The sequence below is a fragment of the Aythya ferina genome (genome assembly GCF_964211825.1).
Source record: "Aythya ferina genome assembly, chromosome: 2".
NCBI classification, from domain to species: domain Eukaryota; kingdom Metazoa; phylum Chordata; class Aves; order Anseriformes; family Anatidae; genus Aythya; species Aythya ferina.
The window spans coordinates 131,142,997-131,273,187 of NC_140297.1; the positions used below are offsets into that span (position 1 = coordinate 131,142,997).

At 43.6% G+C, this 130,191-nt stretch overlaps 1 protein-coding gene and 2 long non-coding RNA genes across 6 annotated transcripts; 1 reads left to right on the forward strand and 2 right to left on the reverse strand.

Annotated features, from left to right (window-relative positions):
- Positions 1-17,682: 17,682 nt before the first annotated feature.
- Positions 17,683-114,669, reverse strand: ZNF704 (zinc finger protein 704). 4 transcript variants are annotated; one of them, XR_014690286.1, is made up of 9 exons: positions 114,128-114,493; positions 98,128-98,375; positions 54,413-54,516; positions 50,145-50,377; positions 46,840-46,940; positions 44,444-44,705; positions 39,357-39,461; positions 31,387-32,753; positions 17,683-18,239 (listed from the first exon to the last, which is right to left on the reverse strand). XR_014690286.1 is itself a non-coding variant. In XM_084511224.1 (9 exons), exons 2-9 carry the CDS (start codon positions 98,352-98,354, stop codon positions 32,642-32,644), a joined length of 1,239 nt encoding a protein of 412 aa, XP_084367350.1. In that variant the 5' UTR covers positions 98,355-98,375; positions 114,600-114,669; the 3' UTR covers positions 31,200-32,641. The 4 variants fall into 4 exon arrangements, 3 of the variants coding, with proteins under 3 accessions (XP_084367350.1, XP_084367348.1, XP_084367349.1); XM_084511224.1 differs by lacking the exons at positions 17,683-18,239; positions 114,128-114,493 and adding exons at positions 34,475-34,569; positions 114,600-114,669 and having other exon boundaries at positions 31,200-32,753; XM_084511222.1 differs by lacking the exon at positions 17,683-18,239 and adding an exon at positions 34,475-34,569 and having other exon boundaries at positions 31,200-32,753; positions 114,128-114,491.
- LOC311432748 lies at positions 66,199-69,720 on the forward strand. The gene is made up of 2 exons (XR_014690288.1): positions 66,199-67,177; positions 69,002-69,720. It is a non-coding gene; the product is annotated as an uncharacterized lncRNA (long non-coding RNA).
- Positions 114,670-114,820: 151 nt separating the features above from the next.
- On the reverse strand, positions 114,821-120,551 carry LOC311432266. Its single transcript, XR_014689927.1, has 2 exons — positions 119,335-120,551; positions 114,821-115,707 (listed from the first exon to the last, which is right to left on the reverse strand). It is a non-coding gene; the product is annotated as an uncharacterized lncRNA (long non-coding RNA).
- Between the last annotated feature and the right edge of the window lie 9,640 nt (positions 120,552-130,191).

A 130,191-nucleotide genomic window follows, 5' to 3' on the forward strand; every position in this document is an offset into this window, starting at 1 on the left:
GGTAAAGGCAGCATAATCAGTGACCGGTGGAAAAGGAAGGCTGGGAGGAGTGAAAAAGTTGTTTTGGTTGTAGAGAAATAATGTCCTCACTATAAAGATTCCTCTTCTTGGAGACGGGGGAAGGTGGGGAGGAGTAAATGAGAAGGTTCACACATCTCCCGCTTCACCTCTCTATGACACAGCGGAGGGAGCTGCATTCCCCCTCCAGCCTTAGCAGGCAGTGCTGGACAAACCCCACTCCAGGCACTACTGCTCGGTTACACTCCACCACTCTCTCTCTCAGCTGTGCTCATCCCCGGGAAGGCTCTCACCAGGCATATTCTTGCCTCCTCCTTCTCCCACCCACCAGAGTTTCCCTGGCAGCCACGTCTTAGCCTTGCTCCAGCCCTTAGGATGTCTCCACCTACCACTTCCTGCCATGAAAACCCTTTAGATTTATACCACATCTGCAAACTTGGATAACATGGCACAGAATGCCGAGCTGAATCACCTCTCTAAGGCACAAATGGGGGAAGGGATGCAGAAGTGACTTAATGCACCTTGGCAGCTCTTTTTCTGCTTGGATTCTACGGGGATCACCACACACCAAGAACTGAATCTGGTTTTAGCAGCCCTTGAGTTCCTTTAATTCATTCCAGCAGACCCTATAGCAAACAACAGTCACCGCAAGGAGCAGCTCCTGTGTGGGATATTTATGGCTGTGCTACGCAGCTTTCAGGATATGACAGTTCTCCTGCCACAATGGTGATCCTTCGGGATTCCTCAGCTGCATTAACCTGGCCCTGAGTGATCCTTCACAATTGTTTGGGCCCTTTATGCCTTTCACTTGAGCACAATGCAAGTACAAATTGGCTGGGTAGGTGTGGAAGGGTGGAAAAGCTTTTAAGACAGACAGAAGTCAAGAGAAGGGGTGGGGAGGTGAGGGCCTCGGTCCTTAGGGAGGATGTGCTCCACAGGAAGCTCAGCAAGAAGGAGCAGTGTGTTTCAGGCTCCCTCTTAACAGCTTCTTTTATTCTAGAAAAAGCAGGGAATTAGTTCAATGCATCATTATTTAGGAGGTGGCTTGTTTTGCTAGCTCCGAGTTATTAAAAATGGAAATACCAAAAATGAAATCAATCTTCCAGAACTTCACTCCATCACCAACTAAAAAGAAATAAACACTTCTACATTTCATTTCAAGCTGGTATTTCATGTACTCTTGCAAAACTGAAATGCTCAGGCTGTAAATGCTTCAGGGAACTTGAAAGAAAATTATTTCTAGTGGATCTTAAATCACAGACATATTTCTACTACTAGGAATTTCTCACTCTGTACAAAAATGAACTTTGGTGCTTTTAAATTTAGCTCTTCTTTACGTATTTTATAACATTATAGCAGGAATGGGTTCATAAATATTGAATATTATAACCTAAATAATGTCAAAGCAATGAACTTCAGGATTCCTAAAGAGCAAAGCTGTAGATTTATGTAGTTTAGGCAGTGGGGACAGAAGAAAGAGACAGAGACAAAGACATAAAAGTCATTTATTAAAAGTTGAACATTCTACAGAAACAAATATATGAACACATTTCTAATAATGTAACACTCAGAAAATTTATGCTGTGAGTACTTTTGAACCTCCTAAGATTCATGTGTGGAATGCAGCATGTGCTGGAGGCCCAAAACAAAAAATGCATGCAAATATGTCAAAGAATTAATATAAAACACTGTGGGATTCCTGCATGTGCTGTAAATTATTCTGACCATAATTTCAAGACTCTTTATGCATGAGATGATATAGAAAAAAGAAATATAGATACCAAATGTAGAAAAATTAAGCAGTGACATGAATGATGTCCATCAAAATAAAAGACATGAGAATTTTGAGATTTTATTCTACTGCATGATAAATTAAGCCTTTCTCTTCTTCCTTTTACTGTTTTTTTTGTTTTTTTTTTTTTTTTTTTTTTTTTTTTTTTGTTTTCAGGAGATCAACAGTTATAATGTCTCCTACCCAAACTACATTCCTGCCCCTTTTTTCCTGGAGGCTATTAGAGTCCACATCACACCAGCCTAATTATCGCGATATAAAATTATGCCCCATTTAGTTTCTGAAAGACAAAACAAGCTCCGAATCCAAGAGAGGATTCATGGCTGTGAATCAGTTAAGGAGACTTCCTCCAGTCTCAAAGATTTAGATGCGTAACTTGTATTTAAAGGTACCTAATTACCTTTAAGAATTTGAGCCTAAGTCCCTTGGGGTTAACTTGTGGCTCTCTCCTTAGCACTTCCTATAGCAATTTCAGAGAGATGTCTGTGTAGTTTGCTGCCTCCAGGCATTGCAGGAGGGAACGAGTCTCTATTTCAAACCTGTGAATGCCATTAGGTCTCAGAGCAGCTAAAAGCTAAACTGCTTCAAACCTACCACTGTCATCTTCCAAAGCTCCATTATGAATTTAGCTTCTCAGTACCACTGACTTGACCTCGCACACATCTGAAACCCACCTATTGTCATTTCTTCTTATGCCTTTCACCTTCCATGTGCTTAAATAAAACCACTTCTGTGAGCCCAATAGAACATGCTGCTGTCCTCTAAGAAGCAGTAGACTTTTTTCTTTCCTCTGCTGCTTTGCAACATCCTAGCTTTGGAATGCATCCAGTAAGCTCCTTAAGCACATGGAGTCACAAGTACTCAGCACAGAAGGGTATTATATAAATAATAATAATAATATAATTAATAGCCCATAAATGGGACCTTAAGGGGCTTCTAATCTTCACGTGTTTGGAAAGCAACTTTGAGAAACTATTTAATTTGGGTGAGAGTTCCTAGCAGCAATATAATAAGCAAAATATCAAACAAGTTTGTACAATTACACAGCCAAGTGGGCTCCCGCACAAGGCATTATGTGTATACAGTTCAGCTGTGGCAGAGCATTGCCCATCCCTGGATTCCTAAAGCTGATTTTTAAACAAAGTTTACAGGGAATGTGTAGGATGTGTTACTCTTCTGCACTACTGACTTGAAGCTAGGTGCCAGCTTCGAGGAGTGAATCATTTTGGAAGCGGCGGATTTTCTTTTCCTGAAATAAGAAATGACATAATGTATGCAGTTACACACACACTAGCAATATACTATTGATGCCTATATTTGATGGTCTTGATTTTTTTTAAGTTAAATGATGTCATATATAATTTCAGCACCCCTGGTGTTTCAGTGTAAGTACATTTTGTTCTCTGTTTACATGGAGGGTTTCAGTGCTACAACTGCAAACAAAATGAGCAGAGTTTTGTTAACAGTGCCGTTGCAGTCTATGGTCTTGTGGCTTTGAAATGCTGCTCATGCCTAAAAATATATAGACACAGCTAAATAATGATTTTTGCTTCAGAACTGTTTGACTACGTCATCCCCTGTTTTACAGATGCTCAGCAGCAGTACCTTCTAAGAGGTATTAATCACCAAGTTTTCTATGAAAAACACACATTTTAGTGAACAGTTTAGAATGGAGTATCAAAACAATGGGCTGTCCTGAAAACCAAAATTTTGAAACATGGAGTAAGACATGGGCCACTTCTGTCCGCAGCATCACGACACAGAGAGTATGGAAGTCTGGGCAGAGATGAAACCCTCACCCTGACACAGCACGCATCTCCTTCGTGCCCTGCTGCCGTTAGAGACCTGCCCTGCGCACAAACCATCCCCTTGGTCTGACAGTGGAGCTTTTGGGTTGAAAAACACAGAATTGTCCATAGCAGCCCTCATTTTCCCTCACATTTCCCCTCAGGGCTCCTCACGGAGGCCTCCACGGGGTGACAGGACAGAGCCACCGTTCCCGCCCTCCCCGCCGCCGCCATTCCGGCCCCGCAGCGGGAAGGGGGGAGCTGCGCCGACATAAGGGCAGCAGCCGCCATGGGAATGGGATTCCCCTCAGCAAGATGGGTGGCAGGGGGGCGAAGGGGGTCTGGGGGGGCCGAGGGCGGCGATCCCGCCACCCTCGGCTCCCCCAGACCCCCTTCACCCCCCTGCCACCCAGTGCGACCCGCTGAAGGGCTGAGAGAAACCCAGGAGAAGTCATCCAGAGCGCTGCGTCACGATGTTTCCTTCAAGCCACTCAGTGTTGTTTTGGGGGAAAAATAAAAAATCATAAGCAATTAAAAAAAAATCATCCGAATTTAGCACCGACTGCATGTGTATATTTATTTTTAATAACATAGGAGAGCTTTCCTATGTTATGAGCAGTTTTTCTGGCTGAAAGGGGGGGGGGAATTGGACGTGGAAGGGGGGAGATGATGCGCTGAGGAGAGCAGAGGCTGGAAGGGGCAGCTTTTGGCGGCCAGGAGAGAAATACTATGGGATCTGAGGTGGGCAGCTGGTGCTGAAAGCCTTCCCCTTCAGCAGCAGGAATGAACGGAGTACAGGGTATGTGGTCTGTGAGGAGGGAGGTAGGGAGGCAGGTGGTAAAGCAAGAGCATAAAATTGGGGTTGTGAGCAAGGCAAAGAGAAACAAACACAACAGGTCAGAAGGGAGGAATTTCAGAGGAATGTCAGAGCCGGCACAAGGACAAGGGGAGAAACACACAGCTATCAAGTGGGGAGAAAGGAATGTCCCCTACTGACAGATCAGCTGGGCTGAAAACCATGAGGTACACCCATAGCTTGCTATTCCTCTGCCGTCAGCAAATAATAGTGAGACACCATCAAGTGCCTGCACTGCTCATCTCTGTAAAAAATGACAATTTTCCACTGATAGAGGTTAATCCCCCAGCACAAATGGCAGAAGGGCATGCTGTGTAGTCAAAGTGCTCAGCAACCCTGCTAACGATCCTGAGGTAACATACACAGAATTTCAGATGGCGGCATGCGTGACCTCTCTCTGCTTTCAGTGCGACCTGCACAATTATGCTGCAGGACACGGCCTTAATTTATTTTCCCTCTGTATGTTCATCACGTTGCAGGTTTCAATGGTGTGATTGCAGTTGTTTTCCACAGGACGCCTCTCTTCCTCAGTGCAGGAGGTGGACGGTGCTCGGGGGATCTGGGCAAGGACGGGGGGTGTTTCACTGCTTCACTTTTGTAGAAACTGGAACACAAATGGTGAATGACATGGGGGAGGTCTCAGGAGCAAGGAAGCCTTAATATTTAGTTAGATGAACATTTCCTGTGATATCAAAGGTAGATTTGGTTTCCCCATGTCATGTCTGCCCATACACTGTTCTTTGCCTCATTGTGGCAGTTACCAGCTCCCTAAGTGTGGCAATGCAACTGCATGTGGTACTGCAGAGCAGATGATTTACAGGCCAATCTCATAAATAATTGCATCAGTGCTATTACAGAAGCAGTGAACTGTGCTGTGAGAGTGGGACTGGGCAGCTGGAGGTGTGGGCTGAGAGGGGGGGAACTACTTTTACTGCTTTTGCCGTGGGAGGAAGATTTCTGTTAGCTATACCCTGAGTCCCTCTTCGCAGGAGCAGTAATGATGGTATAAGAACTGGCCCCTTGCCTCTGAAAGGCATGCAACAACCTCTTCATTAATGCTGGTGAGTTACTCCACTGTCTGAGCCCCCAAGCAACACTGGTGAATAATTTTTCAGTGTGGAGCAGGGTAAGGGCAACGTTCAGCATATAAGGACAGAGGAGCACAGGCAGAAGGCTGGAGAAATCAGGTTGTTGACCAGGAGTTACACAAGCGGTTGCTGGCTCTTCTGCTCACCAAATGATGCAAGAATCCCACAGGAAAAAGAAAAACAACAACAAAAACAAAACAAACAAACAAAAATCTAGAACATCACATGTAATTAAAGACTGAATCCTTGCACAGTTGTGCACAGAGCTAAGTGAAGGACAAGGTTCTGAACCCAGCGTTTGACTAAAATACTAATTTCCTTTTAGATATTCTGTTCATCCCAAAATACCTCTCTTCCAGCCTCACCGTGTTTGGATCTGGTTAGGAAGGCTGCTCCTCCATTTCTCCCTGCCTGTAGCACCCAGGAGGGTGCTGCTGCCTGCATGCCCATGCCCACAGAGCCGGGGTGAAGTGGCAGGGGCCTCTCTCATCCTGCCTGCTGCCAGGACAGCCCAGCCCAGTGTAGACCTTCTCCTTCCTCAGCTGGACAGAAGCTGCTGCATTCATTTCCCCTCCCCGAAAGCAGCGTGTGAGCTGAGAGCTGTGCAGCCTCAGCCGGCTGCGTGGGTGGGGAGAGGCAGCCGGCGTTCCCCAGGGAACCCAAGGCAGGCTTGGGTGTACACTATTGATTTGCCGGGGGGCAAAGAAAGAACAGAGCATCTGGGTCCTGCGAGAGGGTGGCTTGCCCCACCAGAGATCAATCTGCCAGGAATTAGAAGGGCAGAAGTTTCCTTTGTTCCTTTTGTCTTACGGAAAAAAAGGGAGATGAGGAAATAGGTTTAAGGATTCTGGCCCTGGGTATAGGGAAGGGAATAACCTCTTTGTTTGGTGAGTAGCACAGCCCAATCCAGCAGTGCCAGGTTTTTTAAAGGATTTTAGTGGTGTCTATAGCTGAGGAAATGGTGACTGCTGAGGGTGGGGGATCTAGAGAGCTTAGTGCATGTTAGTTGGGCTACTTTTGGTTTGAAATAAGGGCAGCTTCAGGGACGAGTGGCCAAGTTCCCAAGCCAGTATTTTGTGGTTTTACAATCACACTTTCAAAAATGTTTTCTCCTTCCTGTTGCTGTGTGGAAGATCCACCAAAATAGGCATGAAGATTGCCAGTACGCCAGGCAAAAGAAAAAAATATACATTGCTAATAGCATCTGTTTTGCAGTCTGTGTGACATATAACACCAGGAGGCAACTAGGTTTGAAATGCACGTGTGTTTTTGATTGGTTTTAATTTGACAGTGACTCTTTAAAAACATAACATTGCCTCCAGAGTTTATTTTACATTTCCCAGTAAATAAGAGTTAGGCTGCCAGGCGTGGTTACTTCAGGGTTTTTTTAGTTGTTCCTAAAATCATGGTCTAAAAACTCCTAAAATGCAGATTGCAGTGTTCCATATTTTTGGAAGGACTTGTTCACTGTGTCCCCACAGCGCTCCAGGCTCTGCTTTACCGTTGCACCTTTGCCTGTTAAGTCTGTACTCGAAGAAATCGTGTTTCACAACGCGGTTTTTGTTTAATAAGAAAACATGAAAAGCACGTCCCTTTTTGGGGGGAATAACTATGATAAAATAATGAGCTAAACAGGGCACAAGTGGTCATGGGTATGTTCGTGCTGTTAGCGTGCTTTCTGGGATGGCTTTGGTCCATGCAGGCAGTACTCCCTGGGCCATGCCCAGAGACCATTCCCAGGAGGCAGTGTGGGGACTTGTTTTAGGAAAGGAGGAGAGTGCTGCCACAGGGACACATGCTGGCAGCAGGGTCAGAAGGCAGGCACTGGACCTTTTCATGTTATTAGTATGAATGTTGTGGAAATGAGCTACAAAGGAGGCAATTCCTCATTTTCAAGTGGAAGGCAGAGGAGCAAGCAATGAGGTGAAGCAGCCAGGACCAGCAACAGTCTTGGGATACAACACAGTCTCGGGATACAACACAGACCTTCTGTTCATTAAGTTTCAGGGCCAGAAGTTCACAATGTTGATGTTTCAGGGAGACCTATTTGGACAATCGGATAATTACTGTGCACTAAGCCCTACCACAACACTCCACTTCATGAAGGACATAGCTCTCCTGCACCTTTCCTGTGCAATGGCCTTGGCCCTACGCAAAACCCACCAGGAGGATCTCCAGCCAGTGGAATAACTAGAATGAATAGTAATTTAAGTAACACAGTGCAGACTTGAATCATATTTCAACTGCACCAGATATATCTGAGCAGTCTTTTGGTCCGAAAAAATGTGCGTTTCCTCTGGGATATGAAATATGAACTACGAGGTAAAGGGAGAAAGGGAGAAAGAAGGGAGATTCAATTTGTATTTCCTTCTCCTGCCAGAAGTCTGTAACCTCTGGGAGTGAGCATCCTGTCAACTGTGTGTGTTAACACCTTGGATGTTACTGTTAACCCTGCCAGGATTTGTCTGTGAGAGACCAAAATTAATTCGAAGGAACAGGGAGATGCTGGGAACCTGTCTTCTTCAGCACGCAGCTTCAGCTATACAACCACTAAATTTGGGATTACAGCAGCTATAAAATAATATAAAATGCATTCCAGCTTCTCTCTCCTTCCGTCCCCAAACCCCAGACACCCTGGTTTCTTCCTAAATAATGTCTGTGGTCACCTATTTAGGTTATTTGCAAAGTTTCCACTTACCACAGTCATTTTGTAGGAACGAGTGTGTTCTTCAGTGCCAGAGCCTATGGCGTTGTGATAACAGGAGCAGAAATAGGGATGGGAAAAAGACCAGAAGCAAACAGAGGCCTCACCTAGTGCTGCCCTTTTATTAAGCAGGCTGAGAAGAGAGTCAGGGAAAAGCCAGGCAGTGCTTCATCCCGAGCTATCGCATCAGTTAAGACTGAAAGCAATTACTGACAGATTCACGGGGTTAAGGTTGTGGTTGGGGCTGGATGATGTTTGTTCAGGCAGGAAAGCTGCCTATGCAGTTAATTCCAAGCACTTTTAATTTGTCTGATTCACGGGTTGCCACACCTGAAAACAGCGAGGTCCAATTGAGCTTGGAAACAGAACAAGGGGACCCACGCGCGCCTTAAAACTTCCTTCCTTAAAAACAAGACGGTGAATACAAGTCCTCACTTCTAAAGCAGCTCTGCTTTAAATTCCTTCAGGTTTCCTCCTCTCCACTCCTGTTAAGCTGTGTGAATACCAGGGAAGTGTTAAGTCACAAAGACTTTTGGAGCTATGTGACTTTGGGAAGACGTATTTTCACCCAAAGCTCTCCCAGTGTGCTCCCAGCACCACGTCCTTCGCCGAGCACTGTGAACAACTCCGGCCTTCATGCTTTGTAAATCGGCCTTCAAATGCTCTAGGTTTTCCTTATCAGCATGGTGGAGGACAAGCTGCTTTTGAAATGTTTGTTGATCCTACCCTTTATCTTATAGGAAGTGCATCCTGGCTTGACCCACAGAAATCCACAGTGCTTCTGAAACGAGCCGTCACTGCTTTCGTGTATCTCTTAAGCGCAAGGTTTGTTGCTTAGTACTGGAAATGTCAAAACCCTTTGACCCTCACAAGTCTGTGGCCACAAAAATGCGTATTCCCTTTCTGTTTCAGTCTTTCCTCAGAATACGGAAAAATGGTAAAATTTCCCCAAACGGTTCCAGTTATCAAACGAGAAAATTGCAGCAAATCTGAAGGTGAACTTCAATGAAATCTTACAGAAAATTCTAGTGGATTTTTACATAGCATATGAAAAAAAAAAAAACAAGTAAGTAGCCAAAAATTTACTTCGTCTTTGGAATTTCACATGAAAACCACTTCTAAAAAAACATCATTGTTTCTCCTTTTTCTCAGTTCCTGGAGCACTTGCCACAGCTTGTATTTTATGTGGTGAATTTGGTGCATTAGTCACTGAACTGAGAGAAACAGAGGGATAGAACTTGTCCTTCATTTATCTTTTTTTATTTGCTGTCTCCTTGCCCTTCAAGCCTGGTTTGATATCTTCTGCCCTAGCCAAAGCACTCCTTTATTTTCCATCTTCAAGCCGCCAGCCCCTTGGAGCAGCGCACATTTTAGAGACTCGTAACCTGCAGTTACTTCAGCAAGCACGATGGGTGCCTTGGATGTACAGTCCAAGCCCTGCTAATTCTGGATGATCACTCATCCCCTTGCTTTCCGCATAGATTTATTTCATCACATTGATTTATGTTTTAAAAGGGGCAGATCAAAGATGTTGCCACCAGATGTCTTTGTCAGATGCCAGTCTTCAAATCAGAAGCAAGTTGGCACAAAACGTCTGGTGGTCTGCACCCATAAACAGGTGAAAGCCATTTGCTCAGCTCACAAGGAGAGTTTTTTTTTTTATATATATAATCTGATAGGGAAATATTATCATGTTTTCAGACGTGGTTTACGTGCATCCTGACGCTGACCGTGCTCAACCAAGCTGGTTTAAGAAGGCCAAGTTTCCCACCTGGTGCAGGATGAGGCCTCTCCACCTGGTGGTGTCTCACAGCAGAGGAGTTCCCCGCCAGTGGGGAGGATTTAATCTGCACTTGTCACAGCCTGCGCAGTGCCAGTTTGTCATGGCCCTGTGGTGACAACCCCAACCTGCCAGCGCTTTGGGCTGGCTGCAGCACCCCGTTCTGACATTAAGGAAACAAACAAACAACGACAACAACAACAAAATCTTGACAAAAAGCACCATCCCAGGGAGAAGAAGAACCAAGTAGCTGAGATGACATCTCCCAGAGAGGTATTGCAGGGCTTAGGCACACACGGGTTCCTACCAGGCTGATCCCAGTTGTTCCCAATGTGCTCCAGCAAACTGTGTTTGAACTGAGATGCATGATTCACTAATTAAACACTTCATCTTTGTCTTTGTTTCCCTAGAAAAAATGAATCATAGAATCATAGAATCATAGAATATCCTGAGTTGGAAGGGACCCTTAAGGATCATCAAGTCCAACTCTTGACACCGCACAGGTCTACCCAAAAGTTCAGACCATGTGACTAAGTGCACAGTCCAATCCCTTCTTAAATTCAGACAGGCTCGGTGCAGTGACCACTTCCCTGGGGAGCCTGTTCCAGTGTGCAACCACCCTCTCTGTGAAGAACCCCCTCCTGACGTCAAGCCTAAATTTCCCCTGCCTCAGCTTAACGCTGTTCCCGCGGGTCCTGTCACTGGTGTTAATGGAGAAAAGGTCTCCTGCCTCTCGACACCCCCTTACAAGGAAGTTGTAGACTGTGATGAGGTCTCCCCTCAGCCTCCTCTTCTCCAGGCTGAATAGGCCCAGTGACCTCAGCTGTTCTTCGTACGTCTTCCCCTCCAGGCCTTTCACCACCTTCGTAGCCCTCCTCTGGACACTTTCCAACAGTTTCATGTCCTTTTTATACTGTGGTGCCCAGAACTGCACACAGTACTCGAGGTGAGGCCGCACCAGCGCAGAGTAGAGCGGGACAATCACCTCCCTTGACCTACTAGCGATGCCGTGCTTGATGCACCCCAGGACACGGTTGGCCCTCCTGGCTGCCAGGGCACACTGCTGGCTCATATTCAACTTGCTGTCTACCACGACCCCCAGATCCCTCTCTTCTAGGCTGCTCTCCAGCGTCTCGTCGCCCAGTCTGTACGTGCAGCCAGGGTTTCCCCGTCCCAGGTGCAGGACCCGGCACTTGCTCTTATTGAACTTCATGCGGTTGGTGATCGCCCAGCTCTCCAACCTATCCAGATCCCTCTGCAAGGCCTTTACACCCTCATTCGAGTCCACAACTCCTCCAAGTTTGGTGTCATCAGCAAACTTGCTCAAAATACCTTCTAATACCTTCTAATGAACTTCTATAAAAAGTGTTTTGGTGTAGGTTTTAAAGCAGCTGTAGAGCTTAATATACTTGACAATCAAGCTATTATTTGAGGATCTTAATATAGATTAAGGATACTCTTCAAAACCAACTCTTCAAAGATTTGGTCAGAGAAGAAAGTGTTTGAATGTTCACTGGAGAGGACTACAATAAACTGGATCAATCTCTACTGTATTTTTCCTAGACAGAAACGTCACTTCACACATGATTCCCCTCAGGCGGTGGCCTTCCCCTGCAGTGACCGAGTTCCTGGTATCTGCAGCAGGAGCAGAGCAGTTCTGTTGTGAAAGGAGGAAATCGGCAGGGCCGCAAGTTCTGCACTGACTCAGAATAAAACCGAGGTCTCAGAAGAGGAGCTGAGGTTGAAGGATGCCCCTCAAGAAGTTCCAAGAAGGCAATCTGCTTGGAAATAGCCCCGCTGGCAGGGAAGTGCCACTGTGAAATTGAAGCAGAAGTCCTCAGCGCTGCAGCTTTCGCAATGTTGAAGCTCTGTGTCTTCACCTTCTGCCACAAATCGTGAGGAGCACCAGCTCCTGCTCGGGCAGCCCAGCTGCTGGCCCTACCTTGGTACCTCTTTTCTCATTTCGCTGGCTTTGCTGTGCCTTCAGACAGCTGCACTGAATTTCCCAGCGATGGATCCAGGAATTCTCCAGCTTGCACTTGGGGTAACAACACCCTGCTTGCTTATATCCCCTCTGCAGGTTTAACTAGACACAGCGTGCGATTTACCTCCCACTGGAGCTTGCCACGTGGAAAAACAATACCTTTGTGTTCCTGAAACGTTCTCTAATCCTTCTAGATTAAATATAGGTGGTGAGCACCTGAAAGGAAACAGAGAAAGCGTCTGAACAGACTGAGCACAGCCTTGAGTCTCCAGGCGATGAAAAGGGAGAAGCCCTCGCATATGTTACTGAAACTTGACTCCTGATGAAACACGCAGCGCACCGGCTCGAGATCACACCTTGAGATCAGAAGAGAAGACATCAAAAGGCGAGGCAGACCTCAGCCCGTCTATCTCATTCCCTCCCTTTATGGCCGAGTACGCCACAGCTGGGGGATTGGAGCCCGGTGTACCCTAAGAGATTGGGCCCCTGAGGGATCTCTGGGCTCCTGGCAGCAGGAGGCTGCCTGCGGGGTTGTGACAGCCCAGGGAGGCTGAGCTGCTGCAGGAGCCCCTCTGCTTTGTGCCACTCACACGGGGAGGAGCAGCATCAAAATTTACTCCTTGCATATTTCCCCTCGGTGTCGGACAAAATCTGACTAACCTGAAAATGAAAAAAAGAGCACTGCTGCCCAGCAAAAATCAGCCCACAGAGCTTTCACCACTTTCTTTCTTCCCTCAAGTAGGTCACAGCAGCCTCGAATCACCTTGTCCCCTCCCTCCCTTTGACATCCGTGTGCCAGGCATCCAGCCCCATGGGTCAGCTCCCAGGGGAGCAGGCTGCCCTTTGGAGCTCCTGGAGGGCCCCCACGGTCTGTGTGATGCCTTCAGGTAATGTTCCCCAGCACCTGCAGCCATTCATTGGCTTGCTGATGCTAATGCTGCGAGAACCCTTATCAGATGTATTTATTACCGGGGTTGTTAATGTTTTGGGAGGGCACGGGCTGGCTTGGGTTCAAAGGAGGACCACGAGAATGGAAAAGAAGCCCTGAAGGAGCTTATTCCAGGAGCTCCTCACTAATGCACCTCGCTAAGGAGGAGGTTGGTATGGGGTGTGGGTACTGACAGCTGCAAAGGGGGTTTTAGCACAGGGCTCCTCGGGTCTGCACAGCGAGCTCCAGTTTCTTGCTGCTGATGTGAGGACCTCCTACAGCACAGCAAGTGAAGCGCATTGCTGATCTCTGGGCAGAGCCTGGGGGCACCGATAAACTCGCCAGGAGTTCAGCTTATGTTAAAAAGGTTAAAGAAGAAAATTTCCGTCTTTATTTTATTTATTTATTTATTTTCAGTTCAAAAGGCTTAATTAACAGTATTCCTGCTACAGACTGCTTAAACATGAGGTGGGCTTTGACATTTGTTGGGACTCCTTACAGTGTTCAGGACTATGGCTGACCTCTTGGGGCCATCTCTGTGCTGTTCACAGAATCGTCTAGGTTGGAAGAGACCTCCAAGATCACCAAGTCCAACCTCTGACCTAACACTAACAGTCCCCACTAAACCATATCCTTAAGCTCTACATCTAAACGTCTTTTAAAGACTTCCAGGGATGGTGAGTCCACCACTTCCCTGGGCAGCCTGTTCCAATGCCTAACAACCCTTTCAGTAAAGAAGTTCTTCCTAACAACCAACCTAAAACTCCCCTGGCACAACTTTAGTCTATTATTCCTCATTCTGTCACCAGGCACGAGGGAGAACAGACCAACCCCCACCTCGCTACAATCTCCTTTAAGGTACCTATCCCTCCTGTTCCTCCAGTGTTTGCTTTGAAGAATGAAGATGAGATTCCTTGGGTCAGCATTTTTCATACACTTACAGCGCAGGAACACACCTCAGAAAAACCCCGTGGCCTAAAACCAGGGGCATAATTAGGTCTTCCTCTCTGTAGTTCGTGTTCTTGACTTGTGTGAAATTCCGACTATAACTTCTGAGTAAAAGCAAGACGTCGGAGAGAGCTTTCCTTTTACAACACTTTTACTGGGACCTGAGCCCGCCTGCCCCGTGGTAGGCAGGAAGGATTTGGTGAAGGACGCGCGACTTTGCCTAGGCTTCAGGGACTTACACTGGAGGCGTGAGGTGGAAAACTGGAAAATGAGGTGGCAAAAAGTGCGTGTTTTTACCTAAATACGCAGCAGTTGGACAGTCAGTCACACGGCAAGGAGGCGTGTGCTGCACCGGATCAAAGGGGAAGAGCCCAGTGGGGGATTACAGGGGGTTGACTGCAGGCAAGCAGCACAAGTTTTATAAGGGAGCTGCTGGCAATATGCAGCAGAGGTAGGAAACTACAAGGAACAGAAATGAGGATAAAATGCAAATAGAAGAGATCCTTCGATGCGTCTGGCTTTCTCCCGGTATAACAGGATTATTTTGTCACCCCCGTACTTCGTTTCCCTTCTGCTTTCATCTCGCTTTCCTCTGGTAACTTCCCAGTTCCTCTGCCCCGACACCACACCAGGGGCTGGCTCGAAATGTGAAACACCTCCCGTGAGGGACTGCACTTCTCATTTTACCGCTGATTTTGGGAAGCAGCAGAAGAGGTGGTGGAGGGAGGAGCTCTGAAAGTCCCCCCGCATAGCGAGCCACATGGCTTGGTCAACCCCAAACGCCCAAACTCCTGGCCACCATTCTGGGTGAAATCATAAACATTTAGAGAAAAGAAAACCCAAGGAAGGAGTAGCCTGGGAACTGAGCCTGGGAGCGGGGTTTTCAGAATGTTTTTTGGGAAATTTCTGATTTTTACCAAAGCCAAGGAAGTAAGAACCATTTCCCTTTCTCCCTCCATCCCTTACTCCGTATCCTCTTTGCTTTCGCGGGTCAAGAGGTCCGTGACCAGAAGGAAGGAACCCGGCCCTTTCTAAACAGGACATCAGCCGAGTCCCCTCACAGAGACCTCGGCTCTTCAGCACTTCAAAAAGCCCGGTTGGTCCCAGCTCAAAGCTCGGGCTAAATGTGGCGACGTGAGTCACCGCTTTGCTGATTTCGTACCTCAAGCATGAGGGGAAAAAAAAAAACAGCAGTGCTCTTCCTGGCGACACCAAAACGAATTTGGCACCGCCTCTGGGGGAGAGGCAGAGCACCCTTTTTACTGAGTGCTTGCAGTGCTTGCATGGCCAGCTCACCCCAATTTCCCCAGCCTCGCCGTGCTGTTGACTCTCCCCAGGTCTTTTTGGCGGCTGCAGCTTCGCTGCGGGCCACGCGAGGTCAGCACTCGATCAGTTTGCAGCTCCGGAGAGCGGTCCCCAGCTCCTCCCGGCCGTCCCTGCACGGCTTTAACCTCTTCTCTGCTAAAAACCGGCTGCCCTCCAGTTATTTTTCCCCCTTTTTTCCCCCTGCTGGTTCTCATTTTCAAAATGAGTTTGGGGAAATCGGTCTCTAAACCAATTTTATGCATAAAATATAAATATACATTATTATATATTAACATGCTGCTCATGGCATTATGACAGCAAGCTAAGCAGTCTGCAAAGCTCCCAGCTCAGAAGTCTGGGAGGGAAAGGTCAGTCTGCTTTAGCCAAAAACGGACTAATCACACACGGCTCAAAAATACTGAAGGTGGAGTTTGGTGGATCACTGATCTGCAGTCGGATTTAGGCACCTGGAGCTACGCCATAAGGCTGGTTAAAAACAAGCCTGATAGTTTAAGCCAGACCTTGGTAGTGTTTCCTGCGTTTCTCCCTGTCCATAAGGGGTTTGTTTTGTTTTGTTTTGTTTTCTTTTGTTCTACAGCTTGGCAAAAAGAACCAAGGGTTTGCTTCAGAGTAGGACACGATACTACAGAGGCAAAGCTAAACCAAAGGGTGATGAGAAATTTGCTCGTCATTTGTCTTGCCTCAAAACAAACGTGTTTGAAAGTTCTTCTTCTCCTTCCTCAACAATTATAAGTGAAAAAAAATAAATAAAAAAAAAAATGATTTGTTCATGTTGGTATCATCTGGGGATAAAGCAGGAAAGTGTAACTGAGGAAGGGGCAAGTTCCCTCTCTCTCCGTCTCCCCCTCTGTTCCAAAGCTAAATTTAGAACATAAATCTTAGCATAATGTTTACTTTTTATTTTGCTAGCCAAAAGGAAAAATGTAGCTTGGTCTTCAAACCAATCAGGCTGTTTTTATAACCTAAATATTTGTCTTGGCACCGTAAAAAAGAGTGGGTGGGAGGGGGAGAAAAAAGTTGGCAGCTTGAGCAAGTGAAATAGAAAATAATGCGTCCAATTAAGGGGCATCACAAAAATATTGCCATTCCTTAGGTAGCACTTTCGATGCTAAAAGGTTGTTTCCAGTGTTACAGGTTCCCAGCAGGACATCACAAAAGAAGTGAGGTTATAACGCAATGATTCTCTAAAACCACATTTGGAGAGCAGGTCTCAAAGGTGCTGGTATTAAAAAAAAAAAAAAAAAAAAAAAAAAAAAGATGATGGCAACATTGTAAGTATAAAATGCACGGGATGTTTCAGGAAAAAAAATGCTTTCTTGCAGTGAAGAGTATTTGAAACCCAAATTCAAACTTAGTGAACTATTTTATCTAAAGAAACGATGTTAGAGGAAGTTACTGCTGCCTGCAGAGAAGGTTTCATTCTGGCTCAGAGTTTCTAAAGGAAGGACACGAGGGCATGAACTATTTCTAACCCAAATGCACATAAGGCAGTCACTTCTGAAAGCTGTTTGGAATTAATTCAAAACGGGACAGAGCCTGTGCAAAGGGGAGAGGAGGGAGTGTAGGTATTCAGCTCTGCATTAAACTGAAACCCCTTTCCTTTAATGCTTCTGCTTTGTACAGTCCTTAAACCACGCTCTTTGAACAAAGCTAACTGCAGTGGTCGGCAACACCACTCACAGCAGAGATTGTTGCCTTTTAGAGTGGCATTTAATTAGTGGGATTTAGTCTGAAATACCACTGAAACACTTCCTTGCTGATTATGGCTTCAAAATCTCTTCTTTTTGCTATCTAGATGAGTCAGCTGTAGGATCACCTGGTCGCAGGTCCCTAATGACAGAGCTTTGGGTACCGCCCGGCAGGAGGGGGTCTCTGAAGGCGAGACTCCTCCAACAGCAGCACCAAGGAGCTCCTCTCACTGCAGCAGTGCCTGCTACCTCTGCCGGGCTTGGAGATCTTCCTGAGGAGAGATGGACGGCTGTTGGTGCATGTGTGTGGTGAGGAGGTGTTGCTGGAAGGGAGAAAAATAAGAACAGAAGAGTGATTAAACCGCTCATTAAATTTAATAGCCCTGCTATTTATATTGGAGTTGGCTTTGCGGCAGAGGGTAGGAATGCATTAGCCAAAGGAAAATCTAAATATGACCTAACAAAGCGAAGGGAGTTGAGAATTTGGACAGAAACAGTATTAATTTTTACTTCCCCCCTCCCCCCCCCCAACTACTCTCTGTTTCGGGAATTTCTCTCCAACTTGTGAGTTCAAAGCAGTAGCTTCATTAGCTCTCCCATGAGGAAGGTTTATTCTGTTCAGACTAATCCCTGTCTATCGGGAGCACTCCTTCACGTGCACAGGGAAGGAAGTCGGTCCCGTTTGTAATGAAGTCTGTGCAAAGGCTGCCGTGGACTTGAGCAGGTTCTCGGTTATGTGCTGGCACTCGTGGCTGTAAAAGAACTGAGCGTCACACAAACAAGTTGCAAAGTAGTACATACGGGTTTTATTACATGAATAATTGGACATACTCCTTGGTAATTGGTTACAAGTGCATTTCATTAATGTTCTGTGGACATCATAACAGTCGGAATATCTCAGCTGAACAGTCAGTATTTGGCTGAATTCAAGCCAGTGCAATTCATGACATAACCATAAACAGGAAATTACAGGTCTACGATGAGGTTAGACTAGATAGAGAGCAACAGCATATTTATTGTCACATCAAAGCATTACAAAGTATGAAAGCCCAATATCTCAACTATCTCTAAAATGGTATTTGTACAAACCTGTTGTATTTACCTAAATGTAAGGATTCGTCACATGGGCAATGCATCATGTCTTTCTCTATTCTGGGGAGTCATTTCAATATTGAAAACCATTTGGGGCCACGAGAAGAAATGTAAACATCTGATGGTCCTTTGAAAGTCCATTCTGAGAAAATACATCGTGTGCCACAGGAAAAGTGCATCCTAACTGGGGTGTCTGCTATGGCCAGTTCGACTCTCAGATTCACATAGCACCAGGTATTTATCCATTTCTGCAGTAAAAAGTTAGAAAATCTTTGTATTAACTCAGAAAAAAACAAAGTCAAAAGTTTTTTTTCTTCTTCTTCTTCTTTCTTTAGAGGAACAGCAATTAAATAAAAAACCCCACCCAACATTTAAACAGTTGCCTCTTATGTACAAAGGAACCAAAAGCTAGCAAAGCGCATAGCCAGAGAACAGTCTTTATTTATTTATTTACTCTCCTCAGGTTCACGCACCTGAATATCTGAGTTTATGTACAGGTGGACAGCTGTCCACACGAGTAATAATCAGAATACTTCTATTTGGCTAAAAGTCGTATAAAAAAAGACAAAACACTTTTTTTTTTTTCTTTCTTCAAATACTTTCCAAATATATATATATATATACTAAAAGTATTCAGTATTTATTTCCATTAGTGCCAGAGTTGGAAGCTCGTTCTCGTTTTAAAAAGTTATCTTGGTGACGGTCAGCGCCGGCGAGGGCCTGGCCGCCGCGCTCAGAGCTTGGCTTCGAGGGACGGCTGCGGGAGCTGCGCCAGACCCAGGGGATTGCAGGTTGCAGGGAAATGCAGTCGTGTCTTTCTGTTGCTCCTCCAGGCCACATCCTGGACACGGCGTCTCCCAGCTCTGAGGAGCCCCCCGTACCGCACCGAGCACCCCCACAGCATGACCCCCCAGGGCAGCCGCTCTGCTGATGGCCATGGGCACACCTACCGCAGGTATTTCGGCAGATAGCCCATGAAGACCTGGCCTCAAGCATTTATTTTCCACATCACTGTGTTCTGTGGATCCCATTGTAGGGGCCCTGGTAAGGAACATGCTTTTCTGTTAGGCAACATACAAAGAGCACTGCATTTTTTTAAGGATGGCGTTTGAACAACAGAACAAAATGAAAACCCAAATCCTCCAAAGTACTGCAAGTATGCTTTATGCAAACAGCATGGTCAGGTAGCTCGATAAATGGGGAAACATAATTTCCACTCTAATTCTTGTAAAGAATATAAAATTATGGGCCGTAGCCCACCAAATACAAACACATACTGTAAAAATATTTTTCAGCTAAGCATAACGTAGATGAGTGCACATATCTGGGTAGGAAGAAATACCACTGCCTTCACACCAGCAGCAAATATTTGAATAGGTTGCATATAAACAAAACCTTTCTTTGTTGATCAGTCCAGGCTTGCTTTACTCTAAAGCAAGGGTGTTCCTTCTGTATCTTTGTTTTTGGGTCTTTCTTCCTTGAAGATAAACCATAAGAACACACTTCATTCATTGATCCTATCGGGCTGATGCACATCACAGCAACAACCCCAAATACAAGTATTAATGCACGCGGTACCTTTCCCTTCATTTAATTACCTCAGCTACAAGAACAAGACAACCCTGTTCATCTGTCCACGGCCTACCAACAGCGGGTACATTCAGACCGAGCCCTGATCCTTCCCTCTTGCACACCCCAAGCCCTGCGGCCCCGACGGTGCTCAGGGTGAAGGCCCAAGTGCTGCTCCCACCTCTCGCCTTGCCAAAGCTCGGAAGCGCAACAGGCAGGACCAAGTGCTAATGGAGTTGGGGGCGCTGCCAGCTCCTGCAGCTTGGGAGCCGCTCACCTAGAGGAAAAGGTTGGAAAGGAGCTGACGGGAGATAGGGGATGCAGCCCTGTGAGGTGCATAGATGGTGTGTAGACATTCATTCGCACAGGTCTAAGGGAGCGTCCTCGCTAGGTGGGTCCATCACCGTCTGCTCTCAGCAGAAATGCGACCTGACAAAGCTACAGGAGAGCAATGAAGCACACGTCTTGTGATTAATGGCAATGCCATGGCATTTCCCACAGAAAGAAGCAGCTCCTTCTCGCTTTTCTGAGATAACTTGAAGTACGTTTCCCTTCAAAGCCTCCCGTTTCTTCAAAATATGTGTAACGTTACCACGGATTTTGAGAGATTCCAGCTCAGTGGTGGCCATCTGAGCACCAGTGTTGATAAACCTGCCCTGAGGCTTATCAGCAATTACAAGCCCTAACAGACAAGCGAGCAGGCCAACAGAAACCTGGATTTAAAGACGGCAATGAGCTAGATTAAAAAGTGATTCTTTTAAAACGCTGACATTCTCGTTCAGTAACTAGTAGTGCTTTTATGCTTTTTTTTTTTTTTTTTTTTTTTTTTTTTTTTTTTTTTTTGGCAATAGCTGAGCTAATATTTTGAAAACTCTACAAGTTTGCTCGCGGCTTTTCTTTCAGTCACCACTTTGGAACCTGGCTGCTTCCTGGGAGGAGCATCTGTTGTCCTGAGCGTCCCTGAACACAACAGTCATGTACCAGGCAGGATGGGCTTAAAATGGGCTTCAAAACAAGCAGAAAACCTGGGTTTAAATGATCGCTTTTAATCTTGTTTTCCATTTGTGCTTTTTTTTTTTTTTTTTTTTTCCCTGAAGAAAATTTGCTTTCTCATTTACTAAAGCACAGTGATGTGCAACAGAATATAACTCCAACATAGATTAGTGATATTTACTCATCAGGATTTCTGAATTAAAATTATTAATTCAGAAATGCAGTGACTTTGTTCGTGATTCTTCATGCTCTTGTTTTCTCACATTCTTAATTTTTACTTTAGGAAAAACTGGTCCGTGCACTTATGAGATGGCTTAGATTCTTCTCTGCAATTTTTAGTCAACCATACCTAAGCAAATTGCACAGAAAGCTTCTTTAAAACTAGAAAAAATGTAGCTATCAGGATTTTCAAGGAGAAGAGTAAAATTATTAAAAACACGTTTGGCAATCAAAGTGAAGAAACGCTGCCTGTAGCTAGTGGACTGATAATTCACAGGGAAATGAAAAACCAAAAAAAAAAAAAAAAAAAAGATTTTTTTCCATACAAATAATGAATATTAAAAGCACAAGAGGATGAGGGCTCTTTCTGGCCTCCTTCTAAAACCCAGTGACTGGAAACAAAGAATTCACTTCCTGAATTACTCCAACGATCTGAGAAGAAACTATTCCTTCTCTGTATTTCAAAACAGTGACTCTGTCAAAAAGCTGGTTTAGTGCATTAACAAACTCAGGAGCTGGTGCTTAGCAAATTAAATAGTTCAGTAGTCTTGCTTTACAGTTTCAAGTACAAAGCACGTGGTTTTTAGTATTTAAACTCAATTTTCATAGGCTTTTAGACATTAATACGCACACTGCTAATTTCACAAATGTTCTTAAGAAAAATATCTGAAATGTTTGGGGTGTCACCGCTTGCACTAATGAATCCCTGCGTAGCTCAAGTCGATTTGAAGTGCTCTGATTCAGCACGCAGGAGCAACTCAGATGCAGACACAAAGATTTTAAACACTTTTTTTTTTTTTTTTCATAGAAAGTAACAGCAAAATTCCTAGGGGAATTTTGGAAAGCCTGAGTCTATACATTCGGATCAAACACTAGGACATTTCCAGTGGCAATGGACTGCAGAGGCTTTTTGACGAGCTGTGGCTGTGGTCCTGTGCCCTCCACCACTCTGCCCAGCTGCTGGCGCTACGGGCAGACACTGAGGGAGTCAGCAGAAGTCTGCACGGTGGCATTTATTTTTATTTTTATTTTTATTTTCTGTCTTTTTCTTTTTCTAAGAAGCAGTTGTTAGCCATGTCCAAGTGGCTGGCAGTGGATTTACCTCACCTAAATCTGCAGCGCTGCTCACAGGCTGCCCCCAGAGGGCAATCAGATATCAGACTGCCAGTAAGCATCAGCTACATGCAAAAGTCTCTCTCTTTCAAGCCTTCCTTCAAACACACATAAAAGCACAGAAAGCAGTCGGGCAGCAGAGCTGCTGCTGTCCTGCTGAAGGCCAGCTACCCACCAGCATCCCCTGCTCCTGATTGTCTTCTGTGGGGGAAGCTTGATGGAAAAAGGGCAAGGCGATGTTATATTTGCAACTCAAACGGGGACTGCACCCGTGCTGCTGGGCTCAGCAGTCAGCCTCTGCTTGCACCTGGGGATGCAGACACGGGACATTGGGGTGCCCGAGGTCACACACTCGCTGATCAGCCAGGGAGTGGAGAGCCCAGAAGGATTTGCCCAAGGAAGGAGGGAGCAACACGGCCCCTTGTCCCCTTTACTGCTCTGTGCTCCACACACAGTCACCGCAGATTTCCCCACTTCTATTTGGAACAAACACCGTTTGGACAAAGTAAAAGAAAACGGGCCTTTAGTTTTTAAGGGATTCTGCGCTGGGGCAGAGGAATTGTTCATTTAAAGCACTGAAACTGGCAGCTAAAAATCCTGAAGCTAACCCACATGCAATGGTATTAGGGCCCTGCGTGTGCCACCAAGATCAGAAGGAAGACGATTTCTTCGTTAGCACATCTAGGAACAAGAAGATTGTCTATAGGACATTGGTTCCCCAAACTGGGGGGAATAAAGCCAGAAAAAAAAAAAAACACAAATGGGAATAACATTATCAGGCTGGAAGCAGGTCTGTTAGCGTAAGAGCTTGGTGAGCTCCAGCTGAAAGCAGGAAAACACGTGCTCACGTATGGCTTCTGGTGCTCACACACAGCTTCTGGGGAGGTGTCCCTGCCCATGGCAGGGGGTGGAAGTAGATGATCTCTTAGGGCCCTTCCAACCCAAACCATGGCCGTGATGCTGTGATACAGTGATCCTCTAACTCTGTGGTATATCCTCCTTCTGTGAGTTCAGAGACTGCCCAGCACCCAGGGTTGTGTTAGAACAGGGAAAACCTCTCTTTGGTAACTAAGTGAAGCTGATTTCAACTTTTCTGGGAACTCTTCTCATTTCAACTTGGCTTATTAAATGACTTTACACTTCTTTACACTATTTCTAAAGGCCCATATCAATAAAACTAATGCAGGTTTTGTATCCAACCAAATCCAATGGCTAGCGCGTTGTCTCCTGCTTATCCATATTCCATTTTAAATCATGCAACCCGCTAATATATTGAATTTATTACATAATAAACCAGTTCACACCTACAACATTCCTCAGCACTATCATTAAAAGATTTCCGATCTAAATAGTTTATTTGCTACATTTTATGGAACTTGTATTTTCATCAACACATCTGAGTGTCACGGTTAATTTCTGGGTAAAACTAGAGTAACAAGGAGTTTCTTGTCTTGGACATCAAACAGACATGGCCCAACAGGTGAAAAAGTTCATAAAGTGCAGTGCAGAGCACATTAAAGCTCCATGAAATAGATTTACACCAAGGGAAGGAGGAAATGCGCTGGTTCTAAAAATATTAATGCAGAAAAATATTTTTAAGAAGGAACTTAAATTTACTCTATATTCTCCAAGCTTGGGCCAACCCAAGCTGCTGTGAAGCCGGGTGTTAGGTGAGGTGTAGAGCTCTAAATCTAAAAGAATATTCCCCAAAACCCGTGACTGACAAAGACAACAACACTTGGTTGTTGTTCCTTGTACCTTGCAAACGCGCTGGCAGCTGGTGCTGTGTTCGAAATCCCACTGGATCCCCTCCCTTAACCTGAGGCTCAAACCCAACACGGGCCTGGTTTTAGGGCTTCTTGCTGGATTCCACAAACGTGCCTGGCATTGGTGGGAGGGCTTACACACCGAACAGCACATGCTTAAAACAACCTGCCCCTAAGGCACATCCAGTGGTACCACTGGAAACCCACCCAAGACCTTCCAGCAGCAGTGCAAACATCCCGGTAAGTGTCCATCCCTCTCACAAAGCCTACAGCACGCTTCTCTCTGCAAGCACTCAGACAGGGAGAGTCACAATCCCGCAGGCAGTGACACTGGGAATAGTCACAGAGAGGAAAATCCCAAACCTTCCCCCCGCAGCTGCCGCCCACGGGAGCCATCCCAGCCGATGAAGCTACTGGCAGGGATGAGGGCAGCTCTCCGGAGGAAAAACACGATGCTTTGAGGGCTCAGCTCGTTACAGCACATTTTACTCTTAATTGTGTAACAAGACTTTTTATCAAGCTTGTAATTTAAATAAAATGAGCTCCTTTTCCTCTCCTCCTCAGATTAATCAGAAGGAATTCCTGCTAACTGTCTGCATGGCTTGGGAGGGGAAAATGCTTTTTTGACCTTCAACCTGTGTGAAAGACGATCAGTGCAAAAGGTTGCATCGATGCTGTTTGATTCATCGAATTTGGTGTTTTCTGGTCAATTCATTACACAATCTAGTTTTTAGTAACATTAGCATCTGAACATATTTGGCTTAGGATGCTTCTGAGAAAAGATGATTCATTTGGGCTTTCTTGCCTTGCTCTGTCAGCAGGTCAGGTACGCTGTTACAGAAAATAAACAAAGCCAGGGCTGGCTACTGATGGGTGGCAGAATCCTTCCCTTCTGCATGGAAAATAGTTCGGTGCTTTGGCAGGTGGAATGAATTCGTACCAAAACCAACAGGGATGAGGCCACAGAAGTGGCAGCACACTGCAAGGTAGCATCTGAATGACGATGGTACCGTGAGGTTTGCTGTGTGTAATGCCTTATTCTCAAGCCTCTGGCCTCATCACAAGTGAAAATGTGCCAAGAGAGAAGTTTCATTCGACTTACTTTGCTTTCCTGAGCTATTTTGTTCCAGTCTGTGCCTCATGGCTCAAGCCTGTTTCAGTAACGTCTCTGAATTTCACTTTGTCTTTTGGCCCTTTACTAGAAGAGTCAGAGGGAAACAACCAAACACCCTCCTCCTGCTCAACAGCCCGGATCATTTCAGCCTGACATTTAAATACAGATACAGATTGTATTTAAATACAGCAATCTTTTTGTACATACCCACTTCCTTGACGAGCTCTCTGCTTAAGAAGGAGCAGATCGTTCAGACCATGCAGTGCAACAAAGGAAGAAATCTCTTCCTTTAAAAATTATTTCCGAAAGAATCTGATTTCAGGCCATCTATTGCTGATTTAGGAAACGTCTTCACAACTAGAATACAAACAGGTAAAGCCCAATAATAAAATGCAAGAGACAGAGCAGAATTTACTCAGAAGTAGGCATTTTTCTGACATCACTGGTGGTTCCAGACTAAACAATTTCTGTAACCAAAGGCAATATTTTTTTTGTCACTAATCCAACATGTGTATAGCTTTGTAAAGGTGCTTTGGGTTACTTCTGCCCTGTAAGGCAACACACCACTACTCTATGCAATTTACAGGTTTCCCTCTCTTCCTTTTGGTTCTTATGAAATCCCAAATTCTGTTTCATAGCTTACCATGAATGGATATAAAATCATACCAACGTTATCACTTCAGAGAGGTAATAAGATCCCAGTGCTATAAAAGCTCATTAAAAAAAAAGAGAGTGCACATTTTGCAGTGCTGTACAAACACACACCGCTTTTTTCCGAAATTTAGCCCTTTGTAAGTATTGCACCTTGCTAATAAGACTACCTTCTATTGTCACTAATAGCATTGATGCTCTTTTAACACTAAAAAAATCACACAAAGACAGCATCATCTGTGGCCTAACAGCACAATACCCTCAAGTTTTTAGGTACGGTTACTTATTTCCTTGCATACTCGGAACTCTGTGCCTCCAGCTCCACGGAGGAGCACGGAGCACACAAGGGATACAGGCGGGACAACGCACAGTTATGCTTTTCATGCCTTTTTTTCTGATGTGCTCAAGTAAGTCCCGTTGAGCTTGCTGGCAAATAGATGCCTCTACGTATCTAAGAAATGCTTTCACATGTTAAAATGCACAATTAAATGTTTCTTCTTTCTCGCGTTCCCTTTACAACACAAAAAAAATAAAATCCAAGAGTCCTCTAAATTCGTCTCGTCTCCTACATACACAACACAAATCGCGTAAAATCAGAAAAAGATAGATTGTCTTACAAAGTGCATATTTTGCTCAAAGCTGTACGAACATCAGCTCCTTCCACAGCCCGATTTCAGAAAAGCACAAGGCGTGTGCCTGGCTTTAGGAAGGCTAAAGGCTTCCTTGAGCACCTCGGTGGTGCTGAGCCTGTGTTTGGGACCAAGCTGCCCCCGTCATGCGCAGCTATCCCCTCCCTGTCCTGGGGATCACAGGCAGCCCTGCCACAAGACATTGCTCGGTGTCAGTGCCACAGCTCCTACAGGTAAGTAGCGACACCCAAAGTCCTGACACCGCGTGCGATTCACACGTCTAGGTCCCAATACTGAAGATGTTGGTGTGCATTTTTATTCACTTCAGTATACGTGTTTAAGAATCTGCAGAAAGAAGGTCCTGGACAACAGCAAAAGATCGGAAAAATTATTATGGGCAAAAAAAATAATTCTGTATAAATAAGGAAAAAGTTGAGAACTTGCATATGTATTCTTTCAAAATACTGGTTAATATGGATCGGTAGGACCTTGGGGTGACTGAAGCCTTTGCAGATATGGAAGGAGTTTGGTGGTGGCATGGTCTCTTTTAATTTCATGTAGAAATCAGCACCATGAAGAGTGGAGTACTCAGTACCCCTGGGTTATCATCCTAGTCTCTGATTTTTTGCTTGCTGAAGTCATTTGGTAATTCCAATATAGACAAAGTATGCTTTGACCAAGCAGCTATATGAACAAGAACCCTTTACATCTACAGCAGATTTGGAAAGACTTATACAAATGTATAGGTTTATACTACATTTAGGTTATGGTTCAAGCTCACTTTCTGTATTTTGTATCAGCTAAAATGTCTGGCTTGTGTTTGGACCTTCATAAGCTTTAGTGCCGAGTGAGCTCACATTCCCCAATTAATGCTTCTTTCCAAGCATTAATAATGCATTAATAATTCAAATAGTGACATATTGCTCTTCAGATTTTGCCTAGAATAGAAAAAAAAAACAAAATTCTTACCCATCTTCCATTCAAATAAAACTACACCTTGCCTTTACAACCCTCCTCTGCTCCCTGAGGAAATCTGCATTACCCTAATCTTTGTTGTTGTTGTTGTTGTTGTTGTTGTTGTTAGTTTTCCCAAGGCATTTTGTATAAACATTTTAGTGATGTCTGTTTATCTGAACATTACACATTACACGCTAATGGCTGGAGGGCTTAACATGGTAAGATGAAGACTGGGAGGGTCAATCATGTATTTTTGAAGAGGGTTGGTTTCAAATGCGAGGCAGAAAACCTGGCCTTCCCGTTTGGCAAAGGTGGCAAACACATCCAAACGTGTCAGCGTCCCTCCTTGGCAAGGAGCTACAGCCAGAATTTTGATTTAATGTGGACACCCTGCCCCATTAATGTAATATTTTGTGTAGTCCAAAGTAACAGAAAAGCTAAAATAGTGTCTGCCTTGCTAAATTAATTTCTACCAAGGGTAATTTGGATATCTCACGTTTACATTCAAACACTGAAGGAAAAAAAAAATCTTGGCATTAAGACGTGTTAAAAAAGCAAGACCCTAGCTTGCTATTGAATTTACCCATTCCCTTACATTTTGAATGGATTCTTGCTGTTAGCATAAGCAAGAACAGGAGCAACAAGTAGTTTATTTCACATGGTGCCATCAGCAGCAGACCCTGCTTTCAGGGCCTTTTGGGATTGTTAGGCAAAATGGCCTGTGTGAAGCCAAAAGCAGACAGGCAGTGCTCTTCACATCGAGCTACAAACTCAGGAACTGAAGATGCAAGGCCTTTGTACCTTGTGTTTGGGCAGCAGTGAGGTGGCTGTCCACGCGGAAGCGCTGTAGTCCAAGATGGAGAACGGCCTCCAAGTGGGCGTTATCAGTTCCAGCTGTGCGCTGGCTTTTTTGCAGCCCTGAGGAAGCTTTTCAAGGTCAAGCAGATGCAGCCAAGGGCTGCTTCCACCTAGCAGATACTGAATGCATTCAAACCATCAGCTTGATTAGTGTCTGCTAATGACTGACTCTCTAATTACGTTGCTAAAGGTGTCATAAAAGCCTCCTGCTCACGCTGGAGCAACACCTCCACCACGCTGCTTTGTAACAGCCCCGTTTTCCACCAGCGAAACCCCGACAGCTGCAGGACAGACCCAGCACCCTGCCAGGTCCCAGTTCCAGTGCTACCACCTACAGGAAGGTCGGTAACGTGTCAGCAGAAGACAAAATGAGACTTTACAAACACTTCCCGATCAAAGTAGTTTAAGAAAAGGAGCAGCACATCTCCCTACTGGAGTTTATACCGACAGAAATAAGCCTCTCTGGCAACCTGCTGCAGCTCTGCACATGGCCAGCAAGCTTTGCGTGTCTTGCCTTCCTCCTGAGATGGTTTCTCAACATATGACACAGAGAGAGGATGAAAGAAATGACTTTGTGTGCCACACTTTCGGCTGGGCCTGCCTGTCCTGTGATCTGGGACCACTTTAGCTGGTCGCAGCCCGTATCAGACTGTCTTACTGGGTCAGGATGAATGAAAAAACCCAAACGCAGCGACAAGGAATACGTTTGGGCCATGCTGTGGAGCCAGAACCCATCGTTAAGCACAGGTTCCGCAAGAACTTGTTGCTGAAGCTTTGCCTTCCGTTGTGGTCCTACCTCTGTTACCTCACACAAGGAAGGAGAGAAGGAACAAGGAAAGCAGGTGATGGAGAAGGGCTGCGAGGGATCCAAGCATCGTCAGAGAGCCGGTGTTCATGCCAGGCCAAAGATGTGGGTAAGGAAACCCAGCAGGAAGGTTTTCTGCTCAGTATGGTGACACGAGCAGGCCCTGCAGCTCTGGCTCACATGACGACGGGTACCTGCACGTCTCTTCATGGAAGAGCTTCTGCTCACTTTGTATCCTGTGTGTCCTTTCACACTTGTGCAAGGCACTGGAGAATCAGGCACATTGGGGTGGAAACAAATTTTTAGGAGCAAGATGATCGGAGCTAGTGCTGTCCAACAGGTGCTGTTTCCTATAGGATGGGGACATGGGAAACAGCTTTGTTCTAGGAAGAAAACTCCTGAAGAAAAGTATTTGGGAGCTGCTCTGTTGACAGCCACTCTGCTACTGATGCCGACAGTCTCTGTACCCAGCATCACTGGCTGCAAGCAGCTAAAGCTAGCAGAATAAATCCTCCCACTTGTGTGTCTTACGGGGAGGTTCGGGCTCTTGCCATCAACGTGCACATGTCCAGCCACCTGCAGCACACAGACACGGCGTAATGAGCTTTGGCTGCTCCCCCCATCTTTGGGAGGTCGGGGAGAACAACCTACGAACTGCAAAGAAATAGGAAATCGGGGAAATGGTGTGTCCTGATGGTGCTAAACAAGCAAAGCATTCAAGCTAGCCCCTTCCTGGGAAGCAAAGAGATCTAAACTCTTTCTGGAAGGACTGTGCAGAACTCTGACACCAGCCAGGCATTTGCAGGCCAACAATACCGCGTGGAACAACACCGAAGCGATACGCTAAAAAATGGAAGAAGTTATTTCAGATGTGCTCTGTGATGCCAAGACAGAGAGAGAAAGGCTTTGCTGACATTTCTGGTCTTGCTGGGTGTGTTAAGAAGGCAAAAGGGATCTTTGCAGATGACAAAGGGCAGTCAGCTGGGTGCCTGGGTGCCCTGCGGCAGCTCAAGAGGGCTGTGCCATCTCCCTGGCTCAGGCCGGGAGCGAGACACGTTAATCACAATGCCACAGCCAAAAGGTGCAGAACTGATTTAATATAAACTCTGCTGATTAAAGTTTGTGTAAAAATACTGATAGTTTAATTTTGTCCCGGCAGGATTTATGCTGGGTTAAGTGTTTTCCATCCTCTGCTTGTTAACACAAACCTTCTACCACTTTTGATGATTTGCAGCTCTTGTGCCTCTACGTAATCCATAGCAAATCCATACCAGAGGGCGCCCTGGTCTGGCACGAAAACCAATCTTCTGAGCGGAAATCTATAACAAATAAACTTATTACAATAATTTTAAAGTGCCCTCAGGAAAGGTGCTCGTGATGGCTTGACATTACGGAGCCTACATACAATCTAACACATTATTTTTACAAAATCCTCCGAAGCAACAAGGCAAAATACAAAAGGAGGGGAACAACAAACATATAAGCAAATACTGTTAAATCTTACAATGGTCTCATTCACTATGAAACATTTTATAATTAGTCTTGCAGTGCTGTAAGAATAGGGGGCAAATTGGCAGGAGTATCTTTGAAAAGGCCCAGATTTTGTCAGTACGACCACAGTAAATACCGAAACAGCAAGCTCAGTGTTTGAAGACAAAATTTGAGACTATGAATTACTATGAGGCATTTTACTACAGGCATTGAAAAAATACAATATCCAAAGAAAACCCATGAGCCACATTTTGCTGAGGAAAAAAAAAAAAGATGATAGAACAGTGGCTACGTATATCCAGTGACATTAACCGCCTGGTTTTAGATTTATAAAGAAAACAATCCTTCTCATCTCTCTTGATCCCAGATATGTGTATATGTATGTGCCTACATATACACACACATATATGCACATAGATACACACGCATAAATAATATATTTCAGGGTCTAACTAGGTTTCTATTTCCTTTTCTTTTTTTTTGGAATAACTTAAGAGAACACAACTGGGCTCAAAAAAATCAAGAAATTGTGTGCATGCAAGCACATCCTGCTGCTTGTGCATGTAAATTACACAATTTGTAAACAACTGCAGAAATAGCACGTTCAAATTAGGCAGCTGATTGCCCAATTAACTTGCTTAAAAAAAAATCAGATGATAACCATCAGTAGCTCCTATTATATATTTACTTCTCAGCATCACTTTGCTGAATTCATAGCACATATCCTCAACAGCTGCGTCGTTATTTTGTGCTTTAACACAGGCAAAAGCAGCAATGCATGCTCAATAAAGTACCAAATGAACTTTGGACCAGATTTTAGAAAGCTGTTTAGATACCCAGAGTCCTTATCCCAGGGAGGACAAGGCAGATTAGACAATTTAAAGAAATTAAAAAAAAATCTGGTCTCAATTCAAATGGTATGAAAAGAAATCCAGAAATTTTCAGCCTCTATATCTCTATTAAGAGGCAAAGTTTTGCTTTTTTTTTTTAAGGTGTCTTGTTTTGTTTAACAGGCAAGCATTACTTAACAGTATATGTTCGTATCCTAGTAAATCCTTACTTTATTTTTGTATTAAAATAATTGTCAATCAATTCCATCAAGTTGAGACAACACAGCTTTCCACATTCAGGTGCATACTTCCTAATGGACAGAGAATCTCTATCCAAGTACTGTGAGTACAGAAACTTGTTAATGTGTATATTGAAATGAGTTAAGAAATGGACTTTTACCATAAATATGTTGCTCCTTTGCTGTTGTACGTCTTTTTCGGAGATGACGTTGTGGATAGGGGTAAATTCTTTCCTTTGCCATTTTTTTTTTTTGCGCAAAATAAATTTTAGCAACTTTAATAGGTAAAAAAAATCACGTTGAGCAAACTGTTATCTTAACAACAATCTCTCAAATACGAGAAAAGGAAGCAAGAGCAGAACTGCTGGGCTGGATCATGTCCCTGAATAGGTATTTGATATAATCCTAGTGGCTGCATTTACCAGTTCGCTACAGGCCTTGTGCAGCAGCAGACGTGCTGGTCCAACTGTCAGTCCTCCCCAGGAAGAGGGAGAGTGGTAAGAAAAGCTACTGGACCCCATTATTCTCATGAGTTTCCATCGAGCATCGCTGAATTTCTTCCCTCCACTTGTGTGGTGACAGTATCTGCTGGTGACTTTCCATTGCTGCTTTTCTTCCTCCAGAGATCAAAAATCCAATTTGGTACTTGAATTACTTTGTTCCACTCTGCTGGTCTGTGCCTGGTTTAAAAATCTTCCAGGAGCACTGCTTGCCCTTCTTGAAAATTCAGGCTTTTGTTTTTCTCCTATAAACAAACAAACAAAAATCCCAACTCCTCCCCATAGCCCCTTTCAAAAATATAATATCATCATGATTATTCGTATCAGGAGAATTATTTAGCAGTCTCCAGTCTTAGTACAGCTTTTGCTGAGTAAATGGTAGCTTATAGGACTCTGAAGTGTTTATTAGAAAGCTTTCAAAAAGAGATCTTCATTTCAGGAACAGAAAAATTGTTCAGTTTAGCAAATACAGATGTTCACAGCAAAGAGACTGAAATGGTTAAAAATGATCGGAAGGAGCAAGTAGCTCAAAGAGTTAGCAAAAAATTAACTTTTCCTTTTCTTTTTTTTTTTTTAAACAGAAAAACACTAATAGCTGCTCTGGTTTCGATACTTAGTAAGACAGATTTTTGTTATATGTTCTTGTTTTTGCTTTTTATTTATTTTTTGCTCTATTGCTCCACACAGGTTTTGATTAGTGCTTCTCCTTGGCTACAAGTGCTTCACTTTGAAATACAAAGCTCTCTTTTTTTTTTAAAAAAAAAATCAAAATCAAAACAAAACAAAACAAAACCCCCCCAAAAAACAAACAACCACATCACTGGAGGGAAACCGGGAAGTGATACAGTGCAGCTGTAGCGATCTGGTCCTGCTGTTGTCCTCCCCCATCCCCAAATCCGCCGCATGATTTCACTCGTTAGTCGATGAACCTTTGGCAGGCCTTCTTCCACCGGCAGGCAGTACACCACATATCTCTGTTCTCCATCCCATAGACCTTCCGACACTTTTTCCCCTCCCCTCTAGGCTTCCTGTTGGAGAGAAAGGAAAGCTTGTTAACATGATGTTTTTTTAGCTTTAGCACCCCCAGATCAGGACAAATGACCTAAACGGAGCACAAAAGGGCGAGAAACCCCAGTGTTTCAAAAAGATTTCGGGGTATTTGCGAGGTGACCAGGAACTGGTGAAGCTGGCAGATCCACGGCTGCAGTCTGCAGCAGCTGCTGAGCCTGCTCCTCTATGCCAAGGCTGGTCCCAGTCATCAGGCTAAGCCTGATCTAGAAAACGTGTTACTTCAGCCACACGAAGTGCCGAGGTGTAAGGGATAACCACAGCTATTCTGCAGCACAGCCCAGGTCACATCAGACACGGGCGCTCTTTGGTACAAATACTTTGCATAGCTTCGAGCAGCAGACCTTGACTACAAGCACGCAGCAGCTCCGCAAAGGAGAGGAAAAGCCATCTCTGAAGTTTCTAAGTCCTTGCTGCATGGTTTGCTGAGGCTGATAGATCAAAGAACACCACGGTGATTAAAACCAAGTGTCAACCCTTGCCCTCAGCAGCAAGGCGTTCACGTGTGCTCCTGCTCCTTCCTCCCCAAAGCCAGGCAGGCAGGTGGTACCTGCCTCTAAAGCTCTAATGACTGTCAGGTCTTCCATCCTACAACGTACTTAGAGTTCACACGAGAAGTTCAGAAAATGATCAAAGTAATTGTTAAAATGGAACTTTTCTGTTCAACTTGTAGCAAACCTGAGGAGTGATGCTACAAGGAGAGACCCAGTGCTCATTATGGCAGTGCCATCTGCCCTGGCATCCTTAAATCAAGTCAGTTTATAGATTAAAATTGTTTAATACCTGTATTAAATACTGCATAGCTTACATGGGAATTGCCTGGTGATTACTCTCTTGCATACATATGTATTTTTTGATTACTGAGCATTTACTATTGGTCACAATCCACAAACTGGGAAGATCCCAAGTTTGGTTCAGAGCACATGCAATGATCTGAGAGTCATAAGAAAATGAAAAGCTTAAAATCTTCCTTTTGGTCTTTGGTTTCTTTTTAGCGTAGTCACCTTCTAGGACTGAGAGATTAAGCATTTCTTTACTGTAAGAAATATAGCATCACAGTTGAAGTTTTTAACATAACTTTCTGAATGCCTTTAAAAAAAAAAAAAAAAAAAGGCAGACTCTAGTCAAACATCATCTTTAATAGAAGTGAATGTAGCTCACATCTAGGAAGGCAAGGCATAAAGCTTTGCTTTATCTAATTTATTGTAAGATATATTTTTATATCAGTTTTTAACTGGAGTCAAATACCGCAATGAATGAACGGTGATGAGCACACAATAGAGCCCAGCCTTTCAGGAAAAAAAGCAAAGCCACGTGATGAAGTTCAGGATGCTTCAGCTGGAACAGTGGGCCTGCATAACACTGATTTACAGGAGAATTTAGATCTGCATCTGAACTCCAGATTCATCTGGCACAAGGCCTGCAGTTGTGCTTTGCAGTCTGCACTTCTCATTTCTCATCAACTCATTTTTTCCCCAGAACTTTACTTTTGATGCTAATGAAAAGCATAATAGGTCTGGAAGGGTTATCCTGAAGTATTTTAGTGAGAAGCTGCCTGACAACTGCAATCACAGTCGGTGCTGTAGTTTTTCTGTTGCTTTGGCCCCTGACATCTTATTTACTAAATAACCTGCAAGTTGTGAAGCTGCTGGTCTGTCAGCAGGAGCTAACGGTCCCGTACCTCAAGCCAAATGCTACTCTAGGCGGTGATGAAAGAACTGTGTGGGCCTGTTTCTGCTCTCCACTCCCTGCAGGACGATTATGAGTTGGTGAGACCTGTCAATACAGACAAAAAAGGCTGCTTATGAACCGCATACAGGCACGAATGCAATACAAACACACCTTTAAGTCTTTGGTAATCAAACCGCTGCTGTTTGTCACAGGTAAACAGAACTGTTCCCAGAAAACGTAATTAATGATAGGTGGTGGCAAAGATACCCGGGAAAGGTTAGTGTGTAACACACAAACACAAATAAGCTGGAGGTCTCTGTATAAATACGTCCATTTTTGCATCAGGTACATATTAGCTGCATTTCATTCTTCTGTACTTCTAGCCCTGCAAGCAGAGTAAACTGGAATACAGATCGGCATCACTTCAGGTTTTGGGAGACACAGAAAATGCATGCATGCAATTTTTTTTTTAAGAACTCTGAACGGCTCCTACTAAAACTTTCTCCAATGTAAGCAGAGAAAATACCTGGAAAAACAAACTCCAGGCTGCGCTAAGATGAATACCAGCAACCTCGTATGAAACGAAGGGATTTTGCATGCTGCTCCAGTCTGTGACCTTGCACTGTTTGTGGATTCAGCCTCGGCGAAGGGGGTTTGCTGCAGGGCAGTTACAATGCAGCCCCCCAAGTCAGCCCTTCTGATCCAGGCTGCTAGCAAGCCGTACCAAATTATTTCCTTTGTTCTGCACTGTAAACCTTCCCAGCAGGTTTCCTCTTCTCTGAATGCTCCTGAGTGCATGGCATAGTTTGGTCTCCTGAGACTTGACGAATAAACGTGCTGCAGGAGCCTGGGAGCTGGGGCCATAATTCAAGTAGCCACGTGCCATAAAGCTTGGCCTTACATAATTCCTTGATTATTTACAGCTAAGGGCTTATTTAGCTCCTGGGTGAATGCCCCAACCACTTACTTCTAAAACACAAGAAAAAAATGATACTTTTGAGCAATTCCATTTTGATATGTACAGAATGCAGCAAGCTTCATCAGTCGCTGGCTACTGCATGCAGTAATAGCAGATATCATCACAGCTCCTTGTGCAACCATGGCTGGCTTTTCACTCCTGCCCTTCTCAAGTCTCGTAATATCTGTCTGGAAGAAGTGACCTAATTTGAGGGTAGTTATTGAATGTGCTTTGAGCATTACTCTATTTTACAGCTATTGCACAGCAGCAAAAAGCTATTAGAGCAGCCACTCTTTCAAATTTCACTTTTGGCTGGCACCTACAGAAATTTCCCATTTAAGTGCATGTGCAGCTCACGCCCTGCACAGGTTTAGGCCATTACCAATACAGTATTTCATATCTCAAAAAAATGAGAATTTCCTCTCTCCACCTGCTTACCATAACTCAAGTTTTATACAACCAGAGACCACCCACTTCTGTCCTGTCAGTCCTCGCTCCTGAGTGCAGCCTGTTGGCTATGACATGTTGCCTCCCCTGATGCTAGGGGTTATCCAAATTCCTCTTTTCATAAATACAAACTTATATTTTGCACAACTTGAACGCACCTGGTCTTAAGGGTCCCACTTCACAAATGGAGCATACATGATTACATATGGAGTATTCATGATTATTTTGGCTTTTTGTCAGTCTTTCTCCATCAGCAGTAACTTTATATTTTCACTTCCAGAAATGCCCCAAAGCACCAGCCCCAGCGTGGAGGTGATGCTGGCTCAGTGGATTCCCAGTGGACTACGGCTGCTTGACATCAGACAGCCAGATCTTAATTCACCTAGCATGTGCTGTGTTGGCACTAAATATTTTTGTTTGAGATACCTGCTGCCTTTCAATATCTACATGTTAGACTTCTGCAGTTGCCTTTAACCAGAAAATTGTCATCTCCGTCAAGACCAGTGTGAGGTTTCTTTGGCAAACCGTGCTTTTATGTAAAATCATGCAGATTGTCATTAACTTTCTTTCCATTATTAATCACTTCTCTTGTTTAATCAAGGAGTGATTGGAACATTGAAAATATTTCCTTGTTTTCATATTGGCAAAGCAGTAACTCTGTTCTCTGGCGCTGGTGTTTAAGTATCACTGCTAGCTGGTACTCAGCGTATTTCTTGGCTATCATCAAAGAGAGGAGCATTCTGAAGGTCTCCTGTGATATAAGCACACTGCACAATTGCTTCCAAACACAGAACAGATTCGAGTAGCAATTACAATGTGCAGACAGTGCCTCCCCCAGCTCTCCAAGGAGGGTCTCAACACTGTGGTTACCATGGATGAGTACAGCAAGGAGGCTAAACTGCACCAAAGTTGGGCTTTAGTGTATTTCGACATGCTTTGCAGCAGGCACAAACAATACCTGTTAGCTGTACTCGCTTGTACACTGCACTGAGTGCCAGCTAAGAGCAGGGCCTGAGACCTCAATCCCTGGAGGCTTTTCACATCTGAAGTGCTGTCTGCACAGAGCATTAATGGGAAATGCTATTTGTTAGGAGGGAAGAGTTGGAGCTTCCAGTTACAGCTCCTAGGGGAAGCTGTAGTTACAGAGAATAGCTGTAAACACCAGATTACCAACATCTTCTAGATTAATGTCTAAGGTTAGATGCTGTGAATACCCCCAAGCCAAAAGCAGCTGCATAATGAATCCCAACTGGTCCAGTTGTATGTACAGGTTGTTTGGAGGTGCTTAGGAAATTGCTGATAAGCACACTCACATTCCCAAAGCTTTTTGGTGCTCCTGCTGAAGACCACCCAAAAGCCAGGGCTTAAAGCAGTTTATACTGCACCCATGTTCCTGGGAGAGCACACAGGGAGCGTTCAGTGTCATGTGAACTCGGTGTCCACAGAAATGAATGAGAAGACACCAAAGGTAGGTTTCAAAAAACACCTCCCCAAAAAATATTATGAAATTTCACCTCTCTCTGGGACTGAACTGCTGACATAAGGCCTACGAAGGAGCCTGTGCCAACTGAGGGCTCAACAATGCTCTCAGGGGCCCAGGACGGAATTGCCCCACCCCAATCTCCCTGATAAGGTGAGGACATTTTTAGACCCGTGTGCTTTTGTAAATCTGTATCTATTTTGTTACTACTCAGTAGTTTGTCATAGGCCAAAAGGCATCCCTGAGCCATTTTAGAAAAAGGCTTAAATAACTACTAGGGGTCAGAGAGAAAGCAGTGGCTTGGACTTACTCTCTGAAGTTCCCCTCCTTGCTGCAGACATGCACCTAACCTCAGGGACCAGGTACATACAGAACTGCATGCTTGGTGCTCAGAGCATGAGTTTATGTTATGCTGCCTCTGTCACACAGGCTGATCTCAAATAAGCCTCATGTAAGGCAGAGAAAGTCCACTAAACCCTTACAGCTTTCCTAAAGGGGTTATACTCATTGCAAGGGTGGGATCAGATAGGCCCCTGCTTTTATAAGGCAATATCTAATTTACTTTGAAACAAAAGAAATGCAGTTTTCATTTAATATTCAGCTTTTTAGTATCACTTTGCATTTACACCCTCACTCACCACACGATTTCCCACTGCAGGCAAGCCTTTAATTCTTCAATGACCTCACTGCTGACAGAATATTCAGATGTGTGAACTTCAGTTCTCCCCCCCCCCCCTTTTTTTTTTTTTTTTTTTTTGCTAAACAGCCTTATAAATATTATTAGATACAGATATAAAAACAGTTCATGTGCTTCCCTGAGTGGTTTCTAATACTGCTACCATCACTGCTTCCCCAGGTTTCTGTATTGGGATTGTTCTTGAATTGTACTTAAATCAATGGCATCTTCACACAATTCCCAGAAAGTGATTTGGCATTTCTTGAATTCTTTTGAGCCCTCTCAACTCTCCAGCCACAGATCGACGTCGTTGCTTGAGCCGGTAAACTCGACACATACAAGTCTAATCCTGTCCTCTTCAGTGTCTGATTTACAATGTGGCTAATTGCACTTTTAGATTCCCAACACTACTGGCACCAATTTCTGCTACTCCACAGAAGGAGCCAGATTTGTAATTGCTCGTATCAACCCCATTGTTGGGAAATCAAATACTTGAGGAACTTTATGGATAGCACGCTCTGTCAAGGCGCTCGTGTTCAAATTGCTGCCAGCATGATGTCTTTCACTGTTAGTTGTTCCTTGATGGAATTTAATAAATATTCATTGGCAGAGTGCAATGTAATTGATTCAGCCACTTTCATTTTTTATCGGCCCTGCAGGATACCACAGCCTCTGCAGAAAATCTCCAAGATTTGCCAAAGGTTGACAGTAAGAAGCTTTGGAGATGCGCTTGGTGAAAAAAAGGGAGGGAAATAGTATCTGTTATCACCATGCCTAATATTCGCTGTCAGGAAGAAAAAAAAACTATATGGCTCTTAAATGAGCAATGTGCCTTATGCAATACAATGTAAAAAATCATAAAGTACAGTATTAAATGAAATGCTGTGGTATGAAGCGGGTTTATGATTAGAGAGTAATAATTTACACTGAAAAATGCTTTCCGATAAAAATTAGAATATGTTATATGCATATTTATTTCTATTTGTACTACAGAAGAATTTCCATTACTTAAAGGTAGTGATTTACATCTGTTGTTGTTATTCACCATGCAAGGCCCCAGAAACCTAATCCTGTTGAAGCTTTCATACAGGTTTTTAACTCCCCCTACAGTATTCACACCTATATTGCTTTGTGTTTAGGACTACGGGAAGTTTATGTTTAAGCAAGAACATTTCCATAGTACTGTTCAGAAATTAGGCCTTGCACACTAGTTTTTTTTGAAGAAAGGGTCAGAGACCCTTATGAGGCCAGAGACCCTTATGTTATGAGACGCTGTGAAACACTAAAAAGTTCTAAAAACTTTTTTATTATTATTATTATTATTCACTTACTGGAATGCCGGTGAAGGTAACTGGAGGCGACTGCCAAGAGATGCTAAAGCTACTGCCGTTAGGAGTGAATTTTGTTGACCCTGGAATGTTCACCGGAGGAGTGGCCTGTTTGAAAAGAAAATATTATTCCAGTAAAAGAACCATTCCTCTTCCAAAGCATTTCAAGGGATCTTTCACTCCTCAAAACTGTAAATCTGCAAGTGGGGAAGAAAATTTCATCGTGCTGACAGTGACAAACATTTTACTCTGTTACTGAGAGGGATAATCACAGATAAGCCAGGAGGGAAAGAACATGTTTATATACCACTGTTCTTAAAACCTTATTTAGAGAGAGATGATAGCTCTTGCAAGAATCCACATAAAACCTTTAAAAGCTAGATCTGATAAAAAAAAAAAAAATGAAATCAAGCACCGTATTAAAAAAAACTTACCTAATAATGCCAGCCAGCAGAAAAAAAAAAAAAAAAAAAAGTATTAGAAAAGATTAACCTTCCCACAGTGATAAACAAGGTAGTATTTAAACTGGTAGCAGCTGGTTTAAACAACTGAAGATTGCCTGGAGAGTGTTTTTGGACAACAGGGTTAATGGTAAGGGTTGGCCATTTTCCGTTCATCAGATGAATGTTCCTAAGAATCAACATAATTAAAACAGCCTTTCTTATTAAAAACGAGGAGCTGAACATCATCCTTGGGATTCAGTAACAGCTAAAGCGAATATCTGAAGGACTCTTACAGCCCTGGGAACTCTTTCTTTCTTTCTATCCGGGTTGAAACACCCAGTAATACCCTGGGTTGCAGTCCCCAGTAATTACAGCTTAGACTGTTCAGTATCTTTCATCTTATGCCCTCCCCCAGCTTTTCTCACTGGGCTCTGTGTCCTCTGCAACTCCTTTCCCCCCCTCCTTTTGAATCCCTGTTTGTTTGACAGAGTCAGGAAATTTGTAACTTTGCACTTACCCTGCTTAGCAGGAGTGTGAGCAGCCCCCACCAACATAGACTTCCTTTGACTCTTGAGATTCAAGCTTTCATCACAAAAAAAAAGCCCTTTGGTTTAAATTTATGAAGAACCTGCTCTTAAAAATGAGCTTTCTTTCTGTCTTTCAGTTGCTTGTGCCTTGCAAGAGCACAAAGCATTTATGTAAGCAGTGTTTATGTTTGAGGCTGCTGGAGTTGCCTCACTGCTTCCCTGAGCCACAACGCTGAGGAGGAGCGATGACAAACTACAATCTGATTGTCCCCATTAAAGATAATCTTCAGAGCAAACAAGTGCTGAAGCAATCCCCTGGAGCCTCTCCAAGCAAAAGAAACCAAGACAACTGAATGACTCCATCTACTGCAGCTATGCTCTGCATGCTGCTGAGGCTGCAGACAGCTCCAAGGCAATCAATACAGACACACCACTTTCTCGAGGAAGTACATGTCTGCTGAGCTCAGTAACATAAAAGCCTCACTGAAAGGCATTGGGAAAAACGTGGTGACTCAGGTGGTACCTGCAGTGCTTTATCACAGCCCTATTTAAACAGGAGTGGGTGAAAATAGAATCATAGCATGTCCTGAGTTGGAGGGAACCCACAAGGGTCAGAGCCCAACTCCTGGCTCCACAAAGAACCACTCAAAAACCAAACCACATGTCTGAGAGCATTGTCAAAGCACTTCTTGAACTCCAGCAGGCTTGGTGCTGTGACCACTTCCCTGAGGAGCCTGTCCCAGTGCCCGACCACCCTCTGGGTGCAGAACCTTTCCCTAACCCCCAGCCTGACCCTCCCCTGTCCCAGCTCCATGCAGTCTCCTCGGGTCCTGTCGCTGTCCCCAGAGAGCAGAGCTCAGCGCCTGCCCCTCCGCTCCCCTTGTGAGGGAGCTGCAGGCCGCCATGAGGCCTCCCCTCAGCCTGCTCTGCTCGGGGCTGAGCAAACCAAGGGACCACAGCCACTCCTCATGTGTCTTCTCCTGTAGGCCCCCCACCATCTTTGTAGGCCTCCTTTGGACACCCTGTAATAGTTTTACGTCCTTCTCATACTGTGGCACCCAAAATTGCACACAATGCTCGAGGGGAGGCTGCACCAGTGCAGAGAAGTGCAGGACAATCCCTTCCCTCGACCTGCTGGCAGTGCTGGGCCTGAGGCACCCTAGGGTACAGTTGGCCCTTTCGGCTACAAGGGCACACTGTGGACTCATACTAGGCTTATCATCAACCAAAACCCTCTGCAGGGTTGGACTCTAGCCACTTGTCCCCCAAACTATATGTACATCCAGGATTACTCCATCCGAAGTGCAGAATCTGACACTTGCTCTTGTTAAATTTCATGCAACTGGTGACTGCATAGCACTCTAAGTTATCAAAATCTCTCTGCAAGGCCTCTCTACCCTGAAGGGAATCAATGGCTCCTCCTAATTTAGCACCATCCACACACTCACTTAGTGTGCACTCAACTCCTGTATACAGGTTACTGTAACTGATGTAACCCCAGTTACCACAACTCTTTGAACCCGACCCTTCAGCCAATTGTTCACCCACAATACTGTGTATACATCCAGCTATACACTGGATATTTTATCCAGAAGGACACTGTAAGAGACAATATCAAAATTTTGTTAGAATCAGAAAACAAAACAAACAGAACAACAACAAAAACAGATCCACACTCTTCCCTTTGTCCACTATTGGGTAATCTTGCCACAAACGCATATTAAGTTAGCAAGGCATGACTTTGCCTTCATGAACCCACACTGGCTTTGAATCATGGCAGCACTCTTGCCAGAAGGAGCTGAAGGCAACGGGTTGGAAAGTGAGGCAGTGCCTGTGCTCAGCATCTCCTGGGATGTCAGTGCCAGCATGGTTGCTCCCCGAGGGATGCCAGTAAAACCTGCAAGTGGAATCCTAAATGCTGAAAGAACCCACCTGTAGCTACTCTGTAGCTAAATTTAACAGGTACAGGCAGTTGTTTCATAATGAAACGTGAGGTATGAAAAGTTTCAAATTGCTTTAATTTGCAGTTTCCTAAAATACTATGATGCTCAATTCTTTTTTCACAGTGCCTAAATATTTACCTCAGACATGATGAGATTTAGACAATCAATCACCATGTTCTTTGGTTCCTACAAATGCATCTTTGCACTTCAAGCACAGTCCCTATTTTCAGGCTAACATTTTAGACAATCTTTTCCATCAGGTAAGCAACCATAATATTAAAATGGGTTGAAGAGTTTCTATACCCATGATTTCACTTTGCTTGGAAATTTCCACCTGATTTCCAATCAAAGTATATTTATGGCCAATTTATAATAAGCTACTCTTGTGCTAATGCTCTTCACGGCAGCAATCCCATCCCCTACCAGATCTTGTTTTGTCAAAGTTCTCAGTCCCTGTGCTGGATGGTATCTCTTCATTCTGATCACCTATTTCTACCTGTTCCAGTTGAGATCACCATCCTTGAATGTGGGTGACCAGAACCATACTCAGGTTCTCAGCTAAGTTATATAACGGTCTCGTACAATGGCATAAAAATATCCGTAAGAAATTTATATTTCTCACCTGAGACAACTTATAACTGTTGTGTTTTGTTTTTTTTTTTCCCTTCACATCTCCACTGTTGTTGACTCACAGTCATTCTGTGCTTGATAAACAGAGAGTTCCTCCTTTTGTGATTTTCTAGCTACCTCAGCTTAGAGCAGAAACATCTCATTAGTTCCTAAGGTGCAGAACTTTGCATACTCTGCCACTATATTGCATCCAAAAGCGTATCATTTTTAAGATCATCCAGTCATGTAAGCATGATACACAAATCTCAGTACTGCTGACATCTCCTGAGTTTGTTATTATAGTACTTACCTAGTATCAAAATGATTTAATGAAAATGAGATCAAGTCCAAATACTGCCTTTTCATACAGCTCCACTAATAACATCCTACAGTCCCCTCAAAATAACTCATTGTTGTTCTCCCTTACTTCCCAGCTTCACTCCTACACTAAAATTTATCTCTAGCCAAACAAATACTGCCTATATGATTTAAGATCAATCTCTCCTCAAATCCAGAGGGATTTGTTTTACTGTACTGCTGCTGCTTCTTTCTTGAAAAAAACTACTTTTTTTTTTCTTGTATCTTAGCTGCACTACCTGATGCAACTACCCCCCTGAGATGCCAAACTTCCACCCAAGTTTTCCACAGCGCTTGGGAGTCCAAAACAAGCCTGTGGTCTCTGGGTGGTTCCCTCTGCCCCTTTAATGGGTCTGTTCCAGACAAACAACAAAAGGGCTTCATCTGCACCGTGCTGCATACAAAAGTTATTTCATCTGATAAATTTAACAGAGTTCAGTTCTCCAGTGCATATGCAGGTCACGGACCACACCACTTCAAAGCATTAATTCTTCTTTTCCCATATGGTATCCAGACAAAAAGAAAAATGCCAAATTTTAGCGCACTTTTACAATTAATGCTTTCTGTCTAAACTTAATTGGAAGTTTTTGGAACAGCACTTTGGATCTCATTGGATTTTTGCCATTTGCAAAGAATTACCTTTAAGAGTAGGAGGATCCCATATACGTCTTTCCATATTTGCTGTTCTACTTCCCATATGCAAACTGACATCTCGCATGGTACAAATACAGGAAACGAACTGTTCCTGGCATCTGCTGGGTACTTGCCTCCAGACACAGTTTCAGCTCTGTTTGTATGGGTAACACTTTGGGAGGGATTCAGCTGACTGAATGAGATCATTTACAACACAGGAGGCCACGTTAGAACATGTCACCTTGGCCTTTCCTTACAGTCAGTGAAGAAAGTGAGTACAGTCTGTGGGTAGTCACTGGAACACACCGAGCAGCTCTCCTCTACCTGAAGGATGCACCTACGCGTGGCTGGATAGATAATACCCCAAAGTCCACTGCCTGTGGTGGGAGCATAAACAAACAACTAGCTCAGATGAAGACATTAGATTTAAATGAGACAAATCTTGCTGGCTGCCCCATAAAACTTGAACCCTCTGAAACTAGGCTTGGCTTTTCAGAAGCCAAACATAGTAATCAGACATTTGTTTCTCCATTAATGGAATCAGTATAAGCAGTGGAACTCCCTCTCACTCGCATTACCTGGTAAGCATGGTCCGTGTGTACGAGGTAGAGGTTGGTAGGAGCTGAGCGGCTCAGAGGTGTCATCAATTTAGTCTCAGTTTTGGCACAGGAAGTTTCAGGACGGATTGCATCTTGGGTGGGAAACGAAGGAGGAGATGCTAAGGATGGAGAGACTGGGGAAAGGCTGCTTAAGCCATCAGCTACTGAGTCCGTGTTGAGCCTGATTTCTGTATAGTAAAAATCCTCCTCTCCATCACTGTAGTCAGACTCTCCTACACGTCTGTATCGAGACAAAGAATAATTGATTAAATGAAAGCAAGAATACTAAGGTGAGTTTTAAGTCCTACACGCATGAGCACATATATTCGTACTGTTGACAAATTAATATTCCCAGTTTCACCTCTGCCTACTTGATCAGTATTCTGACTGCAGGGAAGGGGAGAGGAAAAGAAAATCATCTAGTCTGAAGGGAAAAGAAGCAGGAATTAAAACTTGTTTTCCCTCTATGTTATTCTGAACTAATTCTTTGACCTTGGACTTGATGTTTAACTTCTTCGCTTCCACTTAAATATCAGTATTTGCTTCCCACTGCTAACCACTGAAGTTAACAAGAATTGCAAAGCCCTTTAACTTCATAAATGGCAGAGAAACCACAGAAGGACACGTCGAGATAACAGGCATGGGCAAGATATATTTTACTAACATAACAGCAAATAATTTGTTATCTTATCATGCATTATTTAAATCAAATACAGTTATGGCCATGGTTCACTGTAACTTTCCTTGGCGTAACAGAAAAAGCTGCTAGGTAACAGTGCCTCAGACACAGGCAGAGGAAGGACATGTAAGGGCTGGCTTGCCAGTGCTGGACCTTCTGGTCCTACCCTCCAGATGAAGACTTACTGATGGGGGAGATACAAGGAACTTAAATGCCCTTGCATTCCCTAGCACCCTCTGTTGTGTGTTAGAGCACAAGTGCTGGCAGTGAAGCAGCCCAGTCAAAAGCAGCAGTTTCCAACAGGCTACACATTATCTGGAAATCCCAAACCACTATTTTAGCACATTCCCACGTCAAATGCTATACAAATGTAACTCAGAGCTCATACATGTGTATTTTTGCCCCATCTTCCTCATGGGAAGCCTGGGAGCCCTATAGGTCCTCCTGTGCATGACCTATCAGGGCTCAATGCTGGACTTCTCTTTTTCCAGGCATGCACCCCAAGAGCAGCCCCTAGCTTATTTCTCAGCCTGCTTGCCCAACTTCATGGTCCTTTACTATCTTAGTGAACAGAACACACTGAGAGGGCAGGGATTCAACACAGTTGAAAGGGTCCATCAAAAGTACTATCTGCTGGACCACATTAAGTTAACCACCAAAAGCCTCTCTCCCCCAGAAAGCTGCAACCTCCAAATTCTAGGGAAGTTCTGCTGTTTACTTTTGCCTGCCCCAGGCCATGAAAAGCACGTCCCAGCAATATACAGGACAAAGAGAAAAATGTATAACGGCATTTATAAGGAGATTTTTTCTGCTAACCTCACTCTTCAGAACCTCAGCCCAACAGCAATGGCTGCCACTTTTGCAAGCCTGCCAGTCTCTCCAGAGCTCCATACCAGACTACACCCTCATGGTCACTTTAATTTTTAAGCACTGTTTAACAGACTTACACACCAGATATATTTCCATGTATCTCACAGGTGAAGACCATAAGAAGGGGAATGAGAAAAAAGATTCAAAGAACATAGACATGTAAGCCAACACCTGGAGCCCTTTTCCCTTTTTCATTGCCCTGGTTGCTTTCTCAATGACACCACAAGGCAGCATGAGGACCCCCTGTAATTATGTATTCAACAGCTAGGTCACTCAGAGAATTGCACAGGAGGTTTTACTTGAAAACTAAAGTTCTGAAAAAACTTTGTGTCATATAAGAGCTTTTGCTTCTAGTCCACATAAACACGAATTAAGTTTTCAGCTTGGTTTCGTTTTCATTTTTTTTTTTGAGTTGGTTTGAATCTGAATCAGTGCAGGCACCCAATGTGATATGAAACAAAACTGGGAAGTATTCATGCAAGACCTTGAAACCTGTCATCTTTCACGTGGCTTCAGTCTGGGTGTGATGTGCAGAGCACAGGTATAGAGTAAAAACAGTTCTCTATCAAATATCGCCGAGTTGCATGGACATTAGCGATCTACAGCTGCACCTGACCTTCTAGTGAAGTTCACGAAAGTTCAGAAAAGAAAGTGCCTTACTGTTGGAAAAAGTTCCTGTTCACCTTAACACACTGCTCCACAATTTCATCAGAAAGCTGGGAATCTTAGAAAAGACAAGGATAATCTGGCTCATCTGCCTGGCAAAGGGTGACTGCTTGCCTCCTATACCAAATCCTTTTGTCTTCTGAAGACACCGGTCTCTTACCCAAGGTGAACGGTCCGTATGTGTTTCTGGATCCCTGCAGCTGTGCTCAGTACCTTTCCGCAGTTTTTCCACAGGCATTTGAACATCACCTTCATCGAATTCTGAAATTTATGAGTAAAGCAACATATTCTTAGTTGCATGGAAGATAGATAGAAAAAAAAAGCAACCCAAAACAAACACAGAGTTACAAAACACTGTTTTATCTGTATGCTAAATCACTGAAGGTCTATAGTGTCTAACTCTGAATTTGTAATACTGCAGTTGGCTCTGTTGACAGTGCAATCCCACTGGACCCAACAAATTCCGGTGGAAAGCCACTGGAATAGCTTGTGCCAAAAGTTTACCTCTCTGCTCTTTGGCATGACATGACGCTCCTACAACCCTTGCCTGGCCAAGTGAATGAGAATTCCAACTAACTCCATTTAATGTTTTTAATGACTACGTGTATAATCTCATTTTAATGAGATTCTTGTGCATATATAATTTCATTAGACTGAGTTGCCATTGATTTAAAGCACGGCAGACAGACTATAACCACCCCCGTCTTCGCTATTTTGAAGACTGGAGAATACAAATCATCAGTTCAAAGCACAGTACATGGTAACAAACTGCACAGAAGTTACAGAATTTTACAGATATTTTAAAAGCCAACTTAACCCCCAGGTGACACCAACTTTATACCTTTCATATAAAGATTGTTAATACCTAAATAATTTGTGCTTCCTCAAAATCACATCCTCTCTTATAACAGAATGTATTATTAAAGAAAACATGAGGAAGAGTTTCTAAATATTGTATTATTAACCTATAATTTTAACTACATGCAAGATTAAATGAATATGCTCATGTAAAGTTCAATTAAAAAAACACAACAGACCAAGCATATCTTTAGAGTTAATAACATGCTTCCTCTGTATCTTGAAGAGAAAGAGTTTGGAGCCTTTGGAATGGCATGCGAGTACATGTAAGTTTCAGCATTTGCTATAAAGATAACAATTATTATATAATTTTTTAAAAAATCTGAGCTGATGGGCTTTTTGAAACCTGAGCTGATTGTAGTAGTGTGTTCTCACAGCTATCTGGCAGTCTAACAGCTCCTGTTTTAAAGTACGGATGCTAGGTGCTTCAAGACCTGAGGTACTGATTATAGCTTGTACAAAAATCTTCTACATTGGAATACATTGCACATAAATTCCCTGCAATTTTTTTTTTTTTTATCTGACAGTACAACTACCATTCTGTTTCTTCCTAAAATTAAACATAATCTAGCAATTCTAACAGATAAATTTCTTACTTTTACAATAAAAAAAAAAAAAAAAAGACTGAATACTGTCATCAGCTTAAAAACCAACAAAACACCACCAGCCACAGTGACAAGATGACGATCACGTTTTTCATTTACATCTTAGGAATTCTGATGTGGTGTCATGAACACTGTATGTACCTTTATTAACACAGAGTGATTTAACATCAATTTCTGGTTACATGGCAAAAACAATCTCTCTCTAGGGTCTTTTTAGTTTTTTTTTTCGGTCAATGCTAGGAATTTGAAAAAAAAAAAAAAAAAAAAAAAAAAAAGAAGTAATTTTAACATTAACCAAATGAAATCTCACACAATAGAAATATGGAAAGTAAACCACACTTCCATTTCTGACCAAATTGCCTAGTAGGCTTTAAAGTTTTACTCTAGAAAATGACCGAACATTAAATGATTTGGTGGGGAATGACTACCTTAATGGAAACTTTTACGCAACTTTCTTAGTGGAAGTGGTTGCTAACATGCAATGAAGAAATTTCAGTGAGTCAAAGTCAGGTTACCAATCACTATTTCCACGTCTATTCCTTCTGATTTTGAAGCTCTAAAGAAGAATTAACCTGAACATTTTTATCTCAGCTTCTAAATGTGTGAAGATGTGCTCAGGCAGAGTGCCATGCTGGGGCCAGAATCAAAGAACCACAGGAAACTCCGTTCATCCATAACATAGTATAGCAGGTATTGTTGTTATTTACCTAAACTAAACATTGCCCATACAGAGCAAAATTCATGAGAATGGGAACAGATAGTGCAATGTATCTGTGGTGTGTACATAAATAGAAATATTCAAAGACAACTTACATAACAATAACGATGGCAACTGTAAAGCCATCTGTCTAATCACAGCTGAACAATAGGAGTGATGATAATAAGCGTAACTTTAACTGAAAAGTAAAAGGCCAAGCAGCACACTTCTGCATTCCTGCTGCCACACAGCCCAAAATCATCTCTGCCTTTAGTTTAACAACCAGGTCTAACTTCTAATTTATTATAAGAAATGTGTCCTCCAAAATACATATATTTTCCTTTTAAGAAAACAAAACAAAACAAAACACATTTTACACCCTTCTCCCACAAACACAAGCAGAACAGCGTGGGTCAGCAAATAAGCAACTTCTGGAGCAAGAAGATAAATCTGAATACGTTTATACAATCATTAAAACTTCTTCCTGCTGGTGGTGAAGCAATTAACTGCCTCAGACTAAGCCAGAAACAAAGTCACTAAGGGAGAATAAATTGTTTTTCTCTTTCTTACAAAAAGCTCTTTTTCATCTTGCTATGTAAAACCTGTCCTGTTGTGTTGGGAAGGAAGAGGACTTGGACTAGTGCCATCTCTTTGTTTTCTTTTTCTTCGAGAGGAGCCTGCTTGATGGCATAGTGGTGCTTTTTTGCTTTTATTTATGGACTTTTTTTTTCTTTTTTACACTGTGCTTTATTTAGTTTGCTTTTGCACTCCTACCATGGATAAATTCGGCCACTGCTAATACTGGATCAAAAGCCACGGGGTTTCATCTCCCTCTCCTGTTTTCACCCCATATGTTTGTGCAGAGAAAGCTTCGCAGCATTAAGGCAACTGACACGCTGTCAGACAAACAGCACTTCCAGGGGGCATGAAACATCAAGGCCATATCCAGTCTTCGTGATGACACGTAAAGGCTGCCTGTTGCCTCCTGCATGCAAAGAATTTGCCACAGTGGGACAGAAATCCCTTGAATGGCCAGAGGCGACACCTTCTGGAAAGCACGCTGCTGTTTTCCGAGCAGGAGGCTCTGCAGAACCTCACCATCTGCCAGCAAATGTGCGGTGCTGATGGCAGCGTGGGCAGTAAGTGAGGAGACCACTAACATATGGACCAGGCTCAGCACCTATGTTCACTAGATGCCAAGGAGGGATATGCACACAGAATGGGGGTGACCCATTCCTTCCTCATGGAAGTAAGTTTACCAACGCCCAACGTGCCTATGGGTATGGAACTGAAGAGGAAGCTAACCTTTCTTTTCCTAGGAATGGGTTCATCAAAGAGAAGGTTGCTCGTTTCAGCTTCATCAATACCATCATCTGGCTGGGAAGGCGTTCGGAAAGCTTTGAAGCTGTCAGCTGACAGAGGTGGAGATGGGGTGGATGGGTTGGACTGGTCACTGGGAGCATTCCAGCTCCAGTATCCACTGCTGCTGGTACTAGAAGGCACAAATCCTCCTTCTTTCCAAGATCCATTTAGGGACTCTGTCAAGAACAACAGCCATCATCAATATCACGTGTTAAGGGCAAAGGAGCACTTTTATCTAAGGCTTAGGTACCACGCTGGTAATTAACTGGGTGTTAAAGGCCTGGACACAGGGAGGACAACCACATCTATCCCAGAGCACGCACGCTTGTTAATAGCCATGTTCCACACTTGATTTTGTAGTTAAGGAAAAAAAAAAAGAGTTTTCTAAAAAGAAATTCTGGGTCTAGAAAAATAAACTGTTCTGGAATATAAACAGTGAGAAGGACTCAGATACTGCATGAAAAGTTAAAGAAAAGCATTCAAATACTTCCTGATCTTTAAACACCAACACACGACTGCAGCGGGGCATAAGAGCAAGCCTCGAGCCACTGCACCACCAAGAGGAGTCCCCTGGGCAGAGGACACAGGTTCTGCATCCCAGGACATGAGCTGTGTCTGCAAAAACATCATCATCATCCAAGCACTAAAACACCAAAGAAAACCCTAATTACGCTCTAACTGCCTTCTTTATGAGAAAGGCTTCTGCCAGCACACACACCTCTGGCTAATTGACATCCTGGTGTAACTGGATGCATCCTTAGAAGGATATCCCGTTTTCTTCATAAAGGTGTGTTGCTGGGCGGCTGGTTTCAGACGTGGCATCCCTGGACCCCGTCCCACCTGCTTGCTGGAGGAGCCCCTTCCTCACTGCAGCAGCTACCCCGGCGTTAGGTGGCAAGCAGGCACCCAAACCCGTAGATTTGGCCATGCTGTCGTGGGTGGGAGATGTCTGGGGGATGATTTGAGCCCTATTTCACATACTGAGGTCCTCTTCTCTGCCCCGAAAGGGCTTCTGGCAGGAGGGGAAAGTTCAGGTCCCCAGCCCATAGGTATGGGCCAAGCACACCAGCAGTGCAACGCCAAATAAATACCATGGGGGGCTCTGCCCGAAGCTGCAGCTTTGAACCAGGCAGGGACTGTTTGTGAGGTCTCACCAGAAGTCAGGCATCAGAAGTTTTTCTCAATGGCACTGTAGGTGTCCGAGCATTGTGCAAGACCTGACTTTGGAGTTGGCAAGGAAATAAAATAAGTAACGTTTCTTTAACAGATAAGATCTTAAGTGCGAGGCAGGAGCCTTTTCAAGTCAGTGCCTGCATTTAAGAGTTCTGCAGAAGTCACTCCTTCATTCCTTCCCAATTTCTTACAGACAAATTTAACTAATGATGTCATCAAGAACATAATGTCTGCAACCAGAAGCTTAACCCCGAAATCAATTAAATGAATCATTTATTTTTATTATTTATTTATTTTACCCCTAGTTCAGTTGGTTTTGGACAAAGCCCTTAATTATTAACATCAGCTGCTCACAAAACCAAATTCAGTGCTTCATCATGTAAGCACACGTATCAAAATACCTGCCCGCATGGGCAGTAGCCAAGTCCCTGCACTTACAGATCAGGGCCACTGGCTGTAAACCCCATTTCCCTCTGCAAAACAAAATAATCCTGCTTGGAAAAGAACACATATTTCCTGTAGCTACTAAGTTAATGTATGAAAATGTAGTGTTTTGGTTCATGGTTACAGCCTTCTGAATTTTTATGCCACTGTAATTGAGGTGGTTTTTGTTTCTTTTAAGTATTTGCACTTGAGTTTCCTGCCAAAGCCAAGGAGTACATCTGGTATCAACTTGTGAACTTTGCATAGTTTAAAAATTGCATTTGTTCAAATAAACAGAGGAAACAGCACTCTTTCAACTACTGTTTTCTGACACATTACAGTGGTACTTTGTATTCTCCGGTTTTACAGCTCCTCCTCACCTTACTGAGAAAGAGATTTAGATCAAGAACATTTTTAAAGTAATATATGAAAGAAAAGACTGAATGAGGTTGACAACAGGAAGAAAAACAAACACTGGTTCTTGTTAATACTAACAAATCTGTCACTGTAAAGGAGTTTAAACTAAGAATAAATGCAACTTACTCTTACTTTGGGGCTTGTTTCATGTTGCTGGAGTTGCGTGAAAGAGAACCAGACCAAATATTACTCAGCTGCAGGGAAATAGGGGCCAAACTCTGATCCAATTTACATGGGTGATCACCCCCAGGAATTCCAGCAAAGATCAGACTTTCATATCAATGATAATATGATTTTCTACTTCTAGGCTGAATTCCATTTTTTAAAAGAAATGCTCCTTTCTACTATTTACTGCCCCCCCCCCGCCCTTTTTTTTTTTTGGGGGGGGGGGGGGGGGGGAGGAGTCATCAGTACTAAATTTGTGTTGCTAAGATCAGAGCCTAGCCTTGCAATACTAATTGAGTTTTAAATTATCAAATCTTTGCACTCTTCTTGAAGTCTTTAATAAGCCTCCACTCAGGCAAAACTAAGATATTCAGGGAGAACGTGCCCAGCAACAGCTTCAAAATCTCATCTGTGACTGCCGAAAACATGTGAACTGCTTTTTCAAGCTTGTCTTCCCAGATTTAGCAATTCAAAGAGGCTTGTTTGGGAGATCTTCCCAGCCAGCAGATGCTGGCTAAGGAGCACTGCGGGTCCTGACTGTCATCTGCTGAAGCTGGTAGGGGTGACTGAACTGCCTTGCCCTACAAGCAAGCACTCTGCAGTGACAGGGGATGCTAAGAGGGACATGTACATGTCTCAGCCGCTCCGAATTCCTGCCTGGGACATTGGCACACATCTGCCTTCACCTGTGGTCTCACTGAGCTGGAGTGGCTGCAGACCCCACTGGGCCTTCCCTCCTGAGAGTGGGCAGCCTCCAGCCCTGCAGCAGGACAGTCATGGGGACACCAGCACCAGAAACTTCTCAGGGCTTGTCAGAGCTGTGCTAATCTACAGGCATTGCTGGCTTTAAAATATCTGGAAGGTGTGTGCAAAGCACACAGGCAGCAGCCATGGATGTTCATGGCTCGACTTCCAGCTACTCAGCCAAAGGGACAACACTTATATTTTCTGGAAAGAAAATGAAAAAAAAAACAGTGCTACTCATATAAAAATCTTTAAAGCCACAACAATCCTCATAGGATAGATTTGTTTTAGGTATGACATAATTCAGGGTGTCATCCCTGATAGCGGTAAGACTTGCAGAGACTACTTCCCTGTTAATTTGCAACCTGCAAGTATTCCTCTCAGCACTCTGCTTATTTACAGCAGGAGGGCATTTAGTGTCTATTTAACAGCTACAAGTGAGCAAGAAAAGCAAGTGTCACCCAAACAATGGTGGCACGTCCTAACAAGTGTCCTACTTTGAGATTATTCCTTAACACGTAACAGTTTAAAAACTCTTGTAACTCCAGTCAAGCTTGCACACATCAATTATGATTCATTAGTGACTTCGTTATTATCGCTCACATTTATTTTTATCCCTGTGCCTTCTGCTAGACCATGTATAATTTGTAGTTAAGTAGCCTTGTAAGGGGTTGTGGGCTTGATGGCAGACCCCCAGAGCTGTACAGGGCGCAGAGGAGCAGGGCAGGAGCCGAGGGCCTACTCCTGCACCAGCGGCAGACCCGTGTCACCACAGGCCGCCAGCACACGGCCTCTCAGCCGAGGATCAGGATCCACAAATGCTTTGCCTCATCGCAGAGTTGGGTAAAATCTGGTCTGATTTCAGTGGCGTGTAGGCAAGAAGAGCTGCCAGATTATTTACGGTGTGTGTGTGCAAACGCAGACAGGCTGTTTGGAAAGGCAGCGCATCAGCGAGAGCAGAAGGTGGACTGCGGTGCTAATTCCCCCTCTTCTTCCTGCTCAAGGGGCGGCTGCAGGGGAAGGGAATCATTTTTTTCCTCATTTCTGACAGGACTGCACCCCGGACCTGTGCTCAGTGCTGTCCCAGCACACAAGGGCCACAGCCAGATGATAACACCTCACACCTTCTCCTCCACAACTTCAGGAAAGGAGCTCTCAGTGTCGCCGCTGGCAAACAGGACACATTCTTCTCTCTTCCTCCCACACTGCATCCCTCCCCTACAGCCCGTGTACTCAATTCCCAGGTTTGGGGCTTTTCAGCCCCTGCCGGGCATTTCTCTGCAGCTTACCGTTGGGTCGGACAGGAGGGCTGCGAACCAAAGGGCTGGTGGATAAACTGGTTAGTACCATGGCTGCTGTTACTTTATCCATGTCCAGTTCTTCTGAAGATTTTCTGAAAAACAGTGAATAGAAGGCAGGAAACATGTCAGCAAGTATATATAGATATGGTTTTTAGTATAACAGACCAAACCCTAAGAAGGCAAAGCCCAGTGACCACAGCAAACAAAGTTCTCCAGGTTTCTGTCTTCTATCAACCTGAGCACACCAAGCAGCTACTTCAAACACAACAGTGGGATGTGAACAGGAAAAGGAGAGCAAAAAGAGAACACATCTTGACAGAAAGTTACCAGGAGTACTGTGACACTCCATTAGTTCGACTCCGTTCCCTCTTCTCACAACGCCAGCTAGTCATATGCTAAAACCAAAGCGGGTGATTAAGGTGTTTTCTTGGATGAGGACAGAGATGCAAAAGCAGGTAATAGGACCAGTAACATTAACAACACCCATTGCTCTCTGTAGGGTGAGGAAGAACTGGGAACTAGAACAAAGGGATGGCATTATTTCTTTGTTGCTTCACTGTAATGCCCTTAACCCTCCTTTACTCTAATCCACAAGTTTTCCTGATGAGATTATTTACCAATTATTTAAAATCCACATACATACAAGTCATGTTCCCTTCAGCCTTTAGTTCCAAGCATCTATTCAGCCAGGAGGTAAGGGTGAGGCTGCAGAAGAGGTGATGCTGAGAAGGGTGCTCTCCCACCCAACCCACAGCCACTGGCAGCAGCTGAATTCATTCAACTTAGTAAATGGGCAGAAAACTGGTACAGGAGGAAAAAAAAAAAAATGAGTTTTCTGCTGGTGAAATGGGCTGAGTCAGCCCAGTGAAGGCTCAGCACCAAGCACCCAAGCCAGTGGGACAGCACAGCAGCCATACGCCGCTGCTTTGATTCATACAGATAAGATCAACGTGTTCTGTGGGAAAAATATACATAAATAAATAAACAAACAAACAAATAACTCAGGCGAGAGAAAGGCAGAAGAGAGGGATCATGTTCGTGCACTGCCTCAAAGGAAAGGCAGAGAAAGCTCCATACACGCTGGCAGCACCCATCCAGCCACAGCATCCACAGCCCTAGGGCACGCAGGTGTTTCCCCAGGGGATGGGGAAGGGGCAATAAGGGAGAGGGCAGGGAGAAGACAACCTGAAGACAAGGGGTGCCTCGGGACACCAGGCTTCAGTAATCCGTCACTCAAGGAGTAATTTTTTTTTTTTAAACAAACTCCAAAAAAAAAAAAATGCAGAATTTATTTTGGCTGTAAGAACATATATACTATAATTCTTTTTTTCCCCAAAATACCACTCTTCCAGAGGAGTTCAGCAGTACAATGAACAATTTCTGGAGAGTCAACATATCAGAACAAAACCACGAAACCCACCAGGTTTAGCAGACTTTTGCTTTCCATCCTTTTGGGCCCGCGGGACACACAGATGAGTCACCAAGAGCCCTGGAATGCCATGCATCGCTCCCAACACATCCGACTCACAAGCTGACACATTTCAGGTGCCGAATTTATCCACTGACCTGCGTGCAGCTCTCCCAAACCAGGTGAAAGACTCAGTTACTGGAAACTATGCTACAGTCAAAGCCTCTCGATATTTCAGTGAGCCTCAAACTGCTCCAAGGAGCAGAGCATAGCTGCCTTCTGGCTGATTGATGCAAGGACCCACGTGGATGTCTACGAACACTTTCCCATGCTAACAGCTTAGCTCTCCTAAGTGTCTTTTGCAAGACATCAGCACCTGGAACTGGGACACTGATGATCCGTTCTGGTTATAGCCATAGAAATCCTCCTTTCATCCAGCCAAGGCTTTTGCAACAAGCACAGCAGCCATAGGGTCACCATCAAATACTGGAAAAGGTCCTGGATACCCGCTATGATCCGCTAGTACCTGCATCCATCACCCATCAGTTCTTCTCATCTGCAGAGGAGCGTGCCACCTGGGACGGCAAATCCCTCTGGACACAGAAGCCTTCTCCACAGGGACGACAGGGAGCAACTACATTTCCTGGAGACCAGTCCTGCCAGTTGGTTTTCCAATTCCCTAACGCCCCAGTATGGAAATCCTCTCCCTGAGAAGCGTTTTGCTGCTCCGCAGTCCACCCACGCAGCGCTCCACCGACTGCCCCATCTCACTCATCCTGCTGCGGACGAACCAGTAATGTTTGCACTTCGGCACTTTACGGGGAAGGAACAATAACAGATTCCTGATATGCTGGGAAAGCCAAACCCTGGAGTCTGCCATCAGCTTTCCACCAAGGCTGCTCTGCGTGTGTGGCAACAGGATTAACACGATTCTGCCCAGGCCTCTGCAGAGTTACCAAATCCCACAGCTGCAGTAGTTGCAAGTGTTTGCCAAGTTGGTGTCAAGATCTCAGGGCCTAAAGACCCAGAGCTAATCCCGGACACAAAGTTCCTCCAAGTGCTCTATAAATTTAACTTATTCAGGCTCTTCTCTGTTGATGCCTTTTTCTCCTCTGCAAGGACTCAGACTGTTGTGCTGAAAATCCACCCTTTGCTCTGGCCTTGGGTCAGTAATACCCCAAATTGTCAGCACGGGCACCTGTGTCCATGGTTTTTTCCTCACCTGATCAACTTAACAGTTTTTCAGCATGGAGAGCCCAAGGAGATAAAACTTCATTTTCTTTTTCTCTGCCCATTTCAAATCCTTGCTTCTCCTCGGGTGCCCCCTGGGACTCTGTACTCGTACTTCCCAGCCGCAGGAATTTCAGCAGCTCCAAGCGCTGCCCGATGTGAATCTGCTCCCAACACATTTCTGCAGTTCGGCTCCTGAACGTAAACACACGTATTTCATGCATCATTCAGCCAGCACCGCTGCAGGAACAGCAGCCTTCGAGAGAGAGGCAAAGCATAAAACCAAAGACAGGAACCGCTTCAGCCATCTGCATTCAGTCACAAACACACGCGGGTCAAAGCCTTAAGACTGCCCCTGTCTCTTCCAGCTTTTTGTGCTGGGAAGCTGAACATGCACGCAGCTGTCCGACGGTGCTTGTACTCAGAGGGGGGAGGATAACTTGTCCATTACCAACCGATTGTTCACAAGCCATTTATTCCACTATCGCTCATGCCAATTTCTGCAGACCGAAGTCATAAACCCTGGCGCTGCTCACACAGTTATTAGGTGCAATGAAATCTTAATCAGCTGTAAAATCGTCTACTGCACCAGCTACAAATATTTCTTCTGTCCCAGTTCTCAGACACACTCTCCCAGCTTCTGGATGGGGAAGTTCATGTCAGCCCAGCCTGCACTCGAGACCAAACAGTTTGGGATCCTTTATTTCCAAGTCTTCATATTTGTAGCAATGCCCAGAATCCCCAGAGTGTTTTGTAAGTCCAGATACAAGCCAACAGCTGAATTTTAATAAACTGGCTTAGATATAACTCATGGATGTTAGATGACCTTGGTGACAGACCTCTTACCACTGCCCTGTGTCTCTTGGCTTGAGGGTTTCCCAATTCCACAGCCGTTTCAGTTGATCCCTGTAATACTCCATACCTGGCCAGCCTGGTATTTAAATTAGCCATTTTCTTTAATAGCCAAGCTCAAATTAAAAGTAAATATTACCCTCACTCATCCACCCCTTTCATTTCTTTTGTTGTTGAATGTACCACTTTTTTTTTTTTTTTCTGAAAACAATACGATAATGTTAAGGAACTATTACATCTTTCTCAGAGCTCTCTGAAGTTAAGACCCAAAGGATGAGCACAAGAGGGCAGAAAGCTAGCTCAAGGCTAGGCAAGTGGCCCAAACCACTCACTTATGCAGAAAGTCCTCGTTCAAGTCTCTGCAGATTGCCTCTGACTGCTGGCCTTGACCAGCCCCTGATGGGACTTTTCCTCTGGCAGTACCTCCTGCAGCATCACCCCGACCACACACACCATCTGCAGTCCCTTGCAAGCCTTCATTTGGGTTTTAACATTGAGCTGACCCACCCAAACCCCCGAGGGAGGCATGCCCCTTTGCTTTTACATGTTGTGATCCGGGATGCTCTGACTTGTCCTCTCAAAAAGTCCACGATGGCTGCTATCAGCCAGGTAGAAAGCAGATACAACCCCGAGCTCCTGCTGCCTCACTCCCACAGCCCGTGGTTCCTCGTGGGGCTGAATTCCCAGGCTGAGCTCTTGGTGCAGCTCCTCACAACTTGCTGCCCCCTCGAAGGCCTCCTGATCTCCTCAGCCCACCTTCACAGGTGTCTGCTCGGCTCCGGCCACACCTGTACCCCTCGGTTCTGCCCTCAATTCACCATGATATCATCTGCAGCTGGAGCTCCCCCTCCTTATTATCTCTTAATCCTCTCTCAAAAACAAACAAACAAACAAACAAACAAACAAACAAAAACATTAAAAATATGTAGTGAATTTTAGTGTTAAAGCCTCTCCGATCTACCTTTGATTTTCTTCAAGCACCCTTTACTATTTGTCTGGCTTAGATCAAAACCCCTCAACTCTTCCTCTTGGACAGACTGCATGGTAGGCCCGGTACTTTACCCAACCAGATCTTCCCTGCATAGCAGAAAAATTGGTAACGTTAGCAGGTGTTTTTGATAAAACTGACCTTACTTAAAAGGGAAAAAAAAAAAAAAAAAAAAAAAGCTCTCCTATTTCACCACGGAGAAAAGAAAAAATAAAATCAAAACAGACAGAGATTTACTTTCCCTGCCCACAACTCCAAACCCTTGGCTAACTCCCAGACCCGCTACCTCCACCTCATGTGCAGCAATGCTCAAATCAAGATACGGGCTCGCTGTTTGGGCAGGGGAAGAGCAGTTACAGGCAGGAGCAGAGCCCAGCAAGCAGAAGCTCCAGCACAGGGACACCAGCCCCTGCAGAAGGGAAGGGTATTTCCAGCTGCTTTAGGTGAAAGCTGGCTGCAGAAGCTGGTGGTCATCCAGCTCTGCTGAACTTGTCTTTCTTTATTCTACTTTCTAAGCATCACCCATATGGCCAAAACGTTCAGATTTACCAAAAGGCTTACAATTTGCTGTTTTGGCAGAGACTTGCACTTACCTGTTTCTTACCGCTATCCTCACTAGCAGGACACAGTAAAAAAAACACAGAAAAGTCTCACTGTCACCACCTGATTATAAGCACATCACATCAAGGTGAGCACTGCAGCAATACTGATTGATAAACATGTTGTTGCTGGCTTTTTTTTGTACAGCAAAAATGTGATTAATCGCATAATGGAAGCTGTAATCAGTACTAGTCATAGCAAAAGCTCTTCTGAAAGGAGAGAAAATCCTCCATTATGTTCTACAGGTGAAATAAAAGATTTTGGGTTTCTTCAACTCATTATTAATGGCAAAGACAATCCATTAACGAGGAACCAGCAAGAAAAGCCGTGCATGTGGCTGTGACTCAGATACCTCAATAACCACAGCCACTCTTCTATATCGAGCAAAGACCTGCAATGATGTGCTACAAAACATTACGAGTCCATACAACAGCTTATGTTTACAATGCTATTCAGTTACTACTGAACAACTCAAAATGCTGACAGTACAGACAAATAAGTGAACTGATCTTGCTCGTTGCTGTTGTGGTTGGCTGTTGATTACGAAGATTGAAAATTAACCTGCTTTGCAAACAAAGAGAAAAGCAAAACTTGAATAAAAAGATGATGCACGGGAACAGTCAGAGGTCCTGAGCACTCTTTGGGAAAAGCTGTACCTTCTCACAACCAAGCCAAACTCAAAGGGAAATATTTTCAAAGACTATATTAATTCAGTACGGCACTATAATGACAGAGCTGGAAACATAAGGGATCATTACCATTTATACATCTAAAAAGAGAACCAGTGTTTGATATCTGAAGCACAAACACAACAATATAATGCAGTAATTAGAAGCTCAGGATTTCTGCCTTTGCTCATATTGGCCAAACATGCAATTAACCTTTTCCACACTGTCCTTGTGATATTTGTGGACCGTATTCATGCACAGAATAATTGCCCTTTCTGTGTCTCTGCTGTTCTGGTTACGTACAAGCAATTTTTTAGGCTACTGACAGCTACTAGAAATTAATTATGATCAAAGTCTTTATTATACAAATACAGGAACTTTTCTTCTGAAAAATATATACTTGAACTTCTTAAGGAAAAAAGAAAAAGGCATCAAAGGCCACCTCTAAGCTCTCCAGCTCCCTCAGGCCAAGCTGACAGACTTGGAGATTCAATTATTCAAAGCATCTCGGGAAGCCTGGCTGGTCTGCTCGGGGCTGCGGAGTCTTTATAGAGCCATCAGGAGTGCAGATACTGACTTTTTATCTGGACTGTAATGGTTTAAAAACAACGGAGTGCCTCTGCAGATCAGTCATACCAAACGGGAGGCTCACAGAGCGGTTCTCAGCGTCCTGGAGGAGAAAATCTGTTTAACAGAAGAACCAAAGGGAAAGGGATTGGTAATGACGGAGCGTTTCGCCAGTCTTTCATGCCTCCTCATGTCAGGTAATGCAAATACCTTCCCCTGACTCCTCAAAAACAGGACTCTGAAGTCAGATATTTTGCTGGTTACCATTAAAAGCGTGAGGACTTAACAGAAAATAACCTATTTGTTTTAGCGACCGTGTTGCGGGTTCAGACCAGGCAAACACGAGTGTTTGGGTCAAAGGGTGGCTGATGTAGGTGCAGCACATACTCTAGACTTGCTCTTTCGATTGTCGCTACCCCAGATGTCTTCAGGGAGCACCAGCATCGCCTGACCAGACCCACAAAGGCTGCTTTACAGCCAAGTGGTCACCAGAAAGGTCTGCTTAAGGCAAAGTCTGCCAAACACATGGAAAACACCTTTTTAACACAAGTCCTTCTTATCACCGCCTCCTCTGACTTCTCCTTAACGTCAGATTAAGTTTGAAATGTGTTCGTATGGGAGCAGGACTGAACTCTAGGTTTTTTTCTCTGATTTACACCACACGGGCATCAGTGCACTGGGGTTCAAGGTAAGACACTGCTGTCATTACTGGCCCGTGAGATTGGGAATAGTTAAGAAAGACAAATTCAACACTGGGAGAGAAACTGTAGTTGACACGAGCAATTTATTTTATATATTGAAAAAATTTGATCAAATGAGTAATTTCCACTTTGCAAACAGCTCTGATTTATCAGGGAAGCTCATCTTGGCAAAGAGCCCCAAGGGCAGCAACAGAAGTCGATGTAGGAATATGACAGAGAATAGGAATAGTCCACTTCAACCCAGCAATCAAACGAATGGTAATCACTTGATACACGATGAGTGGTAAGCAAAAATTAAATTCAGAAATGAATAATAGCATTCTGCGGAGAACTGTTATCCCTTACAGTCACCCACAATCCTTGAAGACTGCCCGGGAAGATTTTCTGTTCCATCTCCTCTACTTTAAAAGGCCGCTTGCTGATGCAATAAATAAATCAGCCTCTACAAACCGAGTCTCAACAGTGCCCTGAAGCAACAGAGCAATTATTCCAAATATTATCCATTCTATTCATGTCCATCCCTTTTCTGCCTCCGCTTAATGTTGCTGTTCTGGCTTGTTCATAGGCATAGCCACTTTCATCAGTGGGGTTGCCTCTATGGGGTACCGCTTACAGGACAGGAAATTTTGCACTTTTGAGCAGCGATGTGCTCAACGGGCAGAGTGGCTGGACTGCTAGAAAACAACAAAACAAAACAAAAGTGCCAGGTCAGTGTGACGTGCTAAGGAAACCGCTGATGCCAGCCGATAGCCCAGGGAGGGGACAGGACGCCCTGTGTCTGCAGGCAGCCTGCAGTACACTGCAGCCAACAAACACAACTGACACTTATCTTTACATCCAGCCTGATTACTGCTCAGACTTACAGCATTTTCCTTTCTCTGTTTTCTCTTTTTTTTTTTTTTTTTCCCCAGGACAGATCATTACTGAGACAGCAGGTCTTCTGGACACTTCTCAGGTAGGCCAGCAGGGTATATGCTGCAAGTATCAGGCACGCATCCATCCACTCTCACATTTCCACATGGGACCACTTGGTCCAGCACTCTGTGGCCAGCACTGCCTGTTTCAAAGGAGGATGCAAGAGCTGCATGATAAACACACCAACCCAGGAATTAGGGATTTCCTTATGCTCTGTGACCAGACTCCAATACATTTTCTGTCAGCTATGGCTCTACTCTTCTTTTCCATGGTATCTTCTCCTCTGTAAGATGCCCTCCTGCCTGCGTTTCATTCATGTTCCAGGAGCGCTGCAATCTAGTTACATTATTCAGCAGACAAATATTACCCTTTATCACATTTGCTTTGGTTGCTTTTCTGATTGTTATGTTGTTTTCACACCACCAGAGAGGGAGAACAGAAGCTCCAAGCACAACTTTTGCCTAGGACTGTTTTATTTGCTACGACATCCCCACCTGTAAATCTCCTTTTTGAGGCGAACACACACAGTATGTGTACATACTGTTTTGATGTGAACATACACAGCAGCTTCAGTTTTCCCTCACACCAAGCTCTTTCTGTGTTTATCAAGCTAGAGATCAGGACACATTTCAACTGACTTCACTGATTCTGTGCCACGATGATTCAGGAGAGAGAGAGAAACTGATTTTCTCTCTGATTAGTGATGTGTGCAAGAGCTAAAGAAGAACTGGGTCCTTCTGTTTTAGGAAAGTGTGCTAGAAATAGATAGATACACCCTGAATTTAAAATACATTCTGCACTAAGTTAAATCATATTGCCATGTACTCTACACTGCATAATCCCTCCCCACCACACAATCTCATTTCGGGTCACATGTAGTTCACCATTAAGTCTTGGGGATTTTTCAGGCTTTTTTTTTTTAATCTCACAATTACAGATAAGAGGTTTCTGTTGTCTGGTTAAAATTGCAATTCAAACATGACATCATGAACTTATAAAGCATTAACACCAGAAGATCTCCAGACCTAGCCAATACAAAGTGTCTCAACAAGGGCAGCTGGTCTTTGGTCTCTCAAGAAACAAACAGAGCACAAAGATATCTCTCTTCTGAACCCTCTCTTACAAAGACAACATATTTAACCTTAACACCAATCTTTCCTCTTGCCTTTGGAACAACTGTTGGACCCTTTCAAAGCCCTCCCTAACAACTTACTTTCTTCCACGGGAACCAAGAGCAAACTTGCAGATGGCCACCTTCTCACTACAGCTGAGAGATCGGTCTTCTCGTCCCACAGCTTGAACACTCCTCCTTTGCTGCACTGATACTGACTGAAGATATTTTAGAAAATGTGTATACGAAAGCAGACAGTACAGAAGTACAATCTGACAGACATTCAAGGAGATGGGGGACACCCTCCTGAATTCTTGCTCTTCTTGGTTTACAACAGTCTTTCCAGCTCTGTTGGAGCTGGCTGGCTTTTGACTCACTAAAACTTGGCTATGACCCAGGACTGTTCAGCCTGGAGGAGGCTTGGGGGGGATCTCCCCAATGTGTATCAATACCTGAAGGCAGGGTGCGAAGAGGACACAGCCAGGTTCTTTTCCATGGTACCCAGCACCAGGACACGAGGCAATGGGCGCAAGCTGGAACACGGGAGGTTCCTCCTGAACACCAGGAGGCACTTTTGTGCTGTGTGGGTGACAGCACTGGCACAGGTGGACCTGTGGAGTCTCCCTCCTCGGAGGTCTTCAAAAGCTGTCTGGACATGGCCCTTGACAAGTGGCTGGAGGTGTCTCTATGTGAGCAGGAGGGTTGGACCAGGTGACCTCCAGAGGTCCCTCCCAACCTCAACCATTCTGTGATTCTGTGTGATTCTGCTTCTGTTACCCACACTCTGATTACATGGCTAAAAAATTTGTCTTCTTTCATCTGTGTTTCCCCAGATCTGTCCTCCCCCATACCTCTCCCCTCCTCTAGAAATGATATCCTTGTTAGATTGTTTATTAAATGTCCTGCATCCCAAGTAACAGAAGTCAAAAACCACAGAACTAGACATAGGGTTGTACTTTCAAAACATACCATGGACATGTGTCAAAGTGAACATGATGTTTCACACAAACCTGGCAATGCTGCAGTTGGGAACGATCATGCTTGCTAGAATGGTATAAAATTAAAGCAGCAGCCGCAGTAGAGAGAAGTGTTATGCTGCTGGTGGTAAAATAAAGAACACACACACTCAAACACAGATCCACAGTGGTTTAGGAGGACTGCATTCAGTCTTGTTTCTGCTTATAGTTAAGTTGTTGTTTTGCTAATGGCACCATTACTTTACATTGCATTACATTAAAGATTGCCAAGCAAGTTGCCATGGATCACTTATTCTATGCAACATTATTGTATCTACAACAGATCGTCAGATCTACAATAAACTAAATAAATCCCTTACTGTAGACATCTCTACCACCACTGAATGTAGATTTATTCATTTTAAAACAATCATAGCATTTAAACAATAGCAGCACCCTACTGGTGCTTCACGACAACTATACATGTACATATGAATATACAGCCCTGTTTTAACCCACTGGGAATTCATTCAAGTCCTCATGAAATTTCTGAGCTCTGTTTTTTCACCCTTGAACTCTTCTTCAAGCAAATGGAAAGCAACCCCCTTTATGGAGATGTAACCATGAAAAACAATCATAATCTTCACATCATAGAAACTTCTAACTTGGAAAAGACCTTCAAGCTCAAGTCTAACCATCAACCTGACCTACTGAGTCTCATCACTAACCGTGTGTTGATTATGTTTTTAAAATACACACAACAGTCTTGGTAGAACAAATTGGACCTGAAGTCGGAATCTAACCCTGTAATTAAGACTGCTGCAACACAGTTATATCAAATTATCAGAAAACACAGGTTGCACAGTGAAGTGAGTGGGTAGAAAACACAGTCTGAGAGCAGGGCAAGATTTTATCTTTAATAATCTGCAACTAGCAATATACAAAACACCTACCAACCAGTAGAAGACCCAGAAAAAGCTGCCAGTAGCAATCACCATCCACAGTCTTACTGGGATAGTAGAAGGTTTGGGCAAACCCAATCTGCAAATTATTGCTTAGACTGCTGTTTGCAAGTAGTTTACCTATGATCCATAAAATCATTATAAAAAGATTATCACCATCAATATTTGTACTTTGAATTAAGAGAAAAAGTAATGCATAGAGATATTACGAAAACAAAAATGGATTAGAAAGTACAATTATTTTTTTCCTAAACCAGTGTGAAAACACAAAATAGTTCATTTAGATGGATTAAAACTGAAGAGAGGTATTAGCAATACTTATAAGCACTCTTGATAAAAATGATTTTCCAAGGTGCTTTTCACATTAAACACTGATTGTGCTATATTGTGTTTGCTTTATGAGTCTGTGGGTGTTTGTTGTTTTTTTTTTTTTTTTTTCTTGTTTTGCAAGTTACTTGAATGCTTTGCATTTAAAACAATGAAATGACTGATATAATATGCAGTACCAGAAGAACACATCTGGTTTAACCCTACTTTCATCTTTAGCATTCTTGTCCTAAATTCATCCCTCTTTTTCATTATGAGAAACTGAGTTATGGCCTGCAGGTGTCAAAAGGAAATTGAGAATACAATATCCAGCCCCAGTCTAGTACTAGGTCCATCTTGTTCTCCGTTTTTTTCTGTTACTAGGAAACATTTTCCTTGTTAATATATATGTTTTCAACTATATACGAAATCATAACGCTGTTCTACAAAGTCAGCAAAGTGAAATTTGCTCTTGTCGTTCTTTAAATTACAAAGTAGAGCATGCTTATCTTTTTTTTTTTTTTTTGTGTCTAGGAAAATGTTGCTGTAACAAATACCAAAGGTAATAATAACCATGCCATAAAATTGCCAGTCATTTACCGTGGGTATGGTGTTATGCTTACATTACCCATCCTCACACTCCCATTAAGGTTCTGCCGACACTGAGAGGCACGTGAACAGCAGTAACAGTCACCTAAAGAAACCACAACAAAATGTAACTGTACTGAAGATGCCATCTTCATCTGTCCCTCTGCACTGTTCCTACAGTAGCTGGATTCTACAGAAAACTACAGATGCACACTGTCAACATTTACCAAGGCCATGCTTAAGATGGAGTTACGAAATGCCCCAGTTATGGTTCATACTGTTAATCCGTATTTCTACTTCCAAAAAATGACAGACTTTGATGACAAATGGCATCTTTTTCCATTACACAATTATTTTGTCTTCCTACTTCCAGAGATGTGCATTCTTTGTCACTGTTAAACAAGTATATTTTTCATCTTTTTTTCTACTTTCATACTATAAGCATGAGCCTAATAGTCTAGTTTCTTCATCTTCACATAACAAACCTACTGATCATGCAGTGCCCCCATGATAAAGGATGGGAGTATTTAGAGCCACCCAGGCACTGACATACAAACTTTTCAGTTTATATGATGGCAGGTTTCGGTAAGACACAGACCAGAGGCAGATTATGTTACCGTCTCTGGATCCGCTATCTGCATCGTGTGCCACCTGGAACACTGCATTATCTCTGCAGAGCATTAGTGTGTTTCGACAGTTTTTATTTAAGGAATAAACTGTCTTTAGAATTTACACAATGTCTGATTATTTTTGCAGAAAAGTTACAGCAGCTGGACTTATTCTTTCTCCTCTGCATGTCTTAATACGGACTTAAAACTCTGACAAAGCTACAAGTGCCCAGCACAGCCTGACTCAACAGCCTGCTCTCAACCCTCAGCTTTTGGCTCTTCAGAGCCAAAATGTTAGATGTTTCTATAAATACATCAACACAAAAAGGAGGACTAAGGAGAATCTCCATCCTTTACTGGATGCGGGGGGAAACTTAGTTACAAGAGATGAGGAAAAGGCGGAGGTGCTCAATGCCTTCTTTGCCTCAGTCTTTAGCGGCAATACCGGATGTTCTCTGGATACCCAGTACCCTGAGCTGGTGGAAGGGGATGGGGAACAGGATGTGGCCCTCATTATCCATGAAGATCTGGTTGGTGACCTGCTACGGCACTTAGATGTGCACAAGTCGATGGGGCCGGATGGGATCCACCCAAGGGTACTGAGGGAACTGGCAGAGGAGCTGGCCAAGCCACTGTCCATCATTTATCAACAGTCCTGGCTATCGGGGGAGGTCCCAATCGACTGGCGGCTAGCAAACGTGACGCCCATCTACAAGAAGGGCCGGAGGGCAGACCCGGGAAACTACAGGCCTGTCAGTTTGACCTCAGTGCCAGGAAAGCTCATGGAGCAGATCCTCCTGAGAGTCATCACGCAGCACTTGCAGGGCAAGCAGGCGATCAGGCCCAGTCAGCATGGCTTTATGAAAGGCAGGTCATGCCTGACGAACCTGATCTCCTTCTATGACAGAGTGACGCGCTGGGTGGATGAGGGAAAGGCTGTGGATGTGGTCTACCTTGACTTCAGCAAGGCTTTTGACACCGTCTCCCACAGCATTCTCCTCAAGAAACTGGCTGCTCTTGGCTTGGACTGGCGCACGCTTCGTTGGGTTAGAAACTGGCTGGATAGCCGGGCCCAAAGAGTCGTGGTGAATGGAGCCAAGTCCAGTTGGAGGCCGGTCACTAGTGGCGTCCCCCAGGGCTCGGTGCTGGGGCCGGTCCTCTTTAATATCTTCATCGATGATCTGGATGAGGGCATCGAGTGCACCCTCAGTAAGTTCGCAGATGACACCAAGTTAGGTGCGTGTGTCGATCTGCTTGAGGGTAGGAAGGCTCTGCAGGAGGATCTGGATAGGCTGCACCGATGGGCTGAGGTCAACTGCATGAGGTTCAACAAGGCCAAGTGCTGGGTCCTGCACCTGGGGCGCAATAACCCCAAGCAGAGCTACAGGCTGGGAGAGGAATGGTTGGAAAGCTGCCAGGCAGAGAAGGACCTGGGAGTGATGGTGGACAGTCGGCTGAATATGAGCCAGCAGTGTGCTCAGGTGGCCAAGAAGGCCAACGGCATCCTGGCTTGTATTAGGAACAGCGTGACCAGCAGGGCTAGGGAGGTGATCGTCCCCCTGTACTCAGCTCTGGTGAGGCCGCACCTCGAGTACTGTGTTCAGTTTTGGGCCCCTCGCTACAAGAAGGACATGGAGGTGCTTGAGCGGGTGCAGAGAAGGGCGACGAAGCTGGTGAGGGGCCTGGAGAACAAGTCCTACGAGGAGCGGCTGAGGGAGCTGGGCTTGTTCAGCCTGGAGAAGAGGAGGCTCAGGGGCGACCTTATCGCTCTCTATAGGTACCTCAAGGGAGGCTGTAGCGAGGTGGGGGTTGGCCTGTTCTCCCACGTGCCTGGTGACAGGACGAGGGGGAATGGGTTTAAGTTGAGCCAGGGGAGTTTTAGGTTAGATGTTAGGAAGAACTTCTTCACTGAAAGGGTTGTGAGGCACTGGAACAGGCTGCCCAGGGAAGTGGTGGAGTCACCATCCCTGGAAGTCTTCAAAAGACGTTTACATGTAGAGCTTAGGGATATGGTTTAGTGGAGGGCTGTTAGCGTTAGGTTGGAGGTTGGACTCGATGACCTTGAGGTCTCTTCCAACCTAGGAAATTCTGTGATTCTGTGATTCTGTGAAAACCAGCAAGCCCCAGTTTCCTCTCTTATCTCCCTCCTGCAGTCTCTCCTTACACACACATTGTACAGCTGTGCTTCTCTTCCCCTCCTAAGCACACAGCTCAGCAGATCACCAATTCCCCAGCCTCAGCCTCGGCCTACCTCCCCTCCGGCGCAGAGTCCTGTTGTAACTTTACATTAAGTTTACATTAAGAATTACATGCCCCAAATGTGTGTCCCACCCCAGCTCCTCTGACCTCCAGAGCCCCCTTCTCACCCCCGCTGCCCAACCCAGCAGCATGGGACAGAGGCACGGGGCTCGCTCCCCATCCTGCCCCTGACAGGATTTTGCTGCCTGCGCAGCAGCGCCTGGCAGATGAGCAAATCTGGGACAGCATCTTTCTTTACAGCATGCTGCGAGTAAGGAGGCGCGGGTTGATCTCAACAGGCTGTGGCATCCTCAGCCTGTGAAATTAATTCCTCCAGCTCGTGCCAAGGCGGCTGGCTCAGAAACTCCAGAGTCGAGTTCTCGTCCTGAGGGGAACAAGCTCTGGGAGTTACCCACGGGAGCTGAGGCTGAAGCAGCAGCGTTGTAATGACGGCCTGCAGATGAAAAGCATGACCCCACAACACAGTACTCCACCGTCCGACTTATCGATCACAGAGAAACAAAACTGAAAAGAAAAATCAGGGTGCTTCAGGCACTGCTCAGTAGGGAAGAATGGAAAGGAGGGCCTCAAACAGCCTGACTTCAAGAACTTCAGGACTCATTGTAGCCAACTGGAAGAGATTAAAACAACATTTATGGCAAACAGTTTGGAAAGTGGCCCTCTTGTGCCTCAGGGAAAGCTGCTAGTGGCTGGGAAATACACAGCAGAGCCTGGTGCAGTACCTGCAACGTGTGGAGGTCTTACCAACGCTTCAACAATGCACAGAGCTACATTTTGGTAAACTAAGGGGGTGGGAGGAGAAAGAATGTGTGCATAGGAATTAGAAAAGTATTATTCTACCATTCCCAATTCTTTCTGTTTGTTATACATCCCATCTGCCAGCCTCCTGTGTAGAACCTTACAGGTGAATTTTTGATTCATTAATTTCATCTGAAATGAGACAAATAGCCATGCATAAGATGTGTATTTGTCCTCCTTTTAAAGGAATATCTAAAAAAGAGAATCATCAATCTACAATGTCAAAAGAATTCAGTCACACACATGATCCACAAATGGGATTTGCTAACAAAAGTTATTCAGTTACAGCTATAAACAGCAGCATGCAGAGCACGATAAATCACATTGAAGCAAACATATATGTCACAACCTCCAAAAAACATTTCACAAGCAAGAAGATTAAAACAATAACACAAGCTTTAGGACTGATTTTTTTTTTCTTGCTCTGTAACAAGGGTCGCGTTTTGAAGAACTGAAAATAAACTCAAGGGCAGATTCAAATAGTGATTATTTTCGTATGTCTGCTCTCCCCACTGCATGCTACACTGAAGGGATACCCTGTCACAAGCAATACATCAGCGCGGGGATCAGCACGGCTGTTATGCAATGGGACCCATCTGTGGTTCGTCTGCTGGCTCTGACTGCTTGCCTTGGGAAAGTGAAGCATCTCCACTGCAAACACTGATCTCAGCCTATGGCCCAGCTTTGCATCTGAAGGGCTTTCCTTGCTCTTTAAATAACTCTACGTATCCCGTCTGTGTGACGCTTACCTACCTGTCTGATGAGAAGCACGTGGAGCCCTTGTGCTGCAACACCAATTGCTCCACCTCTGCAACTGCCATGCTGGGAACCAGCATAATTCCTACCTTTCCAAAGCAAAACCTAACAAAAATCCTGAATGGGAGGGGGAAAAAACAAAAGTTTCACCCTCAACGATATCTCCTCATCCATGTTGAACGTCTGATGACCAAGTGTTTTTATAGTTCAGCCACACCACAGAGATCCCAGCTAAGAAGGAGAAGGAGAAAGCTTCTCTATCCTGCTCCTGCAGGTCCTGCAGGTCCCAACCACCCCATCAATGGGATGCACAAGGCTCTGCTGGTTTCAAGTGGAGTGGCTGCTGCGCTTCTGCCTCAGTAAAGGCATTGTTGGAATCTGAAACAGACTTGTCAAAGCCATCATCTCTACAAACTATTTCATGCAAATCTAAAGCAAAATAAAACTATGCTGTTGCACATGTGCTCAGAGTCATGTTCTTCAGAAACAACCAGTAACTTGGGGCATACAACCTAGCAACTCGGAAGGACTTTTTTTTTTTTTTTTTTTTTTTTTAGAAAACGCAGCAACTATCAAAACCAAACTAAACAAACCAAACAAAAAAAGCAGTTGTTGCAATCACACAGTATGATCTGCAGTCTCACACATCACTCTTGGATCAGAGATGTACAGAAGTAAAACTGATTTCACATTATAGCCTCAAGGGCATATGAGTTGCACAAGGAAGCCAAGATGTCTACACAACCTTCCTGAAGTATTATTGCCATGATGAACAGTCAAGATATTATATAGAGCAAACGCAGTAACCAAAAAAGTAAGCGAAAAAACATTTTTGATTCATTGTCTCATTTTTATTCCTCAAGAATAAGCAGCTGCTTTCTCTGTATCTTTTTTTTTAAAAAAAAAAAACAAAAAACTACCATTGTTAAAAAAAAACACAGAAGATTGATTAGAGTTAGGGAAGCATGTAATGTTTTAAAAGCCCACTTCACAACAATTTTGACAAGTAGCTTAAGCTGAGAGTATCACCCAGCATGTGAGGGCTGTGCTTGTTATTGGGACGCTACCAAAGACAGTACAGTATTTCTACAGTATATGTAATATGTTCTCTAACACTGCAAAGAAGTCTGCAAAAAGTAATAGCCAATATTCCTCTGCAAGCATGGGTTGGTTTGGGGGTTATTAAAATGCAAATTTTTAAAAGGAGCATTTGCTTCAAAAACCACAGGAAGAGAGACAAGAGAGACAAAACCTCTAAGTATTTATCTTTGAATCAAAGGACTCACGCTTATCTTGAGCTTCAATTTCAGCATCAACTTCTACGGAGAGAGTTTGTACAAAATGAACTTTCCGAGCGTTTTTACACCACAAACTTTACTTGTCCTCTTAAATAAGGCCTTAAAGTGAAGTTTATCGTCCACTTCATTTGTGAAGTTGCATAAATTAATCAAAGGACATACAATATTCTTATTACGCTTAAGTAACTGGCAAGGCCAGCCCTATGAAGGTTGTTATTTATATTGCTTCTTTATCAGCTTGTTATTTTTATTGCTTCCTTATCTTTACTGCATCTTCAAGCTGCATCTTATTACAAAGCAAAGTGGTACGTACAGACTGGAGGATTTCATCACATTACACATTGCATTTTCCCATGTTATATTGTTGGGAGAATTCATGAGCTGAAATTTTATTTCAGTAGCCCATAATCTTTTGTGTTACTAAATAAAAAGTAGACATGACAAAAGGGGAACTATTTTTTCCCCTTTATTGAAACTTCAGAAATATTTCACCAAGTTGCAGTGTGTCTTCTCTCTTTGTTAAGATGTAATTTGACGAGATAACTTTAAGAAGTTGAACTACAGCTTGTTAATGTGCCATAGCAATCGATTATGTAACACCTTTTAAAATTCACTTATAGCAGTGACAAGAATATAGCTATTGGTGGAAAGAAAAAATAAATAACTGCTATACTCAGAAATCAGCTGACAGCCTTGGTGAGTTGCTACTTGATTTAATTTCCATGCCTTTTCTGCTGGAGAAATTCCCAGCAGAGAACACAAAGGATGCTACAAGAAGTTTCTGCAAATACTTTACTCCTTTTAAGCCAAAAGTGCAAAAATCCATAGTTCGGTGCATGACTGGCTAAGCCCAGCCCTTGTGGAAACAACCAAAAGCAGAGGAACCATCATTACACTATGTGAAATACTTTGAGGAGCACTCAGATTGGAAAAATCACATCGTAGACTAATGAAAACTATGTATTCCTTTTTCAGATATTTTACTTTTTATTACACTTGCCACAAATATTAACAGTTTAATCCTGTAAAATTCAATTCCTGCCAACAATCTTAACCAAAATTCTTTATTTTTTCTCTGGAACAGAACCTCAAGCCACACAGAAAAAGCCTGTTTGGCATTTATTAGAGGATTAAAATGCATGTGTATTGTAGCTTTGACCCTACAAAAGGGAGTGTGATGATTTGCTTTATTTATTTTTTTACAGAAAATGGAGCATAGGATTAAGCAATAGCTAAATGGACAAATTGCCCTACATTTCCAAACCAGGAAAAATATTCCCATTTATTTAAAACTAAATAAAACTGGAAAGTGTGTACTGGAAATGGCCCTATAAAAACGTACGTGAGGGGTCACTTCTAAACAATAGGTTTCAAAATAAAAGCTGGTGAAATACTCAGCAACTAACAGGAGCACAAGTGAAAATGTGTCCGTCCAGCACGACACAATAGAGGTACACAGCATTAACCAAGCCAGCTCCAAAACAACCAGCATGGATCCCAAGAGGCAGGATATTTGTGCAGAGTATCAAACACCAAAGCAAGCAATAGAAAACAACGATATTCAGAAGGCTTTGGTAACAAATCTAGGACACCCATGCCTGTATTTCTTAGTTTTAAATGTAATAACACTTTGCCTCCAGCTAGATGAATTCAGTTTCCCAGGAACAAAGAGGATGCAGCTGAGAGCACTGAACATCCTCACTTTCCCGCAAGCTGCTTGCGATCACAGTTGATTTGCAGTTTCCATATGCTTCCTTAACCACCTTAATTGAGGGCTGCTTTTCAGTTGCAGCTCTGAAACCGATTTTGTATCCTTATCGGAACTAGACTGAAAGCAGCACTAAATCTCCGAGTCTCCATGCTCAAAAACTTTAACTTCATTGTCCAGATGCGTGTGCTTGGTGCTACAGAAGTGCAGGCAAAGAAGGGATTCGGGTCCAGTTTAGGACACGTGCATTACGTGTATGTGCGGGCTGTGTCTGTGCTCCCACCACTGCCAGCAGAAATCTGGTCACGTCACCAGCAGAGCACTGGGAGCAACTGACCTGCCTTTATGGACAGGGATCAAGACCTATCTTGTGTAAATTCAGGTGTGCAGCATCTCTAAGATGCCCCAGCACATCCCAGCTGGCTCTGAGCTGGGCAGCTGACCTTGAGCAGCTGACGCTCCATTTCAGCCTGAAATGAAGACCCCGTTCCTGGCGGGTTTTTCAGAATAAGAGATCTCCTGCACTTCACCAATAACTTTTACAAAGGTACTTGCTGTTGACTGACACGCTTAGTCATAACTGCATTCCTAAAAAGAGCTTAATCATAACCACATTCCTGAAATTTACATATAACCTACTGTGCTGTAGCATGCAGCTCCTTCCAGCAGACCCCTCAAAGTGCAGTAAAAGTACAGCAGTCCTGGTTTCACATAGGGAAAGACAGCAGAAAAAGAGCAAAAAGCATTTTCAAGGCAACTTTTCCAGAACAATTCATTTTTACCTTGCCAAAATCAAGGTACGGGTTCAACCCAACGTTTCTAAGTTTGGGGAGCAGGCTTTTATGTGTGGTTGAGTTTTTGTCTGAATAAAAACAGGCTGAAAGCTGTTTGCTGTCTGGAAGATTAAGTTCATCCTTAAGCACAGCTGTACATAAAGTGCTGTGAAATACTGGAAATTAGGTGGTGTTGATGCAGCATTACAGGTTTTGTTCAAAGGGGCATGCTGGGCTGGTAGTGCTGAAGGTATTTTGAGTTCACCTCTGAATGAGCACATTTTGGCACTGCTCCCACTTGCAGCACATTCAGCCAGGCTCTGCTCACAACCAAAATTTGAAGGGGGCAGTGTTATCAGAGTAACCAGGCATTGCAACTCAAACTCTACCTCTATTTATTTTTGTATTTCCCTTTGTTTGTGTAGCTTGCTGGTACACCCATCGAAAGGAAGCAGCCGAAGTACCTCACATCAGGAACAAGCAAAGCTATAAAGCTGCTGCAGACAACAGCAATAACTCGTGAGTGTTGCCCTGAAGAAGAACACAAGAGCTATCTATGAGAAACCAGAGTAATGTCTAACACTTACACTGCATTCTGCTTCGTAGCAAGGTCCCAGAGCATTACATGTGGCCAGGCACAGTTTTGTCTTGCTGTCTCCATGGCAGATCTCACCCTAGTATTTTAACCTTTGGGAAGAGTCAGCCAAGTGTTTCTGAGGATAATTTCACTGACAGTGAACGTACAGCCATGCCTACACCTCTGTACTCTGCAGCTAAGCAGGAGGCAGCACCAGCTCTCTGTCACTTACCTGACTGTCAAGTGGTGGCTCTGACCCATCTGCAGAACAGCGTACTACAAGGAAGACTCCTCTGGATCTTCCTTCACAACGGAGGCAGCATTTTTTAATCCCTTCTAAAATCTGTATATGGAAAATCCTAACTACCTCAGATTTAACACAGTTAAATTCCGAAAACAATGAAGGCCCAAAGCTAATCAGTTCTCACACCTTTTCTCATGGATTATTAAAAAAACAAACAACAGTAGCCTAAACACGGCTTCTAGAAATAGAAGAACATGCTTGCTCTTCCTAGCAGTCCATGTTTTATATTTCAATTCCTGTTACAAATGAAAGCCCAGTTATAGAGTGCAATAATGCAGCCTTACCCATGTCACGCTGCACCTAAACAAGAATTATCTGTCTCTATATAAAGTTACATCACCCACCATCCACAAAAACACACCTCAGATTGTTGTTGAAAACGAGTAGCTCAAAAATGTTAAGGGACAGGTTTGGAGGAATTAAAAAAAAGATGGAATGGGGATGCTACGACCTGCTTATCCTCTTGGGAACGGCAGTCGTGCCGTTTTCTAACATAGTGAAAGCAAAATACAGAGTTGACTCTTTTGTTTTTCACTGACGCTCAATTTTATTTGGTAGAAGCTCTCACAGGCCTTTAAATAATTCATAACGCAGCGCCTGTTGTTCAGTTCGAGGAGGGAGCTCGGAGAACGTTAATCCAAACAGAGATGAATTGGCACAGCTGTAAATCTGCAGGACGCCTCCCCGATGAGCTCATCCCCTAGCAGTGCAAATGAGTGACATCATGCTTGCCAAGCCGCGCACACGCGCTCACACTCGCTCACTCCCCTTTCTCCTCCCCATGCAGGGTTTCTGCTGCTTTTTCCACAGGTGATCAACATACACAGCTCATCCTAGGCAGAGGAAGGAAGCAGGAGGACCTGCCACCGAATCCAGGGTTTGTCCCGCTAGGTTGTCACGGCTCCGGCACAGACAAAACAGAACACATCTTTCTGTCTGGAACAGAATGAAGCTGCACCTTGGTCGGTCTAGCTCAAAAAATCCTGAGAGAAAATTATAAAGAGACATGCCTTTGAATAAAATTCACAAACACTTCTCAAAGGACTGCTCAGCGCTTCTACTCGATACTCATCCAGCGTGTCTCCGTGACCTTTTGCTCACAGGAACACTCTCCAAGCCAGGTCTCACAAACATTTAGCACAGACAAGTTTGGATATGTTCATACAGCCACACTGTTGAAATGTCTCATTTCCCTGAGTTTCAGTTTGCCATCACACACTTAAGGTGTGGACATGAAAATATGTGACATTGGGAAACTGTCCGAAGGTAATAAAACGGGATAACATACCAGAGAAACTAAACAGCTAACAAAAAGCCCACAGACAGAATTAATACATGTGAATAAAATGCCCAGGTAACAGCTTTGATACGAAATCTGCAGGAATTCGAGGTGCTTTGCTATTCATCCATGAGCAGGAAGGGCAGCTGCACTTGTTTGTGCTCATGAATACGCCAGGCAAGGTCTGCAACAAGCTTTGCAGCTTCAGCTACATAGCAAGCATCAATATTAACAAGCTCATTTAGGTCTATTTCATGCTCCTCAATGACTTACAGTTGTTATTTTGCTGCAGACATTTATACCATTTCTCGTGGCAGCAGGAAGCACAGCGCAGTGTCAGCAACACCCCACAGAACTGGAGCCAGCCCTCCGGCTCCTGACCCTTACTGGTCCTGGAAACAGTTCCCACTGAGTAAGGACCACTTTATATCCACCTATATGCACTATATATTTATATATAGTTAACTATATATATATATATAGTTAAATACTATAAAAAAAATACTATAAAACTATATATATATATATAGTTAAATATATAGTTATATATTTATATATACACTTATTCTGCCCTTTCCAAGTTTGAGACACTCTTTTTCTTCTGTCCCCTCATCAAGGCTACATGCTGCTATTATGAAGCCAACTGTACATGACACGGAGGCTCTTTGTAAAAGCTTTTACCAAAACAACCTGCCACAGCACACCCCAACCTACGTAACACAGCTTGAATGTGCAGCATCACCTCCTGCCTGGTGGTCGGGCCAAAATCAAGGGACCTGGTTTGTGTCCAGCGTGAGAGTGACAGCACGCGGCCCCAGGAGGTTTGTGGGTTTGCCATGGCTCAGAATTGTTGGGTTTTCCAGGATTCATGCTGCTTGTTGAGCCGTGCTATCTAAAACCCACAGCTCGGAAGAAAAAGGCATGCGGTGGGTTCTTGCTAACACAGGAGAAGCCCTGCAGACTGGAGAATTAAAACAGGATGCTGAAATGGGGATTATACAGCTCTTGAGATGAACAGGAAAAAATGCAAAACAAGGAAGCAAACAACACACAGAAGTAGTAAACTTGGCAGATGGCACAAAGAGGTGGCAGGAGCTCCGGCCTCTAGAAAAAGCTCGAGGAAAAAGGCAGATTCTGGGCTTTTGGATGCTACCCAGCATTTTTACAGAGCCTAGTACAGCGGTGCCATTCCTGGGCTAGGATGTCTTTCAGATACTGAAATAAAACAGCAGAGATTCATTGCTCACTGAACTGCTGGGCAATTCTTCCACGAAGGACCATCCTTCTCCTCCTCCTTATTTAACGCTGATACAAGTACACAAGTTCCAAACACAATTTAAGACTGAGAAACCCAGGATACAGCTGCCCAGAGAAGACGAAGCACCCAAGACCAGCACGCTTTGGCAGCAGCACTGCAAGGGACAAGGCAAAGCAGAGCCTGGCTCTCCTCAGCCCCCAGAGAGAGGGAATCCCAGGCAAACAGCAGGTACGAGGTGAGGAAACATTCATTTTGTCTGGAGCACAGCAGACTCATCAGGCTCATAATTCGGAGCAAGTGCATCATCCTTTCCTTCTTCCCTCTCTGCCCATTGAAAAAAGGCCTCTGGAAGTAACAAGCTCTGCAGTGACAGGCACACAGCTCCTTTTGCTCAGCCCTTGCACTACCTGAATGCCTTGAAAACCGGCTGAGAGCTCAGGGCAGAAGCAATGATATCAGAGAATATGAAAAGCAGTGAAGCAATGGGTGCACAGGCGCATCAGCTCCCCCCAAAATCTCCTTTTCCCTCGAGGAATCCTGCTGGCGACTACGCAAACCTTTGCACGGTGGTGTGCTTGAGATTTCAGAAAACAAGCAGCAGAGGAAAACAAACCAGAGCACCTCCTCTGATCCCAGTGCACATTCTGGGTCTTGTAAATAGACTTTGTTTTGTAAGGAACTGATTTGAAATCTCCATTTTAACATCAAACTCTGTGGCAATCAGCCCCCCGGATCCCAGCTCTGTGGCTTCAGTAGGGCACAGCTGGAGGGCACGTACTTACCTGTCACTGCTAACTCTGCTCGTAACGTCAGCGAGCCAGAACCTCTCCCCCTCCCCCCTAGAACAGGAGGCTTTAAATTAATCTGGAAAGGGGCTACATGGAAAGAAAAACTTTAGAGAAACTTCATTTCATTGCTTTGCTCTTACTTTGCATTTGCGTTTCATCTCCCACACCGTTACCTTGGCCCAGAAGAGGCGAACAAAACGCATCGGTAAAGCTTCTGCTTCAAGAAGTCATTTTAGATTTGCAACTTAGAAAAAAAACTTTTTAGCTAAGCTTTATCCCATCCTTCTTTCCATCTACATACAGCCCCAGCAAAAGATTTAATGCAGTTTAGTGGCTAATAGCATACAATTGCAGCCTTCAGTGCTCGATCGGAAGCACTGATCTCTGAGCAGAAAATATGTAAATTAAGAGCTACAACATGAAAAAACTCCGCTGACGTAGAGGATTTATATTTCTGCTTCTTTAAACGATGCACAAACTGAATCCCACATGGATAGGCAAAGGGATAGGCTCACTTTGGTTATTTATTATTCACAATGTTCTTTTTTAAATAGTTAATTCTGCATAGAACATAAGGAAGATGCTTTTTGTAAATCATTTTAATTATATTACTGCAATATATTTAAATAGCAAGCTTAAAGTCTTTACAACTTATTCAAGGATGGTTGAAAAAATACTCCTGGAAACACTGTAATTGCGTTTTCATAATGGTATGTATTAATTTATATTTCTTTGATCTGCACAACACAAGATCAGAGCCAAGGAACTCTCAGGCAGGGACCTACACCATACTATGGGTGGGTGCCCCATTTCTGCACCAGCTGCAGAAGAAGGTACACATCCAAAAAGCAGACAAAGAAAGCCAACCTATGGTGTAACACCAGGCAGAAGTGGCACTTCAAGAAAGATCTGAAGACCTACTGAAGAAACCAGGCTGTGCCAGACACGCAAGAGCTTGGCACAAGGGAAACATCTGGAGAATGCATGATAAATTGACTTTTGGATGAGATAACGAGAAAGACTTTGAGACCTAAAGTGGTCAGAAGTTACCAAAGACCTGCTAAAACACTTTAGACAGCGATAAAAATTGGAAAATGAGAGGTGCTGCTCTAAAGCAGGAGTACAGGGTTTCAAGGAGGAGCAAGGCTACCCCATGGAAAGGAAAACCCAGAGGTGAGAAGGGGAGAGAACAGACTCCCAGGGAGCAAAACTGGCAATCAGCAGGGCAGGGAGAGGACAGACATGGGAACACCAGCATGGCTCCTGAAGTTCTGGTGGGTGGAAAAGAAGGGCTGCCAGGCTAGCACAGGATTTCAGAACACAAAAAAATGCTTCCTCACCATTTATAGTTTTCAAAGAAACTACTTAGTTTCTTTGCTCGTACAATTTGTCTTCTATTTGCCAGTAGAGCATTATAACACATTGCTAATAGAAAAGGCGAAAGAAAATCAGTACAGGTCTTATACTAGGAAAATTACCAATTCACCAAAGCATAGCTCTTGAGATTATTTTTTTAAAAAAACAGGTTTTAATGTAGAGCCAAGTTACTCTCTGCTCTAAAAATGCTCATTCTACAATTATCAATAGCACCAGCATAAAGAAAAGAACACTACCTCTGCTCTTCTACTCTCCTCCTGTCCCTCACACCTGCTGTAAAAAGAGGGTTTGACTTCAGTTAAAAACAGCTTTCCCTGCTTCAATAAAATAAGGCACTCCTGTATTTTGAGGAGCTCCCTTAGTCAGCACTTCATTTAATTCCAGCTGTTAGATAAACAATAATGAAGAACTGCAGGTCACAAATGTGGTGTTTCAGATCACTGCCTCGGTTATTAAATACAAGATCTCCCTTTGCTGAAGCATGCAGGTGCATAATCTGTTATTTAATGGGGACATGGCAGTTCCACTTCCTTCTATTAACAAGACCTTCACATTTCCAATATGGTTTTGTTTTTCTTAGGATGCAAAGGATTCTGCTGCCTGGAACAAGAAATAAGAGTTTATCAGACTGCGACTGCAGCCCTTTAAACATTTTCATGCAACCTGATCCTTGTGATAGGATGCTTACATTGCAGAGCCACGCCAAAAGAGCCACTGCTTGTGACTGGCAGCAATGTGCAAGAACCAGGGACACTCTATGGGACCACTCTGATAGCGGCTGTATGCATTTTCTGTAGTATTGCTTCATTAATACTGTGTGTTGTTTTTTGTTTTTTTTTTTTAATATAAAATACAAACATTTCAAGTTTTTCAAGAAGCTGTTTTTAAGCAAATTAACCTAAAAACCACTCTCTACAAACCACTCTCTTAGATGCTTCTTTGTCAGGCATTTCAGGCATGACCACTTGGAGATGTCTCACAGGTGGAGATGCGGCAAGCAGTGGAAGGTCTAAATAAGCTGGAAGTAACACAGGAAAATTAGAACAAGTTTTGAAATTATTATACAGCTGAGAAGCAGCTAATGCACAAATCCTTATATTGCATGTAGCACTTTGAGAAGAAATTTCCCTTTGTGGTCTCTCTGACACCTCCAGCCCTAGGACATGGGGTTAAAGACAGCCTGCTTGGTATCACAGACACTAAGCTCTTCTCTGGTAAGCTACAAAGAAGAATGACTTTTTTTTTTTTAACATCTTTATTGCTTGAATTTTTGCCTGAAATTATTTTTGCTTGAAATTTGAAATATTATTGCTTGAAATTTATTGTTTGAATATCAACCTGGCCAAGGAATCTCTTTTAAACAGGATGGAAATATATGGAAAAAATATAAATACAAATCTTAGTTCTTCATCTGCAGACAATTAAAATTTGATGTTTTCAACACCTCATTTTTTTTTGCAGAAGGACTGATCAGAAAACAGCAACAACCTAAAAATACTATTTGTACCAGGACTAGTAGTTGCAATCCCCTTCCAATGCTAATAACTTAGTTGTGACCATCTAGACAACCGTTTAGCTCAGCATTTCCAGAAAGTGGGCAATTCCCAGTTTGGCAGGCTCATCCATCCATTGGTCTTAATTTGCAATGTCCTAGACAGGTGCAAGTTTGGGTGCTCCGTGCTTTTTTGTTTTTGTTTTAAGATGTGTCAGTAGCTATACAGCATTGAATCATAATATACTGTACTACATGTTATTATTATTTTCATTAAAAGCAGAGCTGCTGTCCTGGACATGTTGAAGTGGACGTGATCAGTCTGGAAGGTATCGACATCTGTGTAGTTTTTTTTTCCCCCAAATATAAGTTGGCCCTTCTCTGTGCGTGCATGAAGAAGTTCACTAATAAAACAAGAAGTGTATTCTATTTTAAATTATACAGGGCACTAATCAGAAGCAGTGAGGTATATAAGTATATAGCAGAACACGCATACAGATGAGGGAAAGCACTCAGGAAATGATTCTTATCATAGATAGTGAAATGGCCATTCTTTAAGTGTGTAGTTTTAGGATGCCAGAAGTTTTGACTGGACAACACACATGGAGAAGGAGATGGTGTTTCTCTGTCACAGAGATTCAACAGGGTGATCTGTTTAACCATTCCCAGCTGTAACCTGAACATAATTCCCAAAGAAAACAGTTAAAGCATCTCTGGGAGAAAGGAGGGCAGAAACGACCTGAGGTTTGTCTAAACCACAGTCATTTCTCTGCAGACATACATACATATAGATATTGTACACTTATAAACAATTTGCGCTTCATCGCCACTACTTTGCTACCTGGAGTCTGTCAAAATCTAACCAGTGCATTGAGCATTGCAGCGAACAGCCATCAGGTGTCAAAGCCCCATGTTTGGAGGGCTGCCAACAGCCCCACGCTTCCTTTCAAGTACAAAACCGTGCATCTACTTTATACCTTCTGCAATCAAAGTGTTCAAAGCACTTGGAGTGTGCCTGCCTGCTGGGTGTTTTTTGGGGAGCACGCATGGAAGGAGGCCTTTACAAGTGAACAAGGGGTATGCCTTCTCTATCCAAGCTAGCTTTGGGGCCATCCTTCACGAGCAGGACTGGCATTTCTGGGCTCCCAGCCACACATGAACTACAACAGATTGGGCTAGGTCCAACCCTGAGCCCATACAATGCGCTAATGTGGAAAATATTACGCTCCCTTTCCCAGAAAACAAATGCTGGATTCAGTTTCCAGAACCTGTTACTTCTGTTCCCACTCGACGGTGCCAGCAGGCTCACCTAGTTATCCCGCTCACCCATCTCACGGAGCTACTCAACGTGACTGGCCATGGAGCTCGTGCACCCTTCTTCACTGGAAGGAGGACAGATTTACCTTCTACGTTGAAACTGGAAGAACTGAGGCCAGGAAAATAAAGAAATAAGTAAATAAAGCCACCAAAAAATGTTGATGCTTAAAGGGCACGGTCCTCAGATTCCTCTCACGCAGTATCAAAGCCACAGGCATCCCGACTCTCTGCCTGCACTGTTCCCACGGGTTGTGCCACCGCTATCTGGGGCTTGCCCCTTCCCAGCCCCAACCCCACCACCCAGCTCCTGGGGGAACATCAGGCCCTTGCCCCAGCCTAAAAGTCTGGAGGTGCATCGCTGTGAAATGAGAGGTTCATCTGAGAAGGAGGAATCCTGTGTCTGGCATTTGTTTTCACACCTTTGTTCACACAATTTGTATTAAACTGTTGGATAAAGGGTGTCCCCTCCAGTCACCACAAGACTGTTCTTCACCATGGAAAAGGATGGAGAGCAAAAGAAAGCAAACTGGGGAGGGAAGTCTGAATTATTCTCCATGCCCGCAGGAATACAGGTAGGGAGCAATGGATGTAAAAAGCAATGAGGGAGGTTTCAGCTCGAATTGGAAAATATTCTGGCATGAAAACATTTAAACCCTGGAACTGACTGCCCTTCATAATTATGACCTGTCAATAATTAACAACTTTTAAGAACAGATTAGACAAGCAGTTATCAAAAGGGATACATAGAGTTGATCTCAATAGGGGGCCAGATTAGACCTACATGACCTGCAGAGGGCCTTCTAGCCCTGATTTTGTTGTTCCAACGCTATAAACCAGAATATGCCAATATCTATCATATTAGCATCTTCTAAACATATCTCTGAGTCAAAAATATTTAAGCTTCTACTGTAATAAGTGAGCAATTATTTGGCATAGATGAAGAGACAGGAAATCTGGCAACGCACCAGAAGCGAAACACGCAGCCATGCATCTCCTGAAAGCCAGAGTTTGGAAAAGTACTCAACATATTTTTTAAACAGAACGTGGTACTTGTTTAAGGTTGTTAAAATCTGTTCAAATATTTTTCATTAAAGCTGCAGCAGTTCCGTCAATAAGAAAAGGCTCTAAGATAAAGGCAGTTTTCCCATCAAGACAAACTCCTCAGCATCTGCAGGCACTCTCCCACCGATTCTTCTATCTCCCCACTAAAATATAATTTCTGTATCAGCTATGCACTTACATTTGTGCAGAACCAGCATAATGAGGTCCCTGTACTCCAGCGCATGGGCTCCTACAAAGGTCTGGAGATAACAGTGCACATTTGAGGCTCAAGTATAGTGAAAACAGAAAACAAAGTCATTAAACCTTGCAATACGTATTGACAAAAGCAGTTTAAGACCAGAGGCAATTTGCCATCTATTCGTAATGATTGCTGCTCTCCATGCTTTGTGTTGTCTTGTGGTTGGCTCATTTCCCCATCCATGCTTACAAAGGGCATGCTGTTCATGGCCCCGCCACTGACATTACCAAGTTTTAACTACCCTGGTGGCGAGTTAGCACTTTACAGAAATATATCATAGCGTGTACATAAACCTTCACTTACTTAGGAAATGCTGTTACCTTCAGCTAGATCACAGAACTGAAAAAACTCACCACCAGACAAAGCAGACTTGAAGTTTGGTCTGTTGCTCACTGCTTAGAATAGATTTTTTTCACCTCATGAACAAAAAATAGATATAATCAGCTTATGTAACAGATGTTGATAATTTTACAAAAATAGTAGCGAAAAATGATGATTGGGCTCAGGTATTCAGTTGGCTTGCTTTTTCTCCCCCAGCTACTTCCTTCCCTCCACGAGCTCACACTGCTATTTGCAGCCTTCCTTTCCACTGCGTTAGGGCAGGCAAAGGTTAGCTGGACATTGTCCATGCATACAAATATACTCAGCATATAATATGGGAAGAGGAGCTTTTAACAATGAGATTCCTTAGTTCAGCTCAATATAATTTATCCCAAGCATTGCTTATATAACATATCATAAAAGCACGGGGAGAGACTAATTTTAGAGTATTTGGAACTGCATCTTTTGAACAAAGCTAATGGTGAAGAGGAAGAAAAATGTATTCCTCACTGGAACTGAGGAGAAGGTTTTAGAAGTGCAACTGTGAAAAATGTAAAGTATTTGAAAGAGGGTGAGGTCTGGAGCTTCACTTGTTTTTTAAGGGATGGTTGGAGCAGAGGCATACCCACAACAGGAGCAGGAAGGGGAGAACAAGTGGGAGGAACAGAGCATGCAGCGATGGATGGGTACGTGGGAAGCTGTACAGTGCAGTGAGTCAACAGCAGGCTTTGCAAAGTAGGAGGGCAGTTCTAGGCCAAATGCTTAGTAAGTTAGCATGATATCAAGGGATACATTTAGCTTGGACAGGCTTTAATTTAAGAAGCTCGTAAGAAGCAGAAACATATAACAGCTTGATATTTGCCGCTGGGTGTAGGGATGGGAAGAAAGGCAGCTTGGTTTAAGTCTGACTAAAGATTTTCTTTTCTGTATTTCCTATTTTTATTTATTTGATATCAGGTAAACAAAGCATACTCCTAGGAGCACTAGAGCCAACAGCAGTTCAAAATGAGGCACTAAAGGATGCTGATGAACCACAGCATCAGAGCCAATGCATTCAGTGCCTCCCCAGCCGTACCTGAGCAGTCCCTTCTACCCCAGGGAAAGGTCTCAGACAAAATGAGTGCAGAAATGACCACCAGGCTCAGCTGCAACCACAAATCCCTGTCCTGAAGGAGGAAACCCCAGCGTTGTGGGGCAGTGCCAGCAGGCAGGACCACTGCTGCCTCCTCAGAGATGTCTCGCAGCAGCTACGTCCTTCCCTGGCTTGTCATTCCAGCTCCACGCTGTATACAAACTGCCTCGCCAATCCCTCTGCCACAGTAACGACAGGCAAACTTAATTAGTACTGCGAACAGTTTGGATGTCTGCACAACAGGTTGCCAAAAAAAAAAAAAAAAAAAAAAAAAAAAAAAAAGGAGAAAAGAAAAAAAGATAACTAAGAACATTTGTTGCATAATGTAATTCAAAGCTTCTATCTGTAGGACCAGTACAAGCCATGTTTATTAATGTCACACATTATGTCTTAATTTGAAACATAAGTGAGAGCTTGTTTTTGTACTGCTTTAATTTCAATGATCTATTATAAAAGTATAGCACATAAGCAGTTTATTTTTGTAAGACCAGTTTTATACATCCAACGCAGATTTTCTCTCCAAGCTTCTTACTCAGACCAAAACATAACAAAATGACAAAATCGCTGCATTTCTCTGCATTTATTTGCTTTAGGGACTGGCAAGAGAAAGCAATGTATCTTCATCATACTTAGAATTTCTGTAAACATCACGAGGAAATACATACCACAAACCACAAATAAGTGTAACCTCAAGCCTTTTTACGTGACCTGTTTTAAAGGGTTAGATCGATTAGATTTTTACTATTGCTGTTATTATTAGAAGTATTCTTGTGATCTAGAAGCAGAAAGGTTAAGTATCAGCAAGATGTGTCTGAGGAGAACCAGGGATGAGTGCATGTCACACAGACACAAGCTCACCCACTGGTATTATATAAATATACTCACAGATCATGTGGATACACACACACACACTCACCCAGAAAAACATTAAATGGCTACTCTGCACTTACTATCGGAGTAACACATCCGTAATCACAGAATCATTAAGGCTGGAAAAGACCTCCAGGATCATCTGGTCCAACCATCCCCCTACCACCAATGTCACCCACTAAACCATGTCCCCAAGCACCACGTCCAACCTCTCCTTGAACACCCCCAGGGACGGTGACTCCACCACTTCCCAGGGCAACCCCAGTGCCTGACTGCTCTTTCTGAGAAGAAATGTCTCCTCATTTCCAACCTGAACCTCCCCTGGCACAACTTGAGGCCATTCCCTCTGCTCCTATCACTAGTTACCTGTGAGAAGAGGCTGACCCCCAGCTTCCCACACCTTGCTCTCAGGTAGCTGTAGATAAGCTACAGCAACATGCAATAAGGTCTAATCTTGGAGTTAAGGGCCTAGTGACAACAAGCAGCCCCCATAACTCTACCAACTAAACTAAAGGATACTGAGAAGTAAGAGACCACAGGGGCACGGCTATGGCCCCCTCCAGCAAGCCCCCAGGCCCATTAACAACACTAGAGGCGATTTCAGGCCCGTGACTCTCAGGAGTTCGGAAGTAAGGAAAATCAGTCAAAATGGTCTTTTTAAATCACCAGTGCTTGAGCTGGAGCACACGACCTCTACAGGCCTCTTTTGGCCTCAGCCATCCTGTCAGAAAGTGGCATCAAACCATTTTTAATGGCCACCTTTCAGCAGAAGGGAACACAAGAAGGCCACGCACGCCCTCCTCTCGGCCTCTTCTTTCCCCCCCCCAGGGCAGCCGCCATGTTCACAGAGCTCTGTAAGCAGCTTTGCAGGGAGCAGTAACCAACTTTTCTTGTTATTTTGTTGAAACCTTCACTTAGTTCTTCACTGCCTCCCTCAGCTTCATGGAAAGCATCGGATATTCAGGGGGAAAGCAAGAGAAACAATCCAAATAAAGATAAAGGGCAAAAAGGCACAAGCAGTGAACTTAAGTCTGGAAGCGTACTATGGGATAAAGAATGGCTTTAGTATACCAACTTAAGTAAAAGGCTACAAAGTATTTAAACTTTTGTGGCTTTGTTTTGTTTTTCAATAGGAAAGCATTACCTAAACATAGGCTTTATTTCATTACAAACAGTAAGTGAAAGCAGCTTAGGCCCACAAAACAAGGGTAAGTTCAGTGACTGACACCCCTGAAGATAAGATGTGTGGGATCCTGCAGGTGAAAGAGGTCTGAATCGCAAGCATGGCCACCAGCAGCAGCTGGATGTTTTAGCATCTTCAAGGCAACAGCTCTTTCTAAATGTCCCACATAAAATGGCATTGGAAATAGCTCAGCTGACCATAATGCGGGACATCTGCTGATGGTGGAAATAGCACCCTCTGCGCTTCCTCGAGCAGCCAAGATATTAAACTGTGCATAGCAAAACAAATCAAATAAGCAGCAATGGCATTATAATACAGCCTATTAAAAGCATCAGTTGGCTAGTTACTCCTTTTACCATCTTGAATACTGCTGTTACCCCAAACATCCATTTTCTCTTCCTGTGTCAACATGGTAGCAGCTTCCATGCGATGTGCCAGTGTTAATGCTGCCAAGAGCAATCGTGCCCCTAGGACAAGACAGTTTGGGAGCCCAGCTGCATCTGGGCTTCTGGTATGCTCCTTGAGAGAAGCAAGGGCAACCGTCAGACACCCAGAGTTTATGATGATGTATACATAATAAAAAAGAAACACTCTGCCATTGTGTTCTGGCAATGTTATTCCATATATTTTACTCCGGCTTCCTAAGGAGGCTGTTTTGAAAATGTGGTTGTTGAACAATTTCATAGACACAGCTACTAACAGTGAATGTTTTAACTCAAAATAACTTATCTTTCTAAACAGCAGTTCTACGGAAAGTGTAAACATACGTTTGCTGGGGAATGTTAAATCTTTTTAGCAAGATATGTCATTTCACCTACTTTCTCTGTATGGATGGAGCAGCAAGGTGCTACAGGACATACTCTTCTCTGGGACCAGTCAAAACACAAGTTCACGTTTCACCCATAGCTTCCTCCTGGTTTGCCACAGATGCTCAGTTCACTGAAGGCCCAAAGTTACTTGGTAGACTTGGCATTGCATCAACAGCAGGATTTCCTATGACAGCACTTAAAATAAAGGGATACACAAAATCACAAGACCTCCTATCTAATGAGCTTGACTGGTGTACTTGAGGAACAGCAACTAACATTTACTGCCATTGTCTCAAAACTGAGGACTAGTCATTTAGCATGTATTAAAAATACACCAGACAGCAACGTTAACTCTTGTAAGCTTACAAGGAGCATCCCCTCAGCTCTGCAGAGTAACTCAGCATTGCTTACAGAATAAAAACCACCTGCAAGAGCACCCACAATGCATCTTCTGTGCAATGCATTGCCATCAAGTGCTGCTGTTACAACCAGGCCAAAGGACATGCTTCTTGGAAGAACTAAACTTACTGAAAATTATAGCTGATTCATCCAGATCTTGTGTATTTAACACTTCTGTTCCAACACTTTTAATCCCTTGAAGTCTTCTAAAACCACAGAAAGATGCAGTTCTGCCTCAAAAGTAACACGTTAGAAAAATCTATTGTTAATTTATATATATATCCTAATCATGTTGAAACACCAATATCTAGATTAAGGGCTGCATCCTTTCACATTCCTCTAGCCACAAAAACTCTAGTAGTAATAGGCAAAACAAGTACCTGATGTATAAAAAAAATCTCATAGTAGACATTAGGAAATCTTTGTTACAGAAATTAATAAACGGCACCTTAAAAATAGCCTTTCACCTATGCAAACCAATAGTAAGCAGAGAATGAAACCAACAGAGTTAAACAAGCTTTACCACAGAACAGTCATCTTAGGAACACGAACAAAATATTGAAAAACTCTTGTTACACACAATGCAAGCGTACTACTTTAAATATTGAAAAGTCAAACTTTCTACCTTTTTTTTTTTTTTTTTAATCTGTAAAATGAATGTTTGCATGGAGATGATGCCAGAGGAGTTAAAGGAGTTAAACAGAAATTTCAAAAATATTTTAAAAATAACAATTAGTGACAGAACTAGTCTCAGAGAGGCAGGCTTCATGTCTTTCCTGGCCTGAACAATACAATGTCAAAGATCACTGCATAAACCAGAATATTTTAACTTTATAGCATTTAAAGAAAATTATGGCTATGAACATGCTTCTGTGTAACCATACACTTGGTATCCCATTCTTGCACGTTTCACAGATAGACAAGTTTAAAACCATGTACCCATTGACTTTTTTCTTTTTTCTCAGCACAGATGGCATTTCAAGAGGGATTTTTGTGTGCCACAGCTAACACAAACCACAAAGAAATTACTCTTATTGAATATTGCCTGCTGTTTAAAGTGTTTTGAAATTACACTCCATTTTTTAAGGGAACTGAAGAGCTGAGAACAAGACATGCATTCACAGTGATAGCTAGCAGATAGAGCAGCAATGACTGCTGAATACAGCTCCTCAAGAACCAGCACCCAGTGCTTGTTGCAGATTAAGGACACATTTTTCCTCTGTGACACATTAGAAGAATTCATTGAAATTTGCTTGGTAATGAGATCATTGTCCACTGGCAACTTTGGTCACACAGTTGAAATAATTCAGCCCTTAGTCTAGGCTACCATCAAAATAAGATCTTAAAGAAAAGAGGTTACATTTCTACAGATGGAGACAAATCTTTGGTGTTTTGAAAATACAATTTTCTAGAGAAATGGGAAATTTATTTCTATGTGTACATATACACATGTGTTTATGTATACATACATCTATACACATGCATTCAAAATCTTCTTCTAGGCTTCCTTTTGAAACAATGACTACCTAAAATAATACAGACTCCAACATCAGGCACTGGGAAAACTTAACATTACCACAAATTAATTGCACAACCAAATCATCATGTGTTTATTTTTCAATGGAATTTCATTCCTTGGGAATTCTATCACAAGTCTGCAGTTTAAAAAAAAAAAAAAAAGACAAGTAACATTGGCCAAAAATCCAGATGGCTAAAATCATATTAATGGCGTGTGAAGTTCCTCTCCTAATAAAAATTAGGAAGGAAAAAAAATGTAGAAGAAAGGGTGCAATTTAACAATTATGGAAACCAAGGAACAACTAAGAAGTCTGTGCGATGGATGACCTATTGCTACAAAGAGCCCCACCAAGCAGAAAGCACCTTATTCACGAGAAGCAGCCTTCACTCATATTCTTGATGGTTCAATCACTCGTAAATCCCATCCTGCTCTCACAGAATCGAGTAAAGCAAAACAGGCTGAAAGACCACAAACACAAATAGCTGGCATTATACCAAGTTGCGTGAAAATCACTAGCAAATGCAGGCGACTATTAGTGAAGAAAATAAAAAGCACCCTGCTTTATTCATGACATTAGTATTCCCTCTACTCTAGGCATTACTGAAAAAAATAATAACTTTATCTCATCCAAACCTCATGCTTTTGCAAGAATACTAAGCTGACAAAATCCTTCTGGATAGGCTAGCCCACAAATCTAAGAGTGGTGATGAGAAGACAAATTGCTTTAGTCACACAACTGGAGCACATGCAGCTACGAAACCCCAGCCTGTCTGTGTTACTTGTTGCTGGCTCGACCATCCCACGTTCAGCCTCCCTTTGTAAGGGACTGTCCTGATCGTGTCCTCAGCTCCCCAGCACTGCTGAGGCTTGATCCACCATTTGAAAGGTGAGTTTCCAGCAGCTCAAAGTACTCACAACGCATCTACAGATATGTTCCCCTTCTCCATCTCAGCACCATAAGAAGCTGGTGCAGCTACCACGGCAGCAAGCATTAGGCAAATGATCTGGGAGGCCCCAGCTAAACAAGCAAGGTGACTTTTGGAGTTCTGGTTTCGCTCTGTGGTGACTGTGGTAAGCACCGGCAGAGTTTTTATATGCAACTTCATCTATGTTTTTTTTAAACCTGATTCTGCTACACCACTTTTGTGTGCTTTTTCAAAGGCTTTAGGGTTTAATATACATATATAGTCCTTCTAAAAGGCAAAGAAAATTCAGTATTAGAAAGCAGCATCAATAAATGCATCAAGAACAACACACTGACTGATTCTCTGACTGCTTTGTGGATAAACTTCTGTTTTCTGTTAACAGTCAGATCCTAGAAGGCATGCCTATTTTTCTTGCAGCAGACCATGACAAGCAGTTCACCATCAATATTAAACATAATCAAGCTCTAATGACTTTTTGGGTGAAATCCAATCAAGCTGCACACAAATTTAACTAAAGAAGTCTAGCAAAACAAAGCAACAATACAATACTTCAATAATTAGCTGGTGCAGTTATTTGGAGAAGCTGATTTTAAACACATGGTGTTGCCAACTACCAGCATTTTTACAGAAGCCCTGAAATATGGGAATTACTCTGGGAGTAATTCTCATTACATGAAAAAAACACTATGGTTTTCAAAGTTTCCAACTATCATGGATGAATAGAAAACAAAAAAATTAGTACACTCAATCTATAGGATGGTTAAAAAAACAGAACACTTGTGATACATCTCAATGGTATTTCGGTATTTGACTGAAAAGCATCAGCACCCTGGGGGTGTTTAAGGAAAGGCTGGATGTGGTGCTTAGGGACATGGTTTAGTGGGGAATGTTGGTGGGAGGGGGACAGCTGGATCAGATGATCCTGGAGGTTTTTTCCAACCTTAATGATTCTCTGACTCCCTCTGAAGTTGCCTGATAATCCATTCTGCCAAAATTATGTGGCATATAAAAACGCTGCTCTCCCACAGCGAAGCTGAAGGTTTTCTTCAGCAGAGTGCGAAGAACCACAGAAGACTGCATCTGAATAAACACCTCTGGGTAAGCAGAACAGCACAGCGTGATCATTGGGTTCTTCCTTCCTGCTGCAAGCACACCGTGAAGTCCTCCCCGTGAGGGTATCACAGCTAAGCAGATACTGCTGTTGATGTCAGAGTCAGGCTCCTGGAGAGTTTTGGCTAGGAAACCATGCAAATGTTCCCACTGAAATGTGTGGTGCATAGTCAGGCATAGCCGGCAGGCCTCAGACCATCAACAAACTCCCTAACCAGGAGACTGCCCAGAGCTGCATTTCTGGAGACACCAGGCAAGAAAATCATTCAGGGATGAAAACACAGCACTGCCTAGGCTGTTTCCTTGTAGTGATGGTTAGAAAACATGGCTACAATTTATGTTGCCACAGTTTCCTGTGGCTATTATAGAAATGCATAAAGAGGCAACGGGTGGAAATTACTAGAGACACTTCATTTACATTATTTCAAGTACACCACACATTTTTTCCATTAAATTATGAACTAATTAGCACATGAATAAAAATTAATTTTGTAGTAAGAGCAACCGTTAAAAAAAAAAAAAAAAGAAAGGGATAGGAAAATCCTATATATTATTGTCATCCTAAATGACACCGCTCAGTAACAGTGAACCAGAAGGCACAGGAACTCGAGGCTTTTATTGCTCAATACCTATTTCCTCACTGTAGGAAGTACTTGAGCAGATGAGGTTTAGCTTTGGCTTTTCCTTTAAGTGCACAAACGACATAGTAAAGTTCAACCATTTGGAAAGTTTGGGTTTCTTTCATTTTTTTGTTGGACATAAGATACAGGAAGACTGGGGAGAGGGTAAACGACATGGCAAGGAGGTAATACAAACTTCACAGTATTTTCAGATTTTCTAGCAGAAGGTTAGCAAAAATGGAATTACTAAAATACTCCCACCCAGCAGGGGGACAGGAGAGATGCCTGCCCACTTTGATTCCTTAATCCTTCTGGATGTTTCAAGTTACTCCCTTCTGCGACACCAGAAGACAGCCCTTCTAAGTAATACATAAAAGTTATGAAGAGTTTCTAGATACAGCTGGTCAAAACACAGCTGTCTAAAAAGGAGTTTTAACCCCATCGCCATTTCCAGACATTTAGCCTCATATTTTACTCAAAAAAAAGGAAACTTCATCCCTTGCTGTCCATCTCTGCGAGGCACGAGCTTGCTCCCCATGCCCTGACTCCCTTGCTTACAGCTGCGCTAGCAGCAGCCCAGGCTCTCTCTCGTCTTCCTTGCCAACGTGCTTTGGGAGTAAGCGTGGATTGTGGTAAGTAACTGATGAAAATACAACTGAGTGAAAAGGCTCTGTTAACTTGTACACCGCAGCCTACTGGGGACATCGCCTTTGATTGCGTCTGACCTCTGCAGATGGAGCTGCCCCAAACACCAGCAGACCCGTGCTTGCTTCTGCCTGCAACGCAACGCTATTATTCCCTCTGTGACACCGCTCTCTTTTTAGTAAATGACCTTTCACTACTCAGATCCTAGGGATCTGTTCTGTGTTTGATCACTTACGTTTGAACAGTAAGCCAATCTAAAGCATATTTTCCTCTACTGTGTAGATAAAACCTCAATTCTCAGAGATAATTGCAGTTTATAGTTGAGTTTTCAGACTGCTTTCTCCAAGACTCCAGTCCTGCAGACACTAAAACTACTGATTAAATTTAAACTTGGAAAGGAAAAGCAAGGAATTCAAATTTCCTTAGATTAAACAAATCATTTACTCAAGCTGAACGGTTTCCACTTGCACTCATCTGAGTTTCAAAAGTAGGAAAGCTATATAACTTGGTTTTTATTCAAAATGAGCAAATGATGATGAAGAGATCTGAAAAGGGAAAGACTTAATGCTGTTTATCTCATATTTCATTTTTGCATTACCAAACATAAAAAATCTTTATTAAAAAAAAAAAAAAAAAAACAACAACCTCCTAATCTCCTATTTTAGTTCAGCAGACACTTCCAATATAGCACATACTATAGAGAGGGACTGCAAGTTCTACAGTTACAATGCAAGATGAAATAAAATCTGTAAATGCTGAACTTAAAAAAAAAAAAAAAAAAAAAAAAAGTTTGCATTTCAGTATTGAAATTCTCTGGACTGTAACAAAATACCAAAGCCAGATCTGCTACATTCATCCCAATGCTAGGCCTTTGAAGACCTACCTTCGAAGCACCCCAACCATGCCAGGAACACGATGGTTATGACACCCCCCTCCCCGACACATCCATGGCGTCCTCCCAAATGCAATAGAAAAACCTAAACCCACACCTTCCACACTCCAGGAAAGTCCGTAACTGCTAGGCTTTTAATTGCTACAGATCTATCCCTTTGCTGCAGATTTCATTGAAAAACAAAATTTTAGTGTCCACGTTTTCCATTGGATTCCTGTTTTTCCCACACATGCAGATGACACGGCCACCAGTGCGTCCCCTCTCTACACTTCCATCTACACTAATTTCAGCACACCTTAGTGTGAAGCACCTGAGATGCCAGGGAAAGCGATAAAATATTTTCACATCCTTAAAACGTTGGAGTCTGTAAGCAATAATTAAAGCACTGCAGCACCACTGCAGCTGAATGTCTGAGAAGCAGTATTTATTATGCCAATATTTTCTGAGCTGTTGGTTATTTTGGATACAGTGCTTCACAAAGATTTTCATTCATATTCATTGGTATCCTTAAGAACAGATGAGATGGGATGGACTTCGTTTCATTTAGTGGTCAAAGTGAAGGATATTTATTCATGTTACTAGCTCTTTTGCAGACCCTCTTCCAGAACATTCATATGCTCCTGTTAACGAGGATTCTGCAGTATGACAACCTTCTGTCTCCAAATCACTTCATTAAAACTTAACTTTACCCTTTACTTTGGCATCTGAAGTAAAGTAGATAACCTCCTCAGCTCCATCAAGGTTTTAAAACAAACATCAAACTTCATTTCCATGGCATTTTTCTACTTCAAAACACCAGCTGAGTTTGTTCCAAAGAGCAAATGCAACTGAAGATCACGTGGGGTCGGACTAGATGATCTTCAGAGGTCCCTTCCAACCTCATCCCTTCCGTGATTGATCTCTAACTCTCCCACACGTTCATAAACATCATCTGATTATCACAAGATAGTCTTCCACAATTGGACAGGACAAGTCATCTGTTAAGGTCATCAGCAAGCTGCAGAGGGAGGTGGGCGCTCTGCTCAGTGGGGAAAAGCTTTCCAGCCAACCCTGCCAGGGGGCGAACAGAGGAGGAATTCACCTGAGGGAATCATAGAATCATAAAATATCCCAAGTTGGAAAGGACCTATAAGGATCATTGAGTCCAACTACTGGCACCACAAGAATGTGCAGCTGCATCAGCACACTCCTAGAAAGAATGGAAGGGGTTTAGAAAGAGGCAGGAGAACTTCAAATGCCTGCCCTTACATACCTCTATATTCCAGAGAATATGGTTTTCAAAGATCGAACTGTTTGAAGAGGAAGAGAGACTGTGTATTCCCTTTATTATATCAACAAATATTTAACATGTTCCCGAAGCAAAGGTTTTTAGAGCTCTTCCTGTCGATTTTAGACAAACAGGCCAACAAATCACCTCCAATTCTAAGAGAGCATTAAATTCGTCTTCCAAACAGTAGCACAAGCAACCAAGATGCTTATCATACTCTTGAATTTAGACTTTAGGTTTGTCTTCTACCTCCTTTTCTAAATCTGCTAATAATGGCACCTGACCCACGTGCCTGAAAACATGCAAAAAATTTCTCATAGGTACGTAAGACCATTTATCTGTTCACAATTAACTATTTCATAAGAAACCTTTGCAAACAAACACATTTGCTATCATCTTATAACCCCATGCTCAAAACTAGTGTCATAATTAGCTCTAATGACGTATTAAAGACATTTATTCATTCTCTTTTCCACCCTGTCAGGGAAGAAATGTCCATCCCTCAGAGGAAGGATGATCTTGCTTGCAGTTACAGAAAAGAGGAACTTGACTGCTCTGGATTATCTGCATGAAGTTAAACAAAAAGGCTCTTAAAAGCCTGTACCTTCGTTTCTTGAATTGTAAAATGGGAATGCTAACATAAATTTGAGAAGGAAGTTGGACCAGGTGACTTCCTGCAGCCCCCTTCCAACCTGAATTTTCTGATGATCCGATTTACTTTGAGACATGCAGGCATGAATGAAAAGGGCAGACAGTCATTACAAGGTTGATTATGGGTGAAAATATTAAGTACCCTAAAATTTTTGACTTTTTAAATGCATAGCTTTTTACTAGGTAGGTGTCTGGAGAAAAAAAAAAAAAAAGAAAGAAAAAAAAAGAAACAAAAACTAACAAGATGCTTGTGAACTTTGTGGTTTTCACAACTGTCATCTATGAGAGCCAAAGGAAAATGATGATCCTGTTCTGGGTGACATGGCAAAACCAGATGCTCTATGTTGGCTTTTAGAAAGCAAACAAACCAAAAAAAAAAAAAAAAAAACCAACAAAACATACAGTTTGACTACTAAATTTTTAAGTGACATTATAGACAATAAACACGGAAGAAATTTCACTGAACATTTTGTGCAAGTGAATTTTCCAGGCAGGTTAAAAAAAAAAAAAAAAGTATCTTTGCAGATAAGACTGATGCCAACATGTAATCACAAACAACAAAAAAGTCTCCCATGCATTTGTCATCTTGCAAGACAGAACACCCAATTTGTTGTCAGATTTTCACCACTGTTACATGAGAATCTGCAGCTTTACTGGATGTTTCCTTTACACTCATTTTCAGCACTTGTCTAGAGGAATCATTCCTCTTCCCTCTGAAAACAGAGAAACCTTCCCCCAAAGTTCAAGGTTCTAGGCTATTTTCTAGCCCCTTCTCTTTAAATCATTACCTAGGATGCAATTCTCAGTTTCCCCTTCTCTTACTATCATTCTACTTAAATGTCAGAAAGAAATAAAAATACATAAATAAATCTTGAATTTCTTGCTGTGATATACATCATGTCTTAAAGAACAAATACTTTTTTCTCAAAATATTTCCCTATAAATAGTTTATAATTAAAAGTGTAACTGCCCGGACGGTAGTGCTGAAGTCAAAAAAAAATACATGCATTTACAATAGTTCCTCAAGGAATAAAAAATTAAAAAGCAATACCAAAATCCCCCAATCCCTATTTTGTAGGAATTCAATTTCTCTATGCCACTTTATTCTATTAATTCATTTCATAGACCATGTCATGACCCAGCTCTACCCCTACAGAAGGATGTAAAAGAAAATAACATACTACAACCTCACTATCCCGAATAAGGCATTGCACATTCCCATGGGTATAAGCTGGCTGTAGGTATCAAAAAATAACACTGCCAGAAGCTGATTCTAAGTCTCATTTAGAAGATTACTTATCAGGCAATGCTGAAGCTGGGTCAACAATCTCCTCCTGTTAAGGCACGTCCCCTTCTGGGGGTACTTCAGTTGCAGCACATGACAAAAGCAAAACCATTGCAAAAGCAATACAAAGTCCTACATTGCAGAAAGTCTCAGCTCCCACTACTATTGTAAAACTTGCAGCACATCTTTCAAGGAGAAGAGTTGCTATCAACCTTGGACTGCTTGTAAATGAGTACTAGTAGTCTTAATAGTTCATAGTACCACTTGTCAAACTTGCCTTCAATATCCCAGTAGGAAAAAAAATTAGAAACAAAAAACAACTTTCCCTACCTTGCTGGAGGCACATCAATATTTGAAGAAACAACCTTGCGCTTCTGTTCAAGAAGACAAACAGAACGAGTGTTTTCCTTTTCATACTCATGAACTCTGCTCAGTTTTTTGGTCTCTGCTGTTTTTAAATCTTCCTCCTTTGTGGTGAACAGGAGAAACTGTTGGTCTGGCAGTTTTTGACTGATGTCACTTTTTACATCCTCCTGTTGAAATGCAGGGAAGGTCATTTCACGCTTGATGCTGGCTGCCTGCAAAATTAAAAGCAATTATTAAATTTTCCTCTAATTCTCCTAAAAAGTGGGGGGCAAAAAGCCCAATACCCACAGGCATTTACTTCTAATTAGCTCTCTGAATCATAGAACACCACTTCTTTGTCCTTCATAAATTCTGAAATTGCTTTAATTTCTGAGCAGTGTTGAAGACAGCCCAAGAAAACAAGCAGTTCTTGGCCGCTTTGTAAAGCAATCAGTTACCTCTGATTGCTAAATAGAAACAGGTATTTAAATTTAAATACTGTAAACCACAGTATGTACAACTTATATTTACATGTACAGTTTGTGTTGTGTAACTATCCAAAAGAAGTCCTAGCCACCCTCCCCTTAAAATCCTAGTAAAGACGTCAGGGTTTATACAGATGGCTTTCTAAAAGGCAACCAAGCAATGAAGAAGCTTCCGACAGTCACATACAGGATACTGTTAGCAGCTATTTTTGTAAATGAGGATTTCTCCGTGAGCAGAGAGTTAAGTTGCCACAACACAAGTCATCTGCTGGGCATCACAGAGCAGCAGGAGATGCCCGCAGAACCTCCATGAGGAGCCAACTCCACCACCATGGAGACGCACAGGAGTGGCCTCAGCTCCTGCAGCTGCTTCACATACACAAAATCAGTGCCTTAACCAAGCCACTCTTTCTTGCCAGCGAGTAAACTGAAGTCTGGGATGTACACTTTCCTCTGAAACACTGCTCCCTGGCCAGCCACTCTTCCTCAGCTCGACAGGGGCAGGCCATCTCGCGGGCCCTTACAGCCCACTGCGCCATGTTGGGTGAGCCCCTCAGCCTGCTAACATCCTCATGCCTGTATGACCACATGAGGACATGACAGGGCTAACCAGAAGCTCATGTATTATTTCTAGGTGTCTGTGCTTTCAATATCAGGAGCCTCAACCACCTACTTGCTGGAAGCCCCAGAGAAGGCCCCAAAGGCCGACGGCCCCCAGCAGAAGACAGCCAGCAGAAATGCCTGGCTTGAACAGATGCGCTTCCAGAGCACATGAACTGCCCCAGAGAAACCCAGACATCCCCTGAGACCCACAACCTGGATTTTTAGACTCCTGTAAACTACTGCTGAGCTTTACAGTGGAGAAATCCAGAATGTGCTACCCTCAGGTACCCAACAGCATGAATAAGCTGTGTAAATTCTCCCACCTTACTCCTCCTTCTTTTCATTGTGTTCAAAAAAAATACCGCAGATGTAATGAATACTGACATCTATACATAATCAAGAATATATTCTCCCCACAAATCTATTTATAACTTTCAGACCTTAGCAGGTATAACAATGGTGCAAGCTATCCTAAATTCATAGGAAAGACAATCTTGTCAAGGTAATTTTGTTGTGTTATGCAAAGCGTATGTCACCACTAACACACAAATACTTAGGACCGATGATTTAATGTCTCTCATTCTCATGTTTCCATGGAAGGGCTTTTGGCAGTTGCTTCAAGAACAAAGCTGGAATTGTAGCTTTATGAATGTAAATAGTAGAAAGAATTAGTCATTTTACACTTCTTCGCACACAAACAGATGACACATTACCAAGAAAATTTGCCTGGAAGACAAAACAGTCAGCATGTGATCACACAAAATTAAGCGAAGACATAAACAATATAAATTTAATTATGATTTAATGATTATTTTCAGAAGACTTAGACTTACACTAAGTCCTGTTCTGAGGATTTTAACGGATGCTGAGGTGCCTTCCATTTGCATCAAAGTTAACTTAGAAGTGAGGCACTAAAGAAAAAAAATGCCTGAGAACACCCAGGTTCCACTATCGGGCCCCAAGACATCAGACAAAGCCAAATGAAGGTATGTATAAAAACGTGAATCCCACTGTCTTCCTTCTCACAGGCAGATTCCCCTCTTACCTACCCTCCAATTCCAGACTGAACACACCATTCATCAGGATTATTTTTTTACCCAATAAATTCATGATTTCATCAAAGGATTTTTTTTTTCAACATATGGAACTATTACATTTTATTCGTTGTCAGCAAATATACTGTCACACATTTGTAAGTTTACTTTACAGACCTAGTGAGCACAAAAGGTTGCAGGCTTGCAGACTCAGACTAATTTAGCGGTTGGACAAATAAAGTCCAAAGCAAAAAGCAGAATACTTGTACTGTGATACCAGATTGTCTATTCATATATATATATATATATATATGAAAATTATTCATATGCAGTTCAAACATATTCAAATAATGGTTTGTTTTTCATATGTCAATATGCTGTAATAAATACCCAGACCTATCCAAGCATATGAAAGTGAAAAAATGACAAAAACCACAGAGGCAAATATTCCGAAGGTTGCAGAGCTGCTGCCAAACAGTTCAGGTCCACTGGTTAAATGGCCAGAAATGGCAGAAGACCAAAACTAATGCTTATTCTGTTTTCAACAGATACTTGAAAAAAATGATTAACATCTTTTTAAACATCCCCTTGACGGTGATTTCAGATAAAGAATCTTTTCTGCTTTAAAAATAGGTGGTGATAACAGAAAGACTTTAACTCGGTAGCCACTGTCTGATAACTCTCTCCTGCCCTGCAGACAGGTTTTTGTCTTTAACTCATCCGTGTCTATAAGAATCACTTCCACTTGAGACACCTGCCTACGTGGTACCTGAGCTTTTTACAGAAATCCAACCACTACATGAGCAGATGTGGATGTGGGAACACCAAGTGCCACTAGCAATTTGACTGATCAAGTTCCTCACTTTTCGGTAAATCCATTGATTAACCATTGGGACTACTCTGCCCTCAAGTTCTGCTTCACAATTATTCACAGTTCTGAGATACCACTGCCAATTGCTAACGCATCTTTCCAGGTAAGTTAACTATTCTGCTATATCTTACCAGAAACATTTTTTTCCATGGATCCCTCATAGCCTTTTAACCATTTCAAGGCTTTTGGTGTTTCTGTAAAGCCACAAAACGTTTCAGCAAAAACTTACTGGAAAGTCTGGCATAAGCAGATAAAGACTCACTGACAGCTGTACACTAACACGGTTCCATCAACTTATTCCAGCTTACTTCTGACACTTTGCACTTCTCTCTCTAGCTGCAAAGCAGTTGTTAAACCACCTGATTACCTTGTTTGCTAATGGTTTGGCTTTTCTTGTCATCATACCTTAGTACTTGCCACCTTATTGCCTCCGGTATCAATGGCTGATAAGAACTTGCAGAGTTTTTCCATACACACAACTAATTATCACTCATACAAGCCATTTTATGCTCGGGTAACTGCTTTTCTATGTAATTCATTGCATATTTTTGCCCTCAAGACATCAGTAACCTTCAGCTTGCTTTCAGCTAAGCGCTTTGCAACCTGCCCTCGGGCAACTGACATTGCTTGGAAGCTCGGGTACAAAACTACGAGTTAGAAGCAATCTGCAAATTTTAATCTAACCTTGTCTCTATCTGCAGTTATCATCACCTCCTTCTGACAACTTCCCTCCTGCGGTGGCTGGGCATGTGAAACTGTTGATATGCGTGGAAATGACAGCTCAATGTTACCTGTAGCCTCCTCCCTGCAGCTCCGCTCTGGCACTTGCACAAGCGTGGGTCCTGCTCTTTTATTCTTGTTGCTGCTTTGTAACAAGTGCTGGCCCTCCCACTCCTTCTCCCTTGAAGTTTTCAACATCAAATAGCAAGAACATTTCCACAAACTTCTTCTGAGACATGAAGCAGGCCACAGAGCCTCCTCCCCTCATTCGGTCCGCAATTCTCCCCCTCTCCGAGGTCAGCAAGCCAGAGGCAGGTGCTGCTGCAGCTGGACAGCTTGGTAATCTTCCCATGAAAACTGAAAGAAGCTTTTTATGCGTTGGTTTTTGAGCAGAAACTTTGCTAAACGCAAAGTGGAAAGAGTTTTAGTTTCTGTTATGAAGTTGCCAAGATGGTACTTTGGTTGAGGTTTTTAAGTTCTTTCTTGATTCATTATTTTTAACTAAAGTAGTATAATACTCCATATTACAGCTAAAAGATTACCAGGACTAGCACTAGAAAAAGGAGACCCATCTTTTATTTACAACCAAACTGAGTGACTTCAGTTTGGCAGAGTATACACGTCACCTCAAGTACAACCCCATGGGGCTTTTAGCATCTTCCCTCGCTTTTCGTGTATTGCTGCTTAAAAACTGAAGTTAGTTAATTTCAGGTAGGAGCTCATTCACCAACAGGGGGCCAGACGGCACTCAGTGCAATGGGATGCAGTGAGAAGAACGTGGCCAGCCAGCACTGAGCACTGCTCATCCAAGTTGGAAATTAAGAGAAATTTCTTTTCAGAAAGAGCAGTCAGGCATTGGTTTGGGTTGCAGGTTGCCCAGGGAGGTTGTGGAGTCACCATCCCTGGAGGTGATCAAGGAGAGGTTGGACATGGTGCTTAGGGACATGGTTTAGTGGGTGACAGTGGTGGTAGGGTGATGGTTGGACCAGATGATCCTGGAGGTCTTTTCCAACCCTAATTATTCTATGATCCAACCTCTGCGAAGCAGTGCTGATTTATGCCAGCTGAAGATGTGGCCACACACGTGGGCTGCCGAGCAGGCACCCAGCAATCAGAAGCTAACTCCCATTTGTTCTCACGTGTCTGCTGGGACTCTGGAAGGACTAAGATGTCCAAGCAAGTCCCCCCTCTGCACAGCTCAAATCCCAGAGGCCTGGGTAAATTAAATAATCTTGCTACTATGGCCTATTTATGCCATTATGTTTTTTTTTTTTTGTTGCCAAACAGATAAAAGAGCTCATTTTACTACAAAAGTAGCTCTAAAAAAAACATTAAAAATATATTTTATGCGGGTAGAGAGTAAATAAAAGTTGACTGCATCCAAAACTCTTTATAAAAAAAATGCCAATAGGAATATGCTTTGGGAAACTAGCGCTTAAAAAAAAAAAAAAATCTTATCTTAATATTCCTGGGAGTCCATTGCCACGCTTCCATTTTCATACAAACTTCCTTTTCTCCTTCAACCCATAAAGTCAGACTTCCAGTATTTCAACTCCAGGTCACCGTGATTGGATTCCCCCCCAGTGTCACCTCAAAACAAGATCCCCAATAAAACACCCTGGCTGCTTTCCAAATTAGGAAGGATTTCATTAAAAAACAAAACACACACCAACAGTCACTCTGCTCCCATTCTGGATAAATTTCCATTGTTGACAGATAAATATTTTAACTTAATTGTGAGCACTTGGCTTACGTACAGTATCAACACTATATAGCTGTTAAAGAAGGCACAGTTCAAGATGAGGATTTTGGATTTCTGCCTGATTTATTATGCAATTAGTTGGTCTAATTTCATCAACCCTCCCCCTCAGCTTACTAGTAAACACACCAATAGCCACTGGATGGCTTAGTACCATCCCACCTGCCACACGACTCTGTTGTATTTCACAGGTAATTTTTCCATTCTGACTTTTGTCTCTTCTACTTCCTGAAATAAATGCAAAGATGATATGTGTTAGGGACTGCCAACTTCCATCTGGTAAGAAACCACAAGTCACTGTTTTTTTTAAAAACATGGCTTTACCATTTTTGATCTACCACTGAACAAATATGCAGTTCAAGGGCAGAGAGGAAGGAGGAATCAATGTATTTCAGCCTAGCAATACTAATAGAAAGTGCAAATGCACATGCAATAATAATAATGAAATTAATATATTTAACATGATATACATTCAGCCAAAGGAAGAGATTATTTCCTGTGTTTTTTTTTTTTGTTTTTTTTTTTCAAGCCTAGTTTCAGGCACAGCCTGAACAGCCGGCTATGTTCTAGGGACAGCGATAAGCCTATTCATTTTTCTGTACAAGAAAGAAATCAGAAGTAGAGTTCACAGCAAAACAGAATAAGCAGCAATGAGAAACACTGAACTTATTACCAAGATAACATCATACAAGTAAAAAATATTTAAATTAAATCCCCCAAAGGACAAAGGCTTTGGTTTATTCTTACTATTTCATACACTATTTGCAGTTGGAGTTCCTTTGGCAGTGTGCTTTATGTAAGCAGGATCTCATTTCTGTCATCCCCAAACTGCCTTCTCACCGGAAGGAAAGAACACATTGTACAAACTGAACTCCCATTTCACCAGAAATCTCTATTCATACAGGAATACAAAGAGATAAGACAGTTTCTTGTAATGATGCTTGGAAATAATCTGCCTTGAATTTCAATGTATTATTACATTTTGGAGTATACTTTGCATTTAATTACTTGCTTCACCAGCTATTGCTCATTACACATAAACCTTGTCAATCTAATCACTGCAAGCATTTGTAAACTGTTTCTCTCTAACTATACCTAAGATAATGCATTTTAAGGTCACTGTATGTATTTTTTTCCAATACATCAGTGTGACCGTAGTATTCAGTTTCAACCTGGGTAGGATGAAGTCTGTATCTTCACCATTTGCCTGAATATACAAAAGTGTTATGAGAGTGTATTTTCTAAACATTAAAATGTGAATCTAAAGATTTATGTTGTGTGGATACACAATATGGCACTGGCAGCAAGAACTGGAGTCAGCAAGAAGTTTCTATCCCTTCACCCTGAGGGAACAACCATCAGTTTGCAACGTCTGAAATTCAGCAATAACTGACACAGGAAGCATAAGCAGTATTAAAACTGGATAGAGATGTGTTAATAAGATAGAATCACAGAATGGTTGGGGTTGGAAGGGACCTCGAAGACCATCTAGTTCTAACCGCCTGCCATAGTCAGGGACGCCACCCACTAGATCAGGTTGCTCAGGGCCTCATCCAACCTGGTCTTGAACAACCAGCAATCAATGGCCCTTCCCATACACAATTTTCAGTTCTAAAAACAAATAATTCAGAGACATTACAGCCTTTTGTCCCTCTGTCACAGAAACAAAGGGACAAAGTCATGAAAGAAGATTTGGCAGCTTCCTCTCCCATTCTAAATGGGGCCATAAATTTCTTACAGAAAAGTACACACGACATCACTTCTAAGATAGTCACACACCAATTAATAACAATCACCAAGTATTAATACCAACTATCGAGTGCGTGTGTCTTCACAATTTGTTTGCAATGTTTAAATCTGAAACAAACAAGCACAAACCCTCAGTGCTCAGTATTTTGGATACTCTATGAACACAAGTGGATTACTAGGGTCAAATGGATTGAGGCTCTTTCCAGCCTGGACCTCTCTGGAAGACAGCCACCGCACACAGAAGTTCTTGGAAGGATCTCAGCAGAGGCCCTTGAGTCCCATCTTTGTTTTCTTAAACAAAACAAGGAGAAGCAATTTGCCTCTAGACACCTAAAAATTAAGAAGCTGGTTTGGAAAGCCTTGCGCAGAAGGAAAGGAGAGGACTGTATTTGCAGGACAGGTTCATTTTTCACTCAGCAATCCTGTTACTGCACGTTAAGCTCTGCTAAGCCCGCTCACCGTCAAACACTTGGCTTTCCACCGGACGCAAATTAAAAAGGGCTTGGTTGGCCCAGAATGGGAAGCCATAATTGCTTTCCCAATTATTGGTTTCCCAAATGGCGAGTTTAAAATTAACTAAGCCAATTATCACGTTTCCCCGAGGTGGCATACGTGCCTGGCTCTGCGAGTCGGAGGTCCCTGCGAGACATTACGTGCTTTCTGCCCCCGGACACCAGACGGGAGAGGGACTGACAACGTGCCACTGGGCTGGTCATGGAGCAGGAGAGGAGAGAAGAATAGGGTGCACCTGGGTCTGTCCATCCATCCCTGGGAAAGCTTGAAAAAATGGGAGCTAAAAATGAGTGTGTTAACATGGTAGAGAACAAATTCATTAAGCTACAAGCTTTTTCTCTCTCCTTTCTATTACGGGGCTAGCTGTAATCGCAAGCTGTAATTACTGAGTGCCATCAAATCAGGCGTTCCTATCGCAGTGGCTGAAGGTTTGAAACCTCACACCAAGGTAGTTTCTGTGAACATTTGTGAGCATTCTGTGAAAGCCACATGTATTTTTCCTGTGGACATCAATTTCTCCTGAAACAATGAATTTTTTCTACCGTAGCAGATGTAAAGAGGGTCTTAGAAGCTAACAGACAAGTATCCGGTGTCTCTGCTGACCCTGAGTTTGGTTCCGTCTACATTAAGTTGTACACTACAGCTTTAGCTCCAAGTAGTTTAATAGAGCCTTGGGTACGGACTCTGTAAGGAGTATTTGCCAAATTTCATGTGTAAATAAAACATTTCAATTAAGGAATCTACATTAATCCTTGATTTCAAGTATTTCAAGGCCACTGCTGAAGGTGTACGAGAAGCTCCGCTTCTCTTTCCATTTTCCAGCGGTTTGGGACAAGTAAGAAAGTCATTCAAAGCAGGAAGGAGAAATACCACCGCTTCTTTGATACCCTCGTTCAGGATTAAGCAAGCAGAGCTCCCAAAATCAAAGCATCTGAGAGGCAGGGAGGAACTTTCCACACTTAGCAGAAAGATTTTGGGAAGGCTGCCTCACTGGCTTCTCAGGCCAGCCTGGTTCATCTGCATCTGAAAGCTCTTCTCTGCCTGGACTGAGACGGAGAGTGAGTGTGAGTGAGAGGACAGATTAGCTTCCTTTGCAAAATCTCTTGCAAATAAGGTACAGAGAGGTGTAAATCTTCTAAGGTCAGAAGCTATTGCCTGAGTTTGGAAACAGCCAGCCAAGACGAGAGACTGGAGATCACAGATCCCTTAAAAGGGTGTGAATGTTTAATCCATTTGCCTAAGCATCTTTGGGGAAAAAGGGGGCTTTTTTCCTAATTATTATGATTATTTACGATGGGATTTCAGATGTATCCAATTTCTGAATGAAACAGATACTGTGGACAAAAGCTTCAAGGGTTGGTGCTTATCTGTGGAGGAGATACTACCTCAGTGCTACGGACACGTCCTTGTCTCCTCTAGCTCAGCTCCAGCCGGGAAGCAGAAAGCCTGCTCCTCCAGAGGAGATCAACACGTAAGGAGCACTGCCACCAGTTTACAGGTTCTCCCAAAGCTATGTTTGGCTCCAGACAAAAACATTGCCAGTTTTCCCGCTGAGTGGGAGAGGCGCCAACAGCGGAGTTTATTTTGGGGCCTGACTACGCAGAGAAGCAGTATCATGGAGTTTCATCGCATTATCCCTGGAGGCAAGGGAACAGCACTAGCAGAAACACACAGAGGCAAAAAGTGACCCTTACTTCCTCAGCCACTCCAGAAACCAGCCCCTGGCAAACCAGATGGACACAACATGTCTGACAGGAGAAGAGCCTTCACCAAGAGCCTGAAGAACAACCAAGCCCCAAATCCTACACACAGCCCACCCAGTCAAGCAGATGCTGTCCTCAAAGAGAGAAGACCCGCTCCCTTCTCTTGCTTTCTTTTTCCTCATAAAGGAACATAAAGATATTTGGCAAGCCCTTGCCTGAGCCACTGTCCCCACCAGAAGCCTACAGGCTCTTCACTGCACTCGTTTCCCTCTGTTTGGGTGAGTTATGGCAGCCCACCAAAGCCTGCACCAAGGCCACCAGTGCACTGCTGGGAGGGAAGAAACAAAGGAAAGATGGGAAGGGGATGCTTTACCCCTTGTTGTGCTAATGAAACCAATCAGCTCACCACAGCTCCTCAAGCAGCACCCAGTTTTACCTGGCTTTCTGGGCAGCAGGGCCCAAGAGCTGCTGCTCCCACTGAGGGAGCAGGGGGAAGAAGAAGGCCGGCAGAAAAAGCTGCTCTCCTCCCGCCCTGCCAAAGGAAGGACACCTGCCTACAACACCACTGGCCATGAATTTTGAAGAAAAAGATCGCTCTAAACCCTTGGCAACTACAATTTTACCCTTATTAACTTTCCTTTTTCCACACAGCTCTGCGCCACCTCCCGCAGCCCTGTGAACCACGAGGCGCTGAGGAGCCACCACTCACCCAGGCAGTACGAGCAGCAAGATCTGCACCACAGCGCTCTCTTTAGAAGTGTTTTACAGTAGTAAAAAAAAGTTGTTTCAGATTTTTGCCTCATACAGTACTTACATTACTCATAATTACATAAAAAAGAGACTTGTTAAGAAATATGGGATCCAAAATGTTCAATTTAAACACAGTTCTTCTGGCCATTTCAAAGGCATAGGCATGGATGTACAGAAGATCATGTTGGCCCAAATGTTTATCTCACCAAATTTACAAAGTCTAACCTATATAAAGTTATCACACAATTTGTTCTCTATGTCAGAACGATGGACGCATTAGCCACTTCTGCTGAAGCAGAAAATTTTCTAAGTAACCATCCAATCTTGAAACCGCTCATCATAATTGCAATGTCTACCTAAAGTCCAAGTAACCTTTTATCCACTGCATTAAAAAACACGTTCAAGATGGTAAAATGATGAGCTATGTTATTTCTCACTTTGGTATCTAATCACCGAGGTGTTTTACCTTCTCTGGTTCTGTGCCCAGTGATGGCAGCTGCCTCCTGTAGTCTGAAGCAGTACTTAAAGATGAATGGACTGCTGCAGAAAGGTTTTTAGGAGGCCAGTGGATACACACCTGTGGTTAGGTAATTGGGCTGAAATGCCAAATCTGCTTAAACTAAAGGCAGTTTTCCATCAACTTCAGCTGGGTCAGGATTTTACGGAAGTTCGACTCTTTATCTTTTGTGAAATCCGTAATAAAAAGATCTGTATTTTTATCCAAAGTTCAGGCAACAGGAGCTGTTCAGTTTCCTGTCTTCGTTAGTTTTGTTGTCAGACAACAAATACCACCCACACACATACTTCTTAACACAATGAGGCGAACGTCACCGCGGCTCTCGTTTCAGATAGGGGAGCCTGGCCAGTCTCCAGAGCAGTGAAAGTGAGCGGGCTGCTGGTCAGGGCGGGTGGCACTGGGCTCCCACATCACCAACACTGCTCCACGACGTCTGAGCTGAACACCACACAAGTTAGTGCCCACTTTTCGTTCGCTCTGTACTTCCTGTTCAATCTTGACAAATAAACAAAAACTCTAATTACAGTCTCTCTCTTTGCCTACCATCCTTCTGTACTCTTTCGGCTGACCTCGAGCAATAGGAATGGCCAAGCTGCTGGCTATTTTTAGGAATAAATTCTTCAATAAATCACTTGAAAGCATTACAAATACTCAAGGGTAATGATGGGAAAGCCAACGGGCACTCTTACTCTGAGAAAAAATAAATAAACCCATCATTGCTCAATCCGCAGCAGGATTTGCAGAGTGGACACCAGCCAGGACCAGCATGCTCCTGACTGCCCGAGCAGCAAAACCCCACTTTGATACGGCCAGGCTGCATGGTTTATTGTCCCAGTCCCTTCAGATCTCTACAATGCTCTCAGAGGGATAGAGATCCTGCTCGAACAGTGGGGAGCCTTCGATCACACGGATCGATGGCCAGACCATGAAAAGCACTTTTCCAGTGTGGAGTTTTCAGAGGGAAAAGGACGGAGCAGCACACACCTGCTCTCTGGTACAGACCACGTATGAAGGGCAGCTACAGGATCGCTCTGAGCTGAGCTCAGCCGGCGTGAAACCAATCCAGCAAGCAGGGATCCAACCTGCTAGCAGCTCCGCTACACCTCCTTAGTCTCCCGTAATTACAGTTTTCTAATACAGCTCCTTGTAAGGCCAGAGTAGTTACCCTTGGTCCGTGTCCAACCAACAACAAAAAAAATAAGCCACATCAAAACCCCCCAGCAAATTACTCTCATTCATTCTTTATTATGGGAAATTCAGGAAAAAAAAAAAAAAAATCTTACAATCTCACCACCCCCACCTCCACTAAGCCATACTATGTACAAACTTTTTTTATTATTATTATTTTTTTTAATTTTTAATAAGGAAGAAAAAAATCCCAAGTTTACTTGGGCAGTTTCCAGACCAACTTCACTCTCCGGGTTTCCACTCGAGGTCGATAACTGAACGCAGTTGGAAAGATAAAAATGATGTTTACCTTCTTGCAAAACCACGGCTAAGCTGCTGATGTGAATAGCTGTACATTGTCTTAACTTCCTGAGCTGCCACAGTCCATCAGCATCCATTTGTTCTCCCTCGTGTCACACTTCAGCTTCACAGGAGCAGGTAGAGCAGCACTATGCTTGCTCTGGGTCCCCACACAGCCCAGTGTAACAGGGTCCTGCTCTCAGACCACAACACCAGGTCTATGTTATAGGCACACTTCTAAAAATACTCATAGTTACTATCATTACTAGTCTGAGAGAGCACTTTTCAGTTTACCCTTAGTAGGCAAGTTCCTAAAGTGTTCTTGATATCTCCCCACCATGAAGCGGATCTGGTATTTGCTGAATTCTGCACTTTGCAAATTGCCAGTTAAAATATAGTTGTAAGGATATACAAAAGCTAAATTCAACAGCACTTTACTAATCAAGCAAAAATTAAGTTTGTTTTGCCTGAGGCGTGACTATAATCCATTCCAACAGTAAATCTGAAATTTGGTTTAAAGGATGACAACAAATTAATACCTGGCTTTAGAAAGAACGCAGAGAAAAGGAGCTAAGAGCTCAACCAAGTGAAACAAAGCAACAAATTAGAGGCAACTAATTGCTTCCAGACACCGTCTAAAGATTCTTCTACATTGCACATATTGGATGTACGTCTCCATCAAAAAAAAAAAAAAAAAAAGTATGACCAAAAGCGTACTTTTTACTGGATTAATCTAGTTTGCTACCAACAGCTGCCATCCGCACTTAGACCCTTTATCAGCGCCTTGTCCATGCTCTGCACTTTGCACTTGCTGCAATTTCCACATCGCAAGGTGGGACAAACTGAGGGCACCTCAGTGTGCAAGAAGTGAAATCTCGGTTATCCAGCCTGCAGCGTCACATTCTGGGAGCTGTGTATTTGGGCAACAACTCCAATTCATCCTTCTGAAGTACTAAAGTACTCGCACACAAGCCCAACGCCTAGAATGAATGATTTTACAGGTGCTTACGGCAAGGCAAAGGGCACAGCCCATGGAAACATAATGCTGGAGGAGCAGGAGCAGCCCCACAGCAGGACGCGTTCAAAATGCCCCGTTTCCATAGTTTGAGCCTGGGCACAGAACTGGAGGTGATACAGGTGGGCTAAGCAGAAGCCACTAAGCCTTTACCATTTTAACAGCAGAGAAAATAGGGTGACATGTCGGCAAGTTATCACAAGCCCATGCTTGTTACCAGCCCAAATCCTCAATCCCAGCGCTCCAGTGGTTGCAGCAGGGCTGGCTGGGGGCTGACAGAGCCCGTCCACCACTTCCTCTCGTATCGCCACAAAGAGCAGTGCCCACAGCGTGAAGCAGGCCCAGCTCAGCACAGATTCAGCTGTTCATGGTGTCCGAACCAACCCAGGCACACTGCTTCAGGGTCTCTACACAGCACGTAGCATCCAAGAAGCATGCGGGGCACAGTGGAGGGGGGCTGCTCACTGAAGGATTTCTCATCAGACCACCACTTTTCCAACTCAAGCTTGGAAAAACAAGAACTTGTGAAACTGCCATGAGCATACAAAATAAAGCACCGTCTTACTAATTACGCAGGTTGTGATGCAGCGGGAGTATCAGCAGGAAGCATTCCGCTGGGATTCACCAAAACTCCATATAAAAGATGAAATGAACAGGACTGCAAATTAATCCATGCTACGAGACAAAGCATTGGTAATTATGCTATTTTTCTTTCTCGTCTGATTTCAAATGGCTGTAAATCTAGATGCAGCCAAAGCAGAAACTGTGGGTTAGACCAGAAGAGTTTCACACGTGAAATGAGTTGGTACAACCAGCACCTCAGCACTACTCGTTTTTCCAATACATACGAATGGGCACATCTGACAGTATCAGAGATCCCAGGAGCTCTGAGCAAGGCTTTACAGGCACCAAAGGTTTCCCTAGCTATGTGCAGCATCAGGTTGGAACAGCAGGGGAAAAGGAGAGGGGAAAAAACGTGTGCTCTTCAGTGTCCAGCCTCCACCTCTCGCGTAACGGTGTGGCCACAGTGACAAAGTGAAGCACTCCCTCGCTCCCTCCCTATTTATTCTCTCTTTCCAAGACCTCTGAAACAGGAGTTGTGAGATTTGTCTCTGGAAAGTACTTCTTCCTATCTCTCCCCACGCTTTAAAGTGGTGGTCAGGAACTGACCGCCATGGTGCAACCACACAGGGGACTTCTTCCCACTGGAGAAAACACAACTGGTGGCGTGGGTGCTGTTTGTTTTGACTACTGGACCAAATTCTCAGGCTTTGAGAAGAACATACTGCAAGAACAGGGCCCAAACGACCTCACTTTCGACTCTGATTGAGTTCCAAAGTTCTTTGGGACATCTCCTGTTCCGGAGATGCCATCACAATCCATGTCCCACCTCCACAGCAGATCCCCATCCAGCTCACTTAGCTCCTGGGGTGGAAATGCTCCCGACCCCACACCAGCTCTCTGTCTGTCTGGGATCCAGTCTGACTCACCATGGGCACAGGCCTATTATCCTCTCGCAGTTCTGCGGTCAGTGCCCTGCACGCCTGCTTTTCCCACTTAATTCCTTTAAACCTGCCTGAAAGAACCCCTAGATTGAGCTTTCTGCACTCCTACACCATCAGTCTCTAAAGAGATGTACCAAAAGCAAACAGTTTAATTTCTTTAAATTATTAAATTGCAGTATTTTTCCAAGTTTATAGTACTTAAAAGTGTAAACACAGAAAGCAAAAACAGAGTGGGTCACAAGATATAGAAACAGATAAAGATACAGTTATTAGAAATATCCTTGCAGACGCAGTAAATACCTGCACCTACTTGCTGAACCACAGTGCTGCGGAGGGCTTGAGGGTTTATTACACATAACACACGCTGCTCCTGTGACCTCATCTATGAGGCAGATTTACTTTCCAGGGGTGAAACCACCTGCAGCGGTGATGTTCTCATATGCACATACAGACTTTAGTAAAAAAAAAAAAAAAAAAAAAAAAAAAAAAGTAAGTAACAGCCACCTCAACTTGTACGCTGTACCTGACCTACGCTGACAGCGTGCTGAGGGTTGATGAAGAGAAGGGCACCCTCTGGGAGCCCTCGTGCGGGCTGTCACCATGCTGAGCGCTGTTTCGGCCTGCCAGGCTGACCGGAGGCCCTTTGCCCTCACTGCTGGGGCTGCCTCCATCCAAACCTCTGCTGATGCCCGGTGCCCAAGCACCAGCACCACGGGGAGCTGCGGCAGCACGGCTCGGACACCTGGGCCACGACCACGCGTCAGACAGCGTGTCTGGCAGCCCAGCACGCCGGGCAGCGGCACCGAGAGCCCGGTGGCCAAGCTGGGCTGGGCTCGCCTTGGCACTGCCGCCTCGAACTTGCTGAAGCCAAGCTGTCCGGGGCCAGCCGGTGCTGCCGCCGCTTCCCCTCTCCGCTTTGCTTTCTCCCTGCGGACGCGGGGCGCGATCCAAAGGTCCCGTGGCTCCGCTGCACGGCTCCGCTGCACGGCCTCTCCTCGCCTCCTGTTCAGCAAGAGTCACCACACGGCTTGCACACCCAAACAAACACCACAACCAGCAGAGCCCGAGGGGCACCGCTACAACTCCGGGGCGTGCTTATTCTCCACGCTCACCCCTTGCCCACCACGGCCGTGCCCGCGGGACCCCGGCACCCGCTGCGGGACCCCCCGGGTGGGGCTCCCGGGGCCCCGGCCGCTTTGTCCGGGACTTGTTGAGCAGGGGCCGGGAGGTGCCGAGCCGCCCCCGGAGCCCCAAACCCGGCCCCAGGGCCCCGCCGCCGCCGCCCGGGACGCACCTTGGGGCCCTTGCCGCGGAGGGGGGGGCTGCCCGAGGCGGCGCCACCACCGCCGCCGCCTTCCTCGTCCTCCTCTTCCTCGTCCACCTCCACCACCGCCGCCGCGTCCTCGTCCTCGTCCTCCTCCTCCACCGCCGCGGCCGAGCCCTCCCTGCGGGCCGGCCTCCAGCCGCTCTCGGCCTTGGGGGGCCCGCAGGAGCCCAGCCGCCGGCTGCCCACGCTGGGGCGCTTGGCCAGCCGCCGCGCCTGCATCCCGCCTCCGCCCGGCAACACCGAGCCCCAGCCCCAGCCCCAGCCCCAGGGGCGGCGGCGCTCACCGGGGGGCGGCGGCGGCGGCGGCGGCCATGGAGGGGCGGGGGAGGGGGGCCCGGTGTCCGCCCCCGCCGCTCGCCCACCTGCTCGCTCCCTCCCTCCTTGCTCCCCTCCCTCCTCCTCCTCCTCCTCCTCCTCCGGCCTCCCCGCCGCCGCCCACCTGCTCCGCTCCGCGCCGCGCCCGGCCGCGGCGAGGGCGAGGCGGAGGCCGAGGGGTGCGGCACCGGCACCGCCGCCCCCCCCCCTCCCCTCCCCCTCCTCCTCCTCCTCTCCGCAGCCGCCGGGCCCGGGCCCGCCGGAGGAGGCCTCCCGGCCGGGGGGGTCGGGCTGCTGCAAAAATACAACTTTTGGGGGAAAAGGAAAAAAAAAGCAGCAGCAGCATTTTCTTCTATTTATTTTTTTTCCCTTCTCCAAGATGAGAAGCTTGCTTCTGAAGCGGGCCGGCCAGCGATATCACCCCTGAGGATTTTAGTCACCCTTAGGCTTGTTACGTGTTTTTTTTTAACATTTCCTCTCAAAGTAAGTTTCGAGCCTTCATTTACACATCATTTCTGAGCCATACATACGTGATTTTCCATCTGCAAGCAAACCTCGCTAACTCCATATCCAGAGGTCAGTACCTGTCATCCCCCCCGCCCCCCCAATTCAGCTTCAGAGAAATGCCCATGTGCCAAATGTGCCCATCATGTGTAATGATTTTTATTCACCGTGGGATACAACACGTGGTGCTTGCCATGCGGGAAATTATAGCTACTAGGGTAACCATTCCTAAAGAAACAATGAAGTTACTTTTCAGGTCTAACTACGGAAGGTGTTTTTTTCTCCACCCAGCCGCACAGATCAGCTGCTTTCATTCATTCTTTCCAGGTTTCCAGAGACAGCTTGTTTCTGGACACGATCCGTAACACAATCACTGGCAAATTGTAGGGTATCTGGTTCTTCAGCAGTATTTCTTCACGTGTCATGAGGTGGCACTTCCAGACGTCTCACCACGGCTTCTATCAGCTATGCCACGTCAGCCCCGACCACCTCACACCTCTGCTGCCAGCACTGGTGAGGATCCCTTGGTGGAGCAGACGTGGTTTTGTGAAGGTGATGTCGCATAAAGGTTAGATTTGTGGGGAAAAAAGGGGGTGAACTCTGTAATTTTAGCTCTATGTTGACTGTGAAAAACTTTATGCTCCAGGTTTGTCTTAAACATGAACTCCACCCTGAATTTAAATGGCATTCCCAGTTCCGTCATACTCATACCTCAAAGGCACAGATACCTAGAAACAGAACCATTGAAATAACTCATAGGTTTCAAATTATTTCAAATATCCTCAAATCACTTGAATACCACCTCAATCTAATTGTGATCTTGCGTAGTGGCCTGCACTCACAGGTATCTAAATTAAAACCCTGCTACTGAATGTTACATTCCTACCTGTCACATACCAGGGTGAATCCTGAGAGACTTCATTGAGGTTTTCAGAAGTCTGTGTCTTAAATGTAGCAAAAGCAGAATAAAATTTAGCAATGATAAATCTGATTTCAGAGAATTGGATTATATATGCTAGCATGAACACCCCAAAATAATAGCACGGAGATCACAGGATCTTGTGTAGAAAGTAGTGCTGATAAAGTACAGCTGGGCCTGCCTCTCACTTCAGGGCAGCCCCGCAGCTCAGCCTTCAGCTGAACCTTGCCCTCAGACCTTTGGTCGGGTTCGCTCCGGACCCGCCTGGCCGCCCCTCGCTCCGTTTGGGTGGATGAGCACAGGAGCAGGGGTTGTTAACCAACAACCGGGCTTTCAGCCGGCAGTTCAGTGACAACCGTTCTTAAAAGTTTTGGGAACGTGGTGGTAGGAGGGGGAAAAGAGGCTCGGAAAGGTCTTAGGGACACGTGAGACCCCCCAGGCCTGCCCGCTCGCCTGCCGGAGGGGCGTTTCTCCCTCTGCAGAGCTGCTCCATCCTCCAGCACACCACCTCTTCTCCCCAGGACTCCCGCAGGTCAGGTCACGGCCCCGCAGCTTGGCAGGCAGAGCAGGACCGCAGGTGAGCCCCGGAAAAGTCAGGCAGGGTGAGGGAGAAAGAGCGTAACCCAATCCCACTGAAGGGAGAGGGGGCGAAACACCTTTGGGGTGAGGAGGGAGACGGAAGGGCAGCCCGGAGTCCAGCGGGCAGATGGGCAGGGCAGTCCCAAAAAGGGGCTCGAAGAACAATTTTGATTAGTAATCTGAGCTGCTTTTTACTCCTGCTGGGTTATCAAATGCAACGAGAAGCCAGTGTTGACAACTCCGCAACAGATTGGTTCAAGATTTCTAGCACTTCCCAGGAGAAGCCAGATTGGAGCTGTAGTAAGAATAACTTCTCTCACAATATTTGATACAAACAAAGGGTAGAAATGACTGCTTGCTCGGTTTCATCCAGCCTGTCTGACGTGCAGTATGAATGGGACCAAAGCCGAACCTGTACTGCCCTTTCAGAGGTTCCCACGGGAGCTAAATGATGGAGAGAGTTCTCTAAGGACGGCCAGGGAGTGCTAGCTATAGGGCTCTTCACTGCCTCTAATCCGCTACATTCACAAATAGTTAGGAGTAAAACATTGTCCCCAAATGCCAGCTTTTTATCACGAGAGGCAACATCCCCTCTGCTCCTACCTCTTCCCAGACCGATGCTATGTTTCCATTCCGTGCCTTTAAAAAAGCCTAGCACCAGTAGGAAGGAAAGAAACCCCCAATTTTCCACGTAGTTAAGCACAACATTTTTCAAACTACGACCTGCTGAAGCAGTCAGTCATTTTTCATTTTTTTAGTGCGCAACAGATCTGTTTGTTTGAGCCTTAGTATTCAGACCAGCACGTGCACTAATCATGCGTGTCCCACTTCTCCCGTAACGCCTGGCATTTGAGCCCCTGCCAACTTCTTTATTCGGGGACCTGCCTTCTCCACACCCCCTTTGTAAACTTTGCATTTGTTTTGCTTTGTAGTGAGCATTGAAGTTCTCACTCCAGCTGGGAGGACAGTCAGGCACCTTCGGGAACAAGGCAGTGATTGACAATATTAGGCAGAAAATTGTCTACCAGATGCTGCTCAAAAAGGAGAGGTGGCAACCTCCCGACCCCCTTCTCAATAAGCGAAATCATCGCTTCTGTGCCTTGCCTCTGCCCCAATCATCAATTGAGCGGGGAGCACGAGGTCACCGCTGCGTCTGGCTGGTGTGCAGCGAAATCCCACCCTGCAGACAGGGCTATGCTTTTTGCTGGAAGGAGGCTCCAGCGCCAGCCATGCATTGGAATGAAGCAGCCAAATCCATCAGCAATTAAGCGTTTCTCTCCCCAGTCCCTGCTCTGAAACATTTACTAGCTCTGAATAATCTTACAGGCACGGAAAGGAATTCTGGATATGACATCCTCAGACTGGGAGAGAATGAACATCACCTAGAATGGCACGTCCTTTTTAAATCCTCTCACCAATATTTTTGTTACTATTATATTTTTTATATATACACAATATTTTGTTACTATTTTTGTTTCAATCAGTAATTTCACAAAGCTGACACAACTAAGTCTCTTAAAAGGCCCTTGTTACCCAGAAAAACAGGTCAGCTTATCTGTTTCATGCTAGTACGAATATGATGGCTACAGATCCCCCTTTTTCAAATCAAGTAGTCTGAGCAGCAAAGCCATGAATTTGCTAAACAAACAAATAAGACTAACATTTTCCTACTTAATTATTCCAGAGGGACCGAGGAAGAAAATAAAATAAAAAAGAACAAGAGGAAGAAAGAGAACAAACACAGCACAGGACAACAACAGCAAAAAATTCAGTCTACAATGAGAGCAGAAACACAGAAAACACAGGCCTCTGGCACACAAATGTGTGAGCACATACTGGAAAGAAATGTACATATATTTTACACAAAAACCCGTTGGGGGTGGGTGGGTTAAAGTGGTTTGTGCATAATAGTAATGAGTGTGAATAATAATCCCTAAAATGATACCAGGATAAAAGGAAGCGCATAGAAAAGGAAAGACAGTAAATGAAATATTATTTTAAATATGTGTATTCATTGCCTTAATCTGGGTGGAACTTCCCATGCAAGTTAAATTAAACATATGTTAAAAAATTGCAAGATTGGCATGCCAACTTCCCCTTTCTCAGTGAAGTGTCAAGGAACTCAGCTTGACTCTTAACAAGACTGAATTTGCGGAGGTAGCAATTACAAAGAAAATAACTAGCTGTTCCTTTCAGAATGAACAAATTAGATCAAGCACTCGGGAAAACATAAATATTACAGGACCCCATAAAACAGTACTTACAGACTCACTTTTTACGTGGGAACTCCACCGTAAATGTTGTGGAATCACGGAAAAGACTTACATATCTGTCAGTCAACATCAGCAATAAAAAACATTTCATCCAATAAATTAAGCAACGGATACAATTTCAGTTTGTTCATACTGCTACCTATCTTATGATAGCATAGTTTTTATTTGCATGAATTCTTAATCTTGGAGATGAATGCTCTCTGCTTGGGAAATAGCAATCTAGATTTCTGGCTTGCATACTGCACTGACATTAACCCCAAAGGCTCTTTAGGTAAGTTCTATAGTAATTATAAGTTAAGGGAAACACCAGCTGGACAGATAACTTGGGGATCACCCAAACCACACAGATTTTGTAAGTTTATTAACTGAAAGCCAGGACACCAGTTTGAGTGTTGGATCCATTCTCCATGGTGTACGTGTTCCCAATTCCCAGCGGGTACACGGGGCTCGTTAAAGCCCCTGTTTGCTATGTTTTTCAGGAAAGTTCCCTCATGGAAGTTTCCCCGGAGGTGCTCCCTCCAGTCAGCTCCTGGGCCAGCTCGCACGGCCCGCTTTTCCCTGACTAAAACCAAACCGAAACTAACCCTGGAAAAAAGCCACCTCTGGGTCGTTTCTTTCCTTCTCCTCCGCCCCCTTTTTTGGGAACAAGCCGCCCCACTTCCCTGGGGAAATCCGCCTGACCTCTTCCTGCCTCTCCCTCCCCGCTCTCCTCCAGGAAAATAATAAATAAATAAATAAAAACATAAATAAAGCCACGAAACACCCCGGAGCTGGCCAGGCACAGCGCCGCCCCGCTCGGCAGCAGACTTCTCCCCGCCTTTCTCCGTCACGCAGCCGGGGACGAGCTGAGGCGGGCAGCGGCGCCCCCGGTCTCCACAGCCTCCCCGCGGCCACCGGCCGCTGTCCCCGGCTGCGTGAGGGCCCGGCGGGCTCTCTCGGGCCCGTGGCCGTGCTCCCGGCCGCCATCCCGCTCGGCTTTCCCCTCGGCTGCCTCCTCCCGCCCTGCCGCCGCCATGCGCGGCCCCCTCAGGCAGCTCCGCCATTCCCGCCCGCCGCGCGCGCGGGCCGTTGGCGGCCGTTGCGCGGCAACGCGGAGGGGGGGAAAATGGCGGCCGGCCGGCCCGCTGAGGGGAGCACTCCCCCATGAGTCCCCCATTGCAATAAGCGGTTTTTATAACTCGTAAATAAACATCTCAAAGCCCACGTTAGCGAAATTAGGATTGCATAAGACTTTCAGCTCCCTTAAAAAAATAATAATAAAGATACATATATCCAAGTAAAGCGTTTGTAACCTTTGTCTGCGGTGAAAATACTTAAAATTTGGAAACTGGAAATAAGTAAACAGTCAGCTATCAGCAAATACATACAAAGGCCAAAACTTTGCTCTGTTGCATCTCATAGTTTTCAAGCTAAAATTTGGCCGACTGGAAACCGCAGTTTTTGAGCTGAATTAGATCAGGACAGTCTGTACTCCCGCGGTTACATATTTTACAGCAGTAATACCAATGTAAGCATGTAACATTAAACAGGCTGTGGGTTTGGGGCAGAAAGCGCTTCCTGAGCTCGCGGTGCAGTCACGGCTGCGACTCGCAGCTGTGACGAGCTCAGCTCCTACACTGCAGCAGCCCTCCCCAGGAAACAGCAAACATTTTTACATTTCACGTCCTAAATCTCATTTATTGCTCTGCCTGGTGGCTGGGGCTTTGGTTTCGTTTTGAGAGGGAAGATGAAAAAAAATAAAATAAAATAAAATTGAAGTAATTTTTGTGTTTTCTAGCGATTGCTTTTTCAATAATAATGTTCTGGCTGGGTTTATTATCTTCTAATTATTTTTGTTGTTGTTTATAAATGGCTGAATTTTGTTTGGAGCCACCACAGTGACTTTGTTTTGCTGGCTCCCTTTGGTAGAGGTGTGTTATATCTTAATCAGCGATTTGTGTGAGCAAGAAGGAAACCTTGCGGGTACAGGAAATGTTATTCGATACCATGGGTTCTTTTTTTCGGTTGTGTACAGACCAAACTTATTTGTGTATAAACATTTTTAAATATATATATTTTTTAGAAGATGAATGAGCTGCTACTGCAAGCTTTGTTGTGGGAGGAACAGAGCAGCGGGGTGGGAGGTCGGGGCGGAAGGAAGAGGAGAGCCCAGGGAGAAGCCACCCGAGTAACCCTGGAGGCTTCCCTCCTCTTGGTGTTAAAGCTGCTTGGTCAGAACGTGCTAACACAATGCAAGGCTGGTGTAGATGGCAAGATAATGAGTTTTACTTGAGCTACAATTTAATGAAGCATCTACCGCCTTGGCTGAGTTAGTCATTTGGAACGTGTTACTTAGATAAACAGTCTCAAGGCAGAAAACAAAGGCAGAGTGAGGCGGCTCAATAAAACACAACATAGAGAAGGAGCAACACAGAACAGCAGAGGACAGCTGTAGGCACAGAGGAAGGACAGCAAAAGAGGAGCAAAAGGGGGGCTGGCGGGGTCAAGTAGTAGCCCCAGGCATGGAATGAGAGCAGAGATGATGAAACCAAGATTTTTGTTTCTGATATTTATTTCCTCATATAATTTTCCCTTGAACACAGCTCTTTTTCATAGGGAGTTTACAGGGAAAAAGGAGAAGTAGGTAATCAAATGGACATTACAGGCCTGTAAAAGAGGCTTGTGAGAATTACCCGTGACACCTGTACGTGTCCTGAAGATGTCTGGTGCAGCTTCTGATAACGACTTGGATCACTTTCATTCTGTGTCTCTATTTCTGTGGTCACATTGCCCCTTCTGCCTGCAGAAGTTCAGCTGGCTGCAAACCCAGATTTAAAAGACGTGGGACCTAGATTACCACTTTCCTACAGGAGCAGGAAGTTCATCTTGCTGAATAACTGACTCTGTTTTTAAAGAACTACCACAAAGCATTAGGTGAGCAGCCTGTCACACGAACCATTATTTGAGTATTTTAAGTTTAATAACTAAAGTGTAGCACAGTTATTTCTAAAAGATGAGTTAACCAACACCATCTATCCCTACTAGTTATCTGCAACTAGATTACAGAGAATGATACTCCATTTGCACATGCATTTTGCAAACTTACTCCTCTGTTGTATTCTTTATTTTGCAAATTGCAGACATTGAGATGAAGGGTCTATAATTTCCTAGCTTGCCTTTCTCTTGGAACACTGGTGCTGCACTGGCACGCATCCACTTTGCTGTAACTTCATTTGAATACAGCAAATTCTTTATTATGATTAACAAAGGGTTGCTCTCTGGTCTGCTTTGAATCTCAGTCTGCTCATGGAGATTAGTAGGTTTTGAGCAATGCCAACTCACTAAATATCTTCGCTTCACTGATCTCGAAGACATTTGTGACAATGGATTTAGTAGTCGTTTTCATGCATGTTCTTGCCTTTGAATGGATAATACCTTGGTTGTTCTGATTTCCATTGCTGTTTGATTCTCTGTCCCATTCAAAAGGGTTTTAACTCAAAACTCTTTCTTCGTATGTTGCTTCTTTGAGATACATAAACACATTTGTTCCTGTTTTTAATCTTTGAATGCAGCCTTCTTTCACCTCTTTGATTTTCTTTTAGGTGAATACATTGCAAATGTCTGTGTATTACCTCCCTCTTCAGGGTAGAAACAAATAAAACTTTCTCTCCCAAGGAAAGACTTACAGAGATTGTTCTTTGAACAGGAAGAGGCAAGTGGTTTTAAAGTAGGGAGATCTCAGTTACATGTCCTGCTGAAGATCTGTCTCCCATTTCACCACAAGAATTAGAGAATGGGTTACAGTAAAACCTTAGGAGATATTGGATCAGCTACCCCCTTTATTTTTTTATATCAATTTCTCCATTAACCTCTTCAGCTTTTGATAGGTCACATACAGACTTCATTGAGCTCTTCAGTCTTAAGTATTTGTGACAAGTATGCTCTCTCAACTTGGATCATTTCACTTCAAATCATATTTTCAGTATTGTTATTTGTAAAGGTTTCTCTGAGTTCCACTGCAACATAAAATAATCTTCCTGTCCCTGATATGTGGAAGAACATTTTCCGAGTTACTCAGTTAATGGAAGTAGATGGGAATTTATTTATGATGATCACAAGTACATGCAGTGTACTTTAGAGTACATCCACCGTCTTAATTTCTAACTTTTCAATTAAGGTCATGGGCATGAGCCACAGTGCATGTTGCCACTTACAGAGGTTTTCTTTTATACATTTAGTTCCTAGTCTTGTCTAGGGGCTCTGACCACCGAAACATTTGGGTGTTGAAGCCCTTGTATTTCTTTTCTGAAATGAAGATACTTAATAGGTAAAGTGCTCTTGTGTGGTGAGAACTCAATGGTTCTGGAGAGCTTACATATAAATAAAACAATGACCAGCAAATTCATCCCTGTGTTAAAATACTCACTGGAAAGCAGTTATGCATGTAAGGTTTTCTAATGGCTAATGATGGTATGGTATGGTGGTCTAGTTAGGAAAATGTCTTACATTTATGTGTTTCTCTTCTTCCAGCTGGCACAGGGCATCACCGTTATTATCCTCTCCTACATCATGAGGATGTGTTCATTTAGAGGATTCCCTCATGGAAAGAGGACCTTATGTCGCTCATTTATTTCAGAACTAGGCAGGTAATAGACAAGTAGAACCAGGAGTTAAGCTTTTTTGAAGAGGAAATATTTATAATTTGAGGTTTCTTTTCATTAATGTTAATAAGAAATAGCATGTGATATTTTAAACAATATCGTATATTGAGGTTTATGACATTAATTCTGTCAACTCATTGAACACAACCCTGTGTAATAAAACAGGATCCTGGAAAGAAAATCTTTAAATTTTCCCTAGAGAAAGGTCATTAGCCCCCTCCTCCTTCACAAAAAATCATAAGACAAGGTGCATTATTTTATCTCAAAGTATTAGAGAAATTTTTAAACCCTTCAAAAATACTAAGTTAGGTCCCTGGAAACAAACAGACCTGTGAAGCCCTGGGTTGCTGCCAGGTTGAACTGTTGACTTCTCTTTTAAATGCTGCGGGAGAACAGCAATTAATCTCCAAAGCCTGGCTTGGTTTCCGAAAATGGATGAGCACAGTGAATTCGGTATTAAACTAAAGAAATTTACTAGACTAACTTTCTCAGAAAAATAAAAGCAAAAGCATTCAGAGCTCTCAGTTCAGAGAAAATGGAAAAATAATTAAAATAATAATAATAATAATAATAATAATAATAATAAAAACACCTCTGTGGTGGTTTTCTCTGCAGGGAAGTTGCTCCTAGTTCAAGATCTGGCTGGTTTACTCCCAATTCATTCAGAGAAAAGGATATCGTTTATTCAGAGTATTTCAGAGATTTTATTTTTCGAGGCAAATCTTTGCTGATCTGTCTTACTCAATATCTTTACCCGCATTCCAAAGGCCAATGCTGTCTCTGAGGTACAATTTCCCACTGCTTAACCCAGCGGGTCAGTAGGGATACCTGGCCCTGTACATAACACCCACACTGACATCATCAGCACAAAACCAAAGGAGGTGGTCTAAAAACTCTGCAAGAAAGCTATGCCAGCGCCGTGCTGCTCTCACAGCAATAAGGCAGGAAAAATGTGTTCACTGGCTGCAGCCTGCCTGGGAGAATTGCTGTCACTTCTTTCCACTCTGAGAGCCAGATCAGCCCGAGCTGCGAGCCACTGATCACTTCCACCTGGTGCTGATGATTTTGGGCAGGAAAAATATCATAGCCTAGGGCTGTGAAATCTAGGGCCAGGTTTCATTAAAGACAGTGTCTGAATTGCTACCCAGCGATGTGAGGTCTGCCTGGCATCAGTACTTGCCCAGGGATGTACTCAGCCCTGCTCAGTCAGGGATTTATAAACATTTCATTATAAAGTGTTGGAAAACTGGCCTTTGTTTCTGGATTTAAATTCACATGTGCTTTGCTCCCCAGTTTCCCTGCAGCATAACCCTGGGCTTTGGTACTCAGGTAGCCACCTCCAGCCCTTCCTACCAGACCCAGTGTTTCCACATATTTGTTCTGGGCTGTGCTGCACTGGGATCACATCACCTTACAGATTTATATAGCTTCCAGCATGAGTCACATTGTACCTAAAACATCTCTGCTTCATCAGCATTTCCAGCTGAGGTAAAAAAATAAATAAATACACACCTATAATCCTTGAGTTTTGACTTTGTTCCAGCTACCTTGATTCTGCTGCACTGACCTGGCCTGAAAATAGCAGCAATGGCAGGAGATATTATTATTTTGGTGCATTTGTTCCCTCCAAAGATAATTAAACTATAAATTATACGTGTAGATGTGCACCAAAAGACGCTGTGACCATTGCAATATTTCCATTGATCAAACTTGAATTCTGTACAGAGTTACAATCCGGCAAGAGGTTTCCAGAGCATGCACAGAACATTTTCCTAACACTGAACTTTAAAACCAGCCCATGAAACTTGGTAGCATTAGATGAAGGTAGAAGGATTATCACTGAATCTGCCCAAAATTCTCAGTGTTGAGACGAGCAAGAAGATTGAATAAAAGATTTTCCAGTTTGCCTGTCAGCAATTAGGAGGAACAGGAGATAATGAGGAAGAAATGAATGGCATTATTTTGGAGCAGACCTAAAAAAAATAATGCATGGTTCATCACGGGACTAATATTGTATAGTGATTGATGATTCTGTAATCAGAGCCTACATGGAGAGAAACAGGCTGTAAATTAAATGATGGAGTATTTCATAAATGGCTTGGAATTGTAATGCAATGATCAAGAATTTACGGAGAAAGGCTTTTATGCCCCTTTCTTAGCAAGCTGCAGCCTTTCTAACAGAAATAATTAGTGTTCTGACAATGTATTCATTTGAATTAAGGATTGAGTTTGACAATAAAAAATAGCCTATAATCTGCATGTCACGTGCAGCTTTCTAGTGACACGCAACCTCATGGTCTAGTGCACCATCATTCATTGCAAATTAGTCTCAGTTTTACTGCATTCTTCAACCACACCAAGTGTAAGTACCTGAGGAATAAAATTCTTTTACTATATCACGGCTAGTTAGGTAGCTCTTAGTACTAAAAAACTGGAAAGTGATTCAGTGACAGACTTTTAGAATCAGTGTCTCTCCGTGGTTAGAAATTTCCTTTTTTTTTTTTTTTTTAGACTTAGTAGTAAAGAAGGAGGAGAAGGACGAGGAATCTGTTCTGTTTCCCCTTTGAAATCCTCAGGTTGGCAAGCCAACTGGCAAGCCAATGGCTTCCTCGAGCAATTCACTGCAGTTCCTTTCTGGAAAGCTTCCTCCTCTCTAGAAGCAAAGCATTCCCTTTAGCTCTGCACAGAGGTGGAAAAGTGAAGATGGAAAGTAAATTACAGCACATATTTGAGGAGACAGGTAGGATCCTGGTTAGGAAACTGGACTAATATGAGCAAACATTCATCAAAGAGTCTGTGACGATTTCAACACAACAAAACATCTTTTGATCAAAGCCAGGTACGTCTAGCACATGGGCAGATCAGCAATACGGTACATATAATATCCCTGACACCACCAGGAAACCATGACGTTCTGGATATATCTTGCCTGTGCTCCACATAACATATGTGCACACTCTATTTGGGAAACCCCAATGGCAGCGGCCCTAATTCTTTCTAATGTTGGGTGTCAAAGGGCAGCTGACCTTTTTATTGACGTCAATATCTAAGATACACGACAACTGCTAATTCTCAAGAGAGGTTCTGGGCACAGTCTTCCACCAACTCATCAGAATGATGATGGTCTTCTTAATGATGGTATAATTATTCAGCTCTTAAACAAACGGTAAATAGGAAGGGATCTTCCTTTCTGTGATCAGTCTACCAAAACAGCATTTTTGAGTTACTTCACCATTTTCAGGGGCAGCCTGAACGTTTCAGAGTCATGGGGAAGGTCATTGCAGCAGCTACTGCTTCTGTGCATTCAGCAACTGCTCTTGAAGAAGCCTGTGTGTGGGTCTGAGCTGGGGCAGCTCTTACCTTAGTGACAAAGGCATCCATCCTAGCGAGAAGCTTACAAGCCTCATTAAAATATTCCTTTGTCATTCTGTTTTAATAATGTCTGGTAAAAGGTTTTCTAACTTAAATACATGACAATGTTCTTGTCTGTTTTGTAGTGCCTGAGTTTTTTTTTTTTTTTTGTTTTTTGTTTTTTTTTTTCTCTTGGTCTGAGAAGATGGAGCACATGTTAGCACGTGGAGGGGATGAGACACCTATTTCCAAGACCTGTGATTCATGGTTTACTTTTACCCCAGTGTGGTCATGGCAATAAATGTGTCTGTGCAGTAGCCATCAGCGAGGATTTCAGTGGCTGTACCCAAGCTCTCAGAGATGAACATGTGAAAACTCAGACTGGCTGTGAAAAGGGGGACACAGAGGAGAGAGTCACGAGCTCCTGACTGCCCTGTGGTTTTGGTCATGAGGTGGATGACAATTTACGTTATAACTGTGTGCTTCAGTGCTCCAAGCTCTAGGGACTTTTTAAAAAAATCTTGTATTCATGCAATATTTTTATCTTAAAGCTCCATTATGTAATCTGTATACACACAGGCCCAATACAAAATGTTCTGTTGAGATACACACTAAATAAAAAATAGTCGTCATTGGTCAGGATAACACATCCAGCCCTTTTCATGGAGACTGGTTGAAGGATGACTGCATTACCACATTCATGTAACCTAAAGATAGTCAGCCTCTCACATGCAGCCCTCTTATGGACAATTTTGCCTTACAAGCTTGTTTTTACTTTTTTAACCTAAAAATATTATTACTGAATTCAGCTTTGTTGTACCATACACACACTTACCAAGTAATACATATGCCATAGAGTTAGGGAAATAAATGTCATTAACTTTCACGAAACAATCAAATGCTCTAATGACGGGCAGGACAGAAGCACCCAACAAGAGACTTAATCACTGTTTTTTTTTTTTTTTCGTAGCAGGATTTGGGAAGCATGTTGTAAACAAAGGATGAGGCCACATGCTAAGCAGCAAGGAAAAAAATAAAATTGTGACTACCTGCTCATTAAGTGAGTATTGTCCATTCTGTGCACTGGGTGAAACAAAGGGCTGGTGGAAAAAGACAGCACCTTCCATGAGCTATTTGATGTAGAGAAAAATGGCTATCAAGAGATGGTCCTAGTCAAGGGATGCTGGCGTGCTGGCAAGTACTACAGCAGTGGTGATGGGCAGAGAGCAAAATCATCCAGCAAGTCGTGTATCCACTTCAAAAACTCTGCTTGGTCTCATACTACTCTTTTGAAGCAAGGAGACTTCTTCAGTACAGCTCACTGAATTATTGAGCTCAGAAATCAGAAATCAGAAAAGTCTCTTCCAGCCATTAAATCAGCAGTGGCAAAGCAGCTGTGACCACAGTGAGCTGGAGTGAAATCAGGGTAACAACCAGAGCCCACCCAACAACCAGAGAAATCTTTTCAATTTCAGATTTACGTGAACAAGGCAATCCTTTAACATTGAATATAAGCAGGTACTGAAGCCTTTGAATCCAACCTGGAACTTGTCGTGTTTCATGCTCTCATGATGGTGTTAGAGCCAGAGACAACTTCTGAGGGATGTTGAGCCAACACTTTTCACACACGTTCAGTTTGTTTATGCTGCAGCTTGCTTCTCTTTTTTTTTTTTTTTTTTTTTTTTTTAAACTTTGGCTACAAAATCATGCTTCATAGAAGAAAAGCCTGGCAATGCAAGGAAAATTGTTGTAAACAACTAGAGTGAGCATTCCAGCCTGTGCACAATAGACATGCTAGAACTCAAAATAGCACCACAGAGGACAAAAATAAATAAATAAATGAAGTCTTAACAATAAGAACATTGTTTGTTTTCAAGAAATGCTGAGCATTGTTTTCAGTTCCTAGATTAAGACCATCTCCAAAAAAGCCTTTGTTGCTGCCCAAACTAAATTCAAGTTGGGAAGCATTCTTACTTCACTTACGAATATACCTCCAAAAACCCAGTGGTGGGAATGCAAGAAGAGAGCATTTGTTCAAGACCAAGAGCCTCATCCTCTCCCTTTCCTTTGTCTCCCTGTTTTGCCAGGTGTGGGAAGAGCAGCTTTAATGAGCAGCAATAGAAACTAAGTTTCTGAGAGAAACCGAGTTCGAAACTGAGAGCTTTTGGCAGCAGTCCCCTTTCCCCTCTTTTTGAGATCCTTAACGCATGCCAAAGCTTTCCTCTTAACACTTGCCAGAGCTATTGAGTACTGAAGTTTGTGTTCTGAACTTATAACTCTGAGACGTGTACGGAGGGTGCTTGCTGCCCAGCATATCTGCCAGAACCCAGGAAGACTGAAATTTTAATCATGGATTCAGCTTTGGAATCCTAGAAATGAGAATTAATCCTGCCCGTGCTCTGTCTCCCCTCCACTTCCCTCTCCTCCCAGCTCTTTTGTCCCATCAGGCACAAACAAGAGTTTCTTGTATCCTGCGGTCTCTCTGGATGGCTGTGCTGGTGCAAAATTGTCCCTGGGACTCATGCCTTCTTTTATGCTTGTTGGAGTGAGGAGTACATCGCTTGCAGCACAAATATTGCTCACAATAAAACGGACAGCACCAGATGCTGGTTGTTCACTAGCATCTATTACTAAACACAAAGTTGTACAGATGTGTGCAGTATCAACACAAGGTACACTAAAGCAGTCCAAACTGATGGACTCTAGGAATTCCTCTTATTTTATACTTTTTTTTTTTTTTTTTTTTTTTTTTTTTACAGAAATTGTTCATCAGGTATAAAAATGATTTTAGGGGGTGTTACTAACAGCTTAACAGCAAGCTTTTTATTTTTGTCTCAACATGGAAAACAATTCATGAGTTAAACATTAAGCTCCCTACCCAGTGCATGAGAAAAGCTACATGAAGACCCCAAACCCTACCTGACAAGGAGAATACCACCTTCAGGGGTACACTGAGAAAAAGCATCCTGTGTCCTGGACCCTGCAGTGTCCTGGACACTGCAGAGATCAGTGATGGATTCAGAGGTGACCATGCCATGGGCTTTCAGCTGTCTAGGAATTCTGGAACACAAAGAGAGACTTCTTCTGAAGGCAGGCTGGTGGATTTAAGGACTCTTTGACTGAGAACAAAACACATGACCTGTGATTTAACACAGGATTTTACCAGAAAATGTCCCTCCTTCCCTGAACGTGCCCACTGTGGCTGCTTGTTTTGGTGCTGAACTCCCTGACACTGAGTTGCGGTCAGTGAGCTCAGAGCATGCTTACTGGATCAGTGCCCTCAGAACAGGATCTGTCTAGGTCCTGGGTTCCAGTGGCACCTACCTAATTAAATAAGACACCTAATTAGTTGGATTAGATTACAGCTGGGGATGGCCCAGTTGGCATGTAAGCAAGTGCTTTTAGTGGACTTGCAGGCCGTATGGGGGACTATCGAGTGAATTTATGTAT

What these genes read in the sequence shown, in the direction of transcription:
- ZNF704 (XM_084511222.1), bottom strand. Translation starts at nt 114,379, where the DNA reads ATGCAGGCGCGGCGGCTGGCCAAGCGCCCCAGCGTGGGCAGCCGGCGG. An exon ending in CCCTCCTGTCCGACCCAACG is followed by an intron (nt 50,378 to 54,412) that starts GTAAGCTGCAGA and finishes TGTTCTTGACAG; the next exon opens with AGTCCCTAAATGGATCTTGG. An exon ending in ACACGGACCATGCTTACCAG is followed by an intron (nt 39,462 to 44,443) that starts GTAATGCGAGTG and finishes CTTTTCAAACAG; the next exon opens with GCCACTCCTCCGGTGAACAT.